General features: G+C 41.7%; 9 protein-coding genes across 12 annotated transcripts; 4 read left to right on the top strand and 5 right to left on the bottom strand.

The window, feature by feature from the left end:
- The first annotated feature begins 6,682 nt into the window (after positions 1 to 6,682).
- Positions 6,683 to 14,368, top strand: cmtm6 (CKLF-like MARVEL transmembrane domain containing 6). The gene is made up of 5 exons (XM_080858326.1): positions 6,683 to 6,795; positions 7,060 to 7,172; positions 11,214 to 11,390; positions 11,603 to 11,701; positions 12,163 to 14,368. The coding sequence occupies exons 2-5, from the start codon at positions 7,065 to 7,067 to the stop codon at positions 12,346 to 12,348; spliced, it is 570 nt and encodes a 189-aa protein (XP_080714452.1). The 5' UTR covers positions 6,683 to 6,795; positions 7,060 to 7,064; the 3' UTR covers positions 12,349 to 14,368.
- Positions 14,369 to 16,022: 1,654 nt separating this feature from the next.
- cmtm7 (CKLF-like MARVEL transmembrane domain containing 7) lies at positions 16,023 to 19,703 on the bottom strand. Its single transcript, XM_080857716.1, has 5 exons — positions 19,543 to 19,703; positions 17,903 to 18,079; positions 17,529 to 17,627; positions 16,879 to 16,960; positions 16,023 to 16,558 (listed from the first exon to the last, which is right to left on the bottom strand). Exons 1-5 carry the CDS (start codon positions 19,651 to 19,653, stop codon positions 16,545 to 16,547), a joined length of 483 nt encoding a protein of 160 aa, XP_080713842.1. The 5' UTR covers positions 19,654 to 19,703; the 3' UTR covers positions 16,023 to 16,544.
- A 2,903-nt stretch (positions 19,704 to 22,606) lies between these two features.
- On the bottom strand, positions 22,607 to 26,255 carry siglec15l (sialic acid binding Ig-like lectin 15, like). The gene is made up of 8 exons (XM_080858457.1): positions 26,172 to 26,255; positions 24,269 to 24,670; positions 23,650 to 24,000; positions 23,512 to 23,551; positions 23,294 to 23,325; positions 23,046 to 23,096; positions 22,793 to 22,828; positions 22,607 to 22,698 (listed from the first exon to the last, which is right to left on the bottom strand). The coding sequence occupies exons 1-8, from the start codon at positions 26,212 to 26,214 to the stop codon at positions 22,673 to 22,675; spliced, it is 981 nt and encodes a 326-aa protein (XP_080714583.1). The 5' UTR covers positions 26,215 to 26,255; the 3' UTR covers positions 22,607 to 22,672.
- Positions 26,256 to 26,914: 659 nt separating this feature from the next.
- On the top strand, positions 26,915 to 29,001 carry LOC308380084 (sialic acid-binding Ig-like lectin 15; the record flags this gene model as incomplete). The annotated part of the gene is made up of 4 exons (XM_080857363.1): positions 26,915 to 26,951; positions 27,042 to 27,164; positions 28,017 to 28,406; positions 28,574 to 29,001. 4 exons carry the CDS (start codon positions 26,915 to 26,917, stop codon positions 28,999 to 29,001), a joined length of 978 nt encoding a protein of 325 aa, XP_080713489.1.
- A 6,497-nt stretch (positions 29,002 to 35,498) lies between these two features.
- On the bottom strand, positions 35,499 to 38,117 carry rpp25l (ribonuclease P/MRP 25 subunit-like). The gene is made up of 2 exons (XM_080858550.1): positions 38,038 to 38,117; positions 35,499 to 36,993 (listed from the first exon to the last, which is right to left on the bottom strand). The coding sequence occupies exon 2, from the start codon at positions 36,980 to 36,982 to the stop codon at positions 36,329 to 36,331; it is 654 nt and encodes a 217-aa protein (XP_080714676.1). The 5' UTR covers positions 36,983 to 36,993; positions 38,038 to 38,117; the 3' UTR covers positions 35,499 to 36,328.
- Positions 38,118 to 47,348: 9,231 nt separating this feature from the next.
- Positions 47,349 to 50,469, top strand: aste1a (asteroid homolog 1a; the record flags this gene model as incomplete). The annotated part of the gene is made up of 4 exons (XM_080857362.1): positions 47,349 to 48,656; positions 48,779 to 48,992; positions 49,406 to 49,574; positions 50,040 to 50,469. 4 exons carry the CDS (start codon positions 47,349 to 47,351, stop codon positions 50,467 to 50,469), a joined length of 2,121 nt encoding a protein of 706 aa, XP_080713488.1.
- A 6,441-nt stretch (positions 50,470 to 56,910) lies between these two features.
- Positions 56,911 to 92,097, bottom strand: atp2c1 (ATPase secretory pathway Ca2+ transporting 1). 2 transcript variants are annotated; one of them, XM_080857807.1, is made up of 28 exons: positions 92,068 to 92,096; positions 90,331 to 90,397; positions 81,208 to 81,312; positions 78,769 to 78,885; positions 73,938 to 74,027; positions 73,761 to 73,796; positions 73,068 to 73,129; positions 71,627 to 71,735; positions 71,201 to 71,356; positions 70,866 to 70,934; positions 70,640 to 70,715; positions 70,403 to 70,469; positions 69,673 to 69,797; positions 68,306 to 68,403; positions 66,732 to 66,827; positions 66,340 to 66,429; positions 63,902 to 64,006; positions 63,109 to 63,265; positions 62,416 to 62,586; positions 62,136 to 62,233; positions 61,893 to 61,943; positions 61,427 to 61,593; positions 61,244 to 61,312; positions 60,702 to 60,818; positions 60,322 to 60,469; positions 57,910 to 58,005; positions 57,332 to 57,473; positions 56,911 to 57,102 (listed from the first exon to the last, which is right to left on the bottom strand). In XM_080857807.1, exons 2-28 carry the CDS (start codon positions 90,331 to 90,333, stop codon positions 56,966 to 56,968), a joined length of 2,757 nt encoding a protein of 918 aa, XP_080713933.1. In that variant the 5' UTR covers positions 90,334 to 90,397; positions 92,068 to 92,096; the 3' UTR covers positions 56,911 to 56,965. The 2 variants fall into 2 exon arrangements, with proteins under 2 accessions (XP_080713933.1, XP_080713932.1); XM_080857806.1 differs by lacking the exon at positions 90,331 to 90,397 and having other exon boundaries at positions 92,068 to 92,097.
- A 742-nt stretch (positions 92,098 to 92,839) lies between these two features.
- Positions 92,840 to 108,559, top strand: pik3r4 (phosphoinositide-3-kinase, regulatory subunit 4). Of its 3 annotated transcripts, none has more exons than XM_080857800.1 (21): positions 92,840 to 93,083; positions 93,614 to 94,374; positions 94,580 to 94,713; positions 95,130 to 95,742; positions 98,383 to 98,517; positions 98,791 to 99,012; positions 100,023 to 100,196; positions 100,462 to 100,607; positions 100,781 to 100,984; positions 101,142 to 101,343; positions 101,649 to 101,669; positions 102,610 to 102,707; positions 103,189 to 103,402; positions 103,999 to 104,164; positions 104,406 to 104,570; positions 105,216 to 105,427; positions 105,913 to 106,044; positions 106,507 to 106,607; positions 106,833 to 106,921; positions 107,738 to 107,858; positions 108,024 to 108,559. In XM_080857800.1, the coding sequence occupies exons 2-21, from the start codon at positions 93,657 to 93,659 to the stop codon at positions 108,192 to 108,194; spliced, it is 4,038 nt and encodes a 1,345-aa protein (XP_080713926.1). In that variant the 5' UTR covers positions 92,840 to 93,083; positions 93,614 to 93,656; the 3' UTR covers positions 108,195 to 108,559. The 3 variants fall into 3 exon arrangements, with proteins under 3 accessions (XP_080713926.1, XP_080713925.1, XP_080713927.1); XM_080857799.1 differs by having other exon boundaries at positions 101,646 to 101,669; XM_080857801.1 differs by lacking the exon at positions 101,649 to 101,669.
- Positions 108,560 to 109,621: 1,062 nt separating this feature from the next.
- Positions 109,622 to 139,017, bottom strand: LOC308380082 (collagen alpha-6(VI) chain-like; the record flags this gene model as incomplete). The annotated part of the gene is made up of 37 exons (XM_080857361.1): positions 109,622 to 109,722; positions 110,095 to 110,781; positions 111,433 to 111,529; positions 111,708 to 112,201; positions 112,493 to 112,529; positions 112,808 to 112,870; positions 113,256 to 113,318; positions 113,525 to 113,560; positions 113,787 to 113,837; positions 114,047 to 114,109; positions 114,580 to 114,642; positions 114,994 to 115,056; positions 115,444 to 115,506; positions 116,030 to 116,083; positions 116,185 to 116,250; positions 117,041 to 117,103; positions 118,937 to 118,990; positions 119,119 to 119,211; positions 119,651 to 119,796; positions 120,010 to 120,088; positions 120,360 to 120,598; positions 123,146 to 123,718; positions 124,180 to 124,611; positions 124,758 to 125,187; positions 126,319 to 126,827; positions 127,007 to 127,567; positions 127,882 to 128,478; positions 128,723 to 128,813; positions 133,086 to 133,214; positions 133,516 to 133,721; positions 133,944 to 134,070; positions 134,369 to 134,488; positions 134,752 to 135,048; positions 135,219 to 135,290; positions 135,728 to 136,012; positions 136,131 to 136,311; positions 138,617 to 139,017. The coding sequence occupies 37 exons, from the start codon at positions 139,015 to 139,017 to the stop codon at positions 109,622 to 109,624; spliced, it is 7,686 nt and encodes a 2,561-aa protein (XP_080713487.1).
- Positions 139,018 to 141,577: the final 2,560 nt, after the last annotated feature.

Here is a 141,577-nt window from a genome sequence, read left to right as displayed (position 1 = left end):
ATGGAGGGTCAGACTTAACATAATTCACAAACATTTGTTATTTTGTGGGATACTTGTCAGTGTCAACAGAATAGCTTAACTTGTTGACTGGGAAGGGACGGTAAACCTAACTACTCTTTTATGCACTCAGTCAATCAGTCATATATGCACAACCCTTGATAAAAGGGAATTTTCATTTATCCTGGTTATGAAATACGGTGTAGTGGTGGGTTTGGGTTAATCCTGCCACTGCGTATATTGTATGGTTCAATCGACCTGGTATGTAAAGATAGGGTTCCTACTGCTTTGAAATAAATTGCATTTGTTTTATTATATTCTTGCACATGGATTGTGATTTACTATAAAGCATTATTGTTGTTTAATATCAGAATACATTGCATATTGTGATTCACTATCTGTTTTCCAATCCCTCTCTTACTTAAAAAAGTGGGTGGATGTTTTGAAGCCATGGGGCCTGAAACCAGGAGCATCAATAGCTAAAAGTAAAATGAGAAAACAATACCATATGTATTAACTTTTCCTATGAAAGAAGATAGATAGGACAGAGATAGAGTTAACCTACAACACATTCTGATTCAGGCTTCACCTTTTCCCTACATGGCCTGTTCATAAGCCTTTTCTTTAGGATCTATGTTGCAAACCCTTGAAGGCAGGACAAAGTCTGTCCAAATGAGTGAATATTCTTATGAAGAGTATTTGCCATTTCATTTCATGGAACCAAGAAAGGGCGCAGTATCTGAGCACACACTTGTCACAGTTAAGCTGTCTCTGCAGTTTTCATGTGACTCACAGAAAGTCAGACAGATTTACTGATGCAATGATGTAGCCTGGGTATGAGTACAAGGCATTGTTCTTTGAAAATTCACTTACATATACTGTAACTCTTTGTGAATGCATTTGGGCTGTTTGAAGTTATGCATAATATGGAAATAGAGGATGGTAGGCCACAGTTGAGTAAAGGCACCCATCTTGCAGGAAGTACTGCATTTTGATCCAAAAACTTTTTTTTGCATCCAAATAATGCAGTTTAGATTCAGCAATCTCAATTGCGCACAACCCACATGCTGCTGTTGTTACAGGTGAATAAGGGCTATTTATTTATGAAGGAATTAGAAATAGTGGTGGGTTTGGATAATTGTCTAACATGTCACTGTAAGTACAAAACGATTCAGTTGGCCTGGTAAGTTAACAGCGATTAAGACCAGGTCTATTTCTTTAACAATGTGATATTTAATTAGGCTTAATGTCTGAACTTAAACTGGAACTCAACCAGATTGAAAGGGCTACTTCTACTGATGGTTTTAATAATAATAATAATAATAATAATAATTCATTTTATTTTAACGCACTTTTCATTCCAAAGAATCTCAGAGTGCCTACATATTAGAAATGAACTATAATAATACAATAAAAAAAAATTAAAAATTAAATTGTTAACATAAGCATAAAAGAAAAGATTTAACACAGGGCCAGAAATGCCTTCCTGAATAAAAAAGTCCAGCTTTAAAGGAGTCCAGCGTCTGCGTTGCCCTTAGGTGGTCAGGGAGGCTGTACCATAAGTGTGGCGCTGCCGAGCAAAAGGCCCGGTCGTCCATGGTGCGGAGCTTGGTTTTGGGGACGCGGAGGAGCGAGCTGTTTGAAGACCTGAGGGTGCAGGTGGAGGTTTGGGGAGTAATTCATTCTTGCAGGTAGGGAGGTGCATGTCCATTTATGCATGTATGGGTGATTATAAGGACTTTGTAGTCAATCCGGAAAGAGACAGGGAGCCAGTGTAGTGAGTGTAATATTGGTGTTATGTGCTCATATTTTCGGACCTTCATCAGAATCCTGGCAGCGCTGTGGATGTATTGCAGCTTCTGGATGTTCTTGCCAGTGATCCCATAGAAAAGTGAATTACAATAGTCCAGTCTTCTTGAGGAGATAAAGGCGTGTACAAGCTTCTCTGCATCTGATAGGGTTAAAGTGGGGCGGAGTTTGGAGATGTTTCTTAGATGATAAAAAGAGGTTTTGCACAGGTTTTTTTATATGATCATTAAAGTTCAGGTGAGAGTCAAACCTAACTCCGAGATTAGTGACTGTGGAGGAGAGGGGGATGACCTGGCTGTCGAAGGTGAGATGAGTCAAGGAGGATGACTGAACCTGGTGTGGAGTGCCAACAAGAAGGGCTTCAGTTGTGCTACTATTAAGCTGGAGAAAGTTGTTGCTCATCCATGCCTTTATCTCCCCAAGACAGGCGGTGAGACATGACATGGCTGCAGTGGGGCTTGGGGCAGTTTTGATATAAGAGTGTGTGTCATCAGCGTAACAGTGGAAAGACATCCCATGTCTGCTGATGACACGTCCGAGGGGGAGCATGTACATAATGAAGAGGATGGGGCCGAGGACCGACCCTTGCGGAACACCACAGGAGACAGGGAGCTGTCTGGACTTGCAACTTCCCAGTGAGACATATTCAGTTCTGCCAGAAAGGTAGGACTGAAACCAATTGAGTGCAGAGTCTGATAGTCCAATGGTGGTGTGGAGGCGCTCTAGCAGGATAGTGTGGTCCACTGTGTCAAATGCAGCAGTCAGGTCCAGGAGGATGAGGAGTGAGGGTGATCCTGCATCGGCTGTCATCAGCAAGTCATTTGTCACCCTGAGCAAAGCTGTTTCAGTGCTGTGGGCTGAACGAAATCCTGATTGAAATTTTTCAAACAAGTTGTTGTGTTTGAGGTGGTCCTGAAGTTAAGAAGCAACTACCTTCTCTAACACCTTGGACAGGAAGGCAAGGTTTGAGATAGGCCTGTAGTTGGCTAAAACCTCCGGGTCCAGGGTGGGATTCTTGAGAAGGGGACGGATGACAGCAACCTTGAGAGCAGGTGGGACATAGCCAGACTGAAGGGAAAGGTTAACGACTTTGGTGATGAAAGGACTGAGAGTGGGGATGTGTGACTTGAGCAGAGCAGTGGGAATGGGGTCCAGGGTACAGGTACACGATCTCATTTTTCTGAGGATTTCTTCAACATGGCTCTCCCGAACCTCAGCGAGATGTAGAGGAGACAGCACACTCGCAGATGAGGTGTTGGTGTCATAGGGAAGCAGAGCTGGGGAGCTTGAGGTTTATGTTTGCTCACAGCTGTGTAACTTTGATTTGATTTGACTTTGTCAAATAATAAAACATCGTCCAATAGGCTTATGCAGAAGTTGTGCCATGACCTCTAAGAACCATGATCATGAAAGTCGTCTAACCCAAAGTCAAATTAATCTTATGACTTTACTGTGCGGGACAATGCAACTGGCATGGGTCAATGGAGCTGTGGGCCAAAAGAAAAGTTACCAGAATAAATGCCAGACAGTGATCTACAAAGTAGCCAAACCTAAGAAGTTATTGCACAGTTTTTTAGAAGATGATCATTGGTTGAAATGATTACTGCAGAGGTATAGTGTGGGAGTGACCGTCCTCATTTTGTGTGATAGATTAGCATTCTGCACGTATCCCTCTGAGAGAATGAATGGGGGGTTAGAAAATGGACAAAATAATGCCCGTGGTTGTTAAATAACCACTCGAGATAACCCGTATTTGATTCTGTTCAATACAAAAAATTGTACTCTATATAATTGTCATCGGAGAGGCAACCATTATTTGTACCTACATTGACACAGATCTACAGTTAATTTCATTACAATACAGGTTATTACAGTGCCAAAGAAAGATATGATTACTTCAGGAAGTATTATTTTTATTATCATTATTATTATTATTATTATTATTATAGCAAGTAGTATTATAAACCAATATTTTAAACATGTTTTTACATAAGTATTTAAAATAATCTCTGAATTGAATTAGGCCTACTTAATGTCAAAGTGGAAATTGCAGAAGATATTGACCTAGAAAGAATGCCGACTATCATACAGCTGTTCAAATTCACTAAAGCACGCAAATTCTCTATTAACAAATGCTCCACACAAGGTGTGGTATTTTGCTGTTCTTATAAATGTATTGTTTTTTCAAACACGATCCTGTAGGAAACAGACTCACCTATGTTTCATTAAAGTTTGTATATTTGATGACAATTCAAGCACATGAAAATGTTTTATTGGTCTGACTGATCATTTTCATTCATACTCGTGTTTCCACATTGGAATTTCCACATTTGGCCATACTTCATGCATTTCAATTGAAAACGCTTCTGCGAAGGAGGATGGTCCTCTGTTTCCTCACTTATAGGCCCACGATCCTCTCTCCTTGCTTCCACTGATGAAAGGAAATGTCCTTCCTGACGACTACATTGGAACGATTTCCAGGGCATAAACTGGAGGATTAGGAATGACGACAGAGGAAGCATGCACATAACTGCGGCATTAGAAAAGTGTCAACATTTACAAATAAATGTCCTGTGTTTCCAAATGTATTTCCTGATTAACATATATTTGTTGCACGATTCACAAATGTAAACACTGTTACATTTATTTTAAAACATATGGAACAGTGGAATTCCCCCTCATGATAGATCAAAACACTTGCTTTTTAAAACCAGCCCTATTACGTTGTAAAATAGAAATCTACTTTCTACTTTCTGTCTAACTTGTTTTATTTGACTATGTAGGCTACCTGAAATTTAATATTAACCTAGATAATCAATATTAGGCTACATACATTGAGCTGGTAGGAGAAGGTGTGACTTTATATAACTTAGTGAAAATGTTATCTGTCTGTATTTGTTTATCCCAGAATTGGGTTGGTCAAATCTATCCATCAGCTTGGTTGAAATAGCATTTGAAAGGGCTCAGAGGCCAAGAGGCCCTTGCAAGCCCCTTGCAAGCCCCAAGCGCGTCTTTTCACGTCTTGCTGGCGTCGTCCGATTTTTCTAGAACTGCACCAAAATGTACACAAGATTTACACAAGCCTCGCAGCCTGCAAGGCTATGATTGGTCTGCTGGTCGGTTGACTACATCCTGTCTGGATGTCTAAAACCCATAGTAATGAACCAAAACCATTTGTAATGAACCAAAGTTTGTTTGAATTGTTTACTTTGATGAACATGCCATTCGCTAGCCCGGTCTCTATGGAATTTCCCCTATACGTTAGCATTAAGCTAACGTAGCCTAGTTTCTATCACAGTTTACACATGCAATGCTATGTGAAACGATTGTTACGAGATGAGATTACTAAAATGTATTCTGCATGTCTGCTCAGTTTAACAGTGCTACCCAAGTAAAGGTTTGAAAATAACTTCAAGCTTCAGATTTTCTGTTAGGGAAACTGTTTTCTATCTGCCGAGCAAATTACTTATTGTTCTGGAGGTGAATTGCTTTGCAACACGGGCAACCTTTTAGGGAGCATGAATTGCTATGAGTAGCCTACATTTACACAACATTTACACAACAATGTAATACCGTTGCAAAAGCATGCTGGCCCCTGAGTCCTCATTACCCAGCAGCTGGGCTAGTCCAATGGTTACTCTCAGCAGGTTAGAGTGCCCTCTGCAGCTGCTTTAGATGGCAGGTCGGATGACAATTCCTTCAAATATTCGTAGTTAAAGCATGTATGACAAGGGGATTAACAAGACAAACACGTTACATTCCCACTTGATGGGCAATTGGGCATCTTCCAAACGTGTACATCATTTGTAGGCCTAGTATGCAGGTCTCTATATGGTGTGGTAGGAGAGTGGTAGTCCACATGACTGGACACTGCTCAGATGTAATGTAGTGTAGTCACATTCATTCATGCCCTTACATTTATGTTCATGTGATTTGCTTGAATTGTAAGAGGCATCTGTTGGGCTGCAGATAAGATATTTTTCCTTAAAAAAAAAAATCCATTTGCAAATGAAGTCGCGTCAAATATCCACAAATTCATGCAGGGATGTTCACAAATAGTAGCCTAAGCAGTTTAAATGCACGTTTGTAGTCTGTGAATGTAACAGCGTTGGCATTTGTGAATCGCGTGACATTTATTATTATATTCTGAATCAGGAAATAGATTTGTGAATTGTGTGACATTCATTTGTACATTTTGAAACTATTCTAACTCAATAAGTAACAGTTGGGGTGTAGTCTACTTCTGCTAGACTGCCAGATGGTCACCACTAAATAATTTTAAAGGCTCAGTTTTTCGGTTGAGCAGCTAATGAAAAACCTTAGTTTAAGGTTCTTTACCTTGTTAGAAGAGCATCACCGTCCGCACCCAGCAGCTTGTAGGCATTTTAAGGTTTTTTACCTCGGTTTTTTTGGTAGCAGAAGGAAGTGACACTCTATGGGAGGCGACCGGAAGTTTGTATTTTTTGTAATGTAGTGTAACACATAGGCTACACATATATACATGTTTATATACACATGTGTAACATCCATCTGGGATATCGTACGTTCAGGCAGCTTGGAATTAGGGAAATTCCCATTTCGGAAGGTCTCACTTTCGAGTTGAGAGCGTTCACACAATGACCAAAAGCAGACAAAGGTATTGACAATCAGGTATCGTTAAGTAGGCTAGCTAACCAGAAGGTTAACATTATGTTAGTTGCACAAAAATGAACTGCGCTGATGAGTACAACCTAAATAAACAATTAAAAAAATCTCCCACTTTCCTTGAGGGATGTTCCGAGTTTGACAGGCGTTCAAGTGTATTCTCCCACTCGGAACTTTCCCACTTCCCAGTTGCTCATGAACGCACCAATAGTATTCTAACATTTTTGGTAGTGCTGCCTGCGTCACAAGCTCTCATCTCAACTCGGAAATATTGGCCCAAGTTTTGCCAGACGTTGTTTTCGAAGTAGCCCAATTACCGACAGGACGTCGTTTTAGCAGTGAACTGTGAGTTAAGATAGGATGCCAATTGCTTTTCAATGAATTACATATGTTTTATTATTGTCGCGCGTGTGTAGCAATTTTACAGTAAATAGTGGTTTATGCTTTCGGTTTCACTATTGTTCGCTTTGACGCATGTAAGCTAGCTCATGATCGGTTTATAGGCTATAGTAGGTAGACACCCCTATGAATTTTATTTAGCCTGCCATAGTCTTTTAGCTCTTCATCTTTGGTGTTGTTACCTGTGAGTGTTTACTTTGTCTTTAACAGTTGCGATGGCCGACCGAAGTCCCTATGTTCCGACCACAACTGAAGCGGTTCCAAAATCAAGCACATTTGGATATTTAAAGCTTCCTGGATTATTTTTTAAAATCATAGAACTGGTAAGTAAAATGTTCAGTGATATATCAATCAGTTCTCTTAATAGTTATGCTTGCTAACTATTAAGTTATGAAGTATATGAAGTTATGAAGTAGCTATAGCCTTCGCAGCGTAGCCCACTGAGGAAGGGAAATCCATCGGCAGCAATCTTTGGCAGTTACGTTTTTGTTTCTATAGTTGTTACAGTTCAAGGCAAAGATACAGCATGTATTACTTTATTTTATGGCTGAGTTTAACATCTTTCTCACTGCATTCTTCTATAAAATGGGTGCAAGGAGACACACGAGACCCCTTTTGCCACTGATCTAGGCTATTTACTCATCAGCAGTGAGGTGGGCAGGATGAATGAGCAGGACATAATGTATAATATTTCTCCCAAGAACATCACTTTTGTATCTTGGAAAGTTGTAGCTTTCATTTGTATTAGTATATTTATGTCATAATGGTTAGGTCAACATCATTTCTTATGTATGTTTGTTTAAAATTTGAAGTAAAAAGTAAGTAGATTCAAGTGTACAATTGACACAATTGAATGATAATCATTGAAGAGGTCATAATTTGGGTGTCCCCAAGCCTAGATCAGCTGTTTGAACTAACACTACTTCAATCGTGACATTGAAGAACACTGTTCTGGATTTTTGGGTGTAAAAAATACACAGCCTACTGCTTTCTTAAATTTTGAGTGTGAAGGTGCATTGTTTCCAAACTGTTCAACCATCATTGTTGCACAACAGTCCGGAGTTGGAAATGGATAAGCCCAGGTGGTTTTAAATCCAACAGTAGCTGCCTAGCCTGTACTTAGCAGGCAGACCAAGGCCTCTTTACCACCCTCCCATTGTTAGCCACTGGCACAAAGAAACATTTTACAAAAGAAGAGTACAGTCAACATGAGGATAAGAGTGGATGCAAGGGTGCATTCTGCTGAAGTTTATGAATGATGTCCTATGAGGCTCATTAAAAACACCAGTATGGCAGTCAGATAGGACTAGAACAGTGCCTGCCTGTAATCTCTTAAACAGAGTCAGGGGTTAGCAGTATTGCCTGTCTGTGTGCCGCAAATGTAATTAACAAAAAGATGCTAAATTAAATTACGGGGGTCATTTTTAACACACAAAGAGAGAGTGTAGCTTCCATTTGGTCGAAGGGACATTTTTATGCCCATTAAAAGAGAAGTCATGAAAAGGCAGGATACTGGGAAATGATGGCAAGTATGTGAGGGTAATTAAATGAGGCTGCCATTCATTCTCTTTGTCTCAGATCTAGATAACTGTGCAGTTGAAAATGTATCACCTATAAATGTTCATTAAAGTAATTTTGGTCATGCCTTTTCCTGGCCTTCTCCATTAAATACAACATATCTGTGTTCCCATTTTATGGCTTTTCACAGGTGATGCATTTAACAGTCAGGATTACATTTATTTGCATTATACCTTTATCAATGGACTGTTAGCGTTAACAGTATGCTTCTGGTAGTCTACTAGGAGAGAAAGGAAATGTTCTGGCAGATGATATATGTACGTTTTCCCATCTTACATTACCCTCAGTGCACTTGCTAAACTACACAATACAGGACTGAACTTAAAAATTGTAACTTTGAAAGATAGCTGTGTTGGCTGATATCTGTGTGTACCCGTGGGTTATCTTCCAGTAAGCTAGACTCCTAACACGTGTTAAGAAATTCACTGGGACTTCCCCTGTCCATCATTGTATTGGTTTTTGTATGCATTCTACTGTCTGGCTGCTTGGTACTTTCCAGTAAATCGGTAGTTCTTTATCAGATGGCTTTCCTTGTGCCTCCTTGTGCTCCACTTGTTAGGTACAGGCCTCGTCTTGTGTTGTGGTAAACAAAAAACTTGAGTGTTTAGTGTAGTGTTTGGTATGCCACCATGGATTAGCCACCAAACAGGTTAAGTGAATATAACTTTTCCACACATAGCCCATATATTAAATGACACCACAGTGCACCAAAATATCTTTCACAAAGGTTTGCAAACGTTCAGGTATTATACAGAGAGCAAGTGCATCCCTGCAGTGTTGTTTCCTGTATTCATCTTAGGATAAGGGCCTTATGTTGAACCTTGCTTTGAAGAGAGATTGTACAGTGTTTTAGATTCCAATCTTAAAAAGAAACAACTCCCTGTTTCCCTGTTTTAGCTCCATATAAAGACTTCAAAAACATTTTAGACTTGAAAGACCTAAAGATACATTTACATGTAGTGATCACATTTCAGGATATGCCAACAGCATCTTCATTCACTACTAGTCTGTGTTTTTGCAAAGATGTCAATGAAGGGCACGCTGTTACTCATAAACATGAGGCACTTTTTAGGAAGGATCACAGTCTGTTCTGCAGCAATAAAGCAGGGGGCTTTTTCATGCGCTCAAGCAGAAATCGAAATGTGCAATTGCTTAGACTTAACAAGTTACATAAGCATACACTCATACACATGTGCTGCTGACACTAGTGCATTCAAAACACTCATAGATGAATCCACACACACTTCTGTTTGCATTTACATGTTGAACCAGGCAAGCATACTCTACCTCAAACCAAAGTAAAAGTACAGCGACGCTCTGATGTGTGGATAGAGGGTTATTTTTATTAAGGCAACACAGAGACACTTTGTTGAGGCCGCTTCATTTTTATTGCGCTCCATTATAGCATTTACGTCAGAGACAGCCCCTTCTTCCAGCAGTAAATGTCTAAATATAATCAGTGCAAGGGTGTTCGTAAGATGTAGGAGATTTTTAAGTGTACTATTTTTTGTTGTCGGTGTCATGGCACAGGTTACCTTTTTATGGGTTATCACCAATTTGAATTCCACCTGCCATGTCCATCCAAAACGAACAGTATGATTACATATTATAGGCCCATATAGTTTGGTCCAGACAAACAATTAGTTCATTACTGATTAGTCAAGAGGTATTCCATGGGTGGGGATATCCCCACAACCCCACTTGGACTCTTCCCCACTAGTCATCCCTCTGCGTTTGCTGCACTGTAACCATTGATTTGTATGACATCCACATTCCATTCATTCAAAGCGAGATCAAAAGGGAAGACAGGAATTTTATAACGTAACATTTGACAATTCTTCAGTGAGGAAGGGGACCAATGCCGTAGGCGAAATGTACAAATGAACACGTAACATCATGACAGGTCTGACTCAACTTGGCTGTAAAGTGAAAGTACTCAGGGGGCAGAAAATGAATGGACAAAATGAATTAGAAAGAAACGAAAGAAAACACAACTCTTCAAAATGTTGTAAAAAGAAGAAGCAATATGACACTTGTGTTCATGGGGTTGGTAAAAGAGATCCCCACGACTGTGATTAGCTGTGGGACTCTGTACTATGGGGATATCCTTTACCAACCTCACTCACACTCGTACGTACATTGATTTCAGAAGTGATAAGACAAGATATTGTTCTTACCCCTAAAGTGAAGTGACTTTATGTTTCAAATATGCTATTCATCTGTACTACGCAACAAGACCACACATATGGTAGCTGCTCCTGTGTGCAATAGTGCATACACAGGGGATGGACTGCCAGCTCCTGCTTGACTGGCTGCTGAATGTTTCAAAAGGAAAGTTTGTTTGGTTTGGTTAGTTGGTTAGATTGAAAAATTGGTAAATTATCAGCTGATTTGAGGTAAATACAGTAAATCAGCTGATAATCAATAAAAAAAAGAATTTGGCTTTACCTCAAAATACTTTTGAGTAAGCCATAGAATGCAAAAGCCTTGCGAGGCAACGCCAAAATATCGCAAGGTAATGCAGAAGTATCAGCTTCAGTCCAACCCCATTATGTTGTCATACAGAGACAACATTATAAACATTGTGTCCCTGTCCTATTACTTATGGACCTCACTACATAAGATCCACTCATTATTTAACTACACAGAGTGACGTGTTGATACTGTGTGCGTGTGTTTGTGTGTGTGTGTGTGTGTGTGTGTGTGTGTGTGTGTGTGTGTGTGTGTGTGTGTCTTGGAGAGCATAAAGGACCCCAGTTTGACTCTTTCACTTTGCATGTCCACAGGTCCTCTCATTTGTAGCCTTTGTCCTGGAGGAGGTGGTGAGTACCTGTAACGCTTGTAGCCACCTCTATTTCTTTGAGTTTGTCAGCTGCACAGCCTTCCTCTTCACCCTTCTACTCCTCATCCTCCTCGCCACCCAACTGCACAAGAAAGTGGGCTTCAGTCAATGGGACACCCTGGTCAGTCATGTTCAAATAAACCTGTTTACTTACCAATTTAAAAGATTAAATGGTACATTCTAATGTAATGCCTAATTAGTCTATCTGAGGATAACTTTTGTAGTAGTAAATGGAATATGGGACTGTAGGATAAAATGTCAGTATGTTTTTATTAATTAGTTGTGGTGCGCATTCAGTTACACTTGTTTCTTAACATTGATACTCTTCTACAGGACTTTGTATATACAGTTGGGATTGCCGTTTTGTTTTTAATTGCTTCTGCCGTCTTCCTCTCTGACAACGGATGTACTGACTTGGAGAAAGCAGCTGGGGTAAGAGTCTTTTAAACCATAAAGTTGTTTTGGTCATTTTAGTGGCACAGCAATGTAACTTTGTGACAAATGCTTTGTGGCCTCACGCAACAACAACTAGACCCACCCCCAGGTGTAAAAGTCAGCTACACTCTACAACTTCAGGGGGAGCTCATCAGCAAAAAATACCAATTCTCGCGGAATGAGGCTTTAAATAATTATTTCATTTCTTGAATAAAAAAAATACACATTATCTGCTCTATTTGCACTGCTAACTGCTTACACTGCTAATTTACTGAAGCTTTATTGTTGGCCTTAAGTGTACATGCTCAGTTTGATTGATATTCTTCTATGTGTACTTATGGTACTATTTAAAGTAATGGTCTGTGTGATTACGGAATGTATTTTTTAATTTCATATTCATAGTTTTACACATTTACCAGGGCTCTAGTCAACTTTTCAAATATGGTCCTGTTTTCTAGGCGTTTGGTATCATTGCCTCAGTGGTATTCTTTGCAAACGCTGCATACCTCTACAAGGTAAAAGGGAAAGGAGTGATCCCCTGCACGACAAGCCAGACTGCCGCAATCCAGCAGCCCCAAGACCAACAGGCCCCAGGTGCTGACGGTCCTGAGAATGAGAAACTCACCAATGGGCAAGGCGTATGATGGACAGCTACAGTCTGTCGCCGGAATGATTTGACACATTGTTGTCTTAAGACTTACACTTACTGTAATTCCCAAGACAAAACGTTTTTAATCCAGTTTTGCATTTTGGATCTTAAATTGTTAAAAATAATCATCAAAATAAGAGTGTGCCAAAGATTTTGTGTTCTTTTGGCTAAGAATTCATCTATAAATTAGGACATAAAATATGACAGTCATTAAAAATGTATTTTAGATGAATAACATAACATGTTGTTCCCCTGTATTTTGGACATTCTATGCATCTTACTGCATTTCAGGTGTTTTAGGTCATTTGTTTAAATTGTGTCAGGGTCAGGGAAAGGACAAAAAACAAATGCAATTAGATATATGAAACAGAGAAGGAAGATGCATAAATTACACAGGAAATCTTTCACTTTGAAGTATATCATTGTCCTAATTTTCCTCTTTGCATTATATGAAATCATGTTATCATAGTCATTTGATGCAATCATGTATTCACTTTTTTACCCAAAATTATGAGATTCCATACATCCACAACGCTAGTACATTCTATCACTTCCGTTTCCATTTCCACAAGGGAGCAGTCTAAAAGCATCTATTAGGCAAAGTCAGACCAGAGGAGACGCATTGCTGTCTGTAGTTAAATCTAGGAATAGAAAGTACAAATTTGAGAGCTGTAATTGAGCTGTGTTCTAATGCCATCACAACTGAACGGATGTTTTAGATGCTTTGACTGCATGGAGGAACACAAAGTCTGCTCAGTCAACAGCTGGCTAGATGTTACTTCGTGTACTTTTATAATATGTTTTTTTAAATAAGTTAAGTGCCTTTGTAATTGTTCATGTCATACCTGTGCATGTAAATGTCATTTGTGCCTTGTTGTGAGTGTTGCGCTTTTTGTGTTTCAAAAATATGTTATTTGAGATTTCATGTTTTCCTGGCCCGGTTGTTTGAAAGGAGATAAAGATTGCTTTCTGTTATTTAATTGGATGGGAAAAGGTTAGAGGTTTTGTGTCATGGGGAAAGTGTATTGGGTTTTGGTGGACTGCACTGACAGACATTTTAACTATAAAATCCTTAATCCCCAAATGAAGTTAGAATGATTTGGTATGGATTATGTGTGTGTAAGGCCTACGGAAGGACACATTTTGTGATGCCCACAAGGAAAATGGACTGCAAGCTTATTGGGATATTCATCATCACTGTCCCATAAGTGTCCTTTCATGAGTAAATATGTATATGGTAATCTGTGCAGTATTGTTTTAACCTAATCAACTTAATAATGAACTCAATCCAATTTCATTCATTTACATAGCACTAATGTCAACTGACATTTTCTTAAAGTGCTTTACAAAGCCCAGGGCCTGAACCGTAAGCATATAGGTGACAGGGACCATGAAAAACTAACTTTTAACAGGAAGAAACCTTGAGCAGAAGCCAGCTCAAAAGGGGGAACCTATCGAAGAGTTGTGCATTACTCTATTTTAAAAAGACATATCCAACTTTAGCTTTCTTACCCTGACACAAGGCTGGATTATCTGTAGCTCTTTATTCTGAAAACTGTAAAGGCACAGAAGAGATTATGTGATTGTCATTGATGCTGTTGGATCCTTCATAAAGCTTTTTTTATGCAACAGTGCAATCTGTATTGTGCCAGGTATACTCAGTGAAGTACATTTTTTCAATACATTTCTACTTTGAAATATTAAGTTGAAAATTTGCACCAGCTTCATTATAACAACATGGTTAACCCCCCCCCCATCCCCCCCCCCCCCCCCACACACACACACACATTTTCAAACTATTTTTTGATGTAAGTTTGTTTGAAAAAAGTATCATTGAAGGGGATTATTACATACCAAGTTTGACCACAAGGGGGCATATGAATTCATGGCATTCCCCAATGTGAATTATATGATGTGGTTGATGTAGATGAAGTTTTCCACAAAGTGACACATTTTGTACCTTGTATTATTTGTTTTGTTTTTGATGCACATAAATATATGTAATAACCCCATCCATAAGCATTGCACTCAATATGAATAAAACCAAACAAAAGTTATTTTTAATATGATAAATGGATGCCACTGGAAGTTCCATAAAGACCTAACTCTTTACCTTAAGTTGTGAAGCAGTGTTCCATCACAGTTGCCCACTGCTTCCTGTTTACTTGTTGGAATAAAAAAAATCATCCAACACACATCTGGTGAAGCAATATCCTGATTTGGTTATGGGGGGCGGGGGGTGTCAACTCATTGAGTGTGCTCTCATAAAGTCAGAAAATATACCCAAAGCAAGCCTCTTATTGAGGCAGGACATGTTGCTCAAGAATGTGGGTAGCATAACCACCGGGACTGGAGGGGAGGGATGGGCAGAGCATGAGTCACACTGTTTCCATGTGCTTCCCAAGATGGAAAGCTCTCCCCTTCGGTGTAAACACTACGTCGACCTCTCACTTCTTCCATCGCTTACACCCCTGCTCACTCCACACACTTTATTTTCTGCCCAAGCCTCCTCTCCTCTGCTAAAGCTTCATCTCCCCCACCCTCCCTATGCTTGGACCAGTTATCAGTAAGTTTCTCTATCTGCATAGTTCATCTTAACCTCTCTTAGTCCTGTTTTGACTTGGAGCAATTGTACACTAAGAGTGCTTTTGGTTGGCTTTTTGGCAAAGCCTGTTAAATAGTTTTGAAGTTGAGATCGAAGACTTCAAGATATGAGAATGAGAATTCAATGATTGCCGATAGAATTCACAGTTCACATAGGTTGTGTGTTTTTTGGTACTGTAAACACTGACATTCACATCCACATATGGGTTTCCCTCTACACTGCTCTCTTTCTCTTTGGAGGTCTACTCTATGAATAGCATACAGCACTCCACCCTTTCAGCTGACTGACACAAAAGTACCCTACAGTATGGAAACACTGAGTGCTGCACAATAGCTCAGTGAGGACTGTCATCAGCAACACAGCTTTCTGCTTCCAGCTTCATATAAAGTCATGCGGGAGACGGTGTGCCATGGGCATCGTCGGGATCCAGCCATTTCTCTTCTCACAATATAGCTGAGCAGAGGGAGACTCCTGCTAGGACTGTGATGGCCTGATTGTTTTGTGACTTCTTGCCAAAGTCAAGGACCACGCAGTGTGAAGAAAAGGACCCACCATACCAGATTGCAGGGTTCAGCTTAAAGAGCCCTCCTTCCTGCCTAAGTATAGCAACACATTTTGAAGGGATGCAAAGCACATGATGTGATTGGGATTTCCTTCTTTCCCCAAAGCCATTAGTGAGGATCATTAAAGCAGCTGAATTCCCAGCTGTGCAGAGAATTTGAGCGTTTGGAGTGATGACTTGCTTTTAAGAGCACCAGACAACGTTCACAGACTTGTAAGTTGCTCCAAAAGACAGAATTTCTTCAGCTGTTCTCTCTCACATACAGACGGTAGACGGTTATATGAAATTGGTGACTTCATTTAAAAGGCAAATAGCTGCATGTCCAAGTCTGGACCAACACAAAGCATATATAACAATAACAACCAAAGCATATATAATCATAACAGTCAATTCAATCTGTATAAAAAAATATGGCTACAGTTGGCCCACTGCCAGGGCCAATGAACCACTGAGACTATTTCTAAAACAATCACTCTTATTAAGTCAAGAACCTGGTCTCACATTATGAATACTGTGCCTGTGCAACTAACACTTGTGTAGCTGTTCAACTTCTTCGTTCATTTAGTACATATGCAGTACATAGTACTTACCATATAAAAAACAAATTTACTTTACAGATCAATTCATATTATTTAGACGTAGAGATTCATTCATTTTTGTCTAGTATTCGTTTACCTATTATATAAACAGACACGTGGTAGGGCACATTACCATAACATGGGATCAGTAATTCTGTTGAAAGTCCATATACCAGCCAAGTCACTACAGTAGGAACTCTTCAAGAAAACAAAGGGCCAAATAAATACAGTCAACTGCTAATTGCGTATCTCTGGTACTTAATACTAATTAAAACATTTCCATGGCTTGAAACACTGATCAAAATAGCCATGATAAATGCTGATGAAAGTGGGTTTTTGGCAAAGCTTGGCATGCAAACACATTTTAGGCTCTTAAAACAGTAGAAGTGCTTTCTTGTCACAACCAAAAAATGGAGCCGTCTCATTTCTTGGAGGTACATCCTTTTTTACACTGCTGCACCTAAAGGAGGAGGATGAACAAAAAAGAGAGATGAGAAGAGAAGGCAAAAGGACTGATTAGTTATTTTTTCTGTTCAGTGTTTGTAATGTGTGTGTATGGGTTCAGTGTTAGTTAAGTGTGTGTGTATGGGCTCAGTATTAGTGCATGGGTTGTGCAGTTGATATACCAATATATTCTGAAACAGCTGAAAGACAGTATTGTACTTTGGTCCATTTTGGAAGAGAGTTTACACTGGCCAGATCCAGGTAAGTCTACCAATTGAAATACTGCTTGTCGGATCGAAGCATAATGGACGAGTGTGTTTCAAGTACGTAACTCACTGGTAGGTTGGGATCCACAAGTGACTTTGTAGGAGGTCCACATGCTAATGGCCAGCAGAACAGTAGCGAGGAAGCCAAACACCTGTGAGAAAATTATACTGTGAGAAAATTATACTTAACACCCCAGCCTTTTTATATCTGCTTCATCTACTAGATGGAACTGTGACAGGAAATGAGCAGAAATGACCTAAGTTACAACACTCTCCATGACACAGTATTGGTGCTTTCCTCATCCATTTGCAAAGTAATCAGACATAATCATTAAAAACTGCCATTCCATTAACCAGGAATTGATGACTGATCGTGAGTGAGCGAGATGAGTGTGGCATTGATCTGATAAAAACCTTCACCTCCCAATGACAGCTCATCTGTCAAACATTGTTGAAATGTGATGGTCATTCATTATTTACTGTTCTCTGGTACAGCCTTTACATAAACTTTCATTTTCAATCAACCACACCCACACAACTGATAACATTCCTTTTTGCTATGGCAATCATTCACATATATTTACATGATAACAAGCAGAGGGTGGTATTTGGATTCACTCTTGATTTAGGCTTTTGGAATGATAAACTGATGCCAACTGGACGCTATTTCAGGCATCCAGTGAAAGATATAAATACAAAAACCTCTCATAGGGAACTCACTGATCCAGCAATTAGGGCGGTGACCCCCCCGTTCTTCACGGCCACGACTATAGAGGCAATGAAGATAAGGATGGTGCCAATCACATAGTGCAGGAACTCCTGATACAGAACAAGACAAACAAACATCTCTAAAGATTAGACTTGTAAATACGCACAGGAGAAGATGCATGCATAACAGTGCAAATAGAGTGTGTTAAAGAAGTATGGCCATTTAGCAGAGGCAAATATAAGGGGGTTCTGTGTGTGTGTGTATGTGTGCACGCATGTGAATGAGTGCTTGTGTGTGTGTGCATGCATGTGAATGAGTGCTTGTGTGCGTGTGTGCGTTTGTATGTGTGTGTGTGTGTTAGTGTGTGTGAGAGAGGTTAAATCACCGTCAGAGTCCAATTAATGCAAGGGATTTTGCTTTGAAGCCTCAGCATGTGCATGATGAAGAAGATGAGGAAGGCTATGAGGAACCAGAGGGTTACCACCTCGAAGTAACGCAAGGCCGAGTAGTCAGTCCAGTACTTAGAGCAGTGTACACACAAGAAGGCGATTAGGAGTGTGACCTGCATAAACATAGACACAAAATACACACGAACCAGAATGAGATTTACATGCAATAAATGGAAAACTGTTTTCCAAGATTTAGTTTTAAAAAAGTATCATTCAATGTTAACCTCCCTAATTCAGGTCTGCCAGAATGTATCAGGCAATCCCCACTCGGCTGTGCATGTCAGTGGTATCAAAGCAGATCAGAGCAAGGCGCTAAATGACAAGAAATTAATTCTCCCATGTAAATGGGTCAAATAGTATGGAGGATTTTCTGTATATGTTTAATTATATTTTTCAACATATCTTTCAATTGTTTATTCTAAAATGTATCTCACTTTATATTTCATAATAACACATTTAATGACAGCTATATTGAAGGATAGATTGAAGAATACATTGAAGAAGGCTGTTTTGATGCATCAAAAGCAAAGACTAAACTTCTGAGACTCAAGAAACATTGGAAATGGTTAGTCTAATAAGGGTTTTTTTTCCTCCGTGAAGGGTTCAGTTAAGCTCACCAAGGGTCACCAGAATTTGTGGGGAATCTTCCAGTAGTGTAAATGAATCATTTTAGATTCATGACATTTAAGATTGTCAGTTTGATTAAAATATGTGATCTAAACATAATGGGTGTAATCTTTGATATTTGTCATAGCCCAAGGCTGTCTCTGGCATTTCTGCAGGACTTTCAAGTAACTCCTTGTAACCTAGTTAGAGTAGATTGTCAAGAGACAAAAAGAGGTAGGCCTAAATGACTGGTGTCTAGCAATGATTTAAGGGCTTTATTGATATAAAATAGGTGACATAAAAACAAATTTAAATGAGGTAAAATAAATGGTCACATGGTCAGATAAAAACAGGTGCCCATTATTATTTAACACAAATCAAAATCACCCTCAAAGTTCTGAAAAGTTCAAGTGACATGTGGCATAACTTTCTCGAAGATTTTCTTGCATTTTTAGACGAGCGAACATCCTTTACGCAAATCCTGATTGGGGTTGGTGGAGGTGGATAGCCAACACCTTCTGCACGACTTCCTCTGCTTCAACAGCAACACTTTATTTGCTAGGCAACAGTCAAAACAGCTCTGCGTCATACTAGCATGATAATTACAAATGAGTGGCAGGATATGAAACAAGGGCATCTAGCCGTCCTTTTCCTGTTGTTCTTATCAGTTGCAGATCCCCAGGATGTTATTTTTAAATACATTTGCATTATATACGGTAGGTATATCGAACTTGGAACTGGCGAAGAAATGTATCCTCACAAGGGGGCGGCGTTTTCCCTTCCCATGGTTTTCACTTCAGCGTAGCACTCGGAAACGCATCGTGCGGGGGGAAGGCCGCTTAGAACTCAGTGTTAAATGTATCTTTGTGCTCATAAGAACATATAGGCTTTAACGAAGCAGCGGAATACATTTGAACGAGAAGCAAGATTTTAACCGACAAAAAAAACTGTTGATGGGAATATTCCTTACCACTTGTGCGATTTTCAGTAGCCCTGGTACAGAACGCGTGTAACCCATATTTGCGAAACCTCCACCAGACGACGATGTTGTGGTGGTAGTTGTTGTAACTACGTGAGACATCTTGGATTTCTAAACTGACCGATTAAATGAGAGTAGTAAGTAATTAACGTTCGCGTTGCAATCCGGTGCTGAATGCGCTCCTTTTCAGTAACGGTGCGCTCTCGAACTTCCCATAGGGTGTGACCACATCGTGGGGAGGAGGGGCACACATAGTTTCTTTTAACAGTTAAATGTTGACTTTTGCAAATGGCCTGGACCAACGCGGGGGGATGGGAGAGAATGGGCCTGAACAACACTGGACAATCCTCGAATTCATTCATGTGGGCTGAAATGTCTATGATGTAACGAACCTATAATCAGAACACATGCGTTTTACTGTCTCATTGACTGGAGGCAGTTTAGGCCCTAAGAGTGTTGAGATGTTTGCTGTTGTGAATAGCCTACCTATCCTACAACACTATGCAATGTAATGTCTTTTCAACTCGTTCTCAAACCAGATATGTGGAATACATCATTGTATTGTCAAAAGGCTAAAGGCTGTTTTGTCAAAGTTCATTTGAAGGGCTTGTGAACTCAAAACAGCTGTGATTCTGTCATTGCATTTGCAACAAGTGTCTGGCCACCCAGGCAGCCCAAATAGTTTAATAAGCTGTAACCTGCTTGATGCACAGTCTGATTGTTTACCACACCCTGTTGAGAGTGTTCACCTAAAATTAGTACTTAGTATTAGCACATCGTAATAATGTATGTAAATTGTGCATTGTATCTAGATTAGCCTACTAATGAGGACTTTTGTGTGTGTGTTTGTTTGTCTGTATGCAGAATCGAGGGTGTATGTTTTATTAACTAACACACGTAGTAATGAGAAAAGCAGAAGTTAGTTCTGTAGGCCTAGATTGGTGACAAGATCTACCGCATTTTATCTAAAATAGTATTTTCTGTTGAAATGAGAACAGGATGCTGAATTATAAATAAAGAGGTAACGTAAAAGTGGTAAGGTGGCATTGAAGTCGCAATTCGGAATTCTTTAACCTAGGCTATACTTTCCTTGCCTGACGATGTCATACTCATAATTCTTGTCATGAGTCTCAATCTGCTCCATTGAGCTGTGAATATGGGGCGTGTTTCAACGAACCAGGAAAGAAAATGCCTCTTCGCTCAATTGGATACCTAGAACCAATCAGAGCAACGTAGTATGACCATCTGATACATTCAACTTTTACCGGATCCCGTAGGAACTAGGAAGGACGGCAAAAACATCTTTTAGATCGACAAATGCCTTAATCGCGTTTCTCTGTAGCTCTTTCAAAATGAATGCGCTGTCAATATCTGTGAGATATGCATAGCCTACTCATGTAATACTTATTAGCAGCGAGGCTAGCTAGCTACTATGTGTTTCAATGGATTTTTGGTTTAAGCGTTAGCAATAACCTAACAATAAATGTCTAGAGCGTTTCAGTTAGGTTCTACAATACTCTACAACATTCGTGTTGCACATACACAACTAACCGAGTCAATGTAGACATAAAAAAAATCGTGTAGATAGCTTAATTCACATAAAATATTTCCCACTAACAGGCTCCCGAGACGCCGCCATCTTGGTACGATTTCAAATCTACCGCTAATTCAACTCAAGCCATCTGTTCATCATCGATTAAAGCTCTCCCTGACAATTTGATTGGCTGTCATGTTTTCGACCGGGGAAAAAATTCTCCCCAACTGAGCATCGCCAGACCGAACTTCCAGACCAAAATATTTTGTGGGCGAGGTTCAGTCTGGTATCCAGGCTAATACCTTCCCATCTGTTTGGGTCCAAATGATTACTAGGTTAAAAAAAAAACGATAAAAATTGGTCCAGTATTGAGAACGCCATAACCGGCTGGCTGCCACAAAACAGTTATAAAAAGACATGGGGCACGCATTCGTGGTAAACTGCTTTTCTAAACTGCTCTAAACTGGAACATTGGAACATCCTGTAGTTTCCCTTTAAGCAACCACTTTAAGGGTGGCAAGGAGTTAAACCTTGATGGAAAGCCATTTTCAGAGGTCTTCAGAGACTGGAAATGTTCAGTGAAGAAGTGTATAATCTATCTCAATTCTGTCTTTATCTTTCTCTACCGGTTTATTTCTTATGAAGAACGTGTGATGTGTGAACCCACAGGCAGATTCCTGATGTCTGATCTCTTGGCTAGAGTTTCCCCCGGTGCCACTAGCTCAAGAGGTGTGTCTGTTTTGGATGTTGATGGAGCCATCCACATAATTTCCCCGCCTAGCAATATCCTGAAGCTTCACCCAAGCTTTTGGGGCTTTTAGACCTGTTCCCAGGTGTGGCTATGGGCCAACCTTTTATTATACATATTAACATTGTGTATGTTCTCACAAATCACATAACTGATCTGCCTAAATGGTATTTATTCCCTTAAATGGCCAGGTTAGCTGAGCAAGAAATGCATTTGGGTCTTTTAAAAGTAGTTTCATGGTAATCCTTGGGGGGATCACTTTAATTGACCTTCTGTGGATGCCACATAAATAGAACATGAATATAGTGTGCATAGCATGAGATTCCTTTGTCATAAACATACAATATGTTGTTAAGTATATGATCAAGCTAGGGCACTGGCCACTGAGGACACAAATATAGCATTTTTATCTAGTCCAATATCATAAAGACATCTGTACAGGCGCTATAACCCTAGGGTTAAAAGTCAAATGAGCTGAAATATGTTCTAGTTTATCATGAAGGAAATTGTCTCTTCACAGTGATCTTACACAAAACACGTACTTCCTTAAGTGACATTCTCAAGGCCCTGAGAGAAATACATTCGACATAGTTTTTAGCTAAGATTACAAAAAGATAAACATTAGAGTTCACATTATTTGGGGTTGTCCATTAGAACTCAAAAACACATTTTCATACAGCACACATGTACCACTAAGCAGTGTTAATAGTAAATGTTTCATGAGGTATCACAGAGAAAACCTATTCAGTTATTTTTGATTGGAGTCTAGGAGATGGTGGTATTGTGGCAGTATTCAGCACCATAGCCTTCAGTCACTCTCTGGGGCCGCAGGTGTTCACTCAGTTCACATCAGAATAAATGATCTCTGGAAAGTGAGTAGCGTCATGAAATCATTATGAGGAACATTATCTACTTTATTATCATTAGTCATAGCAATAACATGGATTGAACATACTTACCATTTTGTATTCCATGTGATGGTACTGCGTATGCATCTTTGAAATAGATTTAAAAAAAAAAACAATACATATGTTTATAGTAATCTATTGTGGAACGTTTGTATACAATGTATTAAAAAAAATATCCAAAAATATGTATTTGTTTCTGTTTTATTAATGAAAAATATTTACAAAAGTACATAGAGCACTCTACCTCTCTTTTAAAACATAACTATGCGAAACATGAAAGCAGATATGTTCACACATCACTTACTTGGGTTTGGTGAATGATCAATTTCAGCATAAACTAGCTCCTGGTCGCCATCTAATGGATGAAGAAAGTATTTTTTTTTTATTATAGTTCTCACAGATTCCTACAAAAGGTTTGGTCGTTGAAAATAAATGTTAGTTGATATAGATGTGAATCTTTGAGTCAGGATCTGTTTGAACATAAAAAGAGATGTGAAATATACTAGTTATAAAAATGAATGCAAGTGATGATTTGCTTCAAATTAAACGTACTTGTGCCAGACGCACCTGTTTTCTGTCCTCCTCTGAATTTAAAAGGAAATGCATAATTAAACACACCTAACAATATGTATTATGTTGTAATTAAATTAGCTAACGTATCAGAGAAATTAGATAATTATTTGTATTATTTTACATTATAAACATCTATAACATTTTCTTCACTTCCTCTAGTATTGCTAAGTATTTCATGAACAAATACAGGCACCTACCGATATTTAAATCTCTGGATATCCACTTTCAGGGAAGCTCCTTGATAAAAAAAAAAAGCAGAAGATAAGCAGCTAAAGAGTTGACCAAATGTACAAACCTGAATGCATTCATACATTCCTAAATCTCCCCCCTCATACCTCTCCTCTTCATCCACAGCAGGGCAGCAACCACACCAGCCAGCAGCACCAGGCCAACCAACACACTCAGCCACACTGTCAGTGGCTTGGGCCCTTTGCGTGGGGGAAACACCCTCACTTGGGAGCCCAGTGTGTTCTCTACCTGGCAGGTGTAAACCTCCTGGCTGGAGATGTGAATGGAGCTTCTGATGGTGTATGGATTCTGTGGGTCTTTTTTGTCCTCAGCCTCTACCTGCCCCTTGGATGAGGAGAACCAAGTCACCTTTGGTGGCGGACTACCGACAGCCACGCATTCCAGAGTGCTGTTGTCAGGGAAAGGCATCTGGGAGAGGCTAACGATGTGGGCTGGGGCTGTAGAAAGGCAAGGACATATCAGACATCGCACAACAGACTGCCAGGCTATTTCACTAAAACTGATCTTTTTTACTGTGAAGTTCGCCCATGATATTCTCCACCTAAAGCAATTTTAAACTAGGAGACAGATGGTATGCAAATGGATTTCACACATTTCAAACAGTCATGTGAAGAGATGGATCTACAGCGTTATGTCAATCAATTGTTTTATTAATCTGTATTATAAATAAAACAATATTACATTTTCATCAAGCATGAGACTCACCTGTGATGCTGAGTTTGGTTCCAGCCTTACTCTGATATCTCTCAAGTACTGGGTCTAGTTCCACACGGCAGAAGTACTCTCCACTGTCATTCAGCCTCAGGTCCTTGACAAGCAGGGAGAGGTCCCTGCGACGGGGGTCGCCCCTGAGAAAAAAACGGCCTGCAGCCACACACCTGGAGCATTCGTCTCCAGCTGCCCCTGTGCTGTTCGTCAAGCTGCATTGAAAGAAGGGCTTGGTGGTCCAAGGGTGGTCTTTTATCCACAGTACGCGTATCTGCCCCGTGTAGGTGTCCTGGGTGGGGTGAGAGAAGCTGCAGGGCAGGATCACTGTGCTCCTCTCTGTGCCGTTCACCTGAAGAGGGGCCCACATCTCCCACCCCACCGTGGGAGACCCTGAGGAGGCTCCAGAACAAAGGGTTTTCAATACTTAAAATCTTCACTGATTAACATATTTCAATGGTCTATCAACGCATTTAAGTAAAATGCTTAAAGCCCTTTCGTCTGTCATGCTCAACTGCAATTCAATGTGCTATGAAAAGTGAATCTTAGAATAGCTTTAAATGCCTCTCAGTCTGATATGAAAAGGGAAACTTAGAATAGCTTTAGATGCCTCTCAGTGTGATATGAAAAGTGAAACTTAGAATAGCTTTAGATGCCTCTCAGTGTGATATGAAAAGTGAAACTTAGAATAGCTTTAGATGCCTCTCAGTGTGATAGTTATGTAAATCACCTTCATGATAATCCCCACAGTAAACTTAATTCTTTACAATTCTAACTTCTTAAGAATTCTAGCTAATTCTTACAGTAATATACGGAGCCCCTTAGGTGACATCGGATAAAAAATATATAATGCGTGGCCACACAATACAAACTCGTGGCCACGAGAAAATAATGCGTGGCCACAAGATAGTTAATGCGTGGCCTCGACATAGTTAATGCGTGGCCTTGAGATCATAACAAGTAGCCACAAGATAATTCAGTTTCAGTAGCGGGATGGTTATCGAGCTGTCAGTGATGTACAGTGATGCTATAATGAATAAAGGAAATTATAGTCTGCTTTTTTAGCCAAGAATAGTTGTCATATTGTCATGCCAAGTGTAATGTTGTGGAGATTGCAATAAACGAAGTAGAGAGAGTTTCACGTTGACTACGCAACAGCGTGTCGTTTATTTAATCATACTCCAACAACCTGATACTAATGCCATGTAACGCTGCACATGATAACAACAAACCAGCAGCGCGTTCTTAAAGAGACATCGTCCCTAAAACACTCCTTTGATGGAAGTTCTCTCCTTTGAAAAGCGTCTGGTAATTGACTGAATTGGATGTAAATGACTGCAATAATTATCTCGTGGCCACGCATTATTATTTCGTGGCCACGCATGATTATTTTGTGGCCACGCATTAACTATCTTGTGGCCACGCATTATTATCTTGTGGCCACGCATAATTATCTCGTGGCCACACATTATTGTTTTTTTATCCAATGTCACCTAAGGGGCTCCGTAGAATTGGATGTAAATGACTGCAATGATTATCTCGTGGCCACGCATTATTATTTCGTGGCCACGCATTAACTTACTTGTGGCCACGCATTAACTATCTTGTGGCCACGCATTATTATCTCGTGGCCACGCATTATTATTTCGTGGCCACGCATTAACTTACTTGTGGCCACGCATTAACTATCTTGTGGCCACGCATTAACTATCTTGTGGCCACGCATTATTATCTCGTGGCCACGCATTATTATCTCGTGGCCACGCATTATTATCTCGTGGCCACGCATTATTATCTTGTGGCCACGCATTATTCTTTTTTTATCCAATGGCCCCTAAGGGGCTCCGTAGAAATATAAATATTCACAAAATAAATGATTTGTGGAGTGAGTAGATAGACTTACCTGTCACAGTGAAGAGGACTAGGAGAAATAGATACCATATCATCTTTCAAAAGGCAATCCAGACTTGACAAGTCGGGAGGCAAAAAGTGGCCGTGAATTTCAAACAAAAGTGTGAAGAGAGAGTTTTGTAACAGTCTGTTTAAAAACTCCTCTTACTTCCGGTTTTGTCCACAGTCAGCACAATTTGAAATATTTTGAAAGACTTTCGATCTTATAGAGAACTTGGGCTCTAGTTGGCATGCTATCTATAAGTAGTCAAAGTTTTTTTTTGTCAGTTTCTGCTTCCCATTTTTCACTGTCTGAAGAAAGGGTTCTTAAAAAAATCGGAATGTCAGAAATTGACCTTTCTATGTCTCTCCTTATATACTCCTTAAGTATTTTGCTCACAATCAGACTATCTGGAGTTCCAACATTGTTGCATTTCCTGTTCAGTTGCAAATGCTCACAATCCCAAAGTAAATGAAGAAAAATGTGTTTTACAGTTTCAACTGCCTTTGATTAACACATATCAGATGTGGATGTACCACATCAAAACACCTTACAGTGAAAATAATGTCTAGAAATATAATGACAGCTCAAAGAACATTTCAATGCGCAAAACATTGTGTAATTTCCTTCCTCAAGTGATTTAATGAGACAGTGTGTCGCCTTCTACATCAAAACTACTTGTTGTCGTTGTTCTTTTTAACAGTCTCTTTCAGACACGTAGGCAAAAAAAACATATGATTGATACCAAAAACATGATGGCTCACTCCACCTCTAAAAGGGATTGCTTTATGTGTAAAATGGGGGAGAGAGAGATGACGGGATAAATGACTGTCACTATGACAGTCTGAAAGTCTGAGTGCTGTTGAGTCATGTAGGGTGAAGGGCACAGAGCTCACAGACCACAGGATCCTCACACCCAGCTCAGGCTAGAGCAGCGTAGCACCAGCGTAATGGACACACTACTTCTCTGCACCATCCTAAGCCTTCTGCTGACACACACTGCAGGTAAGGCATCAGACCCTTCTAATGGCCAAACAGCCACATTGGTACTGTTGGGTTTTTTGTGTACATGTAATACTTTGCAAAGAGTAATTTCATGGAATCTGAATGCATACACATACGTGACCTATTTGACCTATAGACTCACATGAAGAGAACAATCATGGGTTCAAAAGGGTTCAAGATATTTTGAGACCTATGACTGTTTCACTAGGTAACACATTTTAAAGCTATTTTATGCCTGCACTGTGGGTCATATTTCCATGTTGTCCTTTTCAAATTCTATCTGTCAATAATTTTGAATTTACATTTACATTTAATCATTTAGCAGACACTTTTATCCAAAGTGACGTACAAGGGAGAGAACAATCAAGCTATGAGCAATAGAGACCTAGTGTAACAATAAATACGCGAGGAATAGAAAAAAGTGCAGGAATGTAACTGCTATAAGTTAAGTACTAGAAGAAGTGCAAATTTGGAAGGGGGGTGCTCATGAATTGTCATCCAAATCCTCCTTTAGTTTATTCTCACCTACTTTTGGAGAGACAGACAGAGAGAGAGGGGGAGAGATTTATTGTGATATACGTTGCGGTGTCATTTGTAGTATTTGGTAGAACGCAGATACCCTCTGCAAACAATTTGTGTGTCTTTGTAGTGTAGTACTTGGAACACATTTTTATGTGTGTTTTGTGGCTATTATTATTTGCTTCCCTCCCTTTTGGTTGTAAGGCACTTTGGTTGTAAGGCACTTTGGTCATCCACTTGTTGTTTTTAATGTGCTATATAAATACATTTGACTTGACTAGGTAGAATGCATAGCATGTCCAGTAATCTTGGATATCTTTCGATCTGCTGCAGCTTCCACTGCTCTTGATGACGGCTGGTCCATGATCATGCCCACAGAGATGAGGGCCATCGAGGGCTACCCCGTGGTGCTGCCCTGCTCCTTCACCCACCCGCATCACTCGCACCACTCATCCATCCAGGTGGTGTGGCGGCTGGGTCACGGGACCGGCTCCACCGTCCTCTTCCTGTGTACCAGCCTGAATGACAGCCACCGTTGCCAGGCCAGGGCCAGCCAGGACCAGCGCTACCGCCTGGAGGGGAACCCGCGGGAGCACGACCTCTCGCTGCGCATCAGCAGCGTCGCTCTGCAGGACGGCGGGCGCTACTACTGCCGCCTGGAGGTGCCGGGGCACCCGCCTGCCATCTTTGAGAATAAAATGGGCACGCGACTTCGAGTTGAAGGTTTGTGAGTGAGCAAACATGTAAGATTTGGCCTGTGGCAGCAAAACGTCCTAATACTTTATATTTTAAGTAAGAATCAAAGACAAAATAATAAACATTTCATCTTGAAGCTTGTTGTGAAATAAACATTTATCTTTGTCTCCCCATCCTGCTTTGTCTCTGAGCAGCTGCGCCTCGCATCCTAGGTTTGTCAGTGGTGCCCAGTGAGGTGTCTGGGTACAAAGCTCTGTGCCGTGTTCAAGGATCCCCCTTACCTGACGTCCAGTGGGTGGGACCAGAGGATGTTCTAGAGGGAGCACCAGCGTACCCCCTCCAGCATGAAGCCCCAAACCAACACCTGACCTTCAGCCAGCTCCAGGACGTCCAGGCTGGGGGACAGTACACATGTGCAGCCTCTAACCCACTGGGAAAGGACCAGGCCACCCTCTTCATACTGCCCTCTGCCTATGTGGAGTCCAGCCTGGAGACGAGCCCCTCTCCCCTGCTGCTGTTCTTCTCGGTCTCCCTGGGCGCCAAGGTGGCTCTACTCCTGGGAGTGGCTGTGTGGGTGGCTAAGGGACACCTCAGATCATGGCTCTGCTGCATGACCAAGTGAGACAGATGTATATTTAAAGACACATGTGAATGCATGCTCACCATTCCTCCCCTAATCACAATCTCAACCTCCCTCTCTCTCTCTCTCATGCACACAGACACATCTACTGCATGGTACTGGTGATGATTTCCAATTATTTGTTTTCATTTTTTCCCCAAGATGCTATATATTCAATTTTCCACTTACATGTAACAATACATCTATATTCCAACATTATAACACAGTTTTTTTTTGTGTGAGTTAAATTACCCCATGTGCTAATATTGTACTTCCTCTTTGTCGTATAAACAAACAATCCAAATAAACCTAAACACATGACATCCTTTCCACTTCCTGTTCCTCTTCTATAAACTGCCATGGTGCATAATAGACTAGTGATTCACTTTTCCGTTGCATTTATCTTCATGATACAGCATGGAGTCAAACTAATCTACCAAAATCTACTTTTTATTTTCTTGTGAAAAGCCATTGTTAAGCTATGACTTCAGTAAACTCTGAGAGCATTGTTTTCTGTGTGTGAATTCCAAGACCGTCCACACATGTACAGTGGGGAAAATAAGTATTTGAACCCCTACCGATTTCACAAGTTTGGCCACAGTTTGATCTAGAATTGTATTGGTAGGTGTATTTTAACAGTGAGAAACAGAATATCAACAAAAAAATTCAGAAAACTGCATTTTATAACATTTATGACTTTATTTGCATTTGATGCAAAAAATAAGTATTTGAACCCCCAAGCAAACAGCAAGAATGCTGGCTCACAATGACCAGTTATGTGCCCAAGAAGCACACAGATTAGTCCTCATTAGGTCTAACAAGGTACACCTGATCTCAACTTGTGACGTTTATAAAAAAAAAACTGTCCAAAGAATCATACTTCACACCTTCAACCTCACCACCATGGGCAAGACCAAAGAGTTGTCCAAGGACGTCAGAGATAAGATTGTAGACCTGCACAAGGCTGGAATGGGCTACAAAACCATTGGCAAGCAGCTTGGTGAGAAGCAGACAACTATTGGTGTGATTATTCGTAAATGGAAGCAACACCAAACAAATGTTAATCGCTCTAGGTCTGGGGCTCCATGCAAGATATCCCCTCGTCCGGTATCAGTGATCATTCAAAAGGTGCAGAATAACCCCAGAACTACACAGGGGGAGCTTGTGAATGATCTCAAGGCAGCTGGGACCACAGTCACCAAGAAAAGCATTAGCAACACACCACGCCGTAATTTTTTAAAGTACTGCAGCACTCACAAGGTCCCCCTGCTCAAGGAAGCGCATGTACAGGGCCATCTGAAGTTTGCCATTGCACATTTGAATGATTCTAAGGAGGATTGGGAGACAGAATGTGGTCAGATGATACCAAAATCAAGCTCTTTGGCATCAACTCGATTGCCGTGTTTGACAGGGGGGGGAATGCTGAATATGACCCCAAGAGTACATCATACCCACCATCAAGCATGGAGGTGGAAACATTATGCTTTGGTGCTGTTTCTCTGCCAAGGGTACAGGACGACTCCACCGGATCAAGGGGACTATGGATGGGGCCATGTAACATGGAATATTGGGCTTGAACCTCATTCCCTCATTACCTCCCATTGAAAACGCAACCTTAAAGATTTGGAGAGGATCTGCAAAGAGGAGTGGTCCAAAATCCCTCCTGAGATGTGTATAAACCTGGTGACCAGCTACAAGAAACGTCTGACGTCTGTGCTTGCCAACAATGGTTATTCCACCAAGTACTAAGTCATTTTTGTCAGTCAGTTTTGCTATTGTTGTTATTCTGTTTCTCACTGTCAATATACACCTACCATTACAATTATAGATCACACATCTCTTTGCAAGTGGCCAAACTTGTGAAATCGCCAGAGGTTCAAATACTTATTTTCCCCACTGTACATTTGATCCATTCAATCAATTTGTATGATAATAAATGATAATAAAAAATGTATAATAATACAATAATTCTTCATTATTTGAAATGGCGTTATTCATGGTGGATTATATAGGATCTTTAGAAAACACTACCAACTACAGAAAGGATCTCTTAATGGACTTAGTATACCGGTATATGTCTTTAGTAAAGGATAATATAAAATCAAGCAGGTGTAAGGAAAAAAGATTATGCCTGAAGTTTACCTGTCTATAACTGAAAACCTTTAAATAAATCATCATTCTTTTTTCAGTAGAGTCAAGGTCTACTTCTATTATAATCTGTGTAAAACCTTTAAACAACACTACAATTATTCTACAATGGCAAATAAATATAAGAGTTCAACAATACACATCACTGACAACAAAGCAATATCCATCAGTATAAATGAGAACACATTTAATAAATGGTTGAAATCAAACACAATGGGCATAAAGCCTAAGATTCAGGTGTGATTTTACCATCCTACTTTCATGTATTTCTATTTACCACCATATTTACTTCTTATCAAGATGTTTCAGTTGATTGCGATAATAACTATACTATATAACAACTCTGAGTATAAAGTTTTCAGGCTGATGTGTATGCCAACAGTCAACTCCTTAACTTCATCAATATGACTAGTGTCCCCTCAGCTAAGGCAATTCCACAGGGAAGTAGCTCGCTTTTTTGTAACAGACAGGCTTCATGGTGTGACAGCATCCCTGGCTCTTCCAGCCAAAGGTATTGTAAGAGCTCAGGGACATTGAGGCACAGAAGTTCTCTTGGAAGCCCCCTGGCTGCCCTTCCACCCACTTGGTGATGTTCATGGGCTGTTTATTCAACCAGTACCACTCTCCGTTGACAAGACGACGGCGAAGACCGACCCAAACCTCCTTCTCGTTGTTTGGGTTGCTCAGATGTTGAGACAGCTCTTGCAGGATGCCTTCAGAGTTGATGCTCACCAGCTCACTATTCTGACTCTTGCAATGGCTGATTGTCTCAGCCCAGGTCCCTGACTGATCATCCACAAAGTAGCCTGGCAGATCCACCAAGCAACCCTGAGGAGCTGTGCACGCACACGCACACGCACACGCACACACACACACACGGACGGACACAAACGCACACACACACACACACACAAAAACATTAATGTGAAACAGTAGGGGAAATCATTTTGTATCTAAATGAAACAAGTCCACATGAGTTACCTGGTATCTTGCTTAGGCTGGTTGCTTCTCCCCAGTTTCCTCTATTTTTGACATATACTGCAATCTTGGTAGATGGATGCCAGATGACCTGTGACTTACTTCTGGGTAATTCAATGATTGTCCATAAGTAGCGCTGGGAATCCATGGGCTGCCATTGGACATTACTAATCCGGTCTTTCCCCAGATGCACTTGGCTCTCGTTTGAGCGTGGGACTATGACTAACGCCTCATACTGGTACTGTGGGGGTATAAAGTAGCAAGCTGAAAAGCTTGATTCTGGTATAAGCTCTGTGATGGTTCCTGGTTGGATGAGCATAACAGAGGAACTTCCAGAAGAACTAAGGTATTGGGTTTTCAAATCATGAACAGAATGGGTGTAATCACTCATAGACTGAAAGCTACCTGATAAAGTGACTTTCTGATCCGATGTCACAATCACATTTGTTTTGTTGTCAGCTGCATTAGCAAAGGCACTGGGGACAAGAAAGGTTGTACCCCAGGTTTTAGCAGGTCTCAACTGGATCACGGCTATTTGGCAATTGCAGGGGGTTATATTTGCGCAGGGATGTGTTAGCAGCACCGCCACATTGTGCTCTGCAGTGATCTTGACAGGCTGAGAGTCAGACATGTTCAGCTGGAGAACCTGAAACGGTACAAGCTCTTGTTGTTCCAAATCATGCCCAATGACATTCACTTTGACTGTGTTTTTCCCCTCCGAGTTGATTATGACTATTTTCCCTCTTACACCACGGAAATCTCCAAATCCCAGCAGGCTGTCTTGTTGGGTTAAAATGGGAATGTAGTACAAAGACCCAAGACTTCCTACTGGTTGAAGCACCACAAACTGCCTAGTGTTGTTCCGTTTAATTCTAGACTGAACAGTTATGTCTTTGGTGCTTCTAATGACCACTGCCTTATTGGAGAACTTGGATCTCTGCAGTTCTACGGAGGCATCCAGGTGTACACGCTCTATGGTCGCAGCATCCATAACCTTTTCCCATTTTACCGACGACTGAACCGTGATGGTCACCAGAGTGTTATTCCTGAGAGCTGTCACAAACAGCGTGCTAATGTGAGGCACTGGGTCGTAGAAGGCGACATTTTCAGGGAAGGCTGTGATGAACAGCTTGCCTGTGTTTTCCGTGGATAGGATTCCTGTGGATATAATTAAAAACGTTTGATACTTGTGTCAAACCTTTAGTCACTGCTTCCAATCATGTCCAGTTTTACACTTGTAACAATGCACAATAATAATAATATGCATAATAATTTCTCATAGCAAGATGCTATACCCATATGGTAAAAGTAGGGTATTTTTCAAGCATTAAACTATTTAATAGCCATTCTGAAGATGGGTCTTACCAGGAACACATGTTGTCACACAGATTAGAATAACAGGTAGCACCCACATACTTTCACCTATGAGGGAAAACGTGTCATTTTTTAATATGCAATTTTGTATGGCTCTCAGAGTTTACTTCTACACTGAGTTTAATGTTTTGCCTATACAAAACCTCACCTTTGCAACCGTATAGCAGTTTTATTCACTAAACAAAACATTACTGCTTTAAAATAGGAAAACTATTAACTTGTATTGTCCCTTTTCACAAATGCCATTCTTGGCAGCAATATGTCATTATACATCATTCTTTTGTGCCAAAAAAAAAATGATTCTATTCATGAATAATATTGCCTTAAACATTCATAAATGAGAAACCTCTATTGAACCATATAAAGTGTACACTCAAGATTGTTTTTCATTTTCATCAGCATTTTAATTTCCACCATGAGCATTTGCTTTCTCCACTGTAAGTATGTCCATATGTAAATATCCCTTAGTAAACTCTGTCAGTACACTAAATGTAAGCAGTTGGCCATAATTCATATTAATGTGGTACAATGTGTTCAAATGTGCTATTAGCTATTTACCTAAGTCAACTCTGTCAGTACACTAGCGGTAAGCAGTCAGCCATCATTCATATTCATTTGCCAATATGCTGTAGCTGATTCATTCTTAAAATTCATTTTGTTAAATTCCACCCGCTTCAATGGTATAAGGCAACACTATCGGTCATGTTAATTGCTACCAGAACAATTAGAAATTAATGTATCACGTTTCCTCTATACCAATAGAATACAATAAGAAAAACAATACAAAAATAGCATTTGTAGAAAATGGCAATATTGGTTCACTGATTTAACCTGTAGGCAAAAATTTGTGAAGATTATGTTGAAATTGTGTGTGTATAGTACTTTCATCACCTATATAAGTGTCTGAAAACACCTACTGATTTATTGTTACACCAGGTTTTTTATTGCTCTTAGCTTGACTGTTCTATCCCTTGTACGTCGCTTTGGACAAAAGCATTTGCTAAATGACTAAATGTAAATGTAAATGCACTGAGGCATAAGGACAATGAACAAAGTAGAAAATGTGGCCTTTGATTCGTGCACACACTTTTAACATCTCCATGGTGAAAAGAAAATGTCCATTTTACTAGTACACATCTTGTGTAAGTCTAGTGCAAATTCAAGGTGTTTTTCAAATTTACATTTCAGAATATACATTTCTTAGGGACACACTATGCTGTGGCACTTGTTTCTAACATGCGGTTTGTGTGGAACCCAAATTAGCAAAGAGCCATCTGCAAATGATCTGGTTTGCATGTGTCTCATACATGAAGCTTTCTTAATGATCTGGTTTGCATGCGTCACATGCATCAAGTATTCTTTGGAAATGTCTTCAGGACTCCTTTCCTTTCATGGAAATCAAGTCTGACTGATTCCATGAAACAAATCTCTTAAAAGCTTAATCATATTTAATTTCTTTCCTTTACACTCAATAACTTAGGGTTGAAAAAGTATCAAGCCTTAAATGTTCTTGCTGTCCAATTGACAAACACAAAGAAGTGCTTTTTGAATACACAAGACCTTTAAATGAACTGCTTTGCATTCGTGCCATTCGAGATGAACTCCGTCATGAATGCTCCTTTAGGCACCCATCAAACTGATGAGGTAGAGTGGGGTGTGTACGGAGTGACACGGAGGTGTACTAAATACATCTCTAAATTAATCTTTATGTACCTTGTCTTGCATTGTTTGCGCTTGTCTGACCTTCTTGGAAACATTACTTCAAAACAGTATATACTTATCTCCAGTTCATTCAGACATTTTTTTTTTTTTTTTTTTAATAATTCACAAATATGAATAATGCGGCCAGATGATTGCTACACAGAGACACCAATGCTGTTAGGATAGCATTGCGTTGAATTATTTAACGATTCCCGGAAACGATAGAACCTCACCATATAACTGATCTCCAGACAAGCTTGGATAAAATCATTTTCAAAAGTATTAGTAACTAACTCCACATGTAAAGCGTCCACTTCATTTTAAAAAAAAATGTATTGGCAGAACCTAGGCAAACATTCTACGGATGAAGACAAAAAACACAAAAGATATAATTTGTTCAAAAGAAATTTCTCAAAAGCCTTTCTTATATTTGTTATATCTGTATATGTGTGGAACAAACTAAATAAAGCAGAGCCTCTCGGGACATTATAATCTACATCAGTCAAACAGACAGATGTCAGAGCTGTTCTTACCTGGAGGCAGCGGCTCGCTCTCTCTTCAGTCTCTGGAGTCACTATCACACCAGAGTAGAAAAACACCCTTTTCTTCCACATCACATTTGTCATTCAAAACGTTTAATTTCCCTCTGTTTTGCATAAGGTGGACACAAGAAGTGACAAAGAAATGCATATGCTATAGAAACACTTTGGCAGCACAGACTCCAGAAGTAGCACTTTACTATGGCCCAGTCAGTTTGTTAATTGAAATAGAGAAAAGATGTCTTGTCTAATGACCTCTAAAGGATGTTCCCTTGTGATGACTGAACCTTACATCTTCAGCAATCAGACACGGTGGCAATACACAGTTGAGGAGTTTAAGTTACAGCACAAATATATAAATGCATTTCCTACATGACAGCTTTCCAGACTATCCGTTTGTCTGTTGCCACCCGGTCAGTCCTTAGTTGCTTTCCTCATGACAACACATACAACTGATGAAGAGCTTCAAAACCAGTCACATCATGAACTGTCCTTAAAGACAAGCTTGCCCTTCTGGTATGCTACTCTTAAGGCGGTCATATTTGACCTTCAAATCATGTTTGTAATTCGCGTTTCTCTGTGGGCAAAGCTTACTCTTGTCCACCCCCCCCTCCACGACCCTGACTTTTCCGCGGCTCTCTGGGGCGCCCTGCCTGTCTGCCGGGGGCCTTCCCACGGCCCACTACTCCACCTCCTCTTTTTCTCCGCTGTCCATGTCTCTGACTGGCCATTTCTTCCTTGGCCGCCTGAGCCCACAGGGCATCAAAGCTGCCTGGCGCTTGATAACCTGGCTGGTTGTTGTCCAAAGGATCCTTAGAGAGGAGCACCCATACAGCTGGAACTTTTCTGTTGACCGTCAGGCTGTCCAAACCGGCCTCAGGCTCCAATGGTTCCCACACCTCCTGAACAGTTTGGTGGTGCAGTCGAGTATACTGATGCAAGCCACGCACCCTGCGCTTCAGGATCTCCACGCAAGTGATGGCTTTGGACACACTTGGCCCTACTCCAGTGAACATGATCTGCCGACAAACCTTCTCTACAGACCGCTTCGGCTCTGCCTCCTCGCCATCTCCATCACCCTCTGCAGAAGCTGGTTTGTCCTCCATGCGACTTAACGCAAACCGCATTAGATTGCGGATCTTGCTGCCATCTTTCACTCGAACCTCCGGTGTTTCACTGGGTAGGCCGGTGAATGGACAGCTGCATGGCTGCTCCACAGTTCGTGCTTTACTGTAGTTCTCCATATCTGTTATTCCTGTATGAAAGAATGGAGCCTCAAGATCAGCTGTGGCCTACAACTTTACTCAACTTTCTATATTAAAACAAACCACAAAGTTTCAAAGTGCACTGTTTTGGCTCCATTTATAACAAACCTGCGAGCGCAGAACTTATATGTAGTGATGGACAGCTTGAAACAGACATCTCGACACTGTGTCGAGCGTCAGAAATGCAGATGTTTCGAAACACTGCTTTAGGGTGTCGTTCAATTCCATTGATTCATGTCTGAAGCCTCAAATGTTTTGAAGTATAAGTAAGCGATACCTGGATCTTTTTTTTTTTTTTTTTTTTTAACCTGGTGATTACTTGTCTGCAACATAGCATATTGGACTCATTATCTCTGTAGTCAGTAAACTCCAAATGGGGAGTTCAAGTTTCTAAAAAGCGGTAAAAAGAGTATTACATAGCAATACCTTTGGGGATCATTTGCATTATAAAATCAATAGGCTAATCAGGGATCATTTATTCCACAGAAACCTTGGATAACACATTTTGAAGAAAAGTTGTGTTCCATTGCAATAATGTATGCTCTGCCTAGCCAAATTTGAGCATTATCTTTCTGCTTTTATAAGCTACTTCAGACATACAACAACGTTCATAACAATACCTCCGGCTTCATAGCCTACTTATTATTTGACTATGACATTTAACACTAATGCATAATTGGCCAGGGGGTGTCGCTGCTGCATTCGTTTTCAAACATAGAATCCTTCGAAACCCTGCAACATTTCCCGGCTCTATTGCTTCAAACGTTTCAGTATTTCACAAAGCCTCGTTTTGCCCATCTTTACTTACACCACAGTCACCAGACAATTCCTGACGAATACATCTACATTACGTCTTGCAACAATTTCTGACCAGTTTATTCCACTGTCAAACGTGTCTACTTAGCCAACGTTTAATCACGCAGCTACGTAGGCTAGCCTCTAACTCTAAACTCGTCAACAACTTTACATTTTTTAAGTAAACTTTCGATTCGGAAAGAAGTAAATGCATATAACGTTGTATGTTATAAACTTACTTTCTGTAATGCAATTAATGCTGGTTATTCTCGTTTCTCACCCACTGCATGCATCGTCTTCCACGTGACACTTCTTCGCAATGAACAAACCTGCCGTAAGTGTGCTCTTGCTGTAAATCGTCGCAGAAACAGAGTAGCATTTTGGGAAATGTAGTAGATTCGCAACCCGTTTGCTGCATAGAATCGACACACTTCCAAATAGCCAAAAAATAATGACAAACATTTCAGAAACAAAAGGAATAGATTTGGCCTTAATCCTGTAACCTACCTCTCTCTGGGTGGTTTATGGTGGCAGGCAAAGGTCTTAAAAGTTGCAGATATGCCTGTGGTAGGCAACTACATAGGCTAGGCTACTACAGGTGAAATCTTCCTGATATCTGCCATCATAGTGAAACAGCATGCATTTAAATATTTAAAATATGCACCAAAACTCAACCGAAAGTTATTTTCTCGTTCCGATTGCTGTAGTAGTTGCCACTAATGGGCGTTTACTTACTACAGGTGACATTTTATTGATATCCGCCATCGTAGTGAAACAATATAAATGTGAATGTTTAAAATATTCACCAAAAATCAACAAAAAGGTATTTTTTCATTCTGATTGCTGTAGTAGTTGCCAATGATAGGCAGCTTCTTACTACAGGTGACATTTTGCTCATATCTGGCATAATAGTGAAACGGTATGATATTGAGTTTTTTAAATATTCACCAAAAATCTGTTAAAAGTTGCCAATGGTAAGCAGCTACTTACAGGTGAAATCTTCCTGATATCTGGCATTATAGTGAAACAGTATGAAATTGAGGTTTTTAAATATTCACCAACAGACATTTGCTCATTCTGATTGCTGTAGTAGTTGCCAATGGTAAGCAGCTACTTGGCTACTACAGGTGAAATTTGGCTGATATCTGGCATGATAGTGAAACAGTTTGAATGTTTAAAATATGCACCAACACTCAACCGAAAGACAGTTCCTCATTCTGATTGCTGTAGTAGTTGCCAATGGGGAGCTACTGCTACTACTACTACGATATCAGCCAAATTTCACCTGTAGTAAGTAGCTGCTTACCATTGGCAACTACTACAGCAATCAGAATGAAAACATATCTTTTGGTTGATTTTTGGTGAATATTTAAAAAACTCAATTTCATACTGTTTTATAATGCCAGATATCAGCCAAATTCCCCCTGTAGTAAGTAGCTGCTTACCATTGTCAACTACTACAGCAATCAGAATGAAAAAATATCTTTTTATTGATTTTTGGTGAATATTATCTTTTTATTGATTTTTGGTGAACATTTAAAAAACTAAATTTCATACCGTTTCACTATTATGCCAGATATCAGCAAAATTTCACCTGTAGTAAGTAGCTGCCTACCATTGGCAACTAGCCTGGCCATTACCAGCCTGTGACTCCATTTCATTCCGTCTTTCAGTCTGGGCCAACCCAATGAATTTTGGTTTCCGAGATCGGCGGGTGCTTATCTTGAGGTTTAAAATCATTGGAGTTCCCTTAACCAATCAGCAACGTTTAGTAAGCATTCGGTAGATTAAACTCTTCCGAAAGCCAGTTGGGAGAAGAGCTACGACGTCCTTTCCAATCATAAAACTTACAAGAAAATACTCTTGTTCTCCTTTTAATTTTCTGATGTTCTCGAGAGTTGAGACAACTTTTCCGATAGCTTTTCGTGTCTTTTCCTCCAAGGCGAGTTTTGCGTCACAGCTCTGAACTGTTCGCTGATTGGTCCTGCAAAATTTTGAGTTCTGGAGACGATTGTCAATGGGGTTGGGCCAGACTGAGTATGAGCTTGAAATCAATTCAGGCGGAAATACGTAGGCTGGTGTCACCAGGCTAATTGGCAACTACTACAGCAATCAGAATGAAAAATACCTTTTTGTTGAATTTTGGTGAATATTTTAAACATTCAAATGCATGCTGTTTCACTATGATGGCAGAAATCAGGAACATTTCACCTGTAGTAAGTAGCTGCTTACCATTGGCAACTACTACAGCAATCAGAATGAGAAAATGTCTTTTGGTTGAGTTTTGGTGCATAATTTTAAACATTCAAATGCATGCTGTTTCACTATGATGGCAGAAATCAGGAGCATTTCACCTGTAGTAAGTAGCTGCATTGTCAACTACTACAGCAATCAGAATGAGAAAATGTCTTTTGGTTGATTTTTGGTGAATAATTTCAAAAACTCAATTTCATACCGTTTCACTATAATGCCAGACATCAGCCAAATTTCACCTGTAGTAAGTAGCTGCTTACCATTGTCAACTACTACAGCAATCAGAATAAGAAAATATATTTGTATTGATTTTTGGTGAACATTTAAAATACTCAATTTCATACTGTTTCACTATAATGCCAGATATCAGCCAAATTTCACCTGTAGCAGCCTACCATTGTCAACTACTACAGTACAGTAATCAGAATGAAAAAAAATCTTTTCATTGATTTTTGATGAATATTTAAAAAACTCAATTTCATACCGTTTCACTATGATGGCAGAAATCAGGAACATTTCACCTGTAGTAAGAAGCTGCTTACCATTGGCAACTACTACAGCAATCAGAATGAGAAAATATCTTTTGGTTGAGTTTTGGTGCATAATTTTAAACATTCAAATGCATGCTGTTTCACTATGATGGCAGAAATCAGGAACATTTCACCTGTAGTAAGTAGCTGCTTACCATTGGCAACTACTACAGCAATCAGAATGAGAAAATATATTTTTATTGATTTTTGGTGAATATTTAAAAACCTCAATTTCATACTGTTTCACTATAATGCCAGATATAAGCCAAATTTCACCTGTAGTAAGTAGCTGCTTACCATTGTCAACTACTACAGCAATCAGAATGAGAAAATATATTTTTATTGATTTTTGGTGAATATTTCAAAAACTCAATTTCATACTGTTTCACTATAATGCCAGATATCAGCCAAATTTCACCTGTAGTAAGTAGCTGCCTACCATTGGCAACTACTACAGCAATCAGAATGAAAAAATATCTTTTTGTTGATTTTTGGTGAATATTTTAAACATTCAAATGTATATTGCTTCACTACGATGGCGGATATCAATTAAATGTCACCTGTAGTAGGCTAAGTAAACACCTATTATTGGCAACTACTACAGCAATCAGAATGAGAAAATATCTTTCGGTTGAGTTTTGGTGCATATTTTAAATATTTAAATGCATGCTGTTTCACTATGATGGCAGATATCAGGAAGATTTCACCTGTAGTATGTAGTTGCTTACCACTGGCAACTACTACAGCAATCAAAATGAGAATATATATGCAATCAGAATGCGAACACTTCTTTCGAAAACGAATATCTGTCGAATATCGAACGTCCGGCTAACTTATTCCCGCTAGTCTAAAGACCTTTGACAATGCAGCAAGAAATCAAAAGTTTATAACAGCGACTTCGCTCAGAGGCGCTGTCTTAGGGGCCCCCTGAGCTCATGGGCCGGTAGGCCCGTTCGGTAATCCATTCCTGAATTCAATGCTTTACACTAAATTAATGTCATTTGAAGCAATTTAAAACTGTCAAACTGACGTGCTAAGCAACACCACACATGAAACTCAAGAAAAAATGGGCTACTAAGTTTATTTTGGGAAACAAATACGCGTTATAGCCCCACCATACTTTTGCATTTCGGGTGACCAGATGCAAACAGACCAAATGTGGGACGAGTAGTAAGCTTGTGTGGGACAATCAAGGTCTGCAGGGACCTCTTTGGAACTATGTGGCCCAAAAACTTTATGTCCACCATTTAAAACCGGCTCTTCTGTAAATAAATGGCAACACGGCCTGATAGAATTTATCAATCACTTTCTGAAGATCACTTAAATGCTGGGTGACTACAAAGGGAGGAGGGTTTGATTGAAGGATTTCCTTGAGTTGTTTATTATCCCCATCTTGCAAGTGTCCATCAGTTACAACTTGTTCAATAAAATGATTGACATCCAGACAGACAAGCTCAAGGATGTGTACAGGGGTGGAATGGAACTGATGATTGAAAGTTAATTTCCTGTATTATACTTCGTCACCAGTTTATCCCAGCAGGGTATCCCACATTGCCAAGAGGGAAAGAATACACAAGAAATAAATCTGATCAATGACATTTGTTGGTAGACTACTCTCAAAGATGAGGTCCAGCCCATAGGCCAAAGCCTAATACAGGTGAAAATACAGCGACTGGTAAGTGTAGCTGGCCCTAGTGCTCACAATGGCATTTACCAGACGTGAACCAGTGGAGATTGGAACAACAAGTTGCTGTGGAGAAGGCATAGCTCTGGATGGGATCAGGATGTGGTAGGCCTGATTTTTAGTCAGAGGATCTTAAAGAGCCTTCTTAGAAGTAGCTAGAGACACAGAGTTATTGGTGGCTTACCAAGTAGATATATGAGGTTGGAATGGAGGTTTATGCTGGTTTTCCACCTGAGTGCAGAGAGGTTTGGGAATGAGGCTTTGGGCATGAACCAGGAGCATGTGAGCCTTTACATCTCCAACACACAACAGGGGACTTTCCCACTGGTTGTTCCACAGTAGGTCCTTTAGTGGAGTTACTGATCTCTTTATATTGTCGCAGCCCAGCTCTCAGCACGACGCAACAAGGGAATTCCAAAGCATATTCTTTATTAAACTCTTTTAAATCACAAACCAAGGTAGTCAAATGAACAGAAAATAGGGGAAAACCTCTGCCTTGCACGCCTTGCACCCAGTGCAACCAGCACCTTCCCCTTTTCCGCTCTCTTTCTCTCTAGTCAGCTCTGCTTCTAACTGACTCTTAAACTCTTTTGTTTGACTAGATTGGCACTGATCAGTCTCTAGTCAAACAATCTGCAGGTGAGCTGCAATTAGGGAAAGCTCGACCTGCCTAGTCCCCAGCAAACCTCCCCAGGGTCCTAAAGTCTGTCTTGTATAACCCTGTTTAAGGGAATTCACTCATGTTTAAATACAGTTGGACCCAAACGCAGCTTGGGCTACCACAATGTTCATATCCGCCATACTTTTGCTATTGCTCATAATCTCTCTCTAGCTGATGACCGAGGCGCACCAATTCATCGAGATCTTTACGCTGCCTCGGAGCTGACTAGCAAGATAAAGCTTCATATTTCCACATAATTAGTGTCACAATGTCAGCCTCTATCAGGTTTGTATTCCACCTGAAGCAAAGAGCTCTGTAAGACTGAGCAAAATCTCTAAAACTAGTACCATTTCCTCCTTGTTTTTTAGCTCTTCATAATCTTCTGCTAATAAAATCAGACACGTAAGAAGACTTAAATTCCTTCCATGTAGAGACATATGAAAAGGTAATATCCAACAATCCTGTGCGGTGCAATGAATACAGTTCTGAAAGTGGCAAGAATTTCACTGTCAGGCGACGTATACAAAGCCAGGAAATCTTGACACTCCGATAGAAAAAGTACAGAAACATGGTCATTGTTTGCACAATCATGAATGGGACAAATACATTTTAAGGTGATCATTTATCAACACAGAGGTTAGAACAGTAGGATCTAACGCGGTCTGGAGAGAGGTTGATTGGCAGACACTGAGGAAGGAGAATCATGAGTTCTGAGTTGTGTCATTTTTTGGTTAATGTTAGTCATTTCAGAGGCAAGGGTTGCAGAGGGTTTTTGTAACTTCCCCATCATTTCATCAACTCTGGCTTCCAGACCTCTAAACACTGAAACACACGCGAGTGACAAGGTGATTTACTGGTCTTGACAGGTACCAAGCATGAGTCTCCCAAGCTCCCTCCCAGGAGTAGCCAGTCCATATGGCGGTAGAGAATCAGAAACATCAGATAGAGATTGAGTAACCATTATCATGTCAGGGTTAGAAGTGGAGGAAAGTGGTTCTGTATATGTAGAATCTCTACTTTCACTGTGAAAAAGGGATTGGGATTTCTGGTATATTTTGTGCAGGAAATGCAGACTACTGGCATCTCGTACCATGGGAAAAGGAGATGGAGAGACAGGAAATGTTACAAGTTTGGAGAAGAAGAATATTTGTTCTTAGCCATAGGAAAAGGAGCAATTTAATTGTGTATGCCAGTTTGAATGACAAAAATGACAAGGACACAAGCAAGTCACATCACTGGTTCGAATCAATTCAACTCAAGTGCAAGTTAGTTCTGTTCCTGTTCAGGCCATTCTGTGCAGCTGAAGGAGAAAAGTTTGAACAACGAAAAGAAAGTACAGGCGCCAGACAGGTCAATTTTAATCTGCCAAATGTAGTTATTTAAAATCATTACTAAAGTAATAACAAAAACAAAACTCTACACTCAATAAATTCGGCTACACTATGTTCACAAGGTTACCAGTTTATATTGTACGTCATTTCTGGTGCAAAAAATGGAATGGCACTATTTTGAGGTCATTTTTGTAATAAAGGTTTTTTAAACTGGCTATTGTGAAACGGTCATCAATGCTCCCCCAGACAAGGCCTCCTACATGGTTGTTGCGACCAAGGCCTTCTGTCCACCTTATTTAGCCTATTTGTTTATTAATGTATTTACTTGCTAACTTAATCATTCATTCGGTCACGAATTGACCACTTTTGTATTCTTATGTTTCGTTTGTTGTATCTGGCATTCCTGGGCAACCCTATGGATTATTCATAACTTTCGTTTCCCGAACTCCCGTTTACAGATTACATTTCATACATTTAAAGTTTCGGTTTCCAGTTAGACTTCTATAAACCAATAAAACAGCGCACCGAGTGGACCACTCAAGTAGTGTAGAGCAAAGAGCAGTTGGCAGATAAACTGCTGATAAGCTTGGTGAGTGATTCCTCATGACTACGTATTTCAATTTAAGATGGGGTGTTAGGGCCACATTAGCCCCTAGGAGTATTTTTACATTTTATTTAGCGTTTCAAGAATCGCTTGAAATGTGGAGAATACAATTGAAATACTACTGGCCTCCGGTGCCATGTGAAAGGGAGGTGGAGAGACTGGAAATCTAGAATCATTTTCAAATATTTAAGAAGGGCTGGGTCAGAGATGGGTGGAGATGAGGAATAAATGTACCCGTGACATGAGAAGGGGGGGGGTTAGGGGGAGCCAAACATGGCCTGTGATGTCGTCAGATGTTTTTGTTTAGGCTGGGGGGGGGGGGGAGATTTTAGGAGGATTCTTTTCCAAATCTAACAAGTTTGGCGATGAATTAGGTTTGTTCTTAGCCATTGGGAGAAAAAAAAGCAATGGCAACAAATAATATAAATCCATCAGTCAGAACATAAGTATACACCACAATGTCAATTCAATGTATTCATTAAATTGTGTATACAAGTTCAAATTGATTTCACAGAGTCCATAATGACAAGAACACAACCAAGTCTGATCACTGGTTCAAATCAATTCAATTCAAGCGCGAGCAAGTTCTGTCCCTGTTCAGGCCCTTCTGTATAGCTGAAGGAGAAAAGTTTGAACAATGAAAGGGAAGTTTAGCCAATAGGGAGATCAATTTGTATCCAATTTGAAATTTGGCCTCCAAATGTTTCCCCATCTTATATGATATGTTATTTCTGGTGCAAAAAACCGGAATTGCGCTATTTTGAGGTAATTTTTGCAATAACGGATTATTTTTAGCAGGCTATTTTATGTGAAACGTTTATCAATGCTCCCTCAGACAAGGCCTGCTAAATGGTTGTTGCGACCAAGTATACTGTGCATCTTATTTATTTGTTTATTAATGTTTAACTGACTTATTCATTCGGTCACGAATGTACCCCTTTTGTATTGTAATGTTTTGTTTGTTGTGTCTCTGGCGTCCCTGAGCAAACCTAGGTATTAGTCACAAGTTTCGTTTCCCAAACACCCGTTTACAGCCAATGGTTACGTTTGATAAACTATACTTCTAGAGTTTCGGTTTCCATTTAGATTTATATAAACCAAGTCAACAGCGCACCAGGCGGACAACTCAAGTAGAGGACAACAAGGAGCAGAATAGCAGACAAGAAAATACCTTCATTTTTCTTCTTCTTCTGATAAGCTTGGTGAGTGATTCCTTATGACTACATATTTAAACTGAAGACCGAGGGTTTGTGCCACATTATGGGAAAAAATGGAGGAGAACATAAAAAAGTATTTTGCATCTCGAGAATAAATTGGAAATGTCGAGAATAAAGTTGAATTAACATTTTGAGAATACAGACACAATATTACGTCAAGATAAAGAATAAAGGAATAGCCTGTACGTTATCAATATGGTACAGCTCAGGTAAGTTACAGTTGCACCACTTAAGAAACTCATCATCGCACTCCAAGGATGTGCAGACGCGGCAGCCGGAATGTTGGTCAGCCATAAAGGTGAATTTTCTGTGTGAAAGTGGTGTAACTGTATCGTCAACATTGCGACTTCATTTTCGAAATGGTATTTCAACTTTATCCTCGGCTTTTCACCATTATTCTTGAAATGCAAAATAAACATAACATTTATTCCCCCCCCTTAATGTGGCCCTTATAGGCGACTCATACAAACGAGTCTTACAAACAAATCTCACAAACGAGCCCATGTCTACCTATTTAAAATACACGAATGTATACTAGCATTTAAATACGTTAGCTAGTACTCAGTTAGAAAAAATAACTCTGTATGTCTTTGCAATGTGCTCGAAAGATCTTATGAGCAGGTGTATTCTGGAGATCTTTTGCTCATTAGGAAAGCTTCTTATTGAATCTGCTAGAGGGTGAGGGATTTAAATGTAATTCTAGCAAAGTAGTAACATGTGTCCTCTTTGGCTGATCAAAGAATAAATGTGCCACTGTATTCACAATAATCTGCAGTGGTCTCACCTCACACAGGCAGGCCCATGAAAATGTCATTGCAATAGTCTAGTTTAGGAACAACCAGGGCCATGGACATAATGATGGCCTTTAGTACAAGGAGACTGTTACCGGTTCAAGTGTTCGAATTTGTGTAAAGCCTGTATAAAGTAAGTCATTATTATCAGATAGTAAGTCATAATTTTGAGATACTAGTTAAGTTATTTTTCTTCAAGTGGCAGAAATGGGCTTCCATACAATACAATGCACTATATATACATATAACAGAAAATAGATTCAATTTAACAATCATTAAATGAAATAGCAAATATGCTTGATTATGGATTAATCATACTGTTTCTTATATGTAGCGTAGTCATGAGTTGTAGCTTAGACATATAACATGATAAACAGGGGCAAGGGGGTGGAAATATAGGAAAGAGAATGAGTTATAAATTAATGTTCTCCTCTTTTTTCTTTCTGGCAGGGTTGCTGACAACCTGGAAGACAGACATCATGGGAGTCAGAGGATTAAAGTCTTACATAGAGGGAAATAGTCTGGTTTTAAAAGATTGCAATTTTAAAGGTAGCAAGATAGTTATAGATGGTTGTAATCTGTATAATGTTCTTTACGAAGGATCAAAACATGATCTGAAGCATGGTGGAGATTATTGTGCTTTTGAGATTTTGATCAAGGACTTTTTTAAGGCTTTGAAAAACTGCAACATAAAGCCCTTTGTTATCCTTGATGGAGGAAGTGACCACACTGACAAAAAACTGGAAACCCTCAAGCAACGTGCCCGAGACCGTATTAAAATTGGCAAAGATTTATCTTTAGGGCGGAGATGTTACTGTGGTGGTGTTAAGCCAGTACTCTTGGAAAGTGTTTTCAAACAGATCCTTATTCTTCTGAAGATACCATTTGTTCAGTGCATGGAAGAGGCTGATTGGGAAATTGCTGCTTTGGCAAATCAGTGGAATTGTCCAGTTCTGTCTGATGATAGTGACTTTTTTATCTTTGACCTGAAAGCAGGAGTTTTACCCATTACACATTTCCACTGGGACAGAGGTCTCACCCAGAAATTCATCGCAGCCAAAATATTTTCAGTCTCAAATTTCTGTAAGTGTTTCAACAACACTAACAAGCAGCTTCTCCCTGTCTTTGCTGCCTTAGCAGGGAATGACTATGTAAACATACACACTATGATTGGATCTTTCAGCTGGGAGCAATTCTCCAGCTGCAGTGCTCCTTTCTCCAGATCCTATGCTCGTCTCGATGGTATCCTCCGTTGGTTGTCTAACTTCCCAAATACAAAGAAAGCTATTGGAGCTGTGCTTGATTTACTCGGACATCAGGAGGACATTGGTCCAGTCCGGAAGGCTCTCACAGCGTGCCAGAATGAATATAAACTGACAAAAGGCAACCTTGCCCAGTTTTTCTTGAATGGTGTCGCCCCCAGCAGGCTGCCAATGGAGCTGCAGGTTCTCCCTGACTGGATCCGCATGCCATTGTCTGAGGGGAAAATTAGCTCGGTCGTCATTGATGCCCTGGTTTTGCAGAGAGTCCGATTAAGCTCTCAAGTTGAGAATTTTGACCTCCCCAGCAGCAATGTGATCTCAAGGCCTATTCGCCAGGTGCTTTATGGCCTGCTGTTGTCTGGACAGAAGCAGAGGGATGATAGGAAGCCGAACGTGGCCTGTGTGGCCCCAGGAGAGTGCTATGTGGAAGAATATGACAGGGAGGGCTTGAGTCTGAGCTCTTTCTGGGTAAAGGCTGCCTGTCCTGCTAGTGGGAAGAATCTACATCTGGACACACTGAACGAGGTACAGTATACAACCATGATTCACTTTTCATTTTAGAGATTCATTGGGTTGATAAATGCAAGGTATAACAAACATTTTAACGATGCTCTTAATTGACGGTGATATCTGTCTTGGTGTTCCAGGAACCACGAGAATCACGACTGCAAGTTCTCTGTGACACACTTGGTGTGCCCAATACCATTTCAACCTCCATTGCAGCCAAATTCCAGCTACCTGTCTACGTCACATGCTATTGGCTGAGTAAAGCGGACCCACAGCCACACATAGAGCACCTGTGGTCTCTGCTGCTGGGATTTGTGTTTGGGGAGCTGAGTGGCCGATACAAGGGCCAGGAAGGTGATGCTAAATCCTTAATACATTACTCACCTGCTAGTGTGACTAACCATTGAACCAGACATTTCAGAAGGCAATAGTAGTAGATTTTAGGAAGGAAATCGCATCTTCCGTATTCAAAATCATTCTGTGGCCACAGGAAAGATCAGGAAGCAAGTGCTATAGTCTAGAGATGGCTAGCTACTACCACTGGTTTCAGATGTTTGCCCTCTGAAAGACTGGGGGGGGGGGGGGGTTATAGGGGTTATACGATTATAGTTTCCTTAATTAATTAACTGTAAGCAGAATTAATCGTACGGCACAGCAATACATGCAGTAGAAGTTTAGTTCCTCTCAATACACATAGGTGAAGGAACAGAGAATAAGGAAGATCAGCAGTGTGCCCTCCTCTGAACAATGTGGTTTTGTTTCTGCAGGTATAGCGCTGGTGTGGAATAGACTGAACCGTCTGCGGCTTTCCCCTACGATTGGAGGCCCTGACCTGGAGGCAGCTCACACCTACAGCCAATGGCAGGGGTGCATGAAAGACAGTCACAGGCTCAACCAACTGTTGTGCCTCCCTCTGCCTGAGCCAGAACTTGCACGGTATGTTTACATCCCTGGGCCCTTTACCTTACTGCACACTACCATAGAATTAGAGACTGGTGCGCAAGATCTTCTGCTCTTCTGTCTTGGATATGGGTATGATCACTAACCTGTCATAATGTGTGGCCTCACCTTTAAACATGTTGGTCAGAGTGAGTATCTTTGTGCCTTGTAAGACATGTTGATGTGTTGTACACTTACTGTGTTATTTATTTAATGTTATTTTTATTAATTCCTTAAATTACTCACAAAATAGTTTGTGGATAGACAAGAGTCAGTGACAGTTTTTATTTCCACCATGTTAAACATGCCATATAAATAACGTTATACTGAAAGGCCAATATTTGTAAGTGGTCCCATGGGGTTTGAAGCATGAAGTTTCAGTAAGCAAAACACTAACTCACTGCCCTTAGTCAGTAATGTATTTTTACAAAAAGGCATGTTTCTATCTCCTGTCTTTCTAAGGCTTTACTGTGGACCCTTGGTGCACCAAGCTGCTCTGAGGCTGAGGAGAGGCTTGACCCCAGAGTCATTGCTCAGTGCAGGGCCAATCGCCATGCAGCTCTTCAGAGATCTAGAGCATGCTGTGCTGGACTCCCTGGATGGCGATGTTTGGTCCAGGTTACAGAAATCACCACGACGAGATCACCCAAGGGAGCGAAGAGCCCAATCTGTAGGGGACGTGGGTGAACTGGCCACACGATTCACACAGATGTTTGAAGAGGAGGATGAAGATGAAGACTATGGCAGCAGGAGTGGCAAGGCAAAGACTGAGGATGAGGAAATCTACAGAGATGCGTGCTGCATCCGCACCAGACACAAGAAGAAAAGCAGGGCTCTGCGAGCTCACAGTCCTGGTCAGCTGAAGAAACGAGAGAGAGTTTGCTGGGCCTGAGCAAGACTATGACTGTACACAGGAACTCAGGACTTTTTGTTTAAAGCACTTAAAGCAGTTAAATCTATGCACTTTGTTAAATCTGATGAATGTGTTGGACTCCATGAGATGCACACTAGGATGAATATTTGCTAATTGTTTGATGTTTTAATAATTGTAATTGTTTTAGACTTGTGATTGATCTGTAAGTTTTGTTGTACCAACTATATTAGAAATGATAGTATATGTGACAGAGGATATTCATTTCTGGGGCCGTATTCACAAAGAATCTTAGGGCTAAAAGTAGGTCATAAGTGGCGAATTTAGGAGAAACTCCTAAAAATAATGGGCGTGTCAGTCTTAAATGTAGGACTCCAAATTTTTTTTACTAAGAGCAATTCACAAAATATTTTATCCCTAAAAGTAGCACCTAAGTCTAGGACAGCTTAAAACTCCTCATGAGGACTCCTAAGTCACTAAGACCTATTCACAAAAAATCGTAAGATGGCTGCAGCCGACTTGGAATTGATAAAAGACATTGCTTAAACCGTGAAGGTATTAATATTGTCGTAGAATTAGCGCGGGATGCAATGACGCCTTTAAACAACGATGTGTCCCGAAGTGAAATGTTTGGAAACATAAATATAGCCTATTTGGCTTCGCGGAAAACGCAAATGACGACACTGGGAATCAGTCAGCCGTTTAATTCATCAAACTATCAACGCACTGTAGACCCCACATCATCCAACAGTTTATCCAGTTGCCTTTGCCCTTTGGACAATCGCCAATTACACAAGATCAAAGTAAATTCCATGGCGATCGCAGGAATGTCCACACATTACAATAATTGCCCCATCAAAAGATGAGGACGTTTTCGACTCGTGCATTTCAACGGAGAGCAGTCTGCAGCAGTTTTTTAAGAACTTACCAGCTGGATGCCGCTGGGGTGACGGTGGCTATTGGTCCTGGGACCAGTAGGCTTTCGCTATACGTTTCACGTTCGTTTCGCTTGAAGGGCCGTGTGTGCTGATATTTGAAGTGGTCAAGGGCTGGAAATATAATAGCCTTACAGTTTGCTGGGTGCTTTAGTTATTACTGCCTTGATTACATGCAATTGCCATATTTTATATTGATCGTTTTTTATTTCTCTTAACGTGCAAAGTGTCATTCCCGTTGGATGCACAAACTTGTCATCATGCGTGTGCATTCTGCTAACTGCACTGTCCATAACTATTTAATATGACTTAATGTGAAGCCTAGGTTATTCTCTTATTTTCAGTTGATATAGTGGGATTGTTAGAGGGACGTCACGAATGAGTTTTTAATGAGAGAGCCTGTCAACAACCAATCACCGTCCTCACCCCTTCTAAACTCGTGCATGAGAGTCGACGTCATCCATAGCAACGGTGGTTTTGTCTTAAGCTTAGGAGTTGGTATTATCCTTAGTATGAGTAGGTCTCAGAGTCGTTGTGAATCACTTTTAAGAAATTACTCCTACGTAAAAGGTTTTAGCGCGAGTTAGGAGCACTCCTAGTGGTAAGATAAAAGGCTTTGTGAATACGGCCCCTGATCTCTAATTTAAAGGTTTTTAATTTCTGTATTTTCTGATTGGATCCATGACTTTGTTTTCATGCACCCATCCAAAGTCAAGATGTTGATCCCACATAGACAATTTGTGAACTTCAGACAATAGTTTACAAGATCACAAGATGTTAATGCATTGACGGCCTAGTTGCTAGGTCTTGGTTGTTAGTCATTTATTTTGATGAATACGATTTGTACCTACACTTGAAATACAATCAATACATTTGGCTGGATCCATTAAGTGCAAGGAAATGTCAGTGTTTGAAGAGCCTGTGGACTAGCTAGCTGTTGCTTTACCAAGAATATATATAATTTGATATATGATCCAAATGTTTGTTTTCTGTCTTGGTGTTTGAATATACAAGTTTATTCCCAATTATCAACACAAAGAATTGGTATCACATGTGCAAAACACAATGAAAAAAACAATCTTTACAAACGTCATTCCTTAATGGTTGTTGGCTTAAGGGGACATAACTGCAAAGCTGAACTAACCAGTTCACCTTGACAAAACCTAAAGATGTTTTGAGTACCACACAAAAAGTGAGCTAGTGGCAGAAGCAAAAATGTACCTCATGAACTTTCACTGGAAGTTAAACTGCCTACTCCGTCATTTCTCATACATTAGAATACTACATATAATTCTTATGATTTATATCCAAATAGGATTTAAAGAGACTAAAACTTCCCATAGTTTATACATATGTATTTTCATAATGAAAAAGAGCAGTACTAAATCTGGTTCTTTAGAGTTGTTAGCCTGACCACTGAGAACTGGAACAGGAAGACCAAATATCATTTATATAAAAAAAAAAATCAAAGTATCAGTCACCTATTATAAACTGCCATAAACATATTCTGGGAAAAATTGAACTGTACAATCTCTCTGATTTGAAAGCACAGATCCCTGCCCCAAAAAGCATGGCTCTGGTGAGCCGGAATGCAAAAAGACTGTTTCACTTGTTCCTCAAAAACTATGGTCAGTGGTCTGTGCTTCCAGTTAGTTGATGTGAAAAAGTCAACAGCCACTGTCTGAAACCATACAGGATCTCATAAATAAAACTGTTCTTTCAGACGGAGTGAAAAAACAAACAGTCTCAAAGCAGCACACCAAAGCTTCTTTCGTTTTTGAAGAGGCTGGGAGAAAGGGGGAAGATAGCTGAGAGGGAGGCTCAGGGAGGGAGAGGTGGTAGCCAGATGGGGGACTCAAACCAGTGACCAACCATAGTCTGTCATGGGGAGAAGTGAGCACCATTCCCACCCCCACCTCACTCTCTCGTTCTGTCCTTTAAGTCCACTTCTTTCAGCCTGCAGACACACACACACACACACACACACACACACACACACACACACACACACACACACACCGCATCTAAACGGCCGACTGTCCAAAGCTAATGTCCACCACGGTCCTCTGCGTGCGACACAACGTGCGTCATACCGTGTTTGGCTCTGGCTTCTGAATTTTCCAACCTCCCCCCTCCAGAGAATGCTAGAAACACGGTTGTCACTGCCAAATGTGAGGACCCGCCTGATGTGAGTCCGCATGCGCAAACTTTGCGACACTATTGTAGTACAACGAGCCAGGTAATGCTGGTGGTGTAGCCTACAGCATGAAGTGGAATGACAAGCGCATTTGTTTACGTTTGAAATCCACCAAGGTTTATGATGTTAAGCTTCATGTTTATTGAATTATTAGTTAAGCAGTGCATTCATTAGCCTACTAGTAACAGTAATACAACATAGCCCCATATGTTGACACTGAGACTTATGCTGTAAACCGTTGACAAAATAATAAAACACTACGTTAAATAAACCTACATTATGCGTTAAGAGAAGCCAGATACGTTGATATTAAACCATGTATGAGCATGCACGTCTTGGATAGTTTGCTCCTGAGCCTTCTGCCGTAAACCGTTTGTGTTTGCGGATGCGGACTCACATCAGGCAGCGGACTCACATTTGGCAGCGACAACGGTCATGCCCCACACAGGTAGCTAGTTAGCCCAGCTAACATGTTAGCATAAATGCTAGCGAGACCTAGCATGTCAAAGGAGCACAGTACAAAATGAATGTACAAATAAATCAGAATGTAAAAACAAGCACAGGCTTTCAAAGTAGCAGCGACACCAAAAGCAATTAGTTGCTGGGCTCTAACTTCTGTGTTTTCGAACCTCTTAGTACAATACATATCAATATCATGCTAAAATAAATGTCGACGCTAATTTAATTTAATTAGCTAATCAGTCACAGGCTTATCTTACACCATGTGACACATACATTACAAAATATAATATAAAACCAAACGGGTCACCACCATAATACTGACATCAAAGTGTAGATTTTAAAATTATAGTCAGAAAATCAAAATAGCATACCTCTTCCATAAAAGATTTGAAACAGGGAAGAAGAGGTGACAGGGAGAAGAGTAACGTTAGAGCGGGAGAAGGAGGGGGGCACGAACTCAGACCACCCAGGGAACTGTGTGCGTGTGTCAAAATAAAACTCCTCTTTGATGTGTAAATTAATTCTGCACACCGGAAGTAAACAAAGTTGCGTTAACGCGTTAATCGCGGTCACATTAATCTCATAGATTAACGTGTTAACGCTGACAGCCCTAATATTAATATATTTTGTTTGTACTAGTGCTATCAGTTTAACATGTTATTAACAGCGTTAACGCAAACCCATTTTAACACCGTTCATTTTTTTATTGTGAGCTTAACGTTTTTTTTTTATTCAATTATTTTGTTAACGTTCGCAAACTGTGTAGTAGGGAAACGTTAGGGTTTAAGTGAATGGTGGGCGTGATGCAGTGAAATGGATGATAAAAAAGCTTTGAATGGAAATTTTACTTTTAAAAGTTGTGTTGTGCAAAAGAAGCGAGCTTCACTGTTGTCTGAAAATGTCAACAGGCAGCTGGCTGAAAGCAAAGATGTAGTAGGTTTACCTATTATTGGTTACCTAAATGTTACGGTTCATTGTTTCTGAAATAAGAGGCCTGACTGCTATGTTCCCAGCAAACTTGAAAAATGCACTTTATAATTCGATTTTGTACCGCCCTGTTTGGCAATGTTGTTTTTCATTAAATAAAACATTTGCATAAAGCAAACTAATCCACTTTTCCATGTTGACAAGAGCATTCAAATAAGAAAAATAATAAAAAAAAATATGGAAAAAAATGTAAAATCGATAAAAAATTGCGATTCATCGTGATTCATTTTCAGTTAACTACAAGATAAATGTGATTAATCGCGATTAAATATTTTAATCGTTTGACAGCACTAGTTAGTACATTTAGTATATTTAGCATTTTTTAATTTGTATGTTAGTATACAGTAGGTTTATTATTATATGTTTAGTATATGTTCAGAGTATTTATTGAAGACTAGCCAGCTGTTGCTTGTCCAAGAATGCATATCAATTGATAAATTATCAAATTATTTATTTTTTTTGTCTTTGTGTTGGCAAATAATGAATCTAGGACATCTCGTTTTAAGGTTTATTAAAAAATTTGAATATACAAGTTTATTCTCAATTATCGACACAGAGAATTGTTTTCACATGTGCAAAACACAATGAAAAATAAATAAACAAGAGATAAAAAACATTCTTTACAATCCTCATTCCTTATTGGTTGTTGGCTTAAGGGGACACAACTGCTAAGCTGAACTAACCAATTCACCTTGTCAAAACCTGAAGAGGTTTTGAGTACAACACAAAAAGTGAGCTAGTGGCAGAAGCATAAGCGTACCTCATGAACTTTCACTGGAAGTTAAAGCTTCTGCTTCATACTTTGAGGACATGTCCATCTACTTCAGCAAGTAGGTGACGATCTCCAGTAGCCAGTACAGTAAATATAGAGTGCACCTACAGTATATAACAGTGTCAACCAAATTAAAAGATAACGAAACTTTCGAAGGTTTCTGAAATTGGTGCTCAAGCCCAAAGCAAACAGTAACCAAATTGTGGACAGCATAGTGAGGGCTATGGCCAGTGAACATATTGATGAAATTAAAAGGGAATTGGCTTAAAAGAGAGAAAAAAACACCTTTTGTTGTGTAGAATTCTTATGATTTATATCCAAATAGGATTTAAAGAGACTAAAACTTTCCATAGTTTAAACATATGTATTTTCATAATGAGAAAGAGCAGTACTTTATCTGGTTATTTTGAGTTGTTGGCCACTCATGGCCACTCTAGCATGGCCACTCTAGCAGAACTGGAACGGGAAGACCAGATATAATATATTAAAAAAAAACTCCAAGTATCAGTCACCTATTATATACTGCCATGAAAATATTCTGGGAAAAATGGGACTGTACAATCTCTCTGATTTGAAAGCACAGATCCTTGCCCCAAAAAGCATGGCTCTGGTGAGCCGGAATGCAAAAAGACTGTTTCACTTGTTCCTCAAAAACTATGGTCAGTGGTCTGTGCTTCCAGTTAGTTGATGTAAAAAAAAATCAACAGCCACTGTCTGAAACCTTACAGTATCTCATAAATAAAACTGTTCTTTCAGACGGAGTGAAAAAACAAACAGTCTCAAAGCAGCACACCAAAGCTTCTTTCGTTTTTGAAGAGGCTGGGAGAAAGGGGGAAGATAGCTGAGAGGGAGGCTCAGGGAGGGAGAGGTGGTAGCCAGATGGGGGTCTCAAACCAGTGACCAACCATAGTCTGTCATGGGGAGAAGTGAGCACCATTCCCACCCCCACCTCACTCTCTCGCTCTGTCCTTTAAGTCCACTTCTTTCAGCCTGCAGACACACACACACACACACACACACACACACACACACACACACACACACACACACACACACACACACACGCGCGCACAAAGACACACACACACACACACACCGCATCTAAACGGCCGACTGTCCAAAGCTAATGTCCACCACGGTCCTCTGCGTGCGACACAACGTGCGTCATACTTCGTGGAAAGAGTCAGTGGTGTCGGCCCCCTCCCGACCCCTCCTCTTCTCTCCTCTGAAGCGCTCCAGCTTCTTGATCAGCTCAGAAGCAACACACACCGAGGAGGTGAGGCCCAATAGAAAGAGGAGGTCTGAAGACACAGACAGACAGACAGGCAGACACGTATTAGCAAGGCATTAACCAATTTATGACATATCATGAGATCTGATTTCAGAAGCATCAGTTACCAGTTGTAAAACAGCAATTTGACCAATGTAAAATAGGATGTATAGAGTAGAAACTCTCAAAAGGAACCAGGTGCCAGACCAAAAGAGCAGAGTTTCTGCACTGTGTGTAAGGAGGAGGCTGGGGCCTCTTACCCAGGATGCTGAGGCTCTCCGTCTGGAAGACCTTCTGGAGTGGGGGGGAGTAAATAACCAGAAGTTGGCCCATGATGGAGCCCAGCACAGCGTAGCAGAACATACGGTTACTGCAGAGGCCCATCTCGTGTACCATACGTGTCTAGGAGGGCAGGGAACAGAGGTCAAAGGACATAGAACAGGTCAGGTGGTAATAGTTAAAGTTGTAATCCCAAGTAGAGATTTAAATACAGACAGTATGATGTTTCCTGTATCTGTTTATGGAAGAGGTACAGATTGCAGATCTATTTTCAAACCTCGTATGTAAGGTTCCAGGAATCTGGATAGGGTTGACATGCATGCATGTAAACTTGTGTTTGTCAAATGCAGGTGTGCACGGAAATACTGGGTGTGTTTGCACATTTACACAGCACAGTATAGTACCACACAGTAAATATGTATGTCTGTGGACTGTATGCGAGGCGAAAAAATGTGTGAGTGTGTGTGTGTGTACACATGGACATAACTATGGTGATCACATTGGGTTTGTCGAAGGCCTATAAGACTATACAAGTATTTGTTTGTGTGTCTTTATGTACCTGTGAACGTGAGCTGAGAGCATTGAACATGTCAAAGAACACAAAGCAGGTGAAGGTCATGGTGGTGTCCCTGGGCGTGATCACATTGTCCTGCAGCTGTTAAAAAAAAAAGTAAAATGTTTGTTAAACAAATAAACTAACCTGTCATCCTCCATAGCTACAAAGAAACAACAGATTCCTTCCTCGGTTCAATGAAACGCGATGATATGCATTCTAGGTGTGTTACTCAATAGCCCCTTATACATGCGTCAATGTAAAGCGGTTACATTGCGCCTACCACGATAGAAACTCGCGAGCGTGTTACAATTGCCTCATGTATAAGGGGTCTAGATGTAAACCGTTAGTTTTTCCGCCGATCGTCTGAGCCTTTCGAGAGAGGTGGTTTACCACGTTAATTCGTCTTACAAAAGGGCGTGTCAAATCAGGCCGATGTGTCATGGGGGAGGCCGTGCGTGACTGGGGGGAGACGGTGACAGGAGGCTAGAAAGTTCACTCCATCATCTCTTTGAAATTCCTTATTCCATGAGTGGTAGGCTACAATGACTGGCTGTTTTAAAATATAACTAATAGCCTAACGAAACAAAATAACCCAGGAAGTTTCATCTTCGACGTTAAGGCTTCTTCCAATACTGACAGCTGACTCATAGCTTGCAGGTTTGCGGGAGACGCGACATTTGAGGGATGTCACTTAATTTAAACCTTTTTTGCTTCCGTTAGTGTGTGTGTGTGTGTGTGTGTGTGTGTGTGTGATAGAGACAGAGAGGACTCAGTAAAACATCAGAAAACACCGTGTCTCGTAAGCCTTAAACTATCAATCACCCCCACAATGAAATATGCCATTACAGTCGCGACAAACTTCTTGGCATTGTGGTGCGCCCAAAACGCAAGCTATAAACGTAGCCATCCTAATGTAACCAAAATATACCTCTGCTGATATGCCTAACCTTCGTTCTATTTAGAATTTGTCTTAGCACTATGCAGGAATAAAATAGCATCTACAGTGTCAGGATTCAGGCGCTCTCGCCTGGCTTCTATAACGCGCCCTGCTGCACTGAAGGAGCGCTCACTCGCAGCACCTGTTGCTGGAACGCATATAATTCGTTTTGCAAGGTGCTGTAGTCGTGGGAACGACTGGCCTGGTTTCTCCCAAAAGGAAAGTAGATTTTCCTCTGCTGATCCCGCGTCTGTATGGAAGTTTGTAGAGAGATTGCCGGGGAGTAAAATGCTCCCTTTCCGTTACGTCTGCTGCTGGCTAGTAATACAGACAGCCGGAAAGGTTAATAAACGGAATGAAATAGCTACACATTACACACGCTATGTTTGAATAAAAGCCACGTTACTCACATACTGGTTAACACTGTTTATTACAGCACATAAATGTTTGTCGTTACATCCAAACTGCGTCACCGTTGTCCCTCCCTGTGCTCCAGCCGCACCATTTTGCTTGCAATGTGAATCATTTAATTGAAATATGCTTATTGGCATTTGTTGCACCTTAATCATTTTCTACAAACATGATATGCTATGTATGGTGTAGTAGACTGAGACTCTATTCACTACTGCACAAAAACTAGACACGTTTGAAAAACTAGACGTTTGCAATGAAGTAGGTTAACTTTCGCCAATATCTCCGTAAGGGAGATGGGTTATGTGCTCAAATTTCCTGGGATCAAAGAAGACGTTAGTATTCATGTGCAAACTAAAAATCACGTCTCAGGATTGCTGCGCATGCAAGTTATTTCGGGTGTCTCAACTGTAACTAATACCACTGTCATATAATTATGAGTCCAGTAAAAGACGGAGCAAACACAGTTTTCTACCGTTGTTGAAACACATCCACGCGTAGACTCGTTTTCTTTCCATCCGAGAGTGGTTATTCAAAGAAAATATTAAGCACTATATGCTGATAGAAAGAAGGGAACTTTAAGCCACTACACTGCCTGTGCCCGATGCGGATCCACGTTGATGTTGTTAGTAAACAAACCAGGTGGGAGCACATCTCCGTGGTCTTTGCGCATGCCCGAGGCAATGTAACCGCTTTACATTTTGCACATGTATACAGGTAACGACAAGAGCCGTTTCCCTTGAAAATCTTCACACCTACACGCGAATACGATACGATAAACTGATCTGATCTCAGTGGCACATGTATAAGGCCCTATTGTTAACTCTGTGTCATCTTAAATCACAGAGGCTTTTCAGAGTGCCTAAGAACTGCTGCCTGTTGGCATATCGAAACTGATTCGTGTTTTGAGCAGCAGTGCCCGAGGTTAGAGCAGCAAACCTTAGATGAATCAATAACTGTGTCAGTACGAAGAGCCTTGGACCTGAAGCGCTGGAGGGGGAGACATGAGGTCTGTGTGTGTCTGTGTGTGTCTGTGTGTGTGGGGTAGTTCATGAGTGGCCCTTCACCTCTCTCCAGAAGACAAACAGGGTTCCGCACACTATGATGAAGGAGGACACCAGGACCTTGACGAGGAGACTGCGGGTGATGATGCTGTCACGCACGTTCCGCGGAGGCTTCCTGATGACATCAGGGTCCACTGGCTCCACCCCCAAGCTGAGAGAAAGGAAAACTGTGCTTGATGGGAGCTTATGTACATACATCTAGATTATGTGTAAGTCAGTATAGACATATTCCCTAATACACATGTTGTCTGGACTAAACAACAAGAAAAAAGTCGAGGCGTTCACATTTGAAGGGTTCCTTGCTTGTGAACTAGAGAGATCTACATGATGACCTCGAGAGGAATGAAAAGAGTGTGTGGATGGTGCTCTGGGGTCTCTGTTACCTCTGTGCAGGGGGTCCATCCATGATGATATTGATCCAGAGGATCTGCATGGCATTGAGTGGGTTGGGGAAGTTCATAAGGGTGGCCAGCGAGATGAGGGTGAGGGCAGCAATACTCCTAAAGTGGTGAATAGGAGACAGCAGTCATGAATGAATGAATGTTCTCAATGCAGGATTTCACCACTAGGGAGCACTGTGTTCTGTGTACTTTTTATCCTGTGCAGTATGTGTGCACTGGCGAGTTTCCCAGCTACTCAGATACAAACAATAGCTTTCAGAACATAAAGCCACTTTTGTGGGGTTGGCCATTATTTCATCACATTCAGTAGGCCCTAAAGGACAAACACAATTTCTTTACACTAAACACCTTCATTTTTTTTTATTTTCCCCTAATTTAACCTCTAAGAAAAGGCCACAGACCGAATTTTAAATATGCCAATCAAACCACACAGGTGTGCTGCCTCTGGATTGCATCAGCACGTCCTTATGCGTCCTGGTCACACAACAGCACCACAAGAAACCCCCAAAGTCAAAAGCACTCACGTGCTGAGCTGGAACCGCACAAAGTTCTTGATGTTATTATAAATCCCCTTGCCCTCTTCAATGGCAGACCTGAAGGTGGGAGTGGAAAATAAATAAGTCAGGGGTTTCCTGGAGACAGTGGAGCAGTTCCAAGACTGGGCAAAAAAGAAAATATCTAGAAACTCTGCATTCCAATGCTCTCACAAGATGGTCTGGAAGTCGTCGTCCACAAGGATCATGTCTGCCGCCTCCCTGCACACGTCTGTGCCCGTCTGGCCCATGGCAATACCAATATCAGCTGCCTTCAGTGCCACGGCGTCATTGACCCCATCACCAGTCATGGCTACCACAGCTCCAATGTTCTGTAGTGACTGTGGGGACCATTCAGAATTCAGAATTATTTAAGTATATTTTCACATACAGGAAATTGACTTGGTGTTAATACATCAGCCATAAGCAGGCAAAAAGAGACAAAGGAATATTGCTGGGAAAAGTATGGAAAGCACCCTGGATAAGACAATTGTTTGAGAAGGCTAAAATGGTTAACGTTACCCAACACAGGCAAGGGAAAGACACTATTTACACATACTAAAGCTTGATCAGGAGCCAAGGAGTTACATCACTGCAACTAAGCTATGCTGTGTGTATGACTGCTGTTTCGGCCCCTTACCTTGACTATCTTCAGCTTGTGTCTAGGACTTGCTCTGAAGAACACCACTATCTGCAAGACAAAACATGGCAGTCAACCTCCCGACCACTTTCTACCAACACCTTCAGGGTTGTTTTACAACATCTTTTCATCTCAGTTGAGCTTTCAGGTTCATGTTGCACACAGTGGCCAGAATTGTGGCGCACTTCCAACAGATCTAGGCCATTAAGCATTCAAGGGGAGGGACAGAAAAAGGCGCTGTACCCTAGGCACTAACTGAGACAGCTGCTGAAGGTCCATCCTGTCCACCTCCTCTCCTGATAGGGACTGGGAGCCCTTTGTGTACAGACCCAACCGACCCGCTGCATACAACCACACAAGGAGAGCCATGACAGAGGATGGAGGTTAGAACGGGAAGAACACATGACCTTAGCATTGACATATTGAATAACATGGGACTGTGGCAAAGGCACAGAGAGCTGAACAGAAAGACAAAACACAGAGAAAGAGAAAGAGATTGTAAGGACAGGTTTAAAGGCTTTACCAATAGACACAGCAGTCTCCTGGGCGTCTCCAGTAATCATCTTGACAGCAACGCCTGAGTTGAGGAGGGTGCCCACTGCCTCCTTCACCCCTGCCCTAGGGGGGTCAATCATGCCCACCAGGCCCAGGAAAGTCAGGCTGCCCATTTCAGAGCCTGACGCAAATGCCAACACTGTAGACAGAGAGGGACGAGACACTCAGTGACACCCACGACACTCAGAATTAATCAACACTAAAAAGGGGGCATTGCGAAGACTGACTAAGATACATAACCCCTGCTTCACATTATGAGTCTCGGTGGAAGACTGGACAATGGAGGACAATAACACAGATCCAGGGGGCGAAGAATACAGAATACTGGAGAGGATTTGATCTCAAAGAACTCTTAAATTCTACCTTCTAAGGCCAGTGATCGGCAAAGCAGAGGTTATTTGGCTGTATGTTTTATAGTTCTGGAGATACTGGCACAAAAACAACTTGACATTCATCTCACCTCGAGATGCGACTATGCCTACACCATCCACAAGTTGATAGTTTTTTAGGCTTAAACACCAAAATATTTCATCATATTATTTGGCATTTCTGAACAGGGAAATATGTTAAAAGTGTGCCCTTTTTAGAGAAACAAGCTCTATTTTTTCATTGCACCGTATTCCAATTCTGGATTTTATTAGGGCGGCTAAATGTCACATACCCCTCAGGCCAGCTGTGCCCATGTAGCTCTTCTGCTGGTGAAACAGCTCCCTCTGCTGGTTGGTGAAAGGAAGTGTTACTCCTTTACTCTGGTATCCACTGCAGTGGAGGATCACCTGCTCGTAGGCCCCCTTCATATAATAGGTCCCGGCCTTGTCCTGGATAGCAGGTCACATACATACATCTCTGTTAATCCAGGGTTTAAAAGGAATTCTCAATATTGTAACCAGAGATATAAACACATCAACTTTAAAGGTGCAGGGTGTAGGTTTTAGTGACATTTAGCGGTGGGCTTGCAGATTGCAACCAACTGAATACCCCTCCCCTTCCAAGTGTGTAGAAACACCTACACTGGCCATCAGGTGCCAACAAAATACAAAAGGCCCTCTCTAGTGCCAGTGGATTGGTTTGTCAGTTCTGGGCTACTGTAAAAACATGGCTGGGCGACACAGCGGCCCTAATCCCTTTGTAGATATGAAAGGTTAATTCTAAGCTAACGGAAAAACCACGATTCATTGTTTGAGGTGATTAAACATTAATACACTGCACCTTTAAATAACAGATATAGAACAAATCGACCACCCGTCAACACCATAAAGCCCCAGCCGTGGTCCGCGCGCACACACAGCCAAATCACCATTAAGTGTTTCTGTTAGCAGTGCTCATGAGAGCCAACTGCTCAGTGAGCACAGCGGTGTATGGGGGCAGCAGTGGAGGTGGTGCTGGGTAAACATGCCCCTCTGCACCACAGGGAGAGAGCCACGCACTGCAGCGCTGCCCAGAGCCCAGCTCACCTGCTGAGTGCGGTGGACACAGCGGACGGCCATCCACTTCTGCTCAGAGGTGAAGGGTTGCTCCTCCAGCCGGACATACTCCTCTTGAACACACTCCAGACCCATCTGTAAAACCCAACACACACACACACACACACACACACACACACACACACACACACACACACACACACACACACACACACACACACACACACACACACACACACACACACACACACACACACACACACACACACACACACACATTAATGTATAGATCCCCATCAGTAGAAAAGTATCTGGACTATACACTTGGATAGTGGGAATTACTATAGCTACAGTGCTACAGCTTGCCATGTTTTCATGGGAGAGGATGTTCCTTAATGCAAAGGCTGTATCAACCAAGTGAAACTTATGTATGTGTGGATGACCATGCACATGTATTAAATGAATATAAAAGAGGTAATAAATGAAGGACGTCAGGGCAGTTTACTTAGCATTACTTAGCCCACCACAGACCTCTGTCTCTCCAGAATCCTGTGCCTACACAACAAACCACAGAAACTACCATTCACACAGCTGCTGGGTGCCGGTCGGTGGAATGAGCCCTTTGTCTCCTTTGACTGATGAAATACACTAGTCCATAGACTTATGGAAAGAGCTATAGATCTGTAGGTGTATAACTATGATAACCTTTTATCTTTTCATTTGGACATGAACTCAATTCAAAACATAAATTCCCAAACTTAAAAATGTGAGGTGATGTTGAATTAACAGTAAAGCTACCGAACTTCCATCTGAATTCAGTATTATTGACACAATGGTATTTGTTGCACTATTTGACTATTCTAAATGAGGAACTCCAGTCACATGAACTTTATTGCACTGATAAATGAACATGCCTGCTGTGACACTAACAGTACTACAGCAGCAGCAGCAGCAGGAGCTGTGTGCCCTGTGCTCGCCTCCCAAAGTGATCATGACAGGACCGTTTATCCACAGTGAGTGTGTGTGTGTGTGTATGTGGCTTTGAACATCTGTGGATTTCTGTAGGTATGTATGTGTGTGTTTGTGTGTGTGTGTGTGTGTGTGTGTGTGTGTGTGTGTGTGTGTGTGTGTGTGTGTTTAAGTGCCAGGGGTTGGAAACATGAGAATGTATGCATGTTTGTTGTTGAGCTTAATGTATGACTATATCAACTCTTAGTAACGTGTAATGTGAACATCAACATGGCTTCCCTAGTATATATGCCTATTCTTTTCCTAAGTATATATGCCTATTCTTTTCTTGCAACACTCCCTGTGACTGTGTAAGCTAATGTGCGAGTGTGTGTGTGTGTGTATGTTAATACTCCTGGTCTATAAAGTGACAGCCATCGCTGGGCTCAACCCAGGTCACATCCCTGAGGGCACAGCAGTCACGCCACACTGCTCTGTCACACTGCTCTGAGAGGGAGGGGTTCACCCGGAGGCGGAGGCTTGTTTTCACAGGAGTCAGTGAGTCAATAAAACTCCAGCTGCCACTTACTTCAGTTTTCAGCACTGCATTTAAAAGCTCACCTGGCGTATTAATTCAGGAGTAACAATTCACTCGAACAGCCCCCAAAAATTCATGGCAGCAGATGCATGCATGCTTTTTCCATGCCAGTCATGGCCGTTTTCATTCCTCAATTCTACAGATTACTTGCACAGGCCTTTTTGAACATTATCTGTAATTAATTTGAAATGTCTCTCTACCATCTCTCTTGATACTTGTGAATTAACAGCCATTTCACCCTAATTCTACCTCTATTCGTTCTGGCGTTATGTACATGTAGGAGTATAGCGGTGTAATATAGATTGTTCTGGCGTTATGTACATGTAGAAGTATAGCGGTGTAATATAGATCAGCGTTATGTACATGTAGAAGTATAGCGGTGTAATATAGATTGTTCTGGCGTTATGTACATGTAGAAGTATAGCGGTGTAATATAGATCAGCGTTATGTACATGTAGAAGTATAGCGGTGTAATATAGATCAGCGTTATGTACATGTAGAAGTATAGCGGTGTAATATAGATCAGCGTTATGTACATGTAGGAGTATAGCGGTGTAATATAGATTGTTCTGGCGTTATGTACATGTAGAAGTATAGCGGTGTAATATAGATTGTTCTGGCGTTATGTACATGTAGGAGTATAGCGGTGTAATATAGATTGTTCTGGCGTTATGTACATGTAGAAGTATAGCGGTGTAATATAGATCAGCGTTATGTACATGTAGAAGTATAGCGGTGTAATATAGATCAGCGTTATGTACATGTAGGATTATAATGGTGTAATATAGATCAGCATTATGTACATGTAGAAGTATAGCAGTGTAATATAGATCAGCGTTATGTACATGTAGAAGTATAGCGGTGTAATATAGATTGGTGTGTCACAGCTAATAGGTAGACTGGGAGCGGATGGGTGACGTACCTTCATGGCCAGGGCGATGAGGGCTCCCTCTGTGGGTTTCCCCATCAGGGTGCCGTTCCTGATGACCGCATCGTTACACACACAGCCAGCCTGGGACATGGCAGGGGAAATCAGAAAAGAGCAGACCAAGGAGAAAATTACTCCCCAAATACACTGTACAGTCATCCATTGTAGACAGTCCCCCTCCCCTGAAGCACTGAAGAGGTGTGTGTGTGTGTGTGTGTGTGTGTGTGTGTGTGTGTGTGTGTGTGTGTGTGTGTGTGTGTGAAAGAGCGAGAGAGAGAGAGAGTGTGTGTGTGGGTTTTTTATAAATGGTATAAAAGTACAAAAAGAGGAGTGTAGTCTCCCGGTCCCAAATTGTGAAGGGGTCCGTCTCCAGCTGCTCCACTCACCTCAACGACCTTGCGGATGGAGACGTTGGAGAAGCCGTGCACCACCTCCCCGTTCAGCAGAACTTCTCCAGCGTTGTTGTAGCCCACCCCCGTCACCTGAGACACAGTGATGGACACCGGGTGAGAGACACGCTCCCCGCTGTTCACTTAGAGGCTTTTATCACGGTCATCGCAGAGTACAGGAGTGCACAGATTCAATCAGTAATTGTTCTCTTTGGGAAATGAACTTGTGACTGTGGCCCTGCTAGTGCTTTCCAGTTGAGTTGGAAAGCAGACGGAAATGGCATACACATGCATGCACACACACACACACACACACACACACATACACACACACACAGTCAAATAACACACACACACACACACACACACACACACACACACACACACACACACACACACACACACACACACACACACATATACATTCACTCACACACAAACACACACAGTCAAATAAACACACACACACACACACACACACACACAAACAGTCAAATAAACACACACACACACACATACACATACATGCACGCACAAACAAAAGGTTATGGCGTGAACTGCCAAACCAGATTTGCCTGTCCTCCCAGACTGCTCTATTTAACCATGCCTGTGGTCATGCATCGTAAATTAGCAGTGGCTCAGCGAGAGGATGCCCAGCATCCGTCCACCAGCAGCCAGCCGCCTCACTCTGCACCGCCCCAGCCGCCTCACTCTGCACCGCCCCAGCCGCCTCACTCTGCACCGCCCCAGCCGCCTCACTCTGCACCGCCCCAGCCGCCTCACTCTGCACCGCCCCAGCCGCCTCACTCTGCACCGCCCCAGCCGCCTCACTCTGCACCGCCCCAGCCGCCTCACTCTGCACCGCCCCAGCCGCCTCACTCTGCACCGCCCCAGCCGCCTCACTCTGCACCGCCCCAGCCGCCTCACTCTGCACCGCCCCAGCCGCCTCACTCTGCACCGCCCCAGCCGCCTCACTCTGCACCGCCCCAGCCGCCTCACTCTGCACCGTCCCAGCCGCCTCACTCTGCACCATCCCAGCCGACTCACTCTGCACCGCCCCAGCCGCCTCACTCTGCACCGCCCCAGCAAACTCACTCTGCACCACCCCAGCAGACTCATTAGTCCGTCCTAAACCCACTGAACCGGACCGTGGGAATGGAGACAAGCCCATCACATGATTGAGGGCCCCTACGTTCCCTTCCCGCGACAGACCACACACACCCTTAACAGGGTACCACATGCAGAAGTAAGGGAACAGAGAGAGAGAGAGGGGGAGAGAGAGGGAAACAAAAGTGAGAGCTAGAAAGAGAGAAAGAATGAGAGAGAGAGAGAGAGAGAGAGAAAGAGAGAGAGAGAAGGCAGAGGAAAAGAAGAGTGTGAGCACAGGGCAGGAATTTTGGGGGGGGGTTAAGAAAAACAAATTCTTCAAGGACATTTTCCGACTCTTTGTGTTCAGGGCCAGTGAGATTAAGGAGTGGAATTTTAACCCTGGGCTAAGCAGCTGTTCAGGGGTCAGGGGTCAGGGGTCAAGCTGCTTGACCTTAGCATGCGAGTCGACTACGTGGTCTTACTTCTGCATGGAGGCCATCCGCAGTGAAAAGGTGCGTCACAGTCATCTCATTCTTCGTCAGGGTGCCTGTCTTGTCCGAACAGATGACGTTGCAGCAGCCTATTACACAAAGTCACAGAGAAAAGATGGAGGTTAATAACAGGAAGATCGTAACAATAGGTTATTCATTTGAGGTTTGTGTCAGCAAGGGTTGTTTTGAAAAAAGCAGACTCCCATGTTCTGAGACATGACTATGAGAAGAATGCAATTCACCACTGAGACTCTGATGTGCCCAAACAACCAATTCAGCAGAATAACACACACCTATGGGGCACACACGCACACACCTGTGGGACACACACTGTGGGAACGGAACAGATGGGGAGGGCATAAATATTAATGCCCTCACAGTCTCTCTCTCTCGCCCTTTCCCACACACACACACACACACACACACACACACACACACACACACACACACACACACACACACACACACACACACACACACACGGCTGTTTATGAGGACTTTTGCCCTGTAATTTGACCACTTCTCATTACTCACTTTGACTGAAATCGAAACAGTTATTTAACTCATCACTATTCAAGCCTCGGCTGGGGAAAGTCTCTCTCTTTTGCAGACCAGAGGCTCATGTGAGTGATCTTTGGACATTTTCTATCACCTCCTCCCTCCCTCCCTCCCTCCCTCCCTCCCTTCATCCCTTCCTCCCTTCCTCCCTCCCTCCCTCCCTCCCTACCTTCCTCTGCCTGATGTGTGGTTTCACATGACATGCATCTTCCTAATGTGATTGATCAGGCCGAGGGCTGCCAGACTCATGGTCACATGAGCCACTACACTGGCAGCTAATGAAGGGTGAAATGTTCCAATCACTGCCATTTCACTTGACCAACTCCCCCACAAACACACACATATATACTAACACACATACACGCACGCGCACACACACATATACACACACGCACGCACGCACAAACACACACACCACCTCAGTGCAGCAAGCTCTTCTTAGCTGATGAAGAGTTAGGCTGTAGCAGAAGAGCCATTTCTCAGTGCAGTGTGATTACATTCAGTCAGCTGTGAGATGAAGGCTTCCTCTGAGGACGCTCAGGACAGCCACCTGCCCTCCCTCTGCCCCTGAACCCCACACAAATCACAGGGGCGTGCAGGACACTGGCATGGATCACAGTGAACAGAGTGGCTGGTGGGCGGTGGAGTCCCTCTATTCCTCTCCAGTAAATGAAGCGATTGCTCCACTGGCTTACAAGAACCAAGTCCATGCCCAGATATTTCATTTGGACAATTATGTCCACTTAAAGAGGACATGGCAGACACCAGTATAATTCAGAGACAAAGAATGAAGGTCGTACTCAGTGTTTCCACGATGGGCAGCTTCTTAACGATGGCCCGCTTCTTGACCATCCTCATCACCCCCAGGGCCAGAGTCACCGTCACCACAATGGGCAGGCCCTCAGGGATCGCTGCCACCGCCAGGCTGGAACAGAGAGGGAGAGAGAGAGAGGGAGAGAGAGAGAGGGAGAGAGGGAAGTAAAAGCGCTACTTAATAGGTGGGCTAAGAACACCAAATAACTGGAACCAACACCTACAGTACATCACAACCACATAAACAATTATCTGTGACACACACACACACACACACACACACACACACACACACACACACACACACACACACACACACACACACACACACACACACACACACACACACACACACACACACACACACACACACAGGAGTTCCAATAAAACCCTAAACTGAGCACACTGTCACCTGACCCTTTCCCTATAGTATTCCGTGACAACTCCAACACCTCACACACCCACGCCCAGTCAACTCCCAACATCTCACACGCACACACTCACACGCACACACACACACGCACACACACACTCACGCCCACAGCCAACCCATCCGGCTGCTAACCCCTGCCAAGTCACAATAAGTACCACGGCTGCTCAAACAGCCCCTGTGTGCACTTGGGCATGGCTGCACTTGGATCAACATTAGGATCCTTGGCCGGACATTAAGCCTGCTGGCGCTTTGCCCACCCATGTTCCTGCCACATCTGTGCTCACCTGACGCCGATGGTGAACATGTCCATGATGTGCTTGCCCTGCAGCCACCCGACCAGCATGATGACTCCTGCCAACCGGAAACGAGCAGGAGAGAAAAAGCTTGTTAGCTCAACACACAAGGGCGCAGCAACGTGCCCAAGCCGCTCAATATGGGCAAAATCACACAGCCACACACACACACGATCAAGGCAGTGTAATTCATGTGGCAAAGACAAACTAAATGTCAAATGTGCCCACCTATGATCCCAAAGGAGTAGAGGGAGAGCTGTTTCCCCAGCAGGTCCATGCTCTTCTGCAGAGGGGTTTTGGGGGCCTGTGGTACAAAGGAAAGATTGAGGGGGAAAGGGGAATGTGTCATATTGTTTATTTCATGTTAGCAAAACATAATACCATAATCAAAAAGGATTCCATTTCATTTTTGTCAATCCTTGTTGTTCTTTCTCTAAACCGGCAGAATCTTCACCTCCTCAGCCTGCATCATCTTGAACACCTCACCAAACTCTGAATTTTCTCCAGTACCGATGACAATCCCCTGTAAAACACAAGAATTAAGCCTGCAGGATATGTTTAAAATGATGCATCATGTAAAGACATGTAAAGACTGGAAGACTTGTCATTATTTCATATCGCATCGTATCAATCTATTATATAAATGTGCTACTGCAGATCGTACACTTTTAGTCTTTTCGTTGCACATTTGTGTGTGTCATGCTGGTATGAGCTTTCTCCAGATCTCGCTCAGTGCTAACATATTTAGCATTGTTTCCAAGGTAACGTGGTACAGATGCTCTATGGTACCTTGGCCTTTCCACATCGCACCAGTGTGCCCATGAAGGCGATGTTGCTCCGGGATGTAATGTCGCCATTGCTGCCAGAAGGCTGTGGGGCGGAGGTTTTGGAGCAGGGGGTGGTCTCTCCGGTCAGACTGGACTCATCCACGGACAGGTCAGAGGCCTGAGGGGGGGGGTCGAGTGAGTGAGAAGAGAAGATGGGATCGCTTCTGGTGCTCATGCAAACACACCACTGCTATTTTTGGAGCTTGTGATTAGATACAATTGAAGCATGTGACACTAGGCTTGAGGCGCATAAGCAAAACAAAGGCAGAAGCCAATAGCCTGAGTGTTTGTGTGTTTACATCGGACAGAGAGGTGGTATGAGTGTACAGTTCAGACATTATAGAAATTGTGTGCGTGTCTCTGCCTGTGAGTGTGTGTGTGTGTGTACCTCAAAGAGGCGTAGGTCAGCTGGCACCCTTTCCCCAGTGGAGAGGCAGACGGTGTCTCCAGGAACCAGCTCCCGCGCTAGCGAGTGTTCCATGTGCCCTTCCCGTATACTGGTGTGAGAGAAGGGAAGACATAGAGAGAGAGTGAGAGAGGGTGAAAGAGAAGGAAGGGAGAGAGAAAAGGGGGGAGAGACAGTAATAGAGAAAGAGAGAGAAAAGAGTGGATAGAAATTGAGAAAAAAACACTGCAAAGTGATGTGATGGTGAGGGGACTAAGTGAGAAAGTGGGTAAGTGAGGGCAAGGTAAGACAGACACATGCAGGGAGACTGTTCCAATGTGAGAGAAAAATGTGTGTGAGTGTGTGAGAGAGAGACAGCAGAGCTTGTGAAAGCAGGCCAAAAGAAGCGTGTGAATTGGCAGACTTTGAGGCTGTCTGCTGAAATCTGGGTTATGCTGAGGTGAGGTCTGTGAACCCGAGGGTGAACGTGCCCTGGCATGAGACGACTCTGGAACGTTCCACAGCACACAGCAGCTACAGCACACAGCCCTTCCCCACCGCCAGCCATCACACCCAATCATTCAGCACTAACAATCCCCTTCTCAGATCTGTAGTCGAGGCACATCGCTGGTCTCTGGGATGGCAGGATGGTGAGAGTATTCAGGTGGTGGGGCTCGGGATTGAGGACAGGGGTGGGTGACAGGGGGCAGAGGGTGACGGTGCTTGGCTGGGAGAGGGGTGGATGGCTGGTCAGGCTGTAGGGGAGGGTTTGGGCCATGGGCATTGGGTTTATTTGAAGTGCAAATGTGAGGCTACGGGCCATGTTTGAAATGGAAATTACTCTCTTCTCTCTCTCTCTATCACATTGTTATTTGAAGAAGTGTGTCTTTTATGGGGAGCTGAAGGGAGGGAGGGAGAGGGCACGGACACTTCCATGGTTCCTGCTCAACATGTTTCATCTGCCATTTACAAGGTGGTTAACCTATTCATATGATTAAAGTGGTCAGGTGAGTGAGACCGTGTGTGTGTATACAAGAGAGAGAGAGAGTGAGAGTGTGTGTGTGCCTGTGTGTGTGTGTGTGTGTGTGTGTGTGTGAAAAAGAGAGTGAGATTGTGTGTGTATGTGTGTGTGTGTGTGTGTGTGTGTGTGTGTGTGTGTGTGTAAAAGAGAGAGAGAGAGAGTGAGAGTGTGCGTTCCTGTGTGAGTGTGTCAGGAGTTTGCTGCCTGGGTCAGATTATATATTCTGCATGGTTGTGTGTGTGTGTTGTTTGTGTTTGCATAATATGCTAAATGTTTTTTGTTTGGATTTGAGTATGGGTGCACTGTACATAGTGAAGGTCAAAGAAACAAGAGAGAAAGACAAGCCATGAGGAAAGAGAGATAACAAAAAAGTTAGTGAGGAAAATAAAGAAAGTGGGGAAAGAATGTGTGTAATCTATTTACCAGTGACATTCTGGTGGCACGAGTTTACCCAACTCCTCCAGTGATTTCTCAGAGCGGTACTCCTAAAAAAACAAACAAAAAACAAATAGACAATGAGATGGAGAGAGATTTCCTGCATCAAAAATGTCAACAAATAACAAAATGACATTCAGGGGCAACATTTAGAAACGCCAACAATAAAGAGAGAAGCAGAAAGATAGAGAGAATCAGAGGCAAAGCCCTGGGGTTAGGCCTCAAGACTGCCACTAAACAAATGATACAGACACATAGATAATAATGCCCTGAACTTACTCCTTTACACACACACACAGATGATAAAGCCCCCATGAACTAACTCCTTTACACATACACACACAGCACACAGACACATATACAGACACACATACACACACCAGGCTTTCACTCTAAAGCCTTTTTCCAATTTCCTCTTTATTTTCTCCTTCATCTCACTGAAGGCTTTTATGACCACTGTACTTCTGTCCCTGTCTCACACACACACACACACACACACACACACACACACACACACACACACACACACACACACACACACACACACACACACACACACACACACACACACACAACTAGCAGCAATCATCTCTTTTAACCACAGATATATGCTAATGAAATGGTCATCCCGACCTCTACACTGAGACCCCAACACAATCAGACAAGCAAAGAACATCTTACCTGTACAAAGGCAACAGTCACGACAATAATGATGGCCTGTGGAAGAGGGTAAAGATACAATTATACAAATACCTCGACACAATGAATGAATGGATAATTTTACTTCTTGAGCCTTCTTTTGTTTCTTTGTTTCACTGATTAAAATAACTGAGCCAACAAATGGGTGAATGGTCATACCACTGTGATGCTGAAGGCATCGTCGAACTGCCGCATCAACACACTGATAACAGCAGAGGCCAGTAGCAGCATGATAAGGGGGTCCTTAAACTGCAGGCAGTAAAGAGGATATGAGAGAGAGAGACAAACCAACAAGACAGAGAATGAAATGAAAGAAGAACAGTAAGGGAGATTACACAAGGGTCTCACTTCAGTGAAAAACAACCACCTGATAGGCAAGACAATACACATTCACAGTAAACCTACTTTGGGAAATGACACACAAATGCAAACACGACGGACACAGACTCATTCCGAGATTCAGCATCTTGGACAGACAACAGAGCAACAAAAACTCAAGGTCATCGTGTGCTTAAGTAGCATTGATTATAAGGGTGATAAGAGCGATTCTTTACTCAATAAAGAGGAAGAAATGCAGTCATTACTCTTATCATCCCCGCTACTAGCGCACACAATGGCCTACATTGGGCTGCAGAACGCTTTGGTTAAAAGTGTCTGCCATTGTGACTGGATGAAAAAATAATCACAGCATCCGTGTGTCAACAACAACCCACTTTGGCAAACAGACTGCAAGAAACAACAAAATAAATGTTTGCAGTATTATGACAGCTTTGGACACAAGGTATTGTCATGATCTCTCTTGCAAGAAATACGTTTCTTTGTCCAGCCATTTGGTGTGTGGAGACGACCACAACGCTTGTGCACACTCATGGAGCAGCAGCCCGTCAGGTATGCTATGTATGCGAGAGAAAAAGAACAGGGCACTATGCCACAGCACGATCAATACAACACCACGCGACCCAAATCTGACATGGTCTGTGGTGGCTGCGCCTGTGGCCCAGCGTTTGCACTGTTCGCACTGCACGCGAAGAATGAGAATATTCTAGAAACAATTTAGAAAAAAAAAACGAACAAACAAAAAACAATCCCACCACATGACAGACGTTTTGAGAACAGAGTGCACTTTAGGGACGGACACCCTTAGCTGTGCGGGTACAGAGTGCACTTTAGGGACTGACACCCTGAGTTGTGCGGGTACAGAGCGGAAAGCCCCTCTTGGCTGCTGCAGGCCTGCTAGGACTAGGGGATAGATAAGGGCGTGAGCGCCGCTGTCTCAGCGTGCTGCTCCACTGATTCATGCCTCGTCACCGTGTGCCTCTATCAACACAACCAGAAAAGGACAAAGGCTCTGAAGCAACTGCAGCAGCTTCTGCCTACTAATGCCTCTGCCATCCCCAGAGAGAGAGAGAGAGAGAGAGAGAGAGAGAGAGAGAGAGAGAGAGAGAGAGAGAGAGGGGGACAGAGAGAGGGATAGAGAGAGGGTCAGAGAGAGTGAAAATGAGTGAGAAAGGGATAGAGAGAGAGGGTCAGAGAGAGTGAGAGTGAGAGTCAGGGAGAGGGGCTGTTCAGAGAGAATAGGATTTAGACAATGAAAGTAAAACACTCCCTCTGTTACTTTCCCCCATGTGCTTCCCAATGTGTGTATGTGTGTGTGTGTGTGTGTGTGCTATGTGTGTGTGTGTGTGTGTGTGTGTGTGTGTGTGTGTGTGTGTGTGTGTGCTATGTGTGTGGCGGGATCCGACAATCACAGACTGCCATGTCTCTGGTAACTAGCAATTAGAGGATCTGTGCGGCTGAGATGTGATTATTTCCTTTGATTGAGTAATTGAGCGGGGCTCTGCGCGGAGAGAATGATAAGTGCAACGTAATTAGTGTGCTGGATACAGGGAGATCAAAAATAAGACCTGATACAGGCTTTGGGGGAAGTCACTTCCCTCTCTCACACCAAGCTACCGGTCCTGGAGTCCCATTAGCTTTTCTGCTAGCTTCAGGAAACTCCCTTCGGTGTTCTTAAAGTCCTGCCTACATTACACCTACAATCCTGCCTAAACGACTTAACTCCTATTTAAAACTACACTTGAAAAACTTAAAAATGTAGTATCTGTGCAGATTGGAGTTTTTTGTGTGTTCCTACGGAGATTTTGTACTATTCAGGCATACAGGATCATGGCCAACTTTGACTTGTCTTAGCTGGTGAAGTGTGGAGGAGTAATGGGGTAAAGCTCCAGGAATAGCAACAGAGAGAGAGAGAGAGAGAGAGAGAGAGGAAAACAAGAGCAACACAGGAATGGAGAGACAGGGCAAAAAGAAAAAAAGAGAGACTCAAGCTTGACTGAGCCTCATAGCTTCCTCAAAGCATTGGCTGCATCTGAAGTGACAGATTAAAGACCATCTCCTTGTTGCTGTTCACAGGGAGCTGTAGAGAAACAGCAACACCTCCTGACAGCTATCTCACCCCCCCCCCCACAACTCCTCCACCCCACGGCTCACATTCAGCACCAGCGCCGAAGCTCTGACCCCGACTCCTAAACGCTCCGTGTCTGGCTGCTATGCAACATTACCCAACCTGACACGAACCAGCCCCTCCAAATGGGAGAGATGCAACAAGGAGGAGGGTAATTGAAAGCTGGCTGCCACTCAGGGTCTGACCAGATAGGCTAAGCACAACCTGTAACCGTGAGGGAGCAGAGAGGAGAAAAACAAAAGTACAGTTTTTACTCCAACATCTTGTAGGCACATTCAGTAGAACAGTGGTTCTCAACCTTTTTTCAGTATTGTACCCCCTGTGAAATATTTTTTCAGCCAAGTACCCCCTAACCAGCGCAAAGCATTTTTGATTGAAAAAAATGTTATACACAGCGCTATGCCATCATTGTCTGATTTATTAAACTGTCAGCACTGAAGATTGAACATTGAATATTGTTGTATTGAACTGAGTGCGTTTGCAATTACATTTTAGTAAGAAACTTGTGCTTGTGCTTCGCTGAAAATCTTTGTCAGTCTTGGTGGCAAGGAGGCAACTGCTGTGATCAAGCTCTTCTCCAGGCACAGTCTGTTTCTCTGCTTTGTTTTGATCACAGTCATTGCAGAGGAGGAGGCCTCACATAAATATGTGGAGGCAAAGGGTAGTAGCTGCTCCAAAGCTTTCTCTCCCAGGTCAGGGTGCTCCTGCTTCACACACATCCAAAACTGTGTGAGTGAGGATGTGGCAAACTTCATCTGGAGTCCACGGTCAGATGACACTTCCATGAGTGTTTCCTGATTAGTGACAGAGCTTCCACATGCTTCGGACAAGAGAAATGGGTTTTTCACCCAATCCAGCTGTGTAGATTTCTCCTCCATGTCAGGAAAGTAGGAAATTGAAAATTAAAAAATGTAATCAAATTGGTCTAATGTCCCACGATGACCAACTGGACTGGAGCTCTGTCCACATCCTCACTAGAGAGAAAATCATCCATCTGCACCAAAGCAGGTAAAATCCCCCTGTGCAGAGGCTCTTCTCCACAGCTCTGCTTTCTTCAGGAAGCCTCCCACCTTGTCATACAGGTTTAAAATGCTGATGTCCTTTCCCTGCAGACATATTCAGTTTGTTCAGTTTGCTGAATATATATGCCAGATAGCACATATTTGCAAGCCAGTCTGTGTGGCATTGGGGGATCTGTGCTCAATCAGAAAGGTCTGTACTTCAGATCGTAATTCCAACAGCCGTTTGAGTATTCTCCCTCGAGAGAGCCAACGCACTTCTGTGTGCAGCAGCAGTTATGTGTGTTCAGCTCCCATGTTTTTTGCGAAAAAAATCGCGCTTATTATACAGTTACTTGCCAAAACGATAGAAGACATTCCTCCAGAATACCTCTTTTGAATGAGTTTGTTGCCATTTCGTGATTTCCGCTAAGAAAAAAAATAGTTCTGCACGCAAATGCTGAGCAATCCACCTTCTGACTTCAAGTTTCAATCATAGACATGTATAGATGTATACATGTCTATGGTTTCAATGACCTTCCGTTACGTTAACTACGTTACTTGCGGAATGATATGCAAGGTGAATTAGAAGCAAAAAACCCGTTGCCAATGACAGCGGTGATAAACTTTCCGCAGCAGTTAATATCTAGGAATTACAAACCTGCGAACGCAGACATTTAACCCACATATGGCCCATACAAATCAACGTACATTTTGGAACATTCTGAAGAGCCGTATAATAAGTATTTTTAAATGATTTTTGAATGGAGGCTTATTTTAAATATATCTTTTTAAAAATCTCAAGTACCCCCTGGACTACCTTCACGTACCCCCAGGGGTACGCGGACCCCCGGTTGAGAACCACTGCAGTAGAAGACCAAGGGAGTCTCAAAATAGATTGTTTTGGGGGTTCAGCAATCAGGGCTCCACAGGTGGCTACAGCAGACTGAACAGGAAATAAGCTGCTGGAGTCAGAGAGAGGCAGGGAAATATCCACAGGCTGGTGGAGTCCTGGAAAGGTGGAGGGGAGGGCAGATGGGGAGAAGGAAAGAGTGAAAGCATGGACAGGTAACGAAGAGGAAGTTGAGGACAAGTGAGGGAGTGGTGAGGAGAGGAGGAACAAAGAGGAGAAGCTAAAAGAGGAGTGCAAAAGAGAGGATAATGATCAACAGAAAAGGAGGAGTGGAAAACAGAAAAGTGGGTGAAAAGCTGAGCTGAGGTGAAAAGCCCCCATTTGGTCTGCTATAATTAGCCCACAGGACCATGAAACTCTGGGTGTCAAATAAGCGGATTGGCTGAGATTTCACCCTTTGGACCCCCGCTTGACAGTTTGAACATGTTTTCTCACGTCTTTCCCTTTAACGTGGCCTGAGGCCGTCCCGTCTGTGCCCATGATGGGCCTCATAAAACACCCACAAATACCTCAGCGGAAACGATGGCGGTTGGTGGAAAAACAGCATCCAGACGCTCGAGGAAAAACAGCATCCAGACGCTGCATGCCCCACTGCCCCTCGTAACGCCCTCCTACCTGTGAGATGTACTTCCTCCACAGCGGCTCTTCCTCGTTGATGTCAAACTCGTTCCAGCCATGGTAGGCACGACGACGGACCACCTCTTCATGAGTCAGGCCAAACTGCAGATCAGCCTAGGGGAAAGGGGATGGAGGGGGAAAGAGGGAGAGGGCGAGAGAGGGAGGGAGAGAGAGAGATGAACAGACAGACGAGACAGATGTATAGTGAGCAGCTGATCATGAGACCCCAAACAGCATGCCAAAAAGAGCCGGGGGCTAGGCGGACACACAGCAGTGGCAATCAGTTTGCAAATGGGTTGTGTCTGACTTACTGAGGTGGAACAATGGCTTTTTGAAACCTTGGGTTTTTTCCCACCCAAACTAACTAACAAAAGGCTGTAGGGCATTTTGTTTGTGAGACAGAGAGATGCAGAGAGAAGGAATGGTTGACGCCAACATTGACAGCCTTTGTTAGAATCTGCTCTGTACTGCCAACTGCAGAGCAACTGTGACTCCATATCAGCCAGCTTGGGGGCAGAGGACCGAACTCGTCTGATCTGGAGGGCCACACCTACAGGGTGGACTGGCTGTGGGGGAGGAGCACACAGCATGGGCTGTGAGGCCAGAGGGCGTGTCTGACCATGTGCTATGGATCTGCTGCCAGGGCATCATTTGAGACAAAGGTCACAGCAAGAGAGTTAGATTGGAATAAAAACCAATGCAGAGCGGGGGGAACTGTTTGACAGCCCAGGGGTGTGTTTCCCAAAAAGTGCCTATGAACAACTACTGTAGTGTAGTGATAGAGAGACTCTATCGTTTAGAACACTCTCTCTCCACAGTCACCAAAGTGGTTGCTCAACGACGCTTTTGGGAAACGCACCCCTAAGCAACGAGTTACCATCTGTAGGTGGGTGTGGCTAAAAAAAACTCAAGCAGTGCAAAGAAATACGGGTTTATTAAGGCTCCAAAAAAAATATAGAGAAATAGAATATATAATATATATAGAATATATGTATATAGTTCAACGAAAAATTATGACAAGGTAAAAGAAATCCCAATATAATTTTTTTTATATATGATAATAAAATATCAGAGAATAATCCAGCAAAAAAGCAAACAGACAGACAACCACCACAGAAATGGAGAACATGACAACAAATGTCCAACAAGTCGTAACTTGCTACATACAAGTTTCTGCTACATACAAATATTCTGCAAGACTGCCCTTATGCACCAGCCCTTTGTCCCATCATCATAAGGTCATGTGTATGTTACAGACTGGCAATAGGAATAGAGCCTGAAGCAGAATTCAGCAGCTGTGAGTGATAAGGTTGAGCCTGTCTGTGTTATTTATCCGCTGTAATGCCGGTCTCCAGTGAGGATGGAGGTGTGATGGCGGGAGCTGTGCTAATGGTGAATCTCTCTCTCTGCAGCAGATGGCCTTGTGACGGGCATGCTGGAGGCCAGAGCCCAGTCAGACTAATGTGTGACAAGGCGCGGTGTGCTGCTGAGGACTGACTGGAGGAATGAGTTGTGCTCCACCGTTCTCTCTCTCTCTTCCTCTTCCTCATCCTTTTGAGTGTCTGTCATTGCCGTCATCAGACTCTTCTCATTAGACAGCCTGCCATCCAGGGCTGTGAAGCACCCTGGGCCCTGGTTCATGCAGACTATACGTGAGGAGACATCTGCGCAAGGCCACTCGTGGAGGTTATAATAATAAGATATCATTTTTCACATGCTGTTCCAAGGCAAGGCCAAAACAAGCCGTCTTAGCGGAACCAGATATGTCAAAAGAATCCTCTAAAATATGGTCCCGCAACAGAAAACATAATTTCTTAACTTTAGCTGGCAATTCATTTTAGGGGCTATGAATTAATGCTGAACAGAAAAATGCCTCTGGGCCTCTTCTGGGCTCTGTAATCAGCCACTTTAAATATCGGTATAAACCAATAAGACAACGTTGACTGAGGCAGGCATCCACATGCTTGATTGGTATTGCACTGCTGCCTCTGACTGTGCACCTCGTCAGATGAGACAAACGTGTCAAAAGAGGACACGAGAGACTGTGAATTTGTGATGAGGGATGGGTTTTGCACTGATAGACAATCTTAGTGGCTCCAGCATCTGCTGCAAACGCTGTGCGGTTAAGCAGATCCAGATGACTCAAACAGAATCTTGGGGAACTTCTACTTTTAGTTTGTGAGGCTAGACATTCCTGCCCGTGCCTTCCTGCCCGTGCATTCCTGCTCCCTCCTCACATGTACTCTCAGAAGGGTTGAGAGTTTGGGAACTGCTTTGGCAACTACATTCATCCAGGAGAGTGGGTGAAAATCAAGTATTTGCCTTACCAGAGACAATCACCACCAATTTTTCCTAGATGACAACTTTTCCCAATGAATTAACCTATGATAGTAACACTATATGATGGGACAATCTATCACACTAATGAGACCTTACCTGCAGGGTACACACAACTTCGTTCACCGGTAATTCGCTGGCTTTTTTTGAGGTCAGTACTGGCACCATGGTCTCATCTTCACAATCTGGGGGCCTCTCAACAAGCTGTTCAGACCAACAAGAGAAAGAAAGAAAAACGATTTATTGAGAGGTAGGCTTAAATGGGGCAAAGATTGATATGATGGACTGTATTAGGCAGCATACAGTGGACAACAGTTTAAGAGATAATCCATTTCAACAATCAAAAGATAATCCCTGCTGTGCGCGGATTGGGTGGAATGATATTACAATGACTGAACGGGATTAGGTACGGCCTGAAAATGAAAGAACAAAGAAGTAAGATCTCCTGCAATGGGTTGTTCACTTTTCGCAAAAAAAAACGCTGCCCTTATGATGTCCTCCCAGTCATCAATAACCCCCTGGCAACAAAGGACCAAAACTGACAACCAGACAGCCATCCCAGCCTCCTTAAACCTTTTATCCTTCATCTTTATGAAATCAGCGCTGGTAGTTTAGCGAGAAAAGAGCCCCAGAAATGATTTGAGAGTCGAGATAAACGCGAGAGGGAAATCAGAGTAACGCAATGAGGGGCGCCAAAGTGGCACATTGATTGGGCTGCATTAGAGTGCTGGCTAATGGCACCACATCTTGGAGAGAGATGCTCCATGAAAATGATGATGATGATGGTGGTTGAGAGCGTTTCTGGTGGAAATGGGTGTTGGTCTATGTCGGTCGGAGGCAAAGGAATATGACTTTGGGGTGAAGGCTATTACGGGGGGATGGGGTGGTCGCTCCTGCTCCGAGAGCAGCCGATGGAGTGATTCTATGGGGATGACACATTGAGCCTTAGGACTTCATGATATAATCAGGTGGGAGCTGAACTGAGTGTGGACACACACACACACACACACACAATAAATGCATAAAGTATAGCTGCACTCCCTTTCAATGCAATACGCACAAGTCATCCCCCTTGAACAAACAAATACAGGATGTTTTTATAGTGCACTTGTTTTAATTTTTCATCCATTACACACACACCAACTCTCAAACACACACTGTTAATACCCACGCACAGCCTCAAGCTCCATGCTCTGTGTTGTGTGTCAGAGGATTTCAGTAGTATTTTCAGACTTTGCTCATTTTAAATTGTGCATGCTAGCATCTACGCTTTTGTTGCCAACAGGTGTTGGGTCCCATTGTGTTTTGAGGATGTTTTATGTAGAACAGCATGCAAATGTTAATGAAAATCAGCCAGCTAATAAAAACCCAAGAGACAGAGGTTTGTGTGAATGGATAGATGTTAATGTTACATCATTAACCTGTAAAGCACTCTAATGAGTAGAAAACGCTATATCAATGCAGACCATTTACCATCCATCTAACCTTAAACACACAGTGTGCAGAAACCCTTCCAGTTAAAAGCCTTCCAGTTGAGCCTGACTAACTGACTGACCTGGTGCTGCTTCCTGTAAACTGGATGACCAATAAACATGGGCCATAAAACAAGCCACAGAACTACAGAGGGACGCAGACTTGCCATTATCTGGGGTAACATGACGGACAAGATGATTACAGGAAGCTCCATCTTACTAGCGCTCTGAGTAAAACTGGTCAAGATCTGGATACGTTTCCTGGGCTATCAAACAGCGCTGAATGATTGACCTGCATAAGTCCCATTGTACTGAAAGTACTGTAAGAGATGCCTAAAAGATCTCTTCAACTCAGGACATTGATTTTTCTCTTTGAGCAGCCGATGCACAAATCAAATTGATGCACTGAAATCTAGGTGGAATAAAACCATAAGCCACTCCATTGGAAACCCGATAAAATCAATAGGCGAGATAACCACAACTGAGCACGCTCTGAATAAAATCAACACACACCACTGAAACACACACTCCTCTGAACCAGCAGGGACAGCTGTGAGGTACTTCATAGCTTAGCAGAGATGGACCTGACAAGCGCTACTTATGAGTACGTCACACAGCTCGAGTTTCTATAATTGACTGCATCACCTCCCATCCTCTTTGTACACTTCATCTGCCCCTTTACCCCCCATTTACCTGTTTTCCTGCTGCCTTCTCTACTTTCTCTCCTACATTCAGACTTCCTTCTCTTTTTCTGAAGACCACTGCTAAGAGACGACGAGCGTGTTGCATAAGAGGCGAGGTTAGCCTTCACCGGAGAGGATTCTCTCTAATGAAGAATGGCAGGTGCTTAGGCTTGGATCAGATGAAACCGTCTTTACTCACAAGGCATCAAACTGATGAATGAGGCAGAAGAGCTCACGCATGGTGGTGGTTTTCTCAGGTTTTCTTAAAGGGACTACACCAGGAGACGAACACAATATCTTAGGTTCTCAAAGTGGACACATCAGAGGTTCAGCTCAGCAAGGACTAGCTCATGGTGCAATTCAAACCACAAATTTAAGCATGGACACACATGTAAGAGGGAACAAACACACAATTCCATATAGCCTACATAATCACTATGACCCACTAAAACACATTTGTTTTTCCACTTATGTTGAAGAGCAGCATTGCCTGCTCCCTCAGTGAAGTGGAAATTACAGTCACTGATGCATTTTAGGCGAAATTAGGTTAGATTTGAAGGATCATTTAAACATAATTTAGACCAATTAAAAAAACACAAAGGGTATTCTTTCCCCATTCTTCTTCGAACTATTATAAAATTACTGTATCTATACTGTATTTATCAGAAACAAGTTTCTCTAAACAGCCAGTGATAAGATACACAGGCAGAGTTCACAAGAGGGTTTAGCCTACCCACAATGACCTTCAGTAAACATTAACGCTTGCTGACATATGTCCTGCCTGAGGGCAATCAGCAAACAGCCCTATCAGCCTACAGATAAGATAGAAAAATATCACAGAGCCAAAATGGCTATTGTGTTAAACTCTCCTCTCCACATGCTAGCTACAGTGCACCACAGACCACACCATACTTTAGCAGTGCAAATCCTTTAATGGTGGACACAGAGCGCTGGTTAACTCCCTGACCGCGGTGACCCCGAGTCATGTGGTCCTGGGGCCTGATGGGTGTGGGTCTGACCTGAATGTGTGGCTCTTGTGTGGTGGGAATGAACCCGTGGAAGGTCCAAGGTCACTGGTGCACGCAGCCGCAGCCAACTCTACCCTTCGGATAATGCACAGTCCGTTACACGCACTGACAGGCTGATCTTAGCCTACCAAGGGAAGGTTCAAGTTCAGGGCTGGTCTCAAAGTCATAGGTCTCAACTATAAGTTATGTCCTCAATCAAGTAAGTATAGTTACTGTATAATGTGCATCACTGTGGCAAAAAGGTTTTAGTAGTGACCCAAATCATGTCTGGATGCAATAATTAGGCTAATATATTTTGTTTGCTTATCAAGATTTAAACTGCTTGTCAAGAAGCACCACTGTATTTAACTGTATTTAAAAAGTGCATCCATTGTGTTTCCTTTTATTTGATTCTGCCTATCTGCCCGGCAAAATACTTCAATTCTGATCTGTTCTAAATAAACATTGGGATGGTGATGAGCTTTACACTCAGGCAGGAGTGAAGTATGTCAACATGTTCTCCATAACACGGGCAACATGGGTTTTTGAAACAGTTACCCATCGTCTAAGTGCAGAGGAGAGGGACTACATGAAGTCTGAACAGATAGAGGTGACGGTAACCTGCCTTTCCTCCACCCACCCACACCTCCCTCCCTCCCTCCCTCCCTCCCACACCTCCATTTCATTCTCCGTGGCTTCTTTCACCCCTCTCAAATGAGGAGGCCCACAAAGAAGACAACAGAGATGTCCTCCAGGCGATCCTTTAGAGCTGTGAAGGGAACATCTCCTTGACATCTAAACCCAGCAGAAATTCGAAAGCCTTCGTTACCGGCACCTGAAGGACAGCCCTTTCCAACCAAACATAAATGGGGCTGCAGCTTTTGTGCAAAGGCAGACTAAAAAGCTCAGGCAGAGGAGAATAAAAATGACAAAGAACACCTTCTTCACCTACTTGACAGAAGAAGAGACATTTTAAAAAGTAACCCATGGAAAAACACTCTGCCATCCTCAGATGCAAAGCCCCTCATTAAAAGCAAGAACAAAAAGCAGAATTAAACATGTGTTAGACAGGAGGCATGATGGATATCTCTAGAATAAGCTGCCACCTGAAGGGGAAGACTTAAGAGGCATCACACCATAGATACGATGCACCAACAGCTGCTCTCCCAAGATTATTTTCTCTGCCAATTCTGTATCCAGCCTCCAACTCGGGCTTCTCATAATCCATCGTCTCAACGCACACATACACACAGCCATCATCTCAGATGATCCCATCATTCAGGCGTGAAGTGCTGTGTTGTCTTTTGTGATGGTACCCTATTTCACTCATCTTCCTTTCGTCTAAAGTCTCACCACTCGACAGCCGTCTCGGCAACACCTCTGAGCATCTATTTCGGGGAAACCAGATCTGGCTCTTCTCTTAATGAATGGGAAGAGATCCATAACTCCACATAGGATGGTCAAATAAACATGAAAAGTACATCACATGAATCCGTGTTTAAATCTGGCATACACAGTGTGAACATTGTTCCCCAAACCGCTCAAGCATAAAAATACTTTATTCTTTGTGTTGCCTTGCTCACTGCGCATGAACCAAATTCTGCGGAGCAGCTACTGTAAAGTTAACAGTGGTTTATCGTCAATTTGGTACAATTTCTGCAGCCCTGCGGTTAATACTCCGGTGTGTCCATGACGGAATCAGAATTTAGGGTTTAGAGTTAATAATACTGCACCATAGTCAATAATTCAATGCATCTTTTAACTAGTTGTAATTGTTGATTTTATTTGGACTTTTAAAATGTCAAACTTCTGATGTGTATTCTGTTTAGAGGATCTGACCTGAGGGAGGTGTGAAGGAGTTCTCTGGGCTGATCATATCTCAGACTGAGTATCCAACAAATAAAAATAACTAGGCCTATCATCCTATACATTACACGGAAATGCATTTTTTCCCCGCCTAGTCTAGTCTCCTCTCCCCTCCCCCTTACCCTTCTCGAACACGTTAGTTCAATGGTTGTATAGATTACCGTTCATGGTACTTTGGCACTAGGGAATAAATAAATTATTCGACTTAGTTTTCAAAGGTTTTCTCTGTGAGAGGGAATAGTGTGTGTGTGTGTGTGTGTGTGTGTGTGTGTGTGTGTGTGTATGCAGGGAGGGGGAGAGATGTAGTATTTCTGCTTGAAATGTCAATCCCTACTTCATACAACTTTTAAATGGCTAGTAGTGCTCACTCCACAACTACATGGCATGAAGTAACATTGAATAAACTGCTTTTAATACACAGGTGCAGTCAATACCTAGGCTTGTTTTATAGAATGACAAAAAATACTGTGATGTGGTTCATATACAGTTCGGTTAAATAGGCAATGTCCCTAAATAGGAGCCTCATTTCAGTTTATTTTCATTTTCATAACCTATTCATTTTTAAATACGGTATAACTATCGTAACAGTGGAAAAAAACTGAATATGCAAGGGATGTGAAACATCAGTTACGCCGTTTCCAACAATGTGTTTGGCATTTCATTATACAGGGAAGGACTTCCAGTAATTTGTCTCCTTCCTGAAAACGCCTCTGGTCTTACTAACACTGCCCAAGCAGTAATCACTCAGTCTCTCTTCCAGAGACCTCACCTGCCTAACCGCCAGAAACAGGAACTTCAGTTGTTTCTACAGTTTCTTTATAGCTAGAGGTAAACAGACAGGTCTATCTCTGTAAAGGATTTCCATGTTGTCAGAGACTTACAATAACATTATGAGCCTGTCAGTGATGGAAAAACAAGAGTTTACTTTCACACAGATGCTTGCCACATGGGATTACATTGTAGAGCGGTTTTGCCGTTGCCGGTTATAGCATTCTAGCTCAATATTTATGGAGACCAAACAATCAGCCAGCAGGTGTGTGACAATGAGCAGAACACCATTCTTCTGCTTCCTTTAAAGCACCTCTACCTTCTTCTCCTCCACCACTTTTTAAAACATCCAGCCTATTTAAGAGGCTTATCACTCACGGGACCCTAAACAGGACGGACTGGCTGGGGAGACCAGAGCTCTGACTGAGTGCTAGTGCTGCATTCCTACAGAACTGGTTTGGAATCCGGCCACACTCCTTCACTGTTCTCTCTTTTACTCTTTCACTCCTTCACTGTTCTCTCTTTCCGTAAACCTAGCAGTTTATAGTCTGCTGTTCTGGTGGCAAGTCACAGCACATCAGGAAGCAAATATTAAAATAGAAATGAGAGACAGCATGTCCCCATCAGCCCTGGCCGTAACACAGGGGGGAAAAGGACCATATACACAAGATAGCTAGCTCGCACACACATGCACACAGAATGCAATCCAAAAAGCAATTTGATTTTTATGGGTCAGATAACTTTAAGGGCGACACTGAGGTCACTGCGGCGCAGGGTCATAGAGGCTCAACGTCCTATAGCTAAGGAGCGTGCTGTAATCCTGGGGGCTGTGCTCTCTTGGGAGCCCGGTCAAGCAGTGCTAAAGCTCCTACATTCTCACTGCCACTGCGGAGGAGACAGGTGCTTTGGAGACTCACACTGCCACTGCGGAGGAGACAGGTGCTTTGGAGACCTAACCTGCAATGTAGTCTAGCTGTGGCCTTATTTTAAAACTTCTGATTCTGAGGCACCCAACACCAGAACCAGATGAGTGTTACATAGAGTTATAGCCAAAACAACAGTCTCTCCAAGAAGAAGGTGGGGACCCCATTCAGTTCTGCACTTTTCCAATAAACCTTTTAATTAAGCAGTATGGCCAGTTCCCATTATTAGGTTGTGTTAACTGCCCAGTCAGTGCATCTGACCACAGACATTCCAGAGTGAGTCTCCAGGATGATATATACCACTTCACTGACAAACAGTAGATCAGACTGGAAACCAGAAGACAGATAGCTTCAGGCCAAGGTTAACCAAAAAAACAACATGAACCTCCCCCTATGTGCAGGAAGCGAACCAACACGGCTATAGACAGTGTTGAACTTTTGGACTGAAAGGCCTGAAAAATAAGGCAGCCCCAAGCACTCAAGGACATTTTGAATGATTAATATAATTGTTAAATAAATCATATCATGGTACTGTTTTACATTAAATCAGAAATTAAATGATATAGGCGATATCCGTCTTCGTCACTTGGAAGATTCTTTTTGGCTTTGGCTGCCTTAGGCAAACTTAATTCCGGTTATGTCTGTAAACTCTAAACTTTACTCACCTATATATAAAGGGCCAAAACAACTTAATTCACAATTTTTTTTTATCTGGTTGCAAAATTGCACCAACAGGTGTAAAGTCTGAAGTCTACATGACTTCTTGCTCAAGGGAGGGGGCCACCAGATCTGAGCTCTTTCAGAGTTGTAGCCTTCTGTAACCGTGACAGTAAAGGCTGTGACAGTGACAATTATTCTCCACAAAAGTGGTCAGGTAAGGGAAGACAGGCCCTAGGTGTGGCAAAAGGGACAAACACAATGAAGACAGACACTACAGCATGATGACACACCTATTTCAACACCCTAACCAGCCTAAGCCGGGCTAAGTATTACATGCTCTTGCCCTTAAAGCAGCACAACAGAGGAAATGCTAATCGCTAACGAGATGCTAGTGGCTACACCTAGCAAAACCTGTTGAAATTTGCTTACTTTGGAACTATGACAAACATGTGAGTCAATAACTTTCCTAGCACAGTCAAACATCAAGCAAGTGCAACACAAGACAAAGCAACAAAACACTCAGAGTAGAGAAACGTAGATTAGGGGATACGTGATCATAAATGCAGGGGTATCATATCAACGAGGACCTTTAATTCAAAAGCCTACTAAAACTGGCATTCAAAGAATTGCAACAGAAACTTCACATTTAACACTCTAATGGCACACTTTTTTTAACAAGTCATTGCTACAGATGTGTTTTACACAAATGTGCCATTCTCAGTTTGATTGCCGTCTCTCGACACTGCGTAAGATTTAAGCAAAGCGTGAACCATGCAGCAGATTTTCAGGCTTTTCAACAAACCCAGGCTACTATCTTTGATCATCATTCCACAGTAAAGGGCAATAAACAGGGCTGGGGGTAAAGAACCTACGGATAGCAATTCCAACCACTATTCCGAAGACAGGGTGGCCATTTATTTTGTGGAGATGCCATTAAGATCCTTAGGTGAGGTAAAGGGGACTCTGAATGAACTCCAAATAGGAGGAAGCGGCAGCTCTGGAGGATGGGGTTGGATCTGGTTTATAAAAATCTCTGGAATCTCAGCACCGTAAGGGTGAAGGCAGGGAAACGCATCGTTTCTGACAGATAGCAGTGACATGTCAGTCCACAAGCACACTAGACTGTGTGGGAGAAGAAAAAAAGCGGATCGAGACAGATGAGAGAAAACGAAAGCGAGAGAGAGGGAGCGCCAAAGGTGGAAGATGGAGAGAAGGAAGTACAAAGCTGGTGTGTGTGTGTGTGTGTGTGTGTGTGTGTGTGTGAATGAGACAGATGAAAAGCACACAGCCAATGACAAAGGGGTGAAAACAAAAAAAGGAGGCACAAAGTGACGGATAGAGAAATTAAGATGAAAAAGAGCAAGCAGAGAGATAGACAGAAATGGGAAAAGGAGGACGGATCAAGACAGACAGAGATTCTCTCATGGGAGTCGCTGAGGGAGAGGAGAACAAGGAACAAGAACCAGAGAGGGCAATTGGAGGCAGTAATCAGAGATGCCAGCCAGGCTTGCAGTGTCTGCTAGCCACACATCACACCCTCTCGCAAAGGAAACCTGCCAGTAGCAAAAACAGTCCTCCGATTCTCCCCATCACGTACGTGCTCCTCCCATTAGCAGCATACACAAACTTACGGGAAAGCTACAAATACAAGCACATGAATCGCCGGCCATTTTCAACAGCCCAAAATTCTGTCGTAAAATGGTTAAACCCAGCCTTCATGCACACAATATTCACCACACAAGCACTGGTAATCATCTAAATCAATCAAATGTTCCGTCACACATGTGAATGCTGTGACAAGACAGATTATATGCCAGGACGAGCAGCCAGTTTTACACTTTACCATTGTGTTGTCCAGACTTTCTACAGTGGTTTGAATCTCCGTTATAGGCGATCCGTTACCCTCTCTTCTAAATGGGGGAGGATATACATGAGATGTAATCAAATTTAGAGCTGATTACTATGCTATGCATACTAAGCTCAAAATCAAACGTGAGTTCAACTTGAAAACATGTTGTACATGCCTTGAAATAGGACAAGTAACAAGCCAACTCCATAAAACTCTCACAAACTATACAACTTGGGTCTTTTTTTCAAGACACCACTGTAATCTCGAAATTACAGCATTTAAAGCGAAAAATTGACTGAAAATCAGCTTTGACCGAGGGGGAATGTTCAATGTGATATGTATGTACCGGTAGTCCACAGTCAGCTGGGCCTTGAATGGCCACTTTCTTATAGGCTAGCACATGTGTGATAGCCATGTGATTGCCTGTTGTATGGTTGTTCACGGTCACTATGAGACACTTGTGGAAACTCCACTGCAATGCCAGGAGTCAGTCTATCTGGATATATGACAACATAGACTGAGGCTACAGTTCAGATAATAACATCTATCTGTGACTCAAAGGCGCACTAACAAAATTGTTCAGGCCAAGCTCAGAATTTGTATGCCTTTTTAGGAGATAAGCGTCACAAATAAAAAAATGTCAACGTCTATATTTCGGTCATGAAGAGTGAAATAAAAAACCAATGCAATACAGACTGTTTGTAGATTGTAAATATAAGCGGTACACTGACATCCCACTTATACACTGTATTTCGAAATAATTGATCGTAGGCAGAAGTGACTAAAGGGGACATATTTCCATGGTATTAAAATAGCATTTACGTTCGTGAAATTCATATGATATGCATGTATTTCACACTATTTAATTAGCTAATGTGTGATTGTTTGAATGTATGTACTAATCATGACCAATGGGAAAGTAATTACCCTGTGGATTTCTTAGAAGTGTGTGTCTGTCAACTTTATCCAAGCTGCCATTAGTGAGCTGGCTTGTCTGGTAAGCCGCGGGGAAGATAGACAAATTGCTCAGGTGAGTAACATTTCAAAGTAATCTAACCGTAGCTACCCAATAAATAGGTTAAGGTCGTGGTGTGTATACCATCGGTATCTGTGGAGAGTATGTCTACAGGACCATACCAAATAAGTGAACTTATTCTGTGTCCGGTGGGATGCGTTATAAGGGAGCGTTGGCTAGTAATGTAGACTAACTGTCGTGTACTACTTGTTTGGTAACAATCCACTGTCATCTAGCCAGCTTACGATCAGTCCCCCGACAGTAAAGGGAGTCATGTTAGTTAGCTAGCTAACAATAGCAAATGTCTAGCTAGCAAGCTAGCAAGCTTTCAATGTTACCATTGAATCAGGGCGCCTACTATGTCGGCGGTAAGTACTTTAAACTGAAAACACGGATTCGCTTCCTGTGACTATCGTTTACGTTACCACCATTCACGGCTGGTCAGGGTCACAGCGAGCTCGGTAATAAAATAACGAAATAACACGCCAATCAATGACAATCCACAACACTCAAGAACATGCTATGCCCTTTTTCATAGAATACAGTTGAAATATTATCACTGGTGACAAATATACATGATTCGTTCAACTCATGTCATAAAGACTCAAGTACCATAAGCTTTCATGTCAGAACAACGCCATCAAGGCTACTAGAAAGCTTTAGAAAGCATGAGTGAAAGCATTGATATCTGGAAGTTGGGAAATTTCTAAACTTACCAGCGGATCCCTTTTCTTCAGCATCTTCCGTGAAAACCACCGTAGCCACTGACGGCACGCGATGAGGTCAACACGTTTGAGACGTAAATGGGCGGGACAATGCCTCGAACCAAAATAGGAAAAATATTACAGAAACACGTGAAATATTGGATGTTTTTCATTCGCTGGTTGAGCCATAATGTTCGGTTCAACCTACTCGGATATCCATATGAGTTGCCACAGAGCTTGTTAAAATCATCTTAGGTAGTTGTTATATAGTTTTATATTAAACTTCAACCAGCCCGAATTGTTTATGAAGGTAAAACGTGTGTAACCAAACCAGCTACCAGTGCTGTTGTAGCCCATGAATAGCTATGCGTTGCCACCTGGTGGACCTAACCAGAACCACGGGATCTTCAAGATACGCGGAAAATTCGCCTCGTGAACTACACCTACTATTCAATGGGCACTGTATAGTTATATTGGCTGTCGAAAAATAATATTAAATGGTGTGGAACGATACACGAATTTCTTTGTTAGACTCAAAGGCATACTGTCACTGAGCGATACATAACAATGTTGTGTGGCGTTGCATGAGCCTTTTCTGTGTTTCACACTTTTATTCATGCATACATACAGCGTTACATACTTTTTGGTTGCACCTTCTTAAATATCGGTACGGTAATTATTTACTTAAAATATATCTGGCATTAAACCGGAAATGTGGAATTTGCACATGGAAGTAAACAGGAAGTGATTGTCATTTTAGCTTTAGCAACTAAGATTAGTTAATAAAAGGACCGCTGACTATCGACGCTGTTTCGTTTGACATATCTTTTTTGTTTTCATTTAATTTTGTCACATTTGGTATTATCATCATCTTTCAGTCAAAATGTTAACATGACAACAGCTAACAGAGGCTCATAGGAGGTCGACGTCAGAAAAAACATAGCATACAATCTAACTAGCTTCCTTGACAGTTATTTTGCTAGCTAGCCCGCTAGAGACAGTGCTCAGTGCACTGCAACGAAGACCAGGTAAACAATGACTTGCATACCATTACATTGTGCTGAAATCGTTTTTTTTTATCTATTAAAACTTGACGTGTTCCATGATATTATGTGATCAGCGTGTATTAAGAGTAGTGTTTGCGTTTCATTGTTTCATTGTTTTCAATTTTGCTTTAGTGAGCATGAAGTCTTGTGTTTGCTAAGCCGCTGTTTTGCTCACTCAGTTGCGTTCTGTCATGTGAAATTTCAAGTGACGAGGTTTAGCAGAATGAAAAGGTCTAAATGTCACGTTATGGTCAAATGTTTTATTTTTTTTCAATCCCTATCGTAACCTTGTGGTCTTTGCTGAATCATAGGTTTCTCCTATCAAGCAGACCTGATACATTTGGGGTGTTTCTTGAAAGTTGATGTAGCGTTTGTAAACTTAAAACTGTGTAAACCATGTAGTCTTTTTATATGGAAATTAGAAGTCGTAAAGTGCTTATTGGATGCCCTGTTCACTGGTGTTATTTGATCGAGTGATTCAGTTATGTTTTCTCTCCTGTGCTCTGTATTAGGACAACAACTGACCAACCTGGGTCTGGATACTACTAATGCACAATGGGGAATCAGCTCGCTGGGATTGCACCCTCTCAGATTTTGTCTGTTGACAGCTATTTCTCAGACATCCATGACTTTGAATATGACAAGAGCTTGGGTAGCACTAGGTTCTTTAAGGTAGCTAGAGCTAAACACAGAGAGGGCCTGGTGGTGGTCAAGGTCTTTGCCATACAGGACCCGTCCTTGCCACTTACCAGCTACAAACAAGAGTTAGAGGAGCTTAAAATCAGACTGGCCTCATGTCAGAACTGCCTCCCCTTCCAGAAGGCTACCCTGACAGAGAAGGCAGCCATCCTCTTCCGCCAGTATGTCCGTGATAATCTCTATGACCGCATCAGCACACGGCCATTTATGAACAACATTGAGAAGAGGTGGCTTGCTTTCCAGATCCTCAATGCCGTAGACCAGGCCCACAAGTCTGGCGTCCGCCATGGAGACATAAAAACTGAGAACGTCATGGTGACCAGCTGGAACTGGGTGCTGCTCACTGACTTTGCCAGCTTTAAACCCACATACCTGCCGGAGGACAACCCTGCTGACTTCAATTACTTTTTCGATACGTCCAGGAGAAGGACCTGTTACATTGCCCCAGAGAGATTTGTTGATGGAAGCATGTTTGCCACCGAGAGTGATCAAACCACTCCACTAGTGGACCTCACTAGTAACAGTCAGAGAACAAGAGGAGAGCTCAAGCAGCCCATGGATATATTCTCAGCAGGTGTGTGAATTATCAGTAAACTGTAACTAAGCTGTATGGAATTAACTGATGGAATGTTTTCTTCAACATGTATTGCTCTTTTGCAATCTATTTTGCACGTATTGCTGAATTTTGATTACCGTAGCTGTTATAATCTGCAAAAATCCATTTAAGGTGTATGGTTTAAGTATAATTAACCTATTCATCTCAATTGTCTGTTTTTCAGGCTGTGTGATAGCAGAGCTGTTCACAGAGGGTGTTCCACTGTTTGACCTCTCTCAGTTGTTAGCCTATCGAAAAGGACTTTTCCAGACAGAACCAGTTCTTAGGAAAATTGAGGATCAATATATAAGAGAACTGGTAATGTTTCATATGTTCAACTACAATTTTCACATTTCATTTTAAACAGTACTCATATTTTAAAAGACCTAACCCACCCAAAATGTGCCTATCAATTGTTTCTGCAGTACTAATTATGTTTGGCTAGGTGAGTACTACTTAAAAGGGTTCTCTAAGTTTTATAAAGCCCAATGACAATGTACATAGCTGTTTGGTGTTTGACCTGGGTTTCTCTTCATCACACCATATACTGGAGAAAAGTTATTTTATTGGCTGTTTGGTGGGGTGTAAATGGCTCTTAACAATGCTGAACAACACAGGTGGATAACATATGAGGAAGATCTTAGCAATTCTTTTTACAGATGATTGTGGGTATTTGTGATTCTGTAGACGCTAACACCTACTATGCTAATCTTATTGACTATAAATTATCTTAGGTGGCACAGATGGTCCAGCCTGAGCCAGAGAAACGTCTTGCGGCTGAAGAATACTTGAAGCAGCAAAGAGGCAAGGCCTTCCCAGACATCTTTTACACCTTCCTGCAGCCTTACATGGCCCAGTTTGCCAAGGAGACCTTCCAGTCAGCGGACCAGCGCGTGCTGGTGATCCGGAAGGACCTGGAGAACATCCTGCACAACATCTGCGGGAGCAATGGCACGTCTGAGAAGGTGGAAAGGCAGGAAAAGGTGTCCCAGGAGCTGGGCAGCAACAAAGAACCTGGCCTGGTGATCCTGGTGTCGGTCATCACGTCCTGCCTGCAGACGTTACGCACCTGCGACTCCAAGCTGGCTGCGCTGGAGCTGATCCTGCATCTGGCCGTCCGACTGACCTCGGAGATCCTGCTGGACCGCATCACACCCTACCTGCTGCACTTCTGCAATGACCCGGTGCCCCGTGTGAGGGCTGAGGCCGTGCGCACACTAGCCAAGGTGCTCGCACTAGTGAAGGAGGTGCCCCGCAACGACGTCAACATCTACCCAGAGTACATCCTCCCTGGCATCGCTCATCTGGCCCAGGATGAAGCCACCATTGTCAGGCTTGCTTATGCAGGTGCGTAGATTGTGATATACGTAAGACGGACTAATCAATTTTAGTTGTCTGTTTACTTTGGTAAATGTCCACTGTCCACTGAAAGGTTACGTATGTGAGCTAGAATAACAAGACAGCTAAAGTAACAAAATGAAGTAGGTAATCCAGGCATTAATGTGGAACTCTAATTTAACAGTACTAGTGCAGTGCCCGTAGGAATTATGCATTCTGTAGTGTTAGCAGACATAGGTGAAGCTGTTGGGTAGTGTAATAGCAAGACATATTTGCACTCCACATAGGTACAGGTTACACTGAAGTATTATTGTGATGCATGTTTCCTTTTCATTTAGAAATGTTTTAATGTTGTATAGCCTTTTTGGAGATACACCAACAAATAAATGTCAAAGTTGCCGTCTAAACTATAAACTAAGGGCCTGATTTACTAATATGCGAGCGCTTCTTAATCTGCGTTCGCAAATTAACGCACGGTGTTTTAGCGCATTTTAGTTGGTATTTATCAAACCAGATCGCGCTGGGCAATCTGTGTTTACTCCGCCCTATATAGGGCCTGATTTACTAACATTGCGACTGCTGCTTAAACTGCGTTCGCACATTAACGCACGGTGTTTTTCCGTATTTTCCGTGGTATTTATTTAGGAAGAGAAAATGAAGCTACAGCAAGTGGAGATTGATATATTGGTTCACGTTCGCTCAATCACTGAACCTGATTCAATGTGTGCGCTGCTATAATGTTGTTCTGCCCGCCATCACCTACAGCAAGATGTTTAAAAGAACACGATTATAAAGAATATGCTATTGGTGGCATTAATGCATAAACTGTCTATTATAACAATATAGATGTGTACATGGCGAGATTAATAATTTCTACAAGGGACATGGGTTCACTACAATATATATGGACGTGGGTGCAATCAATGGTTCATATTACATTCGGAAAGTTTGCGATTTCAAAAAAAGTCCTGTTTGATGTCTATAATTTCAGCTGTGGCAGTGGGGAAATGTATTGACCAGTGCGCCATAGCAATGCTTCGAGTACCTGTGTGAATATTTGTGAAGGCTGAGATATATCAACTGCTGATACTATAACTGTTTGAAATGATCCGGTGCCAATATTTGCAATGTTTACCAACTGATTGAATGGAATGTGATCTCCGTTGGAGGGTTAGATGTCATCTCTGATCTGGTTCAGTAATTGAAGTATTGCGTGGCTGGTTAACCTGTACCGTCTAATGATTTGTGGTTCATTTAACTGAAAATGTGTTATGCGAGTTGAAAAAAATATTTCTGTGCGCTGTCTCTGTCTTCTTTCTTTGCCTTTCTCTTATCACTGCTGCCATATCAACGTTTTCAGACTCAATGAATTTGCGCTTCCTGGTTAAGACGTGCTTTTATGAGGCGGAGAATTATCCTGCAAATTGGAGACGTGCGCTCCACAGGCAGTTTAGTAAATACCACGCATGACATCATTAGGCGCACTTACCTTGTCTCCACCAATGTAAATTGCGCCTCACGCGTACGTTACCACCCACCTCCAAGTTAACTCCCCTGTTCACACCCACAGGCGTTAATATGCGCTGCGGCCCCTTAGTAAATACCGTTTTATGTTTACGACCGCTATTTTACGCCAGAAATGGGCGCAATCCTGTTAGTAAATCAGGCCCTAAATGTCATAAAGAAAGAAATAATTTAAAATGAAATTATGGTTGAAATAGGATCACTTCTTTATTGTAAGGGTAAGTTTACGGTAAGAATGGTCATGCAGTTGGACTCAGATGTAGGTTAATTTTAATGAATGTATGTACTGTACTGTATGTATGATGAACTTTTCAACAGTGGAAAATACATAGCTGCAAGCTAATGTAGCTAAATGATGAGTTAGTTTAGCCTGGTGGTCAACCTATTGACATCGTATCTTGGTCGCATCGGGTTTAATACAGTTTGACACGTCTCTTACCTTGAACGTCTACTCCTCATGTCACGAAGTTGCTACACTAACTATCCGTAACACTATGCACAATTTCAAAATGTACACAAAACAATAAAGCACATCGATATACAACCTAGAAATGCTAAGCCCCCTGAACTATATGCTTTGTTATGTTATTGTAATCAGTTTGCGTGGGAAAATATGTCTGCAAAGAAAAGAGCAACCTTAAAGAAGCTTAACCTTAAAAATAAACGAATAGATAAAATCAATCACTGTCTTAAGATTACCTGAGCAAAAGTCTGTATCTGTTCACCAAGAAGAATTTGAATGTGGACCTCCTTATCGTATCCAACGCTATTCTGAACTTTGAGTGAAGGCAGGATAGTTTTAATACCACTAATATTGTTTGTGACGTAATTTGTGACGTCATTTCGGTGCCACGGGAAACGATAACCCATTAGTGCCTACGGGAAACGGTAAAATACAAATATCTCGCGAACTATGATTTCAAAAATCTTCAAAATCAAGGATGCACAGGTTCATGACATGCGTAAGCTACATGCGAAATCTCATAACTAACGTAACTACCATCAGGGAGATACGCCCTAGACTGACAGACACACAGAGATTTCTGGATTTATAGATAGATTTATGTGGACAGGTAGCCAGTGAGTCCTGATTCAATAATAAGCTTGTGTTTCGTCATCTTCCAGAGAACATTGCGCATTTGGCTGAGACAGCATTGCGCTTCCTGGAGCTGGTGCAGGAGAATAACTTAAACGCCGAGCATGATCTGAATGGGGAGGAAGCAGAGGAGACGCTGCACCCCAATGAAAACTATGACTCTGGTAATTTACCTTCGCAGCTCTCTGGTCACGAACATATGATATTACACCAAAATGTGTCTGCATGGATTTTTTTTAAAGTTGTGAGTGTTTACGAGCCAGTCAGCTGATTTACAGCCTGATGTACCAGTGTGCTTCTGACTGCATGTCTCACACATTCTGTCTCTCAGTTGAGCATGTCTTCCATACCTCCACCTCTTTCTCTGGTCTTTGTCCCTTACCTTGGAGACTTTTTGTCCTGTCTGTCTCTCTCCACTCCTCCCCCCAACCCCCCAGAGCTCCAGGCCCTGCACGAGATGGTGCAGCAGAAGGTGGTCACCCTGCTGAGTGACCCAGAGAACATAGTGAAACAGACGCTGATGGAGAACGGCATCACGCGCCTCTGCGTGTTCTTCGGCCGACAGAAGGCCAACGACGTGCTACTCTCGCACATGATCACCTTCCTCAACGACAAGAATGACTGGCACCTGCGAGGAGCCTTCTTCGACAGTATCGTCGGTGAGAACTTCAACAACTGCTTCAAGTAGTCTATGTGTTTATGTTCTAGTTATACACAGACATATGAAATACATCCAAATTCAATTACGTTGATTTGTGTGTTCAATCTTTTAGTTGACATTGTTTTGCCTGTTGATATGATTTTCATAGATCCAGCTTTGATAAGAAACTGACTAGATGTACACAGATGGTGCTGAATATTACATAAACCCATCCACCCGCACATTCAGGCAACAGAGGGACTCCTAGAGACCTCCTAGGCAGGCCTTTCATGCTGGAGAAATGCTGAATATCAATAACTGTTGCAGTGAACTCCTACCATGCATTATCCGTCCTGTGTATTAAAGACTGGAGGTGCAATGAGAGAACCATTGGATTATCTGCACATTGATCTGCTAAGCAAATTGCAGCATGTCCATTGTTTTGAATATAGCAGTGACTTAAATGCTACTGAAGTGTATTTCATTTTTTTCCAATTCTATTTCATAAGTACCAACCCCTTTTATTACCTTTCCTGTCTTCTCTTTAACCCTCCCAACCTCTTGCCTGGCTATGGGTGGAGCTCTCTCTTGGCCTGTTTTCCTTTTCCTGTCGTCCTGCTCACTCAGGCTCATTCCCTCTTCTGTTCCCTCTCTCTCTCTCTCTCTCTCTCTCCTCCCTCTTGCCCTGTTCTGCTTTCTCACATTCTCTGTGGAGGAGATCTATTTTGAGCGGAAGGAAGGTGTACAGGACTCCAGTATATCTCATGATGGTTCCTTGTTTCCTTGACTAAAGGTCTAGCTACGTCCTGCTCCATTTACTTCCCCTCTCTGCACCGCTCCCTTTGTTAACTGTAGTCCCATGACTTTTGCCCTCATTGTTCTGAGAGAACAGAAAGTCACTTGGGATTGATTTTTTTTTAACAGAGTCCCTTAAAGGATCCATCACGGGTCTCTGATGTGCCACCTCACCTACTGCACCGCACCCCTGCCTCCCTGTCTGACTCTCAATGCGTCTCTCTCTCTCCCCAGGTGTGGCGGCCTATGTGGGTTGGCAGAGCTCCTCCATCCTGAAGCCTCTCCTGCAGCAGGGCCTGAGTGATGCTGAGGAGTTTGTCATCTATAAAGCCCTCAATGCCCTCACCTGTATGTGTCAGCTGGGCCTGCTGCAGAAGCCGCACATCTACGAGTTCGTCAGCGATATCGGTGAGGGGAAAGGAAGGAGCATGAGAATTGCCGTTGGCCTTTTAAATACGCTGTTCGGATTGCTTGTTGACCGCACTGTGCAGCACAGCATTCAAAAGACACAAAAGACACATATCACACGTAGAAAGCATAACACATCAGTTCAGCACATATGGACCTAATTGATCTTAATAAGTTGATGTACCATCAAGGTTAAATAGAATGCAGTTTTGTATTGTTACTGTAACATTGTGTAGTGAGCTAGACCTCTGCCTTCCTCTGCCAGCTCCTTTCCTGTGCCATCCCAATCTATGGATCCGTTATGGGGCTGTGGGCTTCATCACAGTGGTGGCCCAACACCTGAACATTGCTGATGTTTACTGCAAGCTTATGCCCCATCTCACACCTTTCATTACCCAACCCATCATACAGGTAGGACTGCCCTCTTTTTTTTTATTCTAATGGGGCAAACATATTGTATAACTTGTCATTGATGGTGGTAGAAATGTTCTGGTAATACTCAACATTGACTTGTAGAGGTCACTGTGCTGATAAACTAAATGTCTTGTTTCTCCTCTGGTGCGGTCCACATGGTGGTGTGTCAGATTGACAAGGAGATCGTCCTCCTGAGTGTGCTGAAGGAGCCAGTGAGTCGTTCCATCTTTGACTATGCACTGCGCTCCAAAGACATCGGCAGCCTCTTCCGCCACCTGCTGCTACGGCAGAAGAAGCGCAACGGCTTTCTCCCTGAATGCCCCATTCCTGAAGATCCTGCCATCGCCCAGCTACTAAAAAAGCTTCTGTCACAGGTTTGGAGAGACTTTAAAAAAACTAAAAAATACAGACTGATGAACGTGCTGACCACAAAACACATACATGTTGTTTGTTTGGAGAAATGTCTTAAACAACAGATTATGTGACCAACTACAGATTTCTACCCAATAATATGTATTAATATTTTTCAAGGGAATGACCGAGGCAGAGGAGGATAAGCTCCTTGCTCTTAAAGACTTCATGATGAAGTCAAACAAAGCTAAGGCCAACATCGGGGACCAGAGCCACCTAAGTGACAGTACCCAGAGTGGCATCATTGATCTGGGCACCCTGGGCATCACTGGTCGCCAGGTGGACCTGGTGAAAGCTAGACTGGAGTCGGAGGACAAGAGAGGTGTGTAAAGTGCCAGTGATGTCACAACTGTTTATTCCTTCAACAGGATGAGCATATGTTGATGATGTAAAATTACATTTGAGTTTATTTAAAAAGAGACTTTTTAAAAAAACTTTCAAAATTCAATGAAAAAATGAAACCAAGAAAACATATATTTCTATGATGTATATAAAGGGGAGCCTTGCATGTAAGCTTTATCCTTATTGAAAGGTCAATAATTGGGAGAGAGTGCAGTTAGTGCTGTTGAAGTTGGTATGGGTTTTGTTCATTGGTGTTGAACCATTTAATTTTCTTATTTCCAGCAGACCTCATCAGTCCATCCTCTGGTATATCATTGCAGTGATTTAGTTTCCTAAAAGCATGGTGTTCATTTAGTTTTTGTTGTTGTTGTTTTTAGTGATGCAAGCAATATTCACACATTTTATTTTAAGCCAATTCCCAATTTAATATCTGAAAGGATTCTGTTTGTGCCCTTTAAAGCTATTTGAATAGCCCAGTTCAAAGAGAGCAAGCTGCATCCTGTTAACCGCATGGGTTTATTGCACAAGATACTTTACGCTGTGCTGAGCACTAATTGTATACATATCTTTGAGTAACAGTGGGAAATGTGTCCAGTATACTATCCTGACCTGAAGTGTAGATGGTTGCTGACTAACAGAACCCTTCTGTTGCAGTTGGTATATTACAGTCGCATGGAATTGTCCTGATGGAATGTTGGACCGCTGGTGAATGGACTAATGAAATGACTCACTCAAGGGTTAAGATGTGTTTCTGTAGAGTTAGGTGCACTCCCTGTAGCTGGGCTCCCATTCGGATGTGGCATAAAGTGTACTAATGCAAATGACATTCAGAATATGGCCCAGTGTGTCACATTTATATTAAACAATAATAGCGGACACTCTCAGGTGCATCTTTATGCCATATGATCCCTTGTTGCTTTGTCAGTGAGAACCACAGAAATCACAAAAAAACCTAGTACGCTGAATTGAGATTGAATAATGGATGGGTTCTGTGGTATAGTTTAGCAGTCACTTTGTCCTGTATACGCTTTGTTCTGTTTTAAGCATAGAATGTGTTACTTACCAGGTGTGTTGAATTCGTGGTATGGGGTAACACATACTCATGATATTATTTCATTTATACACTGTAATATTTTGTATACATGAGGATGGTAGAAGATATATATACTGAAGTATTAACAAAAAAATCACCATCATGGCCATCAACCTGAAATCATTAAGTACTACTCTTTTGTTGCTCCACAAGCCCGGAAACACACGAAACAGGACTCCAACGTCAATGAGGAGTGGAAGAGCATGTTTGGCTCCTTGGAACCCCCCACCTCTTCCCCGGCACCACCCACGGTATGTTGTATTCCCAAATGACTTCCAGTGGAAATGAATTCCAGTGGACCCAACTGTGCATAGGCTCAGATGCCATCGACTGATTCTTAACTCTAATCGATTCATCCCATCATAATCATCTGACACATGCTTAGCCATATACATTGGTCTACTATTCTCTCTTTTTTTCACTGCCTCTCTTTCTCTTTATCGCCATTCAGTCTTCATGTTGTTCTCTTTTGTCCCTCTATCCCTCATCCTCTCTTTAAATACTCCTATATTAAGTGTCATCTGCTTATTAATCAGGTGATGTTAAGCAGGACAATGTGGAAAATGTGTTTGGAAAGTGTTTCAGATGTAAGATGGTCAGATGATTTGATAAACACTGTATGATGTAGTAAATCTCTGTCAAATGCGCATGGCTCGTTGCCTCTGAGTTCAGCCAGCACTTTGTTGAGTCCTGAACCCTTCTGTGGTCTCTTGCTCTTGCTCTCTTTTAAAGTTGTCAGAGGGCAGCCAGCCCAGGAAGTCCACAGCGCCAGCGGTCCAAGTTGCGCAGTCTGTGGGCGGGTCATCCGCGTACCAGCGGCGGCTGACCACGTGTAAGGCGGAGCTGCAGCAGCTGGTGCTGCAGAAAAGGGAGCAGTGCTCCGCCGAGCGCATGGCCAAGCAGATGATGGAGAGCGCCGAGTGGGAGAGCAGGCCTCCGCCCCCAGGTAAACTCTCACACCCAGACTTGAACAGGCCTCCACCCCCAGGTAAATACTCCCAACTCTCACTCCCAGACTTTAACAGGCCACAAGTGTCAAACATAATGATTTATCATTCAGTACCCCATCAACCCCAACTGGCTTTACAGGTAATGTGCCACCCAAATAGAAGGAAGAAATGGAAATGTGTCTTACTGTGTTTCACCTAGACAGCATTATTGGTCCACAAAAATCAAACATGACCTACTTTATCATCCACCTATTCAGATGGCCACTGAATGTTCACCGCACCTGCCCACACAACCATTACTGATTAATAACGTACTACTTGCCCAAATGCTCCTGACTAATAAACTGGAGTACTGCCGATGTAATTCATCACTCACACTTTGACTGTCAAGTTGAGAAAACCCTGATGACCGTCTCCAGGACACATCTGGACAGGCACATGCAGCATGGCAAACCATATGTGACTGAACCTCCACTGTAGACAGCTACCACCACTGAAGCACTACACATCCTCTATTCCCAATCATTCCTACCCACACCAGGAAGTCTAGGCTGTTTGTGTTGCTGATTTGGCTGTGCTGTCTGTCTCTCAGGGTGGCACCCCAAAGGCTTGCTGGTGGCTCACTTGCATGAGCACAAATCTGCAGTGAACCGCATCCGCGTCTCCGACGAGCACTCCATATTTGCCACCTGCTCCAATGATGGGACCGTCAAGATCTGGGACAGCCAGAAGATGGAGGGCAAGACTACCACCACCAGGTACAGCAGAACCACAAACTGGCCGTTGTTGCAGAGGCTATGGTGTTTAGGCTGAGACTTTATGAGGCTAGCCATCAGTGATTTAACAGTATTTAGTTATTTGGTAAATATCCTTACTGTCAATCTGTTGTCTGAGTTACAGTTGGTAGGTGAAATATGAAACAAGATTAAGAGTCCTACATAATGAATAGCAATGCTTTCCTGAGAAGGTTACCAGAGGTGCAAATGGTTTGGGTTTCAGGTCTGTGCTGACATACTCCCGCATCGGGGGACATGTGAAAACGCTGACTTTCTGTCAAGGCTCACATTATCTGGCTGTCGCATCAGACAATGGATCCATTCAGCTACTGGCCATCGAGGCCAACAAACCCCCCAAATCGCCAAAGGTGCAACCTGCTCAGACCAGGTGGGTGCTTTTAGTGGTCAAACTATTCTTGATTTGGACACTTTATTGTTTTATTCTGAACTGTGATGTTTTTTGTGATATCTTTTTCTTGCGTTAGTGCCTCTTTGATATGCTCTTTTGTTGTGAGTTATCCAATCTTAGCCTAATGTTGACACTCGTCTTTGCTTAGCCTAGAGTGTAGATGTCGTGTTGATGATTAATGCTGAGAAGAGTTTGTGGTTCCGAGGTGGGTTGCAGTGCTGTGTTCCAAAGTCGGAAACGGTTGCTACTGTGTTCTCCTTACCGGTGTTTGCTTCTCATGCTTCAGGTCAGGGGGCGTAGTTCAGGTGATATCCAATTATGTTACAGTGATTATATCAGTGATACAGAAAGTGATTGGAGGAGAGGTGTGACAGTTTACTTAATTTCCCGATTAAACCACACGTACGATACTGATGAAATCGCACATTCAATTGGAATTCATCCAATTCCAATTGTATTGAGTTCAGAGTTGGCCAAATGTAAAGCTCTCTTATGAAAGCGTAGAAACCAGATTTTTAAGAGATTTGTAAGGGGTGTAAATCCTGTTAATGGAAAGATAAATAGCATGAATATCAGAACAGCTGTTTCTCAGCTCTAACCTAGCTGTGTTGTGACCCTCTCTAGGTTCCTAGACCAAAAGGATGACGGATGCGTAGTGGATGTCCACCATTTTAACTCGGGGGCTCAGTCGGTGCTGGCCTACGCCACGGTTAATGGCTCCCTGGTGGGCTGGGACCTGCGCAGCAACAGCAATGCCTGGACGCTCCGCCACGACCTCCGCCTGGGCCTCATCACCTCCTTCGCCGTGGACATGCATCAGTGCTGGTTGTGTGTGGGTGAGTGGCTGCTCTCTTTCATGTCTTGAGCTCACTGTGCATGCACTTTATCTCATCTCCAAGAGTACTCATTGCTCTCACCCTCACTTGCCTTGGATGTACCATCCTGGTGCTGGGTTGCTGCTGCTGAAGGAATACGTGACTAATCACCTTCATTTTAATTGAATCTGTACCGCTGTATATAAAAAAGATTGTATTTGTAACTAAAAGGGCAGTCGGAGTGGGCAGACCTCTGACAAGGCCAATATGCCCTTGGCAAAAGTAGACCGGATCTGCTCCCAAATGTAATGGGTTATTCGTATGCCCACGCTACACCCCTCCACCATGTTTCATGAAAATGTTAGTTTTTGGATAATCCTGCTGACAGACAGACAAGCATATGGCAATGAATACCTAACCTCCTTGGCGGAGGTAGTTATCTAGTGCATAAGAGGAGAGGTCATTTACCCGTGTCTGTCTTCTTCTTTTGTGTGAACCACACCAAGGCACAAGTAACGGCACCATGGCATGCTGGGATATGAGGTTCCAGTTGCCCATATCTAACCACTCCCACCCAGCAAGAGCACGAATCAGACGGCTCCTCATGCACCCTCTCTACCAGTCTTCTGTGATAGCAGGTATGTCCATGTGTCACTTGTCACCTCTGATAGCTATATCAGTGGTGTATTGAGAAACAGACATCAGACATGTATCTAGCTTGTTACATCATCTGTTACATTTGTTACTTGTTACATGTTAACATGCTGTAGACCCTTTCAAGGCAGAGTGTACCTTATAATTGACATGTATTCATTTAGTGTTGAGGTATACATCCTATCAGCACATGTGCTCCCTGCAGATTGACTCCTCAAATGAGGTTATTCAGCTATGCAATACCTGTAAGAACTGCACTCTTAAAAAGGGTTATTTGACTTCTCACCACGGAGGAACCATTAAAGATCCTTTGTGCAAGCCTTTAGGGTTCTTCTTTGGTTATTTTTTTATGTCACAGCCTGCAGTGGCTAAGTGCTATGTTTCAGGACTGTGGTCACTTCTCAGCCTTTTGCTCTTAGTCACTGATGACTCACCTTGTTTTCCAGCTGTCCAAGGGAACAATGAGGTCTCCATGTGGGACATGGAGACAGGAGACAGGAAGTTCACCCTCTGGGCCAGTTCTGCCCCTCCCCTCTCTGAGATGCAGGTACTGTGTGTCCCTCTTCCCTTAGAGCCTAGACACTGGGGCTGTTTATCCATCTGTTCTCTTTGTCATCAGTTCATTCATCTGGTCTCTCTTGAATAAATACATTAATTAAATAATATGAACATAACCGCTCTATTGACCCAGTGATGTCACTGGTACAATTTTGCATTTGTCTATGTCTCTCTGTGTCTCACGTCTCCTGTACTCTTTTTCTGTCCCGTGTAGCCATCTCCTCACAGTGTCCATGGGATATACTGCAGTCCTGCAGATGGAAACCCGCTACTCCTGACTGCTGGCTCTGACATGAGAATCAGGTTCGGCTCTAATTACCTCCTATTTCGCTTCCATCTATTCTCAAAGCAACAAACTTAGTGTTTTATGTAAAAGCTTTCAGAATAAGGGAATATTTCCTACAATGATGATATCTCAGTGTCAGGACTAGGGCTGAACGATTAATCGCATTTGCGATTAAATCGCGATATGGTAAAACGCGATTTTCTAACCGCAACGTCGGTTGGCACTGTTTTTTTTTTTTAAGTTGGTAAATTTTGCACACAGTGTTAAAAAAGTGCATGCCTAGTGTTTATACTTACAATGACTTTGTTGAAATTACTTAAATGCACCGTGGCAAAGCCACCGATTTGTTGTTCTTGTTTCTGTAATGAGCAGTTAAATAAAAATGTAAAATTTGGAAAAGAGTATTTTAAACTAAATGTATCTAATATTGTGTTGGTCATATTTAAATCATTCATTACGTTTTGTTGGGAAAAAAAGAGGATACAAAAAATTGCATATTTTATATAATCATATATAATCGCAATCGCAATATTTGGGGGGGGGAAAAATCGCAATTAGATTATTTTCCCGAATCGTTCAGCCCTAGTCAGGACAGCTTGACACCATCTTAAAACTGTGCTTCTTCTGCTTACACTGTGGCTGTACCACACAGACTATTTTGTTGTTGACCGTGTAATACGATTGAATAAGTCTTGCATAATATGCTATTCTCACAGATGTAGTCAACAGAAAGTGTCATTGCAGACATCCCAACATGCCTATGATAATTTCCTCATAATAATCATTTCTAAGGGAGGTTTGTGTCTCATACTCTTATCCATTGTTGCGGGCAGGTTCTGGGACTTGGCCTACCCAGAGAGATCATACATTGTTGCAGGCGGGGCCCATGACTCGCTTCATTGCCCATCAGTGTTCTACAACCGCAAGATCATTGAAGGCACAGAAGTGGTTCAGGTGCGGAAGCCACTAAACCTTTTTCTGACTTAGACATTCTGGCTTCAGTTTAAAGGGCTGGTGACATGCAAGGATACATTGACCTTTCTCTCTCTCTGTGTCCCTCTCTGTTTCTTTCTTTTTCTTTTTCTCTCACACACACACACACACACACACACACTACAGGAAATCCACAGCAAGCAGAAAAGCGGGGCTACAGAGGACGCCCCTCGCCGAGGCCCTGAATCACTTCCTGTGGGACATCATGACATTATCACTGACATCGCCACCTTCCAGACCACTCAGGGCTTCATTGTCACCTCCTCCAGAGATGGAATAGTCAAAGTCTGGAAATAAGATGCATCCTCCTGTGTTCGTGTAGCCACTACTGCGCCACCTGAATTAGTGCTGTAGAGGCTACTGTACCTGTACATTATTTGTGTGAAGTGGATTAATATAATGTAAGCTTATAGGATCCATTTAAAATGTTTCTTTTTGCAAAGTGAGTAATTTAACAACAATCATGAATTGTTATTAGTGTTACAAATGAATGTCACTGAATATGCAAGTAGCAAAGGTGGCGTTAATTAAGATTCATGCTAACCCTTGAAACCGCACCATCTGAAACCGTAAACTCAGTATACTGTAAATATGTTCAATGATCTTGAAATTATCAAAGCACCAACTTACGTCATCATGACGATGGCAAATAAACACCCTGTGATGGAACCATATGAAATAAGTAATCTTAACACTGTACAGCCTTATGAAGCATTCAATAATTGACCCATTACTCAGCATTTATATTTAGATGCAGAAATACCATCTTCTCATTTTGGAGCAAGGATATGAAACGACAGTCTTTCACCCTTCATATATAATTTATTCCCATGTATTTATTTAGCATGAGTGCAATAGCAACATCTCAACATTCAATATTTAATAGTTATCTAGTAGAAATGGCGCTTCATTGCAGATTGCCACTTGCACCAAAGTGGAACAGATTCTTGTCATGTCAGAAGCTCGTCGCTTGTTTTCACACTTTTGGCCTCCTGTCTACTTTTCTTCTGTATCCATGTGAGTGTGGCACGTCACGAGTCCAAGCCGCTGGCCTCTTTCCTGCCAAGCAAAATAATGAAAGAAAAAAATTAGATAGAAAAGAAAAATGGCAAAACTGATAGACCCATAACTGATTTGTTAAATTAAAATTTTGAATTAATTTTTAAATATTGCCAGTACATATAGAAATACCACACCAAGACTGACGTGAAACAAACCGAACGTTAGCACTTATACAGTTCTATTGAAGAACGTGGCTCAAGACAAAATATTGCTCTGCATGTGGGATTGAAATCTGTAGTATTACTGGTGCTGCTAAAATATTGTTTGCCAAGTTGGGTTTAGTCTATAAACTTTAAACTAGATCTGAAAAGTTGTTGAGAAATGTACCTTTATTCTCCAAACGCGTACCTGGCCTGAACACATTATTCTGGACTGGAGAGACGAGTTTAGGGGACCTCTGGTCATTGAGGTGGTCCCCTTGTCTCCGGTAAGTAGATAAAGGAACACTAGCAACAGATAGAAATCGCTTTCATGTTGGCACTCCTATTTCTGATCTACCTGTTCTCATAATAATACCAGTTAAAAAATATCATAATAACAAACGTTCAACATACTCTAATCGATGAGTATACCTTGCTGTGATTTAACATGATTTAATTCCTTGAATGCCTTAACATTTGATTGCCTTTGCATGAAATAAATTAAATAACGACATCATATTCTCACTCATACCTCTCAATCTTTGGTCCAGTTGCTGCCAGTGTGCCAGGATCATCATCTCCCCTGTGACACATCTGTGGCTCAAGATATTGATTTAATCCCCCTGCAGGAATACAGACATGGTACTTTAGTGGCCATGAAGGCAGCTTATCTGTGGGATAAACCAGGAACTGTTGGATCCTACAGGACTAAAAGAGGCTTTGCAACCTTTGGGAAGTAGATGAAAAGAAACAACTGAAAACTGACTGAGATCTGGAATACTCCTACGTATTAGTCTTGCAGGATCACATGCAGTTATTGGAAATGTACAGTTTGCCAGGTTCTGCAAGACCACCTATTGTTTTAATTGAATTGAAGTGCACAAAAAGTGCTCAAAGTCTACTTATTGATGACACTGTTTGCTGTTACTTAAAAAAACCTTGAGGCTGTTAGTTGCATGATGGTGTTAGTGAAAGTGGCGTGAGGCAATGCTTACTTTTCAGAGTACCCAAGAAAGCTTGCAGGAAGCGTCGGGCGTACTCCTGTTGTCCTTGCTTTGGATCTCCAAGGTGGATTATGTGCTGATCCAGGGGGGAGCTGGCCAGCTCCTCTACCTGGGTGTTGAGCCTTCGTCCAGTGGTCAATGTGAACACCCCCACACCTTGACACTTCGCCATCTCGGAGACCTGCTCAAGCTTGGCTCTGTCCCACTTGCTTGTCTCCCCACCCACCACAGCCAACACAATCTTGTTCTTGCGTGGATTCGGGGCGGCCGAGAGGCCTTTCTTGATGATCCACTCCACTGCAGGTCCAAAAGCGCCTGTGCCACCTAGTTGATGCACGTCCTCCAGGAGGTGTTTTTTCATGTCATCACTGTCCTTGTAGGTCACATAGTCAAACTCTTTCTGGACCGGGGTGTCTCCACCAAGCGATTGAGCTGGGTTATAATAGGGTGAGGTCTGATACAGAGCCACTCTCGCCTGTTTATCTGAGCTTTCTGGTTGGCCACTCACTTTTATCTGCTCTAGAACTGAAGCCAGCAGCTCCTTTACTGCCACATACTCGTCTGCTTGCATTGTCTGTGATCCATCCACCAGCAAAGTCAGATCAAGGTCCAAGTCTAAATGCAGTCTTGTCAGGTGGATGTCAGCGCATTCTGGGATGGGTGGGGATCGGCAAAAATCTGGAAAGACAAATGGGATGTATCAAAGAGTATGTTTGTTTTGATTTACCCTCATCATAGTTTTTCAAGAGAAAATGGTCATATGAATAGCAATTTTTGCCCCTATGCTGAAGTGTATTTGTGTGCCTTAGATCTAAATTTGTAATTTGAATTACAGATTATGAATTGAAATGTTTTTGGTTTGGGCATGTCATTAAGCCTTGAAGTTTCAAGTTAAGGAATGAATGGAAAACATTGTATGGACTACAACAGAATTATACAGAAAATACCATCATGCAGTGAAAGCGACAAAGACCTCTAATGACGTATCACAATGAAGATCCAAGGTGTGTTCATGGGTGAATGAGTGAGCTGTTTTGTGAACTGTGCAGAATGCTCATATTCAGCATTTTGTCTTGTGTGCTAGTGCACAAGGTGCTTTATGGATGCATGAGTGTAAGTGCACAAGGTGCTTTATGGATGCATGAGTGTTAGTGCACAAGGTGCTTTATGGATGCGTGAGTGCTAGTGCACAAGTTGCTTTATGGATGCATGAGTGTAAGTGCACAAGATGCTTTATGGATGCATGAGTGTAAGTGCACCAGGTGCTTTATGGATGCGTGAGTGCTAGTGCACAAGGTGCTTTATGGATGCATGAGTTGGCAGACTTACCATAGCATATGGCGCAGCGCTGGATCTTCCTCAGCTGCTTTTCCTGGTCCTGTCCCTCTTGCAGAGATTGCACTATAAAGCTTCTTGTTTCATCCGCCTGAATATAAAGAAAAGCAATGGATGACTGGTCCATTCATCTCAAATTCAACTGCAATTATCTGGGGAGATCCTGTCTATGTTGTAAAGTCTACCTGAATTATTGGTAGAGTCCCTGGTCTTTTAAAATACAGGGCAAGTTGAACAGTGTTTAAAGAAGCAGATGAGCTCAGCATTACCTCAAATGCACGCTGGACATTAGGAGTGTTTCTGAGGGCGATCACAGCTGCCTGGATGTCAAGGGCTTTGAGCTCCAGCATGGCAGTGTTGATGGCCGTGGCATCCTGAGATGCCCCGTTGGAGAAGAAGATGGCCACCTTCCTCATCAGTGCGCCCTGTCTGGTGCGCTTAAAGACATGCTTTGCCACAAATCGCATGGCTGCACCAACATTGCGCTTGCCCAAGTTCAGTTCAAGTGCAGTGCCATTCACTGCCTCCAAAAGCTTCCTCTTGTCTTTGTAGTCAGAGAAACGGATGAGTTGCTTGGTGTCGGAGTTGTAGGAAACTACTGCTACCCGTGCTCCTCTGGGGCAGTTGCTCTGGGCAATGGAGATGCCACCCACCAGGTCAAGGGCGCTGTTGCGCATCCTTTCGAACGCCTGTTGGTCCACATCCTGAGACATGTCCAGGGCTAGGACCAGCTCAGTAGGATAGACTGGGCAGTCACTCTGACCTGGATACATGTAAGAACATAACAACAGTGAAGATGCTAGGCACTATCTAAGTATGTGAAATGTTAAATATTATAAATTATTATTATCATTATAATATTGTTGTTTTTCATATTACAAAGGAAATCCAACACATTAGTTCAGCATACTGTTCAGGCTGTACAAAATGGCGACTTACCATTACAGCACGCTGTTTTGGAGAAAAAAAGTACATTTATATACATCCACCAGAAACTTTTATATACATTCTAAATAAAACGTCAAATGTGATGTTGAATGTACTGTACACTCACCGCAGTTATCACGAATATAAGGCAGCAGCTGGCAAATCTTCAGAAATAGAAGAAGGGAAAGCATCTTACATTTGCTATTTAGCATTTGTTTAACATTTGCATTTGTTATTTAGCAAGATGATTTAGGACTGTTAAAATAAAGCAACCACATAGTGACATAAAAACAACAAACTTAAAGAACTCCTTACATCTGTACGATTCCCTGGAGGTCCTCTATGGCCCTTAAAACGTCAAGACAAAGTATTGTTACCTTGTAGACAGTCCATGATGGTATTTCATTAAATGTAACAGTGTAGTTGGGGATGAGGGATGTACCTTGTGTCCATCCACTCCGTCGTCTCCGTGATCACCCTTTCCACCAGGTTTTCCAGCATTTCCCTAGAGTTATCCGTAAAGAAATACGACAGTAAGTACAGGCCATATTATAGGAGTGATTGAAATACTTTATGCGATTTCTCAAGTTTGGTATCAGTACTGTTCTGTTACATTTATATTTCTATGCTAAATTTACTATTTTGAGTTGAAAGATCTGCACAATGAGTGTCATGCTTTGCTAACTTGCATATTACTTTGTTGTATATTATTTGGAGATCATGTGTTCGATAACACAATAGATCACCCACAAGATGTTATTCATGGCAACACACTTCTTCTCATCACTATTGCTTGTACAATGTCAAATCCTCATAATTTTTACTACTGTACCTACTCCAATGTATTTGACAACGTTATATATGTTTGAACAGATCAACAAATCACTCACCCCTCTTCCACGGATTCCTTTAGACCCAGGACCTCCAGCTCGTCCCTTCACACCGTCCTCACCCTGTACATCAGTCAATTAAAAAAATCAACCAATCAGTCAAAGCTATTACATTGATCACAATTTGTTGTCTCATGTTCTGGATTTTTTTAATCAAATTACAATGTCAAGAATAGAAATAGAGGAATAGGGACTAAAACGTGTTTAGTAATAGGAACAGACACTGAATAAAATGCTAAGAAAAAAACAACACTTAGTGTCAGCCTTACCTGCAACCCAGGGGGACCAGGAAAGCCTTCATCTCCCTTTAAAAGAACAGAAAATACTTTAATGTAGGTGGCTATATTTTTAAAAGCAACTAAAACAAGAGGATACTATAGTTACATGGCATACCTTCATGCCAGTATTCTGTTGGTTTGGCTTTTTGTGAACTAATATACTAATACTGTGTATACCCCCCCCCCCCCCCCCCCTGATTTTATTTACAAGTTGCACCCTGGATATAGTAATGCCAAAAAGCTGATTAATAACCTTCTGTCCCATAATTCCAGGTGGTCCATACCCATCCCCACCATCAAGGCCCTGTAAAGCACAATCACAGTTAGTGAGATAAATAGGTGAATAATACAATTTCTGTCATATTGTAGTATATCTGTTGATACACTATTGTCATTATGAATATAATTTCACAAATATGTTCCTGTGCCTGAAAACAAGTTTGCAGTGTCCTCAAAGCATTACTGCAGTGTAGAGTATATGTGAGCAAACCCAAATAACCAAAACAGACAAACCGGGGATCCTCTAGGTCCCAACGATCCAATGACTCCCTTGACTCCAGGGTCCCCTTGCTGCCCCTGAACAGACACATTACATGCACTTGGTACTGGTGATTGAATGTACTTTACTGCCCCTAAAAAGACACATTACATGCACTTGGTACTGGTGATTGAATGTACTTTACCGCCCCTAAACAGACACATTACATGTACTTGGTACTAGTGATTATATGTACTTTACTGCCCCTGAACAGACACATTTCATGCACTTGGTACTGGTGATTGAATGTTCTTTACTGCCCCTAAACAGACACATTACATGTACTTGGTACTGGTGTTTCAATTTACTTTACTGCCCCTAAACAGACACATTAGTATACTTGGTACTGGTGATTAAATGTACTTTACTGATCCCTGATAGAAAATTCTTTACATAAAAACGAACAGATAAGTATGGGTAAAAGAACTGAACTGAACAGAAGTGACTGAACTAACTTGAGCTCAAGTCAGGAGGATGGATACTAGTGAGATGAAATTGATCCACTTACTTTCTGTCCCTTCATCCCTGCATGGCCTGTGGATCCCTTCGGTCCCTCTACTCCTGGTTGCCCCTGGAATGACGAGGAAGGTTTTTGAGGACATTATAACTTTTCAATTCTTCTGAGATTTACGTATGCATATATTTAAAATTTAAAATGTGTTTCTTGTACATTTACTAAGACCATAGCAAATATAATCAAATGCATTACACAACTGAGACCTGTAATCAAGATGCGTACCATACATTGGCACATTCAGGAAATAATGACTTTTTCTTTTCTTTCAGAATAACTCCATTGTTGGTCTAAAAGCTTTTTATTATTGACAACCGAACTTGAAGGAATCCAGATACACAAGGAATGTCTATAAAACCTGCACATTCTACAGATGTCTACTTTGACAAACTGATTTCTAGAACTCACCGGAGTGCCTGGTAAACCAAGAGAACCTTCAGTTCCGTCAAGACCTCCAATTCCTCTTTTTCCCTATAAAGACCGGTGTAAAAATCATATCATATTTCATATCATATAGGCCTACCATTTAAAAATATACTTCCTGATTCTGTTATTTTGACACGTGTGTCATGTTGTGCAATTGTACACGTCATGTTGAACATCATGTTCTGTAAAACTGAGTTCACTGAGTTCTACTAAGTTCTGCTGAGTTCTTCTAAAGTTCTGTGGAGCACAAAATCTGTCAAGAGGCATCCAATATTTTTCTAACTCTTTTAACTCACATTGTATCAACATTAGTTGAAAGAAGAGATGCGCTAGTAAGTGTTTTCCTAAAATTACTGAAAGCAATATGAGATCAAATTGACAAATATTCTGCAGGAAGAGGTACAGCACATGTGGGACCTCTCTTAGGTTTACCTGAGGTCCTGAAGGTCCAGGGGGTCCCTCAACACCAACGTCACCTGGGTTTCCTCTTTCACCCTAAGGTCAAATATGGAAATCAGACAAAGACATTATCCCCATAAAATGTACTACACTATTGCCATATTTTGTGGGGTTGCATATTTTTCGAATAGGGATGGAACTACAGAATAGCATACATTTCAAAGCTCTTTATAATGTTTATATTATGTATGCTGCCTGGGAAGCTAGTGACAACGAAATATGTGTCAGTCAGTCCTTTACATAACAATTCAATTAGTCTGATGATAAGATGGTACAAAAACTAGTTGAATGCAAAACAAATCCATAGTGTTCTTTAATTTCATTGATTATTTTGTAAATAACATTACAAATAATCCAGTACAGAAATAAGAATTTCCATCCACAATCTATCTGCAGTGCCATACCTTCTCCCCTAGTGGACCTCTCCTTCCATCAGGTCCCTTCATGGTAAAGTAAATGAATGATTTAGCAATGAATGACAGAGTGATTCAACAAGTGAATGAGAATACCATAAAAAAGGAAATACATATTCAAAGGTGAGAAAATTGAACACACTTACATCATTTCCAGGTACACCGTCTCCTCCAGAAGAGCCATCTGCCCCTATTTCTCCCTTTGTAAAAGAACAGGACTTTGAGTGTTTAACACATGATATGATATTTAATGCAGCACATGCTATGCATTGTACACTGGTTACCATTTCCTTTCACATACCCGTGCCCCCTGGTTGCCTCGTTCTCCTTTGGGACCCTCATTGGTGTTGTCTCTTCCAGACTCTCCCTAGGACATGTTCCAGAGAAATGATTCAGTGAATAGGTGATGGGTGAGGCCAACTCACTGCTAGTCTAGCTCTGCAAAATGAACATTCAGTGCATTCATTGTAGTCTGGAACTTTTCCATCAGATTTCCACAGGGGTATGGTCATATCTAATCAGCCTCAATCTAAATTATTTTGAAAGTGATTTGGTTGGCTGACCTCATTAATTCTCAGATCAAAATAGAGCACATGTTGTCTTAACCACTTTTCAAATGAAAGCCTGCCCTTCATCACTTAAACGTAAAGCGTCTTTGGGTACTTAGAAAAGCGCAAGTCTAAGGTGTTATTATTATTATTCATAATCATACTACTACTTATAAGAATAATACTAAAAGGAATAATAAACCATGCCCTACTGCTTACTGGTTGGTTGCCTCTAACAAATGAGCAAGATATTCATAATAATTGCTCAATTAAAGACTACAAACTAAATGAAGACTGGCCGGAAGAGTCTGGCTTTAGCCAGGTATAATACAAGATACAAGTTACAAGTCTTTTTATTGTCAGATGCACAGAATGACACAAGATCAGACTTGGCTCTGAAATTCTTAAGACAAGGCTGCACAACAACCTACTATAACATAACATAACATAATATAACATAACATGACGTACACGCTGTACAAGTACTCTGAACATAATTTACACGTGTTAAACATATAATTACCTATACATAATGCACACATATGAGGGAAATCTCGAGTATAACACTCCTTCGGTTTCATCTGCCATTTGATTCCATGAATTACTTACAGGATCTCCTCTTAATCCTTTCTCGCCTTCAGTCCCTTGGCCACCTTTCACACCTGGATAACCCTGAAATGCAGAGGAGGTCAGCAGACATGCATATTCCCCAGAATTCAGTTCTCAAATTTGCCAAATTTTACAGAAAATTGATGACCATAGTTATGCAGATGATACCCAGATAAATCTTTCTCTCTCACCAAAAGACTCACTGTGCCAGTGATTTGTGCAAAAAAATTATTATATGGGCCAACATTTTCGTCAACTAAATAAGGACAAAACAGAGATTATTGTGTTCTGCAGCAAAGCAAAGAGAATTAGCATTAGTAGACACCTTGATTCGTGTGCTCTATAAGAATGCAAATATTTGGGACTCTGTCTTAGATCACACTTTCACCAGCCATATCAATACAATCACCTAAATCACTCTATCATCTTAAAAGTATAGCCCAGAAGGGTTAAGAGAAGACATCCATGCTTTTATTTCCAGTAGGGTGAACTACTGCAATGGCTCTTAACTGGTCAAAAACACTTGCAGCTCATTCAAAATTCTCCTGCTATAATTCTATCTCAGACCAAGATAACACAGCACATTACTCCATGACATAACATTTAAAGTGCTGCTGCTAGTCTATAAATCATTGAATGGTTTGCGAACAGAATACATCTCTGACATGTTTAAAGAAGATGGCCCCACCTTCTGATCTGGATTCTCTTAAAGTTTTCATCCAGATAAATGGAAGTTTTTTCTTTCCCAAATTTGTCTATATGCTTACACCTGGGATTAAGGCCTTTAATCCGGTAAAGCCCCTTGAGATTATGTTCATTGTTAATAACACAGTGTAACATGTAGCAGACTTGAACAATATTGTAACAATAATTTTGTAAGAAATTTGGTCACGGTACCGCATTGCCTGGATCTCCCCTCTCTCCAGAAGTGCCATTCATTCCAGGATCACCCTGTGTACAATGCAAAGGAAGCTTGGACATTTGGATACTTAAGGCAGCAGTGGAAGCATATGTTTTTTCACTATCTTATTCCCTACTCAGGTTAAATGGGCCGACTGAAACAATAGTGAAATGAGACAACCGACCTGTTCTCCATGGACTCCATCAAGCCCGTCTTCTCCATGGATCCCCTATCAAATGAATGTCAACTGCATTATCAGGATGGCAAATATTCTATGCGGTCGTCATTCACATCATTCAATAGTGCACTGATCAGGTAGGGGCTCTGCATCTGATACTTCTCAGTTCCTTTTAGTTACTCACTTGTTCACCACTGTAGCCTCTTCCACCCTGGAATACGATAAACGGATCAGTTATTTCACATTCACATTTACATTTACATTTAGGCATTTAGCAGACGCTTTTATCCAAAGTGACGTACAAGGGAGAGAACAGTCAAGCTACGGACTAATAGAGACCCAGTATATAAATAAGTATAATAAATATTTTTTTAACATAAGAAATAGAAAAAAGTACACATTCACATATCACATTACATAGTAAAGCCCTGATATTTCTCTGTAGAAACCCAACCAAAGCATTTGTACCTTTTCACCTCTCTTCCCTTGGCAGCCCTGTCCTCCTTTTGTTCCATTCATTCCTGGATGTCCTCTCTCTCCCTACACAGGTCCAGACAGTTTGTTTTATATCAATACAATGTTATTCATATTTTATCATTTCAACAAATGCTCTCACTCATGACTATAAAATGAAAGCATGAAATCATTCATCCTACTCATATCCAGTACTCCACTTATTCCACAGAGGGCCGTGAAGGATTCCCAGTTATCACATCACATGCAAGAAACTCTGTGGAATTCCTATCAAATATATCACATTTAAAACACTGCATGAAGTAACTTTTCACAAAAAGAAAAGTCATTAATTAATACTTACACTGCTTCCCTCATCTCCAGGGATTCCGGGATATCCTGGGAATCCTTTATCACCCTGCATAGTCAAATACAGATACAATTACATTTACATGTTATTCCATCCTTGGAATTGTCATAGTTTCAAATGGCAGCATAATACTGGATAGAGCTATTTCTTCCTCAACTTCCCCAGGAGAGCCTCACCTTCGGTCCAGGCCGCCCCTCAGGACCAGGGGGCCCTGGTGGCCCTACGCAGACGCAACTCGCATTGCAGCACTTCTTTAGCGCCACTGTAGCCTGCAGGGTGGTGAGAAGCAGAACAACAAAGGTTTGAAGGATCTGATGACAGCAAAGTTACTAGAGATGATAATTATTTAATCTTCAAATTACTGAAAATATGCTTTTGAACAATGAATGATTCAACGAATAACGGAATCATTAAAGAGTCAATTAATGGATGTGATTTATAAACTTCAGCACCAGGGCATTTCATGTCAGAAACTTGGCGTGGGATATTGTCATGCATTATTTTAACAAATTTGACCCTTATTCAGATAATTCAACAGTTCAGTGTTTGCTGTGACATTGACTGAGCTGCTTGCAGGGATGATATTTAAGACATTTACAGGAAATTCATGTTGATTGTGCAGTGTGACCACCCACTATACTGTTTGCCAACATGCACACACATGCTTGGAAACTTTGAATGAAAAGGTGAATCAGTTAGATGACTTACTAAGTCTTTCTGCATGGCACTGCCTATGTTATTCATCCCGATGTAAAAGGGCTTCTTGTAACCAAAACTGTGCCCAAACTCAACCATCGGAAGCTCATGGGCATTTTGAACTCCATCCAAAGCTACCGTTATCAGTGTGCTTACTCCTGCAAAGCAAATTATTAAGGCGGAGTTACTTCAATTTATGAGTCTGTTCTCATTTCCCGTTAAATTACAACAGACAATCAAAAGTCACAAAGAAGCACCACGCTTGTCTGTTCCATGTGTCATAAACAGATTTCTTAAGAATGTTTTAAATGTATGGTACTGTCGTCTCTGCGGTATTGCTACCACTTGTCGAATATCTCATTATATCCTACCGCTACTCTTTAGAAGGTCAGCTTCCCACTCCAGTTTCTCCACTGGCTCATCAAGCCCATCTGAAAAGATAATCAGCACCTGAAACACAAAACAGAGAAATATAATTTAGTGTTGTTAAAGCAGCCTTTTGTGGAGATGAAGTTGAGGAAATGTACAGATGTTTGTCCAATGAGACTTTTCTATATGGCAAATCTCTTACATGATGTACTCATGCAGATGTTATACAGATACCAACCTTTATTTCAGCCGTTGATTTTCCAAAGACTTTCTTAAAAGACTCCAGCAACTTCGTGTTGAAAAAGGTGTTCTTTTCTGTTGTTAAACTAGGCACTTTTTCTATGAAATCTACCACCTTTGAGCCGTACTCCTCAAAGGGAAGGAAATCCAGCTGTTTCCCCTCTTCATCCAACACACTGAAGGCAAACTTTGGCTTAATGATGCTATTAGGAACGCAGCATATGTTATCCAGAGACGCGATTTTGCTGATTATCTTGGGCAGCTGCTGCTTTAACTGGACCTGTCCACTGAAGAGAGCGGGGTTTGGCCTTCTGGTGATATCGAATCCAACAGCAATGTCCATATTACATCCTATAAACAACACAGAAACCCAGTTAATGATGGGAAATCAATTAGTCATTCATTTAACATGCAGGCAGAGGAAGGGTAAACTGAGCTCTCATAACAAGGCAAATGTCATCCTTCCTGATGTTCATTTACTCATGTCAAAGGATCAGGATGAACTATATTGATGTTGAATCTAATCTAATCTAATGTGCACTGTGCACTCCAGGATTCTGTGATCTTGTGATGTTGGAAATTCAAGGATTTCACGCATTTCTCTTATTACCAGCAAACTTAGCAAAGTCAGGGAATTTCTGCATGATTTGTGATTGATTTTATTTTACTCTGTCATTAGCATTCAAATGGCTTATGTGAGAATCCAAGTTCTCCTGTAGCATTTGTACTCCTTTCCCCCAGATAGCTTCCTTCCTGCTATGAACAACCCCCCCAAATAAGTTTGTGTTTTCATCAGCTGTGTTATGCTAATCAAGATAGGAGTAATTGACAGCTGTGGGATCAAAACGTAAGGTATTTTGGGACAACTTCAACAGGAAAACCTGTTTAAATTGCAACAAAAAGCAAATCAAATCGAAATGTTTTTGGTTGAGATGATTTTATGCAAATTTAAGAATTTCCAGCTACTGACTCATTACCTCACTCATCAGCAATACCAAACACTGTCACCAAATTCACTGATAAAAGTTATTAAAACAGGCAAAACGTTATTCACCTGGATCTTCTTCTATGCCATCGCATGGCATGCTGTCCACCAGTTTTGCCAAGAGCTGATTGAGTTTTGAGAACTCATTTATAATAAATGGTTCCCTGCGTCCTATCTTATATAGATTATCAGTCACTATTCTACCTATTCCAATGACAAATATCTCTATTCCCATGGCTCTGAGCTTATCAGCAACAGCTGGGGCATCTTTCTCCGTTGACTCTCCATCAGTGAATAACAACAGGACTTGATGAACCTTGCCTCTTCGACCACCATGTTCGGGCAGAAAGGATGCTTTTGAGAAATTCAGACCAGCTGCAATTGAATTGCCTTGGTCTATTTGCTGTATTTCATGAATTTTCTTCAATATGTCTTCAGTGTTTGTATAAGTATTGAGGTAGAATTCTTGTCGGATGTCTTCAGGTTTGGAGCAGAACTGGACTACGCCAACCTGAAGAGAGCTTGGGCCAACGAGAAAGGAATTGACCACATCCATCATAAATGTCTTCATGAGCGTGAAGTTTGAGTGGTGAATGCTGTTGGAGCCGTCCATAAGCATTACCAAATCCAATTTACAGTCTGAAGGGGTAGGAGAGAGAAAGAGACACTGTGAATTGTTGACCGTGAATTTCTTCAAAATAATGTAGTACAATGAATAACCAGAACTATTTCCACAAGGACATTAATTATACACTACTGATTGTACCTCACTTCATTTTGGCTGTAGCATCACCTACATTTCACATGAAATGAGTCTTTGAGTAGTCTTAGAGCACAGAAAAAATATCATAACATACATCCCTAGTCCATTTTTAGCTAAAGTACCACATAGAAGTAAAATGGCAGGATAGCCTTTGATTAGTGTCATGTAGTTGACAATGACATGTTCTATAATTCATCTAAATAAGTGCGATGAAATGTGGCCTGACTTCCTGATGGTGCTATGCTACAAAACATGTTGGATATCCTATATACCATACTCCATCACATCCTATACCATACTCCATCACATCCTATACACCATACTCCATCACATTCTATATACCATACTCCATCACATCCTATACCATACTCATTCATATCCTATATACAATACTCCATCACATCATATACCATACTCCATCACATTCTATATACCATACTCCATCACATCCTATATATACCATAATCCATCACATTAAACACAAATCCTACATACCATACTCCATCACATGATATATACCATACTCCATCATATTCTATATACCATACTCCATCACATTAAACATAAATGACTTTTTTTGGTACCCCCTAATGATCAAATTACACCAAGGTTGTTAGACACCCTCAGCAGTTTCGATCACACATACTTCTAAGCCAAAATTGCAGAGACGTACTAATCAGCATAATAGTGTTTGATGAATTCTCAATGACTCATGGAAAGAATGAATTTTCAGAGCACAAATACAAAATATAAAAGTCCATCATTTAGCTCCAGATTCAAAATATTTCAGACATGAAATCTTGTTCGAATGGGTGCAATACTTGTTCCACAAGCCATACCTTATGTAATGCAACATAAATGAGCAATTTGACGCCTTCTTTGTTAATGTTACTTACAAATGCAAATGGAAAGATATGTATCTATCAGTCCATTAGGCTAATTATGAATTAATTGCAAAGATATCACTCACATGCTATAGACCCTTTTGTTTATTTGACATTGTTATTTGACCAACAAAGGAACCCATCTTTCCATCCTGTCAATAAAAGATTTTATAGCTGAATTCTAATACATTGAGTAAATAATCAGTGATTACCATTGCGTTGATTTAATCTTATTCAAATATCAGGACCAATTTTTCCAATCTTACCAATTTTTCCAGCTTTGCAGATGTCTTGGGAAATGTTTCTGTCTAATCGCTCCAAGGCATTAAAACTGTCCACATAGAACACCCTGTTGGCGTTATTGGTCATTATAAGCAGCTGATTTGGTAGCTGTGTATTCTTGACCTGCTTTACTCCAATACCAAATATACTGATTCCATTGTTACGCAGCTTTGCAGATGCTTCTTCCAGTTGCCCGGCATCTGTTGCCTCTTCATTTGTGATTACTATGAGAAACTTGGGCACCCATTTGTCCCTTTGGGCAGTGAAGTAGTTTAAAGAGTAACTCAGTGCACTGCTTGTGTAAGTGTCACCATACGAAGGCTTCAAGCGTGATATGGCGTCTCTCAGCTCCTGTTTGGTCTCATATTCATTCAAGGCAAACTGGATTTGTGGTTTAGTAGAGTAGACAATGGCCCCAATTCTCACATGTTCTTTTGCAATTGAGAAACTGTCCACAAGGGATGACATGAGGTGTTGCATACTATTAAACTGTTCATCACTGATGCTCTGTGAACCGTCTACCAGGAAGATTATGTCTGCCTTATCGATTTGACATCCTGGGGAAGGGGAAACAAAAAGAAGGTTTTTAGCACAGAAATTATTTGTTAAGTTTGACTTTGGAACCTAATGTCACTAGAGCCCACTTCAAGTGAACATATCAAGGTGCAGCTGTCCATCCTGACCCCTCAATGTCTACTGATACAATGAAATGCAACCACAGATTTGAAATCGTGCTTTGTGCTTATGTGGGATATGTGGGTAATGATTGAAATAGCTGACTCAAGTCACTGGAGAAACACAGCAGTGCTGAGACTCAAAGACATCGCCAAAATTGACATATTTTAGTGCCACCATGACCCACATGGGGAAAAACTACTGCAGAATTAAAATCACAAACCTTCGTTCACATGACAGATGCCAGCCATGATTTTCCCTGATACTGACTTTAGCTCTGTAAAATTCTTCAAAAAAAAGTAATTTTCTGTGATGCCGTGGACAATCCTGGCCATTTGTTTACTGTTTGCACTGCCTATGCCAATTGAGTAGATGATGACTCCCTTATGCCACAGCGCGTCAGCAGCATCAGCAACTTCATCCTGTGACTTCCCTTCAGACACGACGATCAGGATCTTTGGAACATCAGGGCGGCCCTTATCAAAGAACTGGGACACATAACGGAGTGCTTTGCCAGTCTCTGTGCCACCACCCAACTCACGCATGGCTTCAATCTTCTTGCGCATTTCAGTGCTGTCGTAGCTCAGAGGAAACACCAGTTGTGGCTGTGAGCCTGAGCTGTACTGCACCACACCCAGTTGCAGTGCATCCTGCCCCATCACAGACTGATCCATAATAGACTCGATGAACAGTTTTGTCTTCAAAAAGTCTGTTGGCAAAATGATGGCTGAACTTTCCACCAAAATGAAGACATCTGCTTTCATATCCTTGCATGCTGTGAAGGAAACAGTTGTACAACTGAGCAAAATAATTCTTGAAAGACACATGGACACACATATATCAGTTAATACAAAACATACACAAGACACCAAGTTAATGGGAAAATATTAAAAATATTACACAAAGCACATAGGTTCTCACCTTCTTTGGAACACATATTTTGAACAATTACGTCTTTGATGGAGAATAAAGCATCAAAATTGTTAACTGTGAAAGTGTTCTTGGGGTCACCAGAGATCAGTTCAAGCTGTTGTTTATTAGCATCCTTGACTCCTATCGTGTAGATAATGATTCCTTGTTCTCGCAGTATCTGTGCAGGTGGTTTCACATTATCCTCTGAAACTCCATCAGTGATTACAATCAAGATCCTGGGGATGTCAGGTTTGGGTCGACTCCTGATAGCCTCGTGAAATAGGGACTGCATTCTCTCAAGTGCCAATCCTATTTTTGTGCCTCCCCCATCCAGGTAAACCTTTTGCACTGCTGCATCAAGGGAGGCCCTATCTTTGGTTTCCAAGAGGTTAAACTCAAGCTTGGGCTTAGAGGAAAATTTCACTAAACCTACACGGACCTGATTTGGTCCAATATGGAACATGAGCATTAACTCAAGAATAAACTTTTTCATCATCTGAAATTCTTTTTCCGTGATGCTCCCAGACTCATCAATCAAGAAATAAATATCTGCTTCTTCTGTTTTCAGACAGCCTAGGAGAGGAAAATGGATAATAACCATTGTTAGTTACATAGCAACACTCAAAATGCATCTTGCAAATGATCAATGCAGTGCACAGTTTCAGCCCTCTCTTGGGATTTGGCCCTTTGAGAGGAGAGCCGCCTCTTTTGGATGTATTTATACATTTAATAATATTTATACAAGTATATACTGACAGACTTGGCAAACAAGGCCCTGAAGGAAAAGCTATTGTCTGACATCTGCCACCAGAATATGATCCTCTTGCTGGGCCAGGTGTGACTGCTCTTTCTTATGAGAGTGAACATCAGAGGGCAAATCGCTAAAACATTTATAGATATTGACAAGTCACCGACAAGACTACTCTCATAGATTTATAACTACTGGGGCAATAATTTACATTTGACACATTCACTCCCCCTTTTTTTGCCAAAGTGTTGTTCAAAGGTATAGGCCTGACTGTTCAGGACTACTTCTGAACTGGACCTAATAAATTCACAGGGGCTTCCCTTAAGAAATTATAATAATTTCTCAAAATTGTTCAAATCAGTGAGGTGATATTTAGTACAATTATGATGGCCAAATATTTAAGTTGTTCTTTTTATGGCCTGCTGTGCATTACCCTTAGAAACATTGTGAGCTTCATGAAAATCATATAGACATGCTGAGGTGCATGTGTGTTTTACACCGTATTTTCAAGTTATATTTGCATTGTGTCTATGTTTTTAGTTTTCTAACACAAACAAATACACAGAAAATCAGCATATAAAGCAAATAATTTTGAATTGTTGCTAATAGTGCTTTACTAAATTATGGCAGCACAGGTTTTGTTGTAATCGGATGTTGGTGTCCACCTTGTTTTATGACGTTTGTCCTGAGAGAAGTAATCCCAGGAGCTCCAGGGGCGCCTTGCAACCCAGGAAAGTATCTCACATGTCTTTGATTGGTTTCAAGGCAAATGCTTGTTCTTAGATCTCTCTGTATTGTGTTGAGGTTTGCAAGGTCTTCTACTGTGAACACAAAGTTCACAGGTGGAAAGGAGGCAATCTGTTCCAGTTTTGTCATGTTGGCATTCTTCATTCCCAACACGAAGACTTTGACCCCTGACTGGCGCAACTCCATTGCTGGCTGGCTGACATTATCAGTGGAATATCCAGCTGTGAGGACAACAGCCAGCTGAAGAACGCCGATCTGATATCTGCTACCTCGGTTTGTGGTGAACACATCATTTCTTACAAATCTCAGTGCCTCTCCTGTCTTTGCTGTTGTTCTCTTTATGAATGGAAGTCTCCTGATATGATGGAGAACATCCTGTTTATTCTCGTGAGTGTCCAAGTACATTTCAGCTTTGGGTGTATCACTGTATAGTACTATACCCACTCTCACTTTGTTTGAACTGATATCCAGACCAGCTACAATCCGGTAAAGGAAGTTGCGCAAAAAAATAAATTGTTCCCTTTCTGTGATGCTGGATTGGTCCACGATGAAGACGATGTCTGACACTGGGGCTGAGAGACATTCTGAAAAAGAGATGATCAATGGAAATATGTTGTTACAAAGTGATGTCAGGGCAATCAACACAAAACTAAGATATACAGTAGGACATTTATTTCATTGGTGAGATGGTGCAACTATCTTAGAATATGGAAGGCTATTAGAATCAACAAAGAAAAATATATTATAATGATGTAATAGTTACCATCAGAAACACTGAAAGTGTCTTCAGCTTCAATGATTGTCTTAATTTCCTGTGGTATCTGCCCAATACTTTTTCCCACAGTCTTAGACATGGTGGGGTCTGTGGCAATGATCTGAATTTCCACAGGATCAGCATTATCAACCCCAACAGTGATCACATTAATACTCTGGTCTTTGAGGGTCTGTGATGGCCTATGCACGTTGTCATCTGAACTCCCTGACGTCATTAGCACCAGGTACTGTCTAAAGCCTGGGTATAGACGAGCTCCAGCCTCTGGGTTGAGCAAGTTAGTGCGGGTGTAATCCATCGCTGCTCCAGTTTTTCGTTGTCCACCGCTTTTCAGTCTAAAGCGTTTTAGCTGGGCGAGGACCTCTTCTTTGGTCTTGTAGCTATTCAGACGAAATTCTACTTTGGTGTCATCACTGAACTGTGCCAAGCCCATGCGATTAGAGTCAATATTCACATTGAGTTGGTTTGCCAGTCGATTAAGTATTGTCCTGATCATCTGGAACTGTTGAGGCTTTATTGAACTGTCCACCAGAAAAAATACGTCAGCAAACACTGTAACAAGGGAAAGAAAAATCATTGGAATATGTTCACTCAACATTAAAGTTGGTATGATGTTAACAGCAACACTAAGTTTGCAGGTTGTGATTGCTTGTGACAGTAAATCAGATAAAAAGACACAATAACACTTTCAGCTGTGCATGGTGGCAGAATTGCATCATCATTGGTCATTCACTGACAAAATTGATAGAAACCAATGGTAAATCTACTTCCTCCTGCAGTCAAATGCGTCTTCTCTGTTCACATGTGAGGCATTTTTCCATTTTGAAATCTAAAAGTAGAGCAATATTGGCAATGTTTCACTTTACCTTGTGAGTCATCTTCGGCCTCCTCCACGGTGGTACACAGCACCTTCACGATGTTCTGAGAGATGCCCTGAAGAGCGCTGAAGTCAGAGACGCTGTACACATGCTGGTCATGGGGCTCGTTACCAATCTTCCTCAGTTGTTCCTCAACTGCATCTTTGATCCCGATAGCATAGAGTATGATTCCCCGACGCCTCAAGTCATCAGCGTGTGGCTCTACATCATCTAGTGATTGACCGTCTGTGATGACAACAGCAATCTGTGGTACGCCCTGTCTCACTCGACTGCCTGCTTGCTCAACAAATTGCTCCTTGAGAATGTAATCTAAGCCAGCGCCAGTCATAGTGCTACCTCCTTTGTAAGGCAATTTCTTGATGTACTCGAGAATCTCTTGTTTGTCTTGATAGGTGTTTAGGAGAAACTCTGTCCGTGGGTCAGTGCTGTACTGGGCCAGGCCAATGCGGACTTGATCAGGACTCACACTAAAACTGTTTACCAGAGTGTAGAGAAAATCTTGGATCTGCTTGAAGTTTTCTGTTCCAATACTCCAGGAGCCATCAACCAGAAATACAATGTCAGCCTTAACCTCCTGTCTACATACTGGAAGCAAAAGGAGAAAAAAAAAAAATTGTGTTCAAATCTGAGAATGAACAGTCATTTTAAGTCAATTTGCTTCGATTTTAGAAGTATATTAATTATAAATTGAAGTCATTTAGGTGGTGCTTTTTTCTAAATTTCAAAACAGCTTACAGTCTTTTGTAAGCAGTGTGTTTGACCAGCTGTGTTACAAGTACTTGGTGTCTTATTCTTGTAGCTGATAGACTTATTATTTAAAAGAACAAACCTTGCTGTCCAGCACAGACAGTCACGCATGTTCCTATGAACGTGATGACCAGAATATGTGCCAGCGTCATTTTCAAGATGTTTTTGAGATCCTGAAGTATAAACATTCAGAAGATTTTTAGTTTTGAATAACAACATTGGTGTGAGTAAAAGCTGTCCTTCTGAAACAATAGCATTAGAAAAATACTAAAATAAGAAATAAGAAGATGCATATCAGATAAATAAAAAAGATTCTTACGTTAAATTACATTTTGTATTACATTACATTTTGTAACCCTGAATATTTAGTGTGACAAATCTGTTTTAATTGCACCACAGTTTTTGATTCCATTTAGTCCAGTTACCTTTATTTCATGTCAAGATTTCACTTTGGAAGTAGTTAACTGAACTTCTCAGATGTGGGTGAAATACAAATCAAGAGCATTTAACATGTCTTACATTTTCTACATAAACTGTTAACCGGACAATTTGAATCATTTTCAAACAAGAGTCGCAACATACTCTGGCACACCATACACTGAAAACATTCTTCATCTTTTTTTATAATGGACAAATAACATTATATTGAGTAAAACATTTCTATAGCATGTACAATGTAACATGGACATAGGATATATACACAATATAGCATTGTACTGTACAGAAGCAACCATAAAGAGGGAGACGACATAACAAATGGATCAAATATAATGGAACCTTTGACATTATGCAGAGATTTGTAAACATATATGGTTTATCGACTGCATTTATATAGCACTTTTGTACTTAAAGAGCACTCAAAGCGCTTAACAGATGAATGCCTCAGACATCTATCCATTCATACAACGATGGCAGAGGCTAATATCTAAGTTGCTTATCGACTTCTCTACCTCCTGAACCTCTATCGCCCAACACATGACTTATGGCATGCACCCCAGAATAAATGACAGGCTCTCAGCATATCGTCGTGAAATGTCAAAGTGATTGAAAGTATGAGAAGTGAATGAATGCCTCCTCGTGTCCAACACTACCAAAAAACACACTACACTTATGATGCAGACCAGAAAGTGTGATTTATAATATATTTGTATGTTAATACGTCTTTAACCCTAATTGTCACTGCTTGATAAAGCACCCAGTAGAATGCCCCGATGAACCCACAAGCGTGATAAAGTGCCCTTTAAAATGAAGATATAACACAGTGCCCCATAAGCGTCTGAAGTCCAGCTCTGCCCTGGGGTAAAACCACAATCAACACTCACCACTCAGTATTCAGGATTCATTATTCATTATTTTTGAATTTTTTTGTATTTAATTGTAAGAAAAGGATTTTTATCAGTAAATTTACCATCATGATCTGTGTGGCTTGCGGTATGCTTGACATTATCAATCTAAATATTTTTTCGTTAAAACAATACAACATTTAATTTACAGGACAGAGAGAGCTGAAGCATCTCACAGCATTTTGCTATTGTAAAAGAGAATATAAATGTACTTACATCTGTGCTGTGCCCAGGAAGGAGAGTTCACTCATCTAGTTCCGCGGCCTGAGATGATCTGCTGTCCTGGTGATTTGGTGAGGATGTTTCTAACGCCACCACCCACCTACACCACTCTCAGCCCATAAGGTATTTTTTTCTCTCTCTGCATACACATACATTATCCTTGAGTACACTTGGACTCTACACTTGGACTTTTCTGTCTGTCTGTCTGTCTCTTTCTCTCTCTCACACACACAAACACAGTATCCTTGTGTTTACATTAAGACACACACATATTTACAGACACACACACAATATATTTGGGTTTACTTTGGAATCATCTCTTTGTTGTAGCCCAAGTAAAGTGTATTCACTCCTAAAGCAATTACATCAAATATGTTCTGGTATTCACAGTAAAATCTTCTGCAAACAACATGGACTGGACTGCCTACAGTCAAAGTTCCGGACATGTATACAAAAGTCACCTGAAGGTTGCCTTTGTACTCAGTTACAAATGTCTGAGGTTTGAGGTCTGACTCTCATGTGTACTGATAAATATTCTTTCTTTAAGATGAAACCCAAGATATCTATGTCTCATATTTTTACTAAAGTAATGATTGTCTCATTTAATTCTGATACTAAGCTCTGGTAAGAACAGACTTTAATTCAGCTCTTGATAGAACATAGTGTAAATGTAAGCTCCTATGTTTAAACATTGAACAAATAACATGTAACTGTTTTTGGTAAACATTTGTGATCTATTGGGTTTAGCTAAAGGTCCTGGCAACTCTTACTGCCAGTAGACAAGATAAGTATAATTACTCATAGCAGAGGCACATGGAATGTCCCTGCAAACACATACAACATTTCTACACAATATCCCGACAAAGTAAACTGTTTTAAATTAAGTAATGCGAGAGACTGTGGTTATAATAACACAGCTGATGCAGTGTCTCGCTCACTTAGGGAATAAACTGACAAAGAACAACTGGTCTCTTGAGTAAACCTGAGTAAACTTTGTGTTATTTAGGACCTTGACCAGGAACTTTTGAAAGACCAAGAATTTGTTACATGCAATGCAATAAAACAGTATCTCAAAAATAGATCAGAAAGAAGAATAGAGCAACACTTTAAAACAATTATTCAGTTTAATTTGTTGAAATTGCTCCTGGATCACTTTTAATTTATATATATATATATATATATATATATATATATATATTATATATATATACACATATACATATGGCAGTGCATGTATGTCTATACAGTAAAATCAGCATGGAAACACAGAGCTCTGTCCTGTCATTGAGTACCTTCTCATGTCAGGCTTGGAAAGAAACATGTCCCTGAGAGTCTCAGGCCCTGCACTTTTCATCCCACGATGGTCACACACAGAGCATTTCAACAAGCAGTGTCAGTGTTATTCAGTTTAGGAAGACAGTTAATAATGATGGTTTTGTATCTGTTTAATGACACTTTCAATCAATTGAGAACCTTTTTTAATTTAATATGTGAAAATCTGTGCTGTAGCAATACTGTATTGAAACATAAATGTGATCTTCTTTGCCCTTTGCCAGCTTGCAAGAGGGGCATTTGTTTAGAGGTTAACTCAAACAGTACTGTTCAGTTTGACGAGAAGCAGAAGATATCTTTCAGGAACCAGGTATTTGTTCTACGTGAAACAGCTGCCCTGCATTACTGTACTAACCGGTCAGGACCTACTTGGGAAACAGACGAACACTGCCATGTTTACATTTTTAAGGATATGTCTGGTTCACCACTGGCCAATGGCAGAGCCACTGATGAGGGAAATGAAGACGCGCACAAACACAAAGCTAAAATTGTATTCATATTTAAGTTACACTTTTCCCAAAACTCTGAATGCTGTGCTAGAGAATGAATTTGTTAAATGTACAGTACTTGTCACATGTATGTTTTGTTAAGTCATTACAGCCTATAAAAGTAATTTTTGTGGTTATGTTCACATAGTTAAGTATTAAGAAAGAATACACCCCCAAATTATGGTTTATTATTTTTTTTATTATTTTTATGAATGCATTGCCGGAGGGGATTGGTAGGGATAGGAAGTGATGAGGGAAATGTAGATGGGACTGAGGGCAGCCATTTTATATTAATTTAACAAAAAAATTATTAAGGTCATAAAAGTGTCCCATTATGTACTCAAGGACATCATCTGCCAACTTTATCTTCACTTCATATATTTTTCTGCAGCACTGAAATCATAATGTATGTGAATTAGCTTGGCATGGATATATTGAGCTCCCTCCAATTGTGACTATCTCAATTAAAAAGACTAATTATTAGAAACATAATATTAGACATGATAATATATTGTAGGCTATTGTTTCTACCTATGTACATACACGCATCTACAGTCTTTATGATATATACATTCTGAAATCATCCCTAGCAATCCCTCCAACTCCCCACTTTTTCTGAGAGAAAAGTTGCAAGGATGAATGAATGCTGCGCACTGTACTTACAAGAATTGGGGGAAAGCTCTCAATCATGCTCAACGTCACATTGGATACTTCCACTGTATTTCCTTTCAGGATTCATTCCACTCAGTCTTAAGACCTCATTGCTAACATACTCCTAGATAAAGATGAGACCTTTATTGTAATTTAATTATCAAAATTTCACACAAAAAAGAATTAGGTAAAACCACCTGCTACCACTGACAGTTTAAGGTATGTTTATTTAAGTGTTTTATAATTTCATATAACTGTGATATAATGTCCTTTATAAGAGTTTTTTGTTTTTGTTTCAGTTGTCCTGACTGAACAATACCAATTAAATCTGGCATTGGGGGGACTGTAGAAAATGCAATGCTGGCTGTGCTGTAATGCATCAATCATTCAGCCATTCATGAAATTGTACCTGATTCTTGGAGAGGTCACTAAAGGAGTTGAATTGGTCCTCAGGCCGTAAGTCTGACCAAGTAGGTGATGCACCAGGCTTTTTGGGATAGATACCCTGAAGGATCTCCATGCAGAGTTTAAACATATACTTAACACAGAAGACAAAAAAAAACTGTGTAAATGTTAAAGTGGTATTATTTTGTAAATTGCTTATGTTGTCTAGAAAACTGACTTAATCACTTTCGTTTTAGCCATATTTTACATTTACATTTACATTTAGTCATTTAGCAGACGCTTTTGTCCAAAGCGACGTACACCCTCTTATACAGTACACCTAGTGGCCGAACCTTGAGGTAGTTGTGCCTGCAGCTTGGCTCGATGTGATGCGCACAAGTTAAGGTTTGCATGAAGAGTATAGTTGGACTAGGTGTAGGCATTGCTGATAAAACCTTCGGGCCTTCTCCAAGGTCATATATCTTCCAAAGCTCCTTGACCACAGTGTACACCAGCTCTTGCAGGTGAACATGAGGTTCTTTCACAGTCTCTTTCACAGTCTCTTTCACAGTCTCTTTCACAGTCTCTTTATGCCCTTGTTGCTTTTTCACGTTTTGTCGCTTTGGTGTGTCAAGGTGAGGCACCTTCTGCTGCTCTGGCCCTTCAAGAAGAGGCTATTGTGAGTATCTTAATTATAATGACTAATTATTAGAAACATAATATTAGACATGATAATATATTGTAGGCTTTTGTTTCTTCCTACACACATCGACAGTCTTTCTGAAATACACTTTATGAAATCATCCCCAGCAATCCCTCCAACTCCCCACTTTTTCTCAGAGAAAAGTTGCAAGGATGAACAAATGCTGCGCATTGTACTTACGAGGATTGGGGTAAAGCTCTAGTTCATTCTCAATGTGATATTGGGTACTTCCACCATATTTCTTTTCAGCCTTATTAGTAGTATTTTGCATTCCCAACAGTCTAAAGATCTTCTTGGTTATGTACTCCTGGATAAAGACATAAGACCTTTATAGAAAATTAATTATTAAAATTTCACTTAAAAAGTGAACACTGCTACCACTGGGTTTTTCCCCTTCATTGAGTCACATAAAGGTGGACTGAGTTTAAGGTATGTGTTTAATAATTTTATACAACTGTAATATAATGTTCTTTATAAGAGTTATTTATGTTTCAGTTGTCCCGACTGAACAATACCGATTAAATCTGGCATCGGTGGGACTGTGGAAAATGCAATAATGGCTGTGCTGAAAAGCATTAATCATAAAGCCATTCATTCAATTTTACCTGAATCTTGGAGAGGTCACGAAAGGATTTGAATTGGTCCTCAGGCCGTCGGTCTGACAAACCAGACCAATCTTTGGTATACATATCCTGAAGGATCTCCCAGCAGAGTTCAAATATATGCTTCACACAGAAGACAAAAAAATTGTGTTAATGTTCAAGTGATATTATTTTGTAATTTATTGTAATTGATTAATTAATTGATTGTAATTTTTTGTCTAAAAACCTCACTTTTGATTTAGCTATATTTTCCCCCTTTTCTACAGTAGACCTAGCGGACGAACCTTGCAGTAGCTGTGCCTGGTCCGTGGCTCCATGTGTTGCGCACAAGTTAAGGTTTGCAGAAAGAGTTGAGATGGACGTGGCAGCGGCAATCCCGTTAAAACCTTCGGGCCTTCTCCAAGGTCATATATCTCCCATAGCTCCTTGACCACAGAGTAAACCAGCTTTTGCATTTCAAGATGAGGCACTTTCACAGTCACTTCATGCCCTTGTTGCTTTTTCACTTTAGGATGAGACACGTTTTGTTGCTTTAGTGTTTCAAGATGGGGCACCTTCAGCTGCTTTGGCCCTTCAAGTAGAGGCACTTTTACAGCTTCTTCATGCCCTTGCTGTTTCTGTTGTTTCTGCTCTGCTAGTGTCCGATCAGTTGCTCCTTGAGAATCCTCCTGTTTAGCACTGATCTGGGATGGGATGGAATCAAAGGCCTTGTTACTCAGATGCAAGCTGTTTGTCACCATCAACAAATTAAAAAACAAAGTTGTGTTCAAAACACATATTTAGTGTCTCTCACCAAAGATTTAGAGCAGCTGACAACAAACGGCGGTTGTGAGTTTTTCTGAGTTTTTCTTACTTCAGGAGATAGCTGAGAAGTTTTAATGCCCTTAAAATGTGGAATCTCTGACACAATTGTCTGGGTATAGATCTAGTGAAAAGGGGGAGAAAAAAATTATTAACAACAGATGGTTAATTAAAGGCTGCTTCATCAAGTGAAGCTTATTGTATAAATGGATGCAGCATGTGACCCTGAATGTTTAATAAGGGCAATATCAACTGATATATTGCGTTCATTATGCCACACAAATAAGAAGTTAAATCAAGTCTATGAGGTGAGTCCAATTCTACAATTCGGGCAGACTGAGCGCAAAATGATATCCAACTGAGCTGTCAATAGAGAACAGGTTTACCAGATATCCTCTATGGGACTTACAATTTAAGATTTCACACTTGATTGTGGAATAATAGGAGTTGCATTAAATCTGTAATGACACAGTAATAAGTGAGTGAATAGTAAGCTAGTGTGCCTGACGTGCTTCTTAAAAAAAGTCAATAAAATGATATATGCAGGAACAACAATTTTACCGGTATGGCTGGTGGATACAGTTGACCTTCAGGTAACACCCCTTTCTCAATAATCTGAAATCTGCTGTCAGGTGAAGCACTCTCATAGATCCTAGGAGGGTCCTCACTTTTAACTGTGTCTATATTCTGATTACACATCTTGATGTTTTTCTGTTTAAACTGCACTTCTGACACTCCATGTTGGAGTTTTTCAAAGCTAACAGGTGGCTGTGAAGTCTGCATGTGATTCACTTTCACCTCAGGGCCTTTCACCTTTGCAGTTGTTTTAATGCCCAAATCAGTGGCCTGCTGAATAGAGAATAAACAATCATTGTTTCATCAAATACTGAAGCTAATTCCTTTGATGCTTAGCAATCCATTTCACATTTTGGCTTTCGCCATTTTTAGTAGGTGGCCATCTTACTGTTGCTGGAGTAGAGGTGAACATTTCAGAAGCAGAGAACAGCTGTAAAGTCTTTGGCGTCAATTCTCCCACTTTCTTCTGAGCACCTGGGAACTTCAGTAGCATAGGACCATCATTAGGACATTCATTATGACCAACAGCCACCTCATGGTTTGGCTTAATTAGGTTAACATACGCGTATCTGCAAAATGTGTTGTTACAATGTTCACATCAGTCATTATAAATGATACAGCTTTCAACTGAAGGTATTTGCTTTCAAAGTATTGACATATGTATCATGTGTAATATGTCATATGTATTTTGTAATGATGCAATATACGGCTAGGTCTTCTGATCTTGGTAAAGTTTAAGGTGCTTCACTAACCTGTGCAGCCGCATCTTGGCCCCTCAGAATCAGGCCATCACAAATGTTTGTGTTTCCCTCAGAGTAACTTCCCTCAGATGAAGACATTTCTATAACCAGACGGGCAGGAAGGCTTGAGTCAACATGTGTCTTTATTCTATGATTCACCCAAATAAATACTTATCTCTTTGGAAATGCTTTCACACATAAATAAATGACACAATCACACCTGATGAGCTGCTCCATGAGGTCACAGCCTTGCTATTCTGAAGTTGAGCCCAGACAGGAATGCGACACAAGTGGGTGTTGGTCTTATGATTAGTGTTGCACCGATGCCATTTTTTGGCTCCGATACCGATACCGATACCTGGCTGTGCAGTATCGGCCGATACCGATACCACTCTGTTTGAAATTGATGTGTGTGTGTGTATATAGTATGAAGAGCTGCATACTACTTGGATGTAAAATCATTGCCATCATGGCTTTGTCAAGCTGCTGCCTACCTTTGTGAAGCAGGAAGACTAATACAAAGTGAATCCAGTAGAACTTTTTATTGCCTACCTGGTATGGGTGACAATAGCCGAATAAACTTTTGGCTCTCAAAGGCCAAAATAGTGCAACATTCATGAAATTATAACATGTATAATAGAAGTGCAACAGTAAGAAAGTAAAATACATTAATAATTGAATAAACTCTTTTTCTCAAATGCCAAAATAGTGCAACTTCCATGAACTTATAACATGTATAATACTAGTGTAACAGTAAGAAAGTCAAATTACATTTCTTGACAGTTTCAGCACTTCAGACATAATAATAATAATAATAATAATACATTTTATTTGTATTGCACTTTACATCATACAGATCTCAAAGTGCTACATATTCACAACACAAAAACAACAACAACAATGAACATAATTAGCAGAAAGCTTTTGAAAAAAGATAGGTTTTTAGGCCTTTTTTAAAAACGTCAGTAGACTGTGGGGCCCTGAGATGGTCAGGGAGGGCATTCCACAGCCTTGGGGCAGCAGAGGAGAAAGCCCGGTCACCCATGGTGCAGAGCTTAGTTCTGGTGGCTTGAAGGGTGTTTGCAGATGCAGAACGGAGGGAGCGTGAGGAGGTCTGGGGGAGAGGAGTTCCCTGAGGTAGGGGGGAGCATGTCCGTATAGGCATTTGTGGGTGAGGAGGGAGACCTTGAACTCAATTCTGAGTGGGACTGGGAGCCAGTGAAGTGCTTTCAGGGTGGGGGTGATGTGGTCGTGTTTACGCACCCTCATCAGGATCCTGGCAGCGCTGTTCTGGATGTATTGCAGTCTCTGTAAGTTCTTGCCAGGGATCCCAATGAGGAGTGCGTTACAGTAATCAAGTCTGGAGGAGACAAAGGCGTGGACAAGCTTCTCTGCATCTGCCAGGGTGAGTGATGGACGGAGTTTGGCAATGTTCCTGAGGTGATGAAATGAAACCTTGCAGAGGTGTTTGATGTGGGTGTCATAAGTCAATTCAGCATCCATTTTTACACCCAGGTTGGTAATTGATTTGGAGAGAGAGATGTTTTGGCCAGAGAAGGTAATGTTAGTGATGGAGGAAGAGCGGAGCTGATGTGGTGTGCCGACTAGTATGGCTTCCGTTTTCGAACTGTTCAGCTGTAGAAAGTTTACCTTCATCCACGCCTCAATCTCCTCCAAGCAGGTGGTCAGAGTAGATGTTGGCAGAGGTGCAGCAGAAGTGGGTGTTGTCCTAATGTAGAGCTGTGTGTCATCAGCATAGCAATGGTAGGAAATCCCATGCTTGCTGATGACATTACCCAGGGGGAGCAGGTAGAGGGAGAAGAGGGTGGGGCCTAGCACAGAGCCTTGAGGGACGCCGCAGGTGACGTTGTGGGTGTAAGATTTGTTTTTGCCCAAGGCGACGTGCTCAGTTCTGTTGGTTAGGTAGGAGGTGAACCAGTTTAGCACATTGCCTGAGAGCCCAATGGTGTATTGTAGGCGGTGGAGGAGGATGTTGTGATCCACTGTGACGAAAGCAGCTGTTAGGTCCAGGAGGATGAGGAGAGATGGGGAGCCAGTGTCTGCTGCCATCAGGAGGTCATTGGTGACTCTGACCAAGGCTGTCTCTGTACTATGGCCAGTACGAAAACCTGACTGCAACTTCTCAAAAAGATTATTAAGTTTGAGGTGATCTTGGAGTTGTGCTGCAACAGTTTTTTCCAGAACCTTTGATAGGAAAGGAAGATTGGAGATGGGCCTGTAGTTGGAGAGGACTTCAGGATCCAGAGAGGGTTTTTTCAACAGTGGTCTGATGACAGCAGTTTTTAACAAGTTAGGGATATGGCCGGCCAGGAGGGAGAGGTTAATGATCCTGGTGATGAGTGGAGAGATGGCAGAGATGTTGGTTTTCAGCAGGGTTGAAGGGAGAGGGTCCAAGGCACAGGTGGACAGCTTCATTTTTCTGATGATAGCCTCCACCTCTTCTTGCGTGACATCAGAGAAGAAGCAGAGGGGCGGGACAGACTTTAACAGTGGGTTGGCAGTTGTGAGAGGCATGGCAGAAGTGGTGGAGAGGTGTGAGCGGATGTTCTCAACTTTTTGTCTGAAGAAATTTAATAACTGAGGACTAGTCCTCTATAATTGATGGTTTACCTTACTGAGCAGCACTGTGGCTTTTCTGATTTTGAACAAAGTTAAAGTTAAAGTTTGATCATTTTTATTTTTTATTTTTTTTATTTTTTCCTGTATTGTTTCTATGTGTGTTTGTTTTGTTTGGGGACCAAACCATTGATAAAAAAAAAAAGTATCGATGCACTATTTTATTGGTACTCGCCGATACCGATACCACCATTTTAGTGCTGTATCGGGGCCCCACCCGATACTGGTATCGGTATCGGTGCAACACTACTTATGATGACGGTTTATTTCCTTTGGTTTGTTATTCAAAGGCACATCCTCAAGTTTGTCAAAGCCAATGTTAGTTTGGTTTACCTTATTTTCAAAAAATGGCTGAGCAGCCTCTGTATTTCGCTCAGATTCCTGGGGACATGCAGAGTTTATAGCATCTCACAAAGCATCCCTTCCTTCTACAAATTTGACCTAATTATCAAGAAACTCAATTGCTAGTCGGCTTTTTTTTTTTTTTTAAAGCTTCACAAAACTGACTTTTAATACTTTTAATTCTATTATTGTGTGAAACTCCAATTAATATCACAGCAAATACATTAAACTGGAGGGAGAGGAACACTTTGTGTTATGTAAATTAATACAGCCATAATTCTGCGATTGTTTTGTTCTGACTCATCATCAACTTATTTCATGGCCAATCTAGGGAAGAGGTAGTAGATTCAAGCATAATATTTGATCTTATATCCCTAAGTCTTGGCCCATTCATTGGTACTTGTTGAATATTCTTACCTTCTGTGCTGTAGACTGGTTCTTGCTATTGGCATCTCCAAGGCTTTCCCATAAGGGTGGCTTTACTGAAAGTTTGCCATGTGGCTCACCTGAAAGCAAGAATATGATACAGTGTAGGATAGATCAATAAATCAATATTTCAATCTAAAAATATGCGATTTGTAATGAAAATTAAACAAGTGGTCTGGATAGCAGGTTGCTCCAGAGTAAACTAAACCTTCTCACTGACGTTTTAGAGTGACGACATAATGCATAAATTATAACATAGCCAGGTAACAATAGGTGTCATCATGTATGGTAATTTGTGGTTACCTCTGATTAGCATGAATGTGCTTATGGGCCTACGTGCTTAATATTACGGGTTAATTTAAAACCATACTGATATAGTCTTACAAAGACTTCCAATCATTAATGAAATACTGCAACAAAAAGCAGATAAAACAGTGAATCAATTATATGAATTCGCTTCGATTTATTCATCATAAATAGGCTATCCTGCAATCCTTCTAGTGCTGTGGGGTGGGGGTGGAGTGACATTAGAATTGGTCTAACTTGCTGTTAAACACCAAAGTTAGGTTTTCCTTTTAATTAGTTTAAAAATTAGAAAACATACTCAAGGATTAACCGCCAAAATCTAGGGCCTGGAGTGGGAAACTGTAAAGAATGAAAGCCAAATCAAGAAAGAATGTCAATTAACCATTCTCGAATTGTTTTGGCTGCTGTATTCAAAGACATCGACCGTTATTTTATGTTGTTTATAATCTCCTTTTTGTTACAGTATTTCATAAATGGGTCGAACTGTGCTTCTTCCAATCTTGTGCAAAACTGCCATCCATGCCTCGGACGTCAGAAATCCATCACGTGGCTATCCTTGCTGAACGCTTCACTTCTGTCCATATAACCCTTGTGCGATGTGTTTATCCTGGCTACACTTTCAGCCTTCTGCTGGGAGGGGAGCCGGATTGCAATTGTTTTTGTTTGTTTGTCTAATAAATATACTTATATGCAGCTCCGGAGTCCTGAGGTATAGGGTGAATTTACTAAATACTAAAAATAGTTTGTGACACTTCCAGGTAATGTGTATTTCATCAGAAAACACATTTTACAACAACAAAACATATGGACAGACAAACTTAAAACAATACAAGCATTTGCTGAACTTTGTGACACTAGTGTTGCGGCTGGTAAATATAAATTATGAACCCTACCGGATGCTCTGATGTAGTTCAATAAAATGTACAAACACGCTGCTAGTTCCAAGTGATCCTGGCTGAACCTGTAGTACAGGACATACGTATTGCTGTCCTTCAATAAGCACAGTTCGGCAGACAGCAAAAGCCGGGTGGCTTCAGGCAAACCTACATAACGCAGTCATTTGCCTACAGACCCTGCTATGACAATGGCACGGAGGAACCTACATCCAAGAATTGGAATGATAGAAAATCGTGGCTAGCAGGCTGTGAAGTGGCTAACGCGGTCTGTATTCCTATATAGGCTACCACTGTCACTTTTCATAGGTTTCAGTGTGAATGTTCTTGCACTAACACTAAGTTATTTGTAATGACTTATTTTGCTTTTGTATGCCAATACTTTCAAGATCAGACAGTAAATATGGTTGGTTTTGACTTATATGTTGCCCCCTTCTTTATGTTGTACCTGGGCATATCTTGTGTCCTGATGCAACATTTGAGACATTTGG

This window comes from Sprattus sprattus (assembly GCF_963457725.1).
Source record: "Sprattus sprattus genome assembly, chromosome: 19".
NCBI classification, from domain to species: Eukaryota; Metazoa; Chordata; class Actinopteri; order Clupeiformes; family Clupeidae; genus Sprattus; species Sprattus sprattus.
The sequence above is the reverse complement of the archived record's forward strand: the minus strand, read 5'-3'. Positions and strand labels throughout refer to the sequence as shown.

Bases quoted from the DNA above. Each gene is read 5' to 3' on its own strand.
- pik3r4 (XM_080857799.1), top strand. From the start codon at position 93,657: ATGGGGAATCAGCTCGCTGGGATTGCACCCTCTCAGATTTTGTCTGTT. The intron at 95,743-98,382 runs GTGCGTAGATTG...GTCATCTTCCAG, and splicing joins TGTCAGGCTTGCTTATGCAG to AGAACATTGCGCATTTGGCT. The intron at 106,608-106,832 runs GTACTGTGTGTC...TGTCCCGTGTAG, and splicing joins CTCCCCTCTCTGAGATGCAG to CCATCTCCTCACAGTGTCCA.
- siglec15l (XM_080858457.1), bottom strand. From the start codon at position 26,214: ATGATATGGTATCTATTTCTCCTAGTCCTCTTCACTGTGACAG. The intron at 22,829-23,045 runs GTAAGTGATGTG...TCTATTTCAAAG, and splicing joins TGATCATTCACCAAACCCAA to ATGCATACGCAGTACCATCA. The intron at 22,699-22,792 runs GTAAGTATGTTC...CTCACTTTCCAG, and splicing joins ATCACATGGAATACAAAATG to AGATCATTTATTCTGATGTG.
- atp2c1 (XM_080857806.1), bottom strand. From the start codon at position 92,091: ATGCTGAAGAAAAGGGATCCGCTG. The intron at 70,935-71,200 runs GTACCATAGAGC...TGTGTTTTACAG, and splicing joins TGCGATGTGGAAAGGCCAAG to GGGATTGTCATCGGTACTGG. The intron at 64,007-66,339 runs GTACGTCACCCA...TGGGTTTTACAG, and splicing joins TCATCGCCCTGGCCATGAAG to ATGGGTCTGGAGTGTGTTCA.
- cmtm7 (XM_080857716.1), bottom strand. From the start codon at position 19,653: ATGTCTCACGTAGTTACAACAACTACCACCACAACATCGTCGTCTGGT. The intron at 18,080-19,542 runs GTAAGGAATATT...ATGTTTATGCAG, and splicing joins TACTGAAAATCGCACAAGTG to GTCACACTCCTAATCGCCTT. The intron at 16,961-17,528 runs GTGAGTTCCCTA...ATTTTCTCACAG, and splicing joins CCGCCCTAATTGCTGGATCA to GTGTTTGGCTTCCTCGCTAC.
- rpp25l (XM_080858550.1), bottom strand. From the start codon at position 36,982: ATGGAGAACTACAGTAAAGCACGAACTGTGGAGCAGCCATGCAGCTGT.
- cmtm6 (XM_080858326.1), top strand. From the start codon at position 7,065: ATGGCCGACCGAAGTCCCTATGTTCCGACCACAACTGAAGCGGTTCCA. The intron at 7,173-11,213 runs GTAAGTAAAATG...GCATGTCCACAG, and splicing joins TTTTTAAAATCATAGAACTG to GTCCTCTCATTTGTAGCCTT. The intron at 11,391-11,602 runs GTCAGTCATGTT...ACTCTTCTACAG, and splicing joins TCAGTCAATGGGACACCCTG to GACTTTGTATATACAGTTGG.